The sequence below is a fragment of the Lithobates pipiens genome, unplaced genomic scaffold, assembly GCF_037356315.1.
Source record: "Lithobates pipiens isolate NorthernLeopardFrog02 unplaced genomic scaffold, aLitPip1_a1.2 Scaffold_19, whole genome shotgun sequence".
Lineage (NCBI taxonomy): Eukaryota > Metazoa > Chordata > Amphibia > Anura > Ranidae > Lithobates > Lithobates pipiens.
This window is the reverse complement of record NW_027507764.1, coordinates 598,381,863-598,526,041: the sequence shown is the minus strand read 5'-3', so window position 1 is coordinate 598,526,041 and position 144,179 is coordinate 598,381,863. Positions and strand designations below refer to the sequence as shown.

Here is a 144,179-nt window from a genome sequence, read left to right as displayed (position 1 = left end):
CAGATACCGAGCTCAGACTATCCCTCCACAGATACCGAGATCAGACCATCGGCCCACAGATACCGAGATCAGACCATCGCTCCGCAGATACAGAGATCAGACCATCCCTCTACAGATACCGAGATCAGACCATCACTCCACAGATACCGAGATCAGACCATCCCTCTACAGATACCGAGATCAGACCATCACTCCACAGATACCGAGATCAGACCATCCCTCCACAGATACCGAGATCACACCATCCCTCCACAGATACCGAGATCAGACCATAACTCCACAGATACCAAGATCAGACCATCCCTCCAGAAATACCAAGATCAGACCATCACTCCACAGATACCGAGATCAGACCATCACCCCACAGATACCGAGATCAGACCATCACCCCACAGATACCGAGATCAGACCATCCCTCCACAGATACCGAGATCAGACTATCCCTCCACAGATACTGAGATCAGACCATCCCTCCATAGATACTGAGATCAGACCATCCCTCCACAGATACTGAGATCAGACCATCCCTCCACAGATACCGAGATCAGACCATCCCTCCACAGATACCGAGATCAGACCATCGCTCCACAGATACCGAGATCAGACCATCACTCCACAGATACCGAGATCAGACCATCCCTCCACAGATACCGAGATCAGACCATCACCCACAGATACCGAGATCACACCATCCTTCCACAGATACCGAGATCAGAACATCCCTCCACAGATACCGAGAACAGACCATCCCTCCACAGATACCGAGATCAGACCATCCCTCCACAGATACCGAGATCAGACCATCCCTCCACAGATACCGAGATCAGACCATCCCTCCACAGATACCGAGATCAGACCATCCCTCCACAGATATCGAGATCAGACCATCACCCCACAGATAACGAGATCAGACCATCACTCCACAGATACCAAGATCAGACCATCACCCCACAGATACCGAGATCAGACCATCACCCCACTGATACCGAGATCAGACCATCCCTCCACAGATACCGAGATCAGACCATCCCTCCACAGATATCGAGATCAGACCATCACCCCACAGATAACGAGATCAGACCATCACTCCACAGATACCAAGATCAGACCATCACCCCACAGATACCGAGATCAGACCATCACCCCACAGATATCGAGATCAGACCATCCCTCCACAGATATCGAGATCAGACCATCCCTCCACAGATACCGAGATCATACCATCCCTCCACAGATACCGAGATCAGACCATCCCTCCACAGATACCGAGATCAGACCATCCCTCCACAGATACCGAGATCAGACCATCCCTCCACAGATACCCAGATCATACCATCCCTCCACAGATACCGAGATCAGACCATCCCTCCACAGATACCGAGATCAGACCATCCCTCCACAGATACCGAGATCAGACCATCCCTCCACAGATACCGAGATCAGACCATCCCTCCACAGATACCGAGATCAGACCATCCCTCCACAGATACCAAGATCAGACCATCCCTCCACAGATACCGAGATCAGACCATATCCCCACAGATACCGAGATCAGACCATCGTCCCGCAGATACCGAGATCAGACCATCCCCCACAGATACCGAGATCACACCATCCTTCCACAGATACCGAGATCAGAACATCCCTCCACAGATACCGAGAACAGACCATCCCTCCACAGATACCGAGATCAGACCATCGTCCCGCAGATACCGAGATCAGACCATATCCCCACAGATACCGAGATCAGACCATCAATCCACAGATACCGAGATCAGACCATCGGCCCACAGATACCGAGATCAGACCATCGCTCCGCAGATACAGAGATCAGACTATCCCTCCACAGATACCGAGATCAGACCATCCCTCTACAGATACCGAGATCAGACCATCCCTCCACAGATACCGAGATCAGACCATAACTCCACAGATACCGAGATCACACCATCCCTCCACAGATACCGAGATCAGACCATCCCTCCACAGATACTGAGATCAGACCATCCCTCCACAGATACCGAGATCAGACCATCCCTCCACAGATACCGAGATCATAACATCCCTCCACAGATACCAAGATCACACCATCGCTCCACAGATACCGAGATCAGACCATCACCCCGCAGATACCGAGATCCCACTATCCCTCCACAGATACAGAGATCAGACCATCGCTCCACAGATACCGAGATCAGACCATCGCCCCGCAGATACCGAGATCACACCATCGCTCCACAGATACCGAGATCAGACCATCGCCCCGCAGATACCGAGATCACACCATCGCTCCACAGATACCGAGATCAGACCATCGCCCCGCAGATACCGAGATCAGACCATCCCTCCACAGATACTGAGATCAGGCCATCCCTCCACAGATACCGAGATCCCACTATCTCTCCACAGATACCGAGATCCCACTATCTCTCCACAGATACCGAGATCAGACCATCACTCCACAGATACCGAGATCAGACCATCCCTCCACAGATACCGAGATCAGACCATCGCCCCACAGATACCGAGATCACACCATCCCTCCACAGATACCGAGATCAGACCATCCCTCCACAGATACCGAGATCAGACCATCGCCCCACAGATCCCGAGATCCGACCATCAGTCCACAGATACCGAGATCAGACCATCCTTCCGCAGATACCGAGATCAGACCATCCCTCCACAGATACCGAGATCAGACCATCGCCCCGCAGATACCGAGATCCCACTATCTCTCCACAGATACCGAGATCAGACCATTGCTCCACAGATACTGAGATCAGGCCATCCCTCCACAGATACCGAGATCAGACCATCGCTCCACAGATACCGAGATCAGACCATCCCTCCACAGATACTGAGATCAGGCCATCCCTCCACAGATACCGAGATCAGACCATCACTCCACAGATACCGAGATCAGGCCATCCCTCCACAGATACCGAGATCAGACCATTGCTCCACAGATACTGAGATCAGGCCATCCCTCCACAGATACCGAGATCAGACCATCGCTCCACAGATACCGAGATCAGACCATCCCTCCACAGATACCGAGATCAGACCATCGCTCCACAGATACCGAGATCAGACCATCCCTCCACAGATACCGAGATCAGACCATCCCTCCACAGATACCGAGATCAGACCATTGTCCCGCAGATACCGAGATCAGACCATATCCCCACAGATACCGAGATCAGACCATCGTCCCGCAGATACCGAGATCAGACCATCCCCCACAGATACCGAGATCAGACCATATCCCCACAGATACCGAGATCAGACCATCGTCCCGCAGATACCGAAATCAGACCATCACCCCACAGATACCGAGATCAGACCATCGTCCCGCAGATACCGAGATCAGACCATCCTTCCACAGATACCGAGATCAGACCATCCCTCCACAGATACCGAGATCAGACCATTGTCCCACAGATACCGAGATCAGACCATATCCCCACAGATACCGAGATCAGACCATCGTCCCGCAGATACCGAGATCAGACCATCCTTCCACAGATACCGAGATCAGAACATCCCTCCACAGATACCGAGAACAGACCATCCCTCCACAGATACCGAGATCAGACCATCGTCCCGCAGATACCGAGATCAGACCATATCCCCACAGATACCGAGATCAGACCATCAATCCACAGATACCGAGCTCAGACTATCCCTCCACAGATACCGAGATCAGACCATCGGCCCACAGATACCGAGATCAGACCATCGCTCCGCAGATACCGAGATCACACCATCCCTCCACAGATACCGAGATCAGACTATCCCTCTACAGATACCGAGATCAGACCATCACTCCACAGATACCGAGATCAGACCATCCCTCCACAGATACCGAGATCACACCATCCCTCCACAGATACCGAGATCAGACCATAACTCCACAGATACCAAGATCAGACCATCCCTCCACAGATACCGAGATCACACCATCGCTCCACAGATACCGAGATCAGACCATCCCTCTACAGATACTGAGATCAGACCATCCCTCCACAGATACCAAGATCAGACCATCGCTCCACAGATACCGAGATCAGACCATCGCTCCACAGATACCGAGATCAGACCATCGCCCACAGATACCGAGATTAGACCATCCCTCTACAGATACTGAGATCAGACCATCCCTCCACAGATACTAAGATCGGACCATCACCCCGCAGATACCGAGATCAGACCATCGCTCCTCAGATACCGAGATCAGACCATCGGCCCACAGATACCGAGATCAGACTATCCCTCCACAGATACCGAGATCAGACCATCACCCCGCAGATACCGAGATCAGACCATCCCTCCACAGATACCGAGATCAGACCATCACTCCACAGATACCGAGATCAGACCATCCCTCCACAGATACCGAGATCAGACCATCGCCCCACAGATACCGAGATCACACCATCCCTCCACAGATACCGAGATCAGACCATCCCTCCACAGATACCGAGATCAGACCATCGCCCCACAGATCCCGAGATCCGACCATCAGTCCACAGATACCGAGATCAGACCATCCTTCTGCAGATACCGAGATCAGACCATCCTTCCGCAGATACCGAGATCAGACTATCCCTCCACAGATACCGAGATCAGACCATCACCCCGCAGATACCGAGATCAGACCATCACCCCGCAGATACCGAGATCAGACCATCACTCCACAGATACCGAGATCAGACCATATCCCCACAGATACCGAGATCAGACCATATCCCCACAGATACCGAGATCAGACCATCCCTCCACAGATACCGAGATCAGACCATCAATCCACAGATACCGAGCTCAGACTATCCCTCCACAGATACCGAGATCAGACCATCGGCCCACAGATACCGAGATCAGACCATCGCTCCGCAGATACCGAGATCACACCATCCCTCCACAGATACCGAGATCAGACTATCCCTCTACAGATACCGAGATCAGACCATCACTCCACAGATACCGAGATCAGACCATCCCTCCACAGATACCGAGATCACACCATCCCTCCACAGATACCGAGATCAGACCATAACTCCACAGATACCAAGATCAGACCATCCCTCCAGAAATACCAAGATCAGACCATCACTCCACAGATACCGAGATCAGACCATCACCCCACAGATACCGAGATCAGACCATCACCCCACAGATACCGAGATCAGACCATCCCTCCACAGATACCGAGATCAGACTATCCCTCCACAGATACTGAGATCAGACCATCCCTCCATAGATACTGAGATCAGACCATCCCTCCACAGATACCGAGATCAGACCATCGCTCCACAGATACCGAGATCAGACCATCACTCCACAGATACCGAGATCAGACCATCCCTCCACAGATACTGAGATCAGACCATCACCCCACAGATATCGAGATCAGACCATCACTCCACAGATACCGAGATCAGACCATCCCTCCACAGATACCAAGATCAGACCATCCCTCCACAGATACCGAGATCAGACTATTGCTCCACAGATACTGAGATCAGACCATCCCTCCACAGATATCGAGATCAGACCATCCCTCCACAGATACCGAGATCATACCATCCCTCCACAGATACCGAGATCAGACCATCCCTCCACAGATACCGAGATCAGACCATCCCTCCACAGATACCGAGATCAGACCATCCCTCCACAGATACCGAGATCAGACCATCCCTCCACAGATACCGAGATCAGACCATCCCTCCACAGATACCGAGATCAGACCATCCCTCCACAGATACCGAGATCAGACCATCCCTCCACAGATACCGAGATCAGACCATCCCTCCACAGATACCGAGATCAGACCATCCCTCCACAGATACCGAGATCAGACCATCCCTCCACAGATACCAAGATCAGACCATCCCTCCACAGATACCGAGATCAGACCATATCCCCACAGATACCGAGATCAGACCAATAATCCACAGATACCGAGATCAGACCATCCCCCACAGATACCGAGATCACACCATCCTTCCACAGATACCGAGATCAGAACATCCCTCCACAGATACCGAGAACAGACCATCCCTCCACAGATACCGAGATCAGACCATCGTCCCGCAGATACCGAGATCAGACCATATCCCCACAGATACCGAGATCACACCATCCCTCCACAGATACCGAGATCAGACCATCCCTCCACAGATACCGAGATCAGACCATCGCTCCGCAGATACAGAGATCAGACCATCCTTCCACAGATACCGAGATCAGACCATCCCTCCACAGATACCGAGATCAGACCATCCCTCTACAGATACCGAGATCAGACCATCCCTCCACAGATACCGAGATCAGACCATCCCTCTACAGATACCGAGATCAGACCATCCCTCCACAGATACCGAGATCAGACCATAACTCCACAGATACCGAGATCAGACCATCCCTCCACAGATACCGAGATCAGACCATCCCTCCACAGATACTGAGATCAGACCATCCCTCCACAGATACCGAGATCAGACCATCCCTCCACAGATACCGAGATCATAACATCCCTCCACAGATACCAAGATCACACCATCCCTCCACAGATACCGAGATCACACCATCGCTCCACAGATACCGAGATCAGACCATCGCCCCGCAGATACCGAGATCACACCATCGCTCCACAGATACCGAGATCAGACCATCGCCCCGCAGATACCGAGATCCCACTATCTCTCCACAGATACCGAGATCAGACCATTGCTCCACAGATACTGAGATCAGGCCATCCCTCCACAGATACCGAGATCAGACCATTGCTCCACAGATACTGAGATCAGGCCATCCCTCCACAGATACCGAGATCAGACCATCGCTCCACAGATACCGAGATCAGACCATCCCTCCACAGATACCGAGATCAGACCATCGCTCCACAGATACCGAGATCAGACCATCACTCCACAGATACCGAGATCAGGCCATCCCTCCACAGATACCGAGATCAGACCATTGCTCCACAGATACTGAGATCAGGCCATCCCTCCACAGATACCGAGATCAGACCATCGCTCCACAGATACCGAGATCAGACCATCCCTCCACAGATACCGAGATCACACCATCGCTCCACAGATACCGAGATCAGACCATCCCTCCACAGATACCGAGATCAGACCATCCCTCCACAGATACCGAGATCAGACCATTGTCCCGCAGATACCGAGATCAGACCATATCCCCACAGATACCGAGATCAGACCATCGTCCCGCAGATACCGAGATCAGACCATCCCCCACAGATACCGAGATCAGACCATCAGTCCACAGATACCGAGATCAGACCATCAGTCCACAGATACCGAGATCAGACCATCGCTCCGCAGATACAGAGATCAGACCATCCTTCCACAGATACCGAGATCAGACCATCCCTCCACAGATACCGAGATCAGACCATCCCTCTACAGATACCGAGATCAGACCATCCCTCCACAGATACCGAGATCAGACCATCCCTCTACAGATACCGAGATCAGACCATCCCTCCACAGATACCGAGATCAGACCATAACTCCACAGATACCGAGATCAGACCATCCCTCCACAGATACCGAGATCAGACCATCCCTCCACAGATACTGAGATCAGACCATCCCTCCACAGATACCGAGATCAGACCATCCCTCCACAGATACCGAGATCATAACATCCCTCCACAGATACCAAGATCACACCATCCCTCCACAGATACCGAGATCACACCATCGCTCCACAGATACCGAGATCAGACCATCGCCCCGCAGATACCGAGATCACACCATCGCTCCACAGATACCGAGATCAGACCATCGCCCCGCAGATACCGAGATCCCACTATCTCTCCACAGATACCGAGATCAGACCATTGCTCCACAGATACTGAGATCAGGCCATCCCTCCACAGATACCGAGATCAGACCATTGCTCCACAGATACTGAGATCAGGCCATCCCTCCACAGATACCGAGATCAGACCATCGCTCCACAGATACCGAGATCAGACCATCCCTCCACAGATACCGAGATCAGACCATCGCTCCACAGATACCGAGATCAGACCATCACTCCACAGATACCGAGATCAGGCCATCCCTCCACAGATACCGAGATCAGACCATTGCTCCACAGATACTGAGATCAGGCCATCCCTCCACAGATACCGAGATCAGACCATCGCTCCACAGATACCGAGATCAGACCATCCCTCCACAGATACCGAGATCACACCATCGCTCCACAGATACCGAGATCAGACCATCCCTCCACAGATACCGAGATCAGACCATCCCTCCACAGATACCGAGATCAGACCATTGTCCCGCAGATACCGAGATCAGACCATATCCCCACAGATACCGAGATCAGACCATCGTCCCGCAGATACCGAGATCAGACCATCCCCCACAGATACCGAGATCAGACCATATCCCCACAGATACCGAGATCAGACCATCGTCCCGCAGATACCGAGATCAGACCATCACCCCACAGATACCGAGATCAGACCATCGTCCCGCAGATACCGAGATCAGACCATCCTTCCACAGATACCGAGATCAGACCATCCCTCCACAGATACCGAGATCAGACCATTGTCCCACAGATACCGAGATCAGACCATATCCCCACAGATACCGAGATCAGACCATCGTCCCGCAGATACCGAGATCAGACCATCCTTCCACAGATACCGAGATCAGAACATCCCTCCACAGATACCGAGATCAGACCATCCTTCCACAGATACCGAGATCAGACCATCCCTCCACAGATACCGAGATCAGACCATCGTCCCGCAGATACCGAGATCAGACCATATCCCCACAGATACCGAGATCAGACCATCAATCCACAGATACCGAGATCAGACCATTGTCCCACAGATACCGAGATCAGACCATATCCCCACAGATACCGAGATCAGACCATCGTCCCGCAGATACCGAGATCAGACCATCCTTCCACAGATACCGAGATCAGACCATCGCCCCACAGATCCCGAGATCCGACCATCAGTCCACAGATACCGAGATCAGACCATCCCTCCACAGATACCGAGATCAGACCATCACCCCGCAGATACCGAGATCAGACCATCGCTCCTCAGATACCGAGATCAGACCATCCTTCCACAGATACCGAGATCAGACCATCCCTCCACAGATACCGAGATCAGACCATCACCCCGCAGATACCGAGATCAGACCATCACTCCACAGATACCGAGATCAGACCATCACTCTACAGATACCGAGATCAGACCATCACTCCACAGATACCGAGATCAGACCATCCCTCCACAGATACCGAGATCAGACCATCGCCCCACAGATCCCGAGATCCGACCATCAGTCCACAGATACCGAGATCAGACCATCCCTCCACAGATACCGAGATCAGACCATCACCCCGCAGATACCGAGATCAGACCATCACTCCACAGATACCGAGATCAGACCATCACTCTACAGATACCGAGATCAGACCATTGCTCCACAGATACTGAGATCAGGCCATCCCTCCACAGATACCGAGATCAGACCATCGCTCCACAGATACCGAGATCAGACCATCCCTCCACAGATACCGAGATCAGACCATCGTCCCGCAGATACCGAGATCAGACCATCCTTCCACAGATACCGAGATCAGACCATCCCTCCACAGATACCGAGATCAGACCATTGTCCCACAGATACCGAGATCAGACCATATCCCCACAGATACCGAGATCAGACCATCGTCCCGCAGATACCGAGATCAGACCATCCTTCCACAGATACCGAGATCAGAACATCCCTCCACAGATACCGAGAACAGACCATCCCTCCACAGATACCGAGATCAGACCATCGTCCCGCAGATACCGAGATCAGACCATATCCCCACAGATACCGAGATCAGACCATCAATCCACAGATACCGAGCTCAGACTATCCCTCCACAGATACCGAGATCAGACCATCGGCCCACAGATACCGAGATCAGACCATCGCTCCGCAGATACCGAGATCACACCATCCCTCCACAGATACCGAGATCAGACTATCCCTCTACAGATACCGAGATCAGACCATCACTCCACAGATACCGAGATCAGACCATCCCTCCACAGATACCGAGATCACACCATCCCTCCACAGATACCGAGATCAGACCATAACTCCACAGATACCAAGATCAGACCATCCCTCCACAGATACCGAGATCAGACCATCCCTCCACAGATACCGAGATCACACCATCGCTCCACAGATACCGAGATCAGACCATCCCTCTACAGATACTGAGATCAGACCATCCCTCCACAGATACCAAGATCAGACCATCGCTCCACAGATACCGAGATCAGACCATCGCTCCACAGATACCGAGATCAGACCATCGCCCACAGATACCGAGATTAGACCATCCCTCTACAGATACTGAGATCAGACCATCCCTCCACAGATACTAAGATCGGACCATCACCCCGCAGATACCGAGATCAGACCATCGCTCCTCAGATACCGAGATCAGACCATCGGCCCACAGATACCGAGATCAGACTATCCCTCCACAGATACCGAGATCAGACCATCACCCCGCAGATACCGAGATCAGACCATCCCTCCACAGATACCGAGATCAGACCATCACTCCACAGATACCGAGATCAGACCATCCCTCCACAGATACCGAGATCAGACCATCGCCCCACAGATACCGAGATCACACCATCCCTCCACAGATACCGAGATCAGACCATCCCTCCACAGATACCGAGATCAGACCATCGCCCCACAGATCCCGAGATCCGACCATCAGTCCACAGATACCGAGATCAGACCATCCTTCCGCAGATACCGAGATCAGACCATCCTTCCGCAGATACCGAGATCAGACTATCCCTCCACAGATACCGAGATCAGACCATCACCCCGCAGATACCGAGATCAGACCATCACCCCGCAGATACCGAGATCAGACCATCACTCCACAGATACCGAGATCAGACCATATCCCCACAGATACCGAGATCAGACCATCAATCCACAGATACCGAGCTCAGACTATCCCTCCACAGATACCGAGATCAGACCATCGGCCCACAGATACCGAGATCAGACCATCGCTCCGCAGATACCGAGATCACACCATCCCTCCACAGATACCGAGATCAGACTATCCCTCTACAGATACCGAGATCAGACCATCACTCCACAGATACCGAGATCAGACCATCCCTCCACAGATACCGAGATCACACCATCCCTCCACAGATACCGAGATCAGACCATAACTCCACAGATACCAAGATCAGACCATCCCTCCAGAAATACCAAGATCAGACCATCACTCCACAGATACCGAGATCAGACCATCACCCCACAGATACCGAGATCAGACCATCACCCCACAGATACCGAGATCAGACCATCCCTCCACAGATACCGAGATCAGACTATCCCTCCACAGATACTGAGATCAGACCATCCCTCCATAGATACTGAGATCAGACCATCCCTCCACAGATACCGAGATCAGACCATCCCTCCACAGATACCGAGATCAGACCATCGCTCCACAGATACCGAGATCAGACCATCACTCCACAGATACCGAGATCAGACCATCCCTCCACAGATACTGAGATCAGACCATCACCCCACAGATATCGAGATCAGACCATCACTCCACAGATACCGAGATCAGACCATCCCTCCACAGATACCAAGATCAGACCATCCCTCCACAGATACCGAGATCAGACTATTGCTCCACAGATACTGAGATCAGACCATCCCTCCACAGATATCGAGATCAGACCATCCCTCCACAGATACCGAGATCATACCATCCCTCCACAGATACCGAGATCAGACCATCCCTCCACAGATACCGAGATCAGACCATCCCTCCACAGATACCGAGATCAGACCATCCCTCCACAGATACCCAGATCATACCATCCCTCCACAGATACCGAGATCAGACCATCCCTCCACAGATACCGAGATCAGACCATCCCTCCACAGATACCGAGATCAGACCATCCCTCCACAGATACCGAGATCAGACCATCCCTCCACAGATACCGAGATCAGACCATCCCTCCACAGATACCGAGATCAGACCATCCCTCCACAGATACCGAGATCAGACCATCCCTCCACAGATACCAAGATCAGACCATCCCTCCACAGATACCGAGATCAGACCATATCCCCACAGATACCGAGATCAGACCATCGTCCCGCAGATACCGAGATCAGACCATCCCCCACAGATACCGAGATCACACCATCCTTCCACAGATACCGAGATCAGAACATCCCTCCACAGATACCGAGAACAGACCATCCCTCCACAGATACCGAGATCAGACCATCGTCCCGCAGATACCGAGATCAGACCATATCCCCACAGATACCGAGATCAGACCATCAATCCACAGATACCGAGATCAGACCATCCCCCACAGATACCGAGATCACACCATCCTTCCACAGATACCGAGATCAGAACATCCCTCCACAGATACCGAGAACAGACCATCCCTCCACAGATACCGAGATCAGACCATCGTCCCGCAGATACCGAGATCAGACCATATCCCCACAGATACCGAGATCAGACCATCGGCCCACAGATACCGAGATCAGACCATCGCTCCGCAGATACAGAGATCAGACCATCCTTCCACAGATACCGAGATCAGACCATCCCTCCACAGATACCGAGATCAGACCATCCCTCTACAGATACCGAGATCAGACCATCCCTCCACAGATACCGAGATCAGACCATCCCTCTACAGATACCGAGATCAGACCATCCCTCCACAGATACCGAGATCAGACCATAACTCCACAGATACCGAGATCAGACCATCGCTCCACAGATACCGAGATCAGACCATCGCTCCACAGATACCGAGATCAGACCATCCCTCCACAGATACCGAGATCAGACCATCGCTCCACAGATACCGAGATCAGACCATCCCTCCACAGATACCGAGATCAGACCATCCCTCCACAGATACCGAGATCAGACTATTGCTCCACAGATACCAAGATCAGACCATCCCTCCACAGATACTGAGATCAGGCCATCCCTCCACAGATACCGAGATCACACCATCCCTCCACAGATACCGAGATCAGACCATAACTCCACAGATACCAAGATCAGACCATCCCTCCACAGATACCGAGATCAGACCATCCCTCCACAGATACCGAGATCACACCATCGCCCCGCAGATACCGAGATCAGACCATCCCTCTACAGATACTGAGATCAGACCATCCCTCCACAGATACCAAGATCAGACTATCACCCCGCAGATACCGAGATCAGACCATCACTCCACAGATACCGAGATCAGACCATCGCTCCACAGATACCGAGATCAGACCATCGCCCACAGATACCGAGATCAGACCATCCCTCTACAGATACTGAGATCAGACCATCCCTCCACAGATACTAAGATCGGACCATCACCCCGCAGATACGGGGATCAGACCATCGCTCCTCAGATACCGAGATCAGACCATCCTTCCACAGATACCGAGATCAGACCATCCCTCCACAGATACCGAGATCAGACCATCACCCCGCAGATACCGAGATCAGACCATCACTCCACAGATACCGAGATCAGACCATCACTCTACAGATACCGAGATCAGACCATCACTCCACAGATACCGAGATCAGACCATCCCTCCACAGATACCGAGATCAGACCATCGCCCCACAGATACCGAGATCAGACCATCGCCCCACAGATCCCGAGATCCGACCATCAGTCCACAGATACCGAGATCAGACCATCCCTCCACAGATACCGAGATCAGACCATCACCCCGCAGATACCGAGATCAGACCATCACTCCACAGATACCGAGATCAGACCATCACTCCACAGATACCGAGATCAGACCATCGCCCCACAGATACCGAGATCAGACCATCAGTCCACAGATACCGAGATCAGACCATCACCCCGCAGATACCGAGATCAGACCATCCCTCCACAGATACCGAGATCAGACCATCACTCCACAGATACCGAGATCAGACCATCCCTCCACAGATACCGAGATCAGACCATCACTCCACAGATACCGAGATCAGACCATCGCCCCACAGATACCGAGATCAGACCATCGCCCCACAGATCCCGAGATCCGACCATCAGTCCACAGATACCGAGATCAGACCATTCTTCCGCAGATACCGAGATCAGACCATCCTTCCGCAGATACCGAGATCAGACTATCCCTCCACAGATACCGAGATCAGACCATCACCCCGCAGATACCGAGATCAGACCATCACCCCGCAGATACCGAGATCAGACCATCACTCCACAGATACCGAGATCAGACCATCACTCCACAGATACCGAGATCAGACCATCACTCCACAGATCCCGAGATCCGACCATCCCTCCACAGATACCGAGATCAGACCATCACTCCACAGATACCGAGATCAGACCATCGCTCCACAGATACCGAGATCAGACCATCGCCCACAGATACCGAGATCAGACCATCCCTCCACAGATACCGAGATTAGACCATCCCTCCACAGATACTAAGATCGGACCATCACCCCGCAGATACCGAGATCAGACCATCACCCCGCAGATACCGAGATCAGACCATCGCTCCTCAGATACCGAGATCAGACCATCACCCCGCAGATACCGAGATCAGACCATCCCTCCACAGATACTGAGATCAGACCATCCCTCCACAGATACTAAGATCGGATCATCACCCCGCAGATACCGAGATCAGACTATCACCCCGCAGATACCGAGATCAGACCATCGCTCCTCAGATACCGAGATCAGACTATCACCCCGCAGATACCGAGATCAGACCATCGCTCCTCAGATACCGAGATCAGACCATCCTTCCGCAGATACCGAGATCAGACCATCACTCCACAGATACCGAGATCAGACCATCCCTCCACAGATACCGAGATCAGACCATCACTCCACAGATACCGAGATCAGACCATCGCCCCATAGATACCGAGATCAGACCATCGCCCCACAGATCCCGAGATCCGACCATCCGTCCACAGATACCGAGATCAGACCATCCCTCCACAGATACCGAGATCAGACCATCACTCCACAGATACCGAGATCAGACCATCCCTCCACAGATACCGAGATCAGACCATCACCCCACAGATACCGAGATCAGACCATCGCCCCACAGATACTGAGATCACACCATTGCTCCACAGATACCGAGATCGGACCATCTCTCCACAGATACAGAGATCACACCATCGCCCCACAGATACCGAGATCAGACCATCACCCCACAGATACCGAGATCAGACCATCGCCCCACAGATACTGAGATCACACCATTGCTCCACAGATACCGAGATCGGACCATCTCTCCACAGATACAGAGATCACACCATCGCCCCACAGATCCCGAGATCCGACCATCCCTCCACAGATACCGAGATCAGACCATCACCCCACAGATACCGAGATCAGACCATCGCCCCACAGATCCCGAGATCCGACCATCCCTCCACAGATACCGAGATCAGACCATCCCTCTACAGATACCGAGATCAGACCATCGCCCCGCAGATACCGAGATCAGACCATCGCCCCACAGATCCCGAGATCAGACCATCACCCCGCAGATACCGAGATCAGACCATCACTCCACAGATACCGAGATCAGACCATCACTCCACAGATACCGAGATCAGACCATCGCCCCACAGATACCGAGATCAGACCATCAGTCCACAGATACCGAGATCAGACCATCACCCCGCAGATACCGAGATCAGACCATCCCTCCACAGATACCGAGATCAGACCATCACTCCACAGATACCGAGATCAGACCATCCCTCCACAGATACCGAGATCAGACCATCACTCCACAGATACCGAGATCAGACCATCGCCCCACAGATACCGAGATCAGACCATCGCCCCACAGATCCCGAGATCCGACCATCAGTCCACAGATACCGAGATCAGACCATCCTTCCGCAGATACCGAGATCAGACCATCCTTCCGCAGATACCGAGAGCAGACTATCCCTCCACAGATACCGAGATCAGACCATCACCCCGCAGATACCGAGATCAGACCATCACCCCGCAGATACCGAGATCAGACCATCACTCCACAGATACCGAGATCAGACCATCGCTCCACAGATACCGAGATCAGACCATCGCCCACAGATACCGAGATCAGACCATCCCTCCACAGATACCGAGATTAGACCATCCCTCCACAGATACTAAGATCGGACCATCACCCCGCAGATACCGAGATCAGACCATCACCCCGCAGATACCGAGATCAGACCATCGCTCCTCAGATACCGAGATCAGACCATCACCCCGCAGATACCGAGATCAGACCATCCCTCCACAGATACTGAGATCAGACCATCCCTCCACAGATACTAAGATCGGATCATCACCCCGCAGATACCGAGATCAGACTATCACCCCGCAGATACCGAGATCAGACCATCGCTCCTCAGATACCGAGATCAGACTATCACCCCGCAGATACCGAGATCAGACCATCGCTCCTCAGATACCGAGATCAGACCATCCTTCCGCAGATACCGAGATCAGACCATCACTCCACAGATACCGAGATCAGACCATCCCTCCACAGATACCGAGATCAGACCATCACTCCACAGATACCGAGATCAGACCATCGCCCCATAGATACCGAGATCAGACCATCGCCCCACAGATCCCGAGATCCGACCATCCGTCCACAGATACCGAGATCAGACCATCCCTCCACAGATACCGAGATCAGACCATCACTCCACAGATACCGAGATCAGACCATCCCTCCACAGATACCGAGATCAGACCATCACCCCACAGATACCGAGATCAGACCATCGCCCCACAGATACTGAGATCACACCATTGCTCCACAGATACCGAGATCGGACCATCTCTCCACAGATACCGAGATCACACCATCGCCCCACAGATACCGAGATCAGACCATCACCCCACAGATACTGACATCCGACCATCCCTCCACAGATCCCGAGATCCGACCATCCCTCCACAGATACCGAGATCAGACCATCACCCCACAGATCCCGAGATCAGACCATCGCCCCACAGATCCCGAGATCCGACCATCCCTCCACAGATACCGAGATCAGACCATCCCTCTACAGATACCGAGATCAGACCATCACCCCACAGATACCGAGATCAGACCATCGCCCCACAGATCCCGAGATCCGACCATCCCTCCACAGATACCGAGATCAGACCATCCCTCCACAGATACCGAGATCAGACCATCGCCCCACAGATCCCGAGATCAGACCATCCCTCCACAGATACCGAGATCAGACCATCCTTCCACAGATACCGAGATCAGACCATCGCCCCACAGATACCGAGATCAGACCATCCCTCCACAGATACCGAGATCAGACCATCACCCCGCAGATACCGAGATCAGACCATCACCCCGCAGATACCGAGATCAGACCATCACTCCACAGATACCGAGATCAGACCATCACTCCACAGATACCGAGATCAGACCATCACTCCACAGATCCCGAGATCCGACCATCCCTCCACAGATACCGAGATCAGACCATCACTCCACAGATACCGAGATCAGACCATCGCTCCACAGATACCGAGATCAGACCATCGCCCACAGATACCGAGATCAGACCATCCCTCCACAGATACCGAGATTAGACCATCCCTCCACAGATACTAAGATCGGACCATCACCCCGCAGATACCGAGATCAGACCATCACCCCGCAGATACCGAGATCAGACCATCGCTCCTCAGATACCGAGATCAGACCATCACCCCGCAGATACCGAGATCAGACCATCCCTCCACAGATACTGAGATCAGACCATCCCTCCACAGATACTAAGATCGGATCATCACCCCGCAGATACCGAGATCAGACTATCACCCCGCAGATACCGAGATCAGACCATCGCTCCTCAGATACCGAGATCAGACTATCACCCCGCAGATACCGAGATCAGACCATCGCTCCTCAGATACCGAGATCAGACCATCCTTCCGCAGATACCGAGATCAGACCATCACTCCACAGATACCGAGATCAGACCATCCCTCCACAGATACCGAGATCAGACCATCACTCCACAGATACCGAGATCAGACCATCGCCCCATAGATACCGAGATCAGACCATCGCCCCACAGATCCCGAGATCCGACCATCCGTCCACAGATACCGAGATCAGACCATCCCTCCACAGATACCGAGATCAGACCATCACTCCACAGATACCGAGATCAGACCATCCCTCCACAGATACCGAGATCAGACCATCACCCCACAGATACCGAGATCAGACCATCGCCCCACAGATACTGAGATCACACCATTGCTCCACAGATACCGAGATCAGACCATCACCCCACAGATACTGACATCCGACCATCCCTCCACAGATCCCGAGATCCGACCATCCCTCCACAGATACCGAGATCAGACCATCACCCCACAGATCCCGAGATCAGACCATCACCCCACAGATACCGAGATCAGACCATCGCCCCACAGATCCCGAGATCCGACCATCCCTCCACAGATACCGAGATCAGACCATCCCTCTACAGATACCGAGATCAGACCATCGCCCCGCAGATACCGAGATCAGACCATCGCCCCACAGATACCGAGATCAGACCATCACTCCACAGATCCCGAGATCAGACCATCACCCCGCAGATACCGAGATCAGACCATCACTCCACAGATACCGAGATCAGACCATCACTCCACAGATACCGAGATCAGACCATCGCCCCACAGATACCGAGATCAGACCATCAGTCCACAGATACCGAGATCAGACCATCACCCCGCAGATACCGAGATCAGACCATCCCTCCACAGATACCGAGATCAGACCATCACTCCACAGATACCGAGATCAGACCATCCCTCCACAGATACCGAGATCAGACCATCACTCCACAGATACCGAGATCAGACCATCGCCCCACAGATACCGAGATCAGACCATCGCCCCACAGATCCCGAGATCCGACCATCAGTCCACAGATACCGAGATCAGACCATCCTTCCGCAGATACCGAGATCAGACCATCCTTCCGCAGATACCGAGATCAGACTATCCCTCCACAGATACCGAGATCAGACCATCACCCCGCAGATACCGAGATCAGACCATCACCCCGCAGATACCGAGATCAGACCATCACTCCACAGATACCGAGATCAGACCATCACTCCACAGATACCGAGATCAGACCATCACTCCACAGATCCCGAGATCCGACCATCCCTCCACAGATACCGAGATCAGACCATCACTCCACAGATACCGAGATCAGACCATCGCTCCACAGATACCGAGATCAGACCATCGCCCACAGATACCGAGATCAGACCATCCCTCCACAGATACCGAGATTAGACCATCCCTCCACAGATACTAAGATCGGACCATCACCCCGCAGATACCGAGATCAGACCATCACCCCGCAGATACCGAGATCAGACCATCGCTCCTCAGATACCGAGATCAGACCATCACCCCGCAGATACCGAGATAAGACCATCCCTCCACAGATACTGAGATCAGACCATCCCTCCACAGATACTAAGATCGGATCATCACCCCGCAGATACCGAGATCAGACTATCACCCCGCAGATACCGAGATCAGACCATCGCTCCTCAGATACCGAGATCAGACTATCACCCCGCAGATACCGAGATCAGACCATCGCTCCTCAGATACCGAGATCAGACCATCCTTCCGCAGATACCGAGATCAGACCATCACTCCACAGATACCGAGATCAGACCATCCCTCCACAGATACCGAGATCAGACCATCACTCCACAGATACCGAGATCAGACCATCGCCCCATAGATACCGAGATCAGACCATCGCCCCACAGATCCCGAGATCCGACCATCCGTCCACAGATACCGAGATCAGACCATCCCTCCACAGATACCGAGATCAGACCATCACTCCACAGATACCGAGATCAGACCATCCCTCCACAGATACCGAGATCAGACCATCACCCCACAGATACCGAGATCAGACCATCGCCCCACAGATACTGAGATCACACCATTGCTCCACAGATACCGAGATCGGACCATCTCTCCACAGATACCGAGATCACACCATCGCCCCACAGATACCGAGATCAGACCATCACCCCACAGATACTGACATCCGACCATCCCTCCACAGATCCCGAGATCCGACCATCCCTCCACAGATACCGAGATCAGACCATCACCCCACAGATCCCGAGATCAGACCATCACCCCACAGATACCGAGATCAGACCATCGCCCCACAGATCCCGAGATCCGACCATCCCTCCACAGATACCGAGATCAGACCATCCCTCTACAGATACCGAGATCAGACCATCACCCCACAGATCCCGAGATCAGACCATCACCCCACAGATACCGAGATCAGACCATCGCCCCACAGATCCCGAGATCCGACCATCCCTCCACAGATACCGAGATCAGACCATCCCTCTACAGATACCGAGATCAGACCATCACCCCACAGATACCGAGATCAGACCATCGCCCCACAGATCCCGAGATCCGACCATCCCTCCACAGATACCGAGATCAGACCATCCCTCCACAGATACCGAGATCAGACCATCGCCCCACAGATCCCGAGATCAGACCATCCCTCCACAGATACCGAGATCAGACCATCCTTCCACAGATACCGAGATCAGACCATCGCCCCACAGATACCGAGATCAGACCATCCCTCCACAGATACCGAGATCAGACCATCACCCCGCAGATACCGAGATCAGACCATCACCCCGCAGATACCGAGATCAGACCATCACTCCACAGATACCGAGATCAGACCATCACTCCACAGATACCGAGATCAGACCATCACTCCACAGATCCCGAGATCCGACCATCCCTCCACAGATACCGAGATCAGACCATCACTCCACAGATACCGAGATCAGACCATCGCTCCACAGATACCGAGATCAGACCATCGCCCACAGATACCGAGATCAGACCATCCCTCCACAGATACCGAGATTAGACCATCCCTCCACAGATACTAAGATCGGACCATCACCCCGCAGATACCGAGATCAGACCATCACCCCGCAGATACCGAGATCAGACCATCGCTCCTCAGATACCGAGATCAGACCATCACCCCGCAGATACCGAGATCAGACCATCCCTCCACAGATACTGAGATCAGACCATCCCTCCACAGATACTAAGATCGGATCATCACCCCGCAGATACCGAGATCAGACTATCACCCCGCAGATACCGAGATCAGACCATCGCTCCTCAGATACCGAGATCAGACTATCACCCCGCAGATACCGAGATCAGACCATCGCTCCTCAGATACCGAGATCAGACCATCCTTCCGCAGATACCGAGATCAGACCATCACTCCACAGATACCGAGATCAGACCATCCCTCCACAGATACCGAGATCAGACCATCACTCCACAGATACCGAGATCAGACCATCGCCCCATAGATACCGAGATCAGACCATCGCCCCACAGATCCCGAGATCCGACCATCCGTCCACAGATACCGAGATCAGACCATCCCTCCACAGATACCGAGATCAGACCATCACTCCACAGATACCGAGATCAGACCATCCCTCCACAGATACCGAGATCAGACCATCACCCCACAGATACCGAGATCAGACCATCGCCCCACAGATACTGAGATCACACCATTGCTCCACAGATACCGAGATCGGACCATCTCTCCACAGATACAGAGATCACACCATCGCCCCACAGATCCCGAGATCCGACCATCACCCCACAGATACCGAGATCAGACCATCACCCCACAGATCCCGAGATCAGACCATCACCCCACAGATACCGAGATCAGACCATCGCCCCACAGATCCCGAGATCCGACCATCCCTCCACAGATACCGAGATCAGACCATCCCTCTACAGATACCGAGATCAGACCATCGCCCCGCAGATACCGAGATCAGACCATCGCCCCACAGATACCGAGATCAGACCATCACTCCACAGATCCCGAGATCAGACCATCACCCCGCAGATACCGAGATCAGACCATCACTCCACAGATACCGAGATCAGACCATCACTCCACAGATACCGAGATCAGACCATCGCCCCACAGATACCGAGATCAGACCATCAGTCCACAGATACCGAGATCAGACCATCACCCCGCAGATACCGAGATCAGACCATCCCTCCACAGATACCGAGATCAGACCATCACTCCACAGATACCGAGATCAGACCATCCCTCCACAGATACCGAGATCAGACCATCACTCCACAGATACCGAGATCAGACCATCGCCCCACAGATACCGAGATCAGACCATCGCCCCACAGATCCCGAGATCCGACCATCAGTCCACAGATACCGAGATCAGACCATCCTTCCGCAGATACCGAGATCAGACCATCCTTCCGCAGATACCGAGATCAGACTATCCCTCCACAGATACCGAGATCAGACCATCACCCCGCAGATACCGAGATCAGACCATCACCCCGCAGATACCGAGATCAGACCATCACTCCACAGATACCGAGATCAGACCATCACTCCACAGATACCGAGATCAGACCATCACTCCACAGATCCCGAGATCCGACCATCCCTCCACAGATACCGAGATCAGACCATCACTCCACAGATACCGAGATCAGACCATCGCTCCACAGATACCGAGATCAGACCATCGCCCACAGATACCGAGATCAGACCATCCCTCCACAGATACCGAGATTAGACCATCCCTCCACAGATACTAAGATCGGACCATCACCCCGCAGATACCGAGATCAGACCATCACCCCGCAGATACCGAGATCAGACCATCGCTCCTCAGATACCGAGATCAGACCATCACCCCGCAGATACCGAGATCAGACCATCCCTCCACAGATACTGAGATCAGACCATCCCTCCACAGATACTAAGATCGGATCATCACCCCGCAGATACCGAGATCAGACTATCACCCCGCAGATACCGAGATCAGACCATCGCTCCTCAGATACCGAGATCAGACTATCACCCCGCAGATACCGAGATCAGACCATCGCTCCTCAGATACCGAGATCAGACCATCCTTCCGCAGATACCGAGATCAGACCATCACTCCACAGATACCGAGATCAGACCATCCCTCCACAGATACCGAGATCAGACCATCACTCCACAGATACCGAGATCAGACCATCGCCCCATAGATACCGAGATCAGACCATCGCCCCACAGATCCCGAGATCCGACCATCCGTCCACAGATACCGAGATCAGACCATCCCTCCACAGATACCGAGATCAGACCATCACTCCACAGATACCGAGATCAGACCATCCCTCCACAGATACCGAGATCAGACCATCACCCCACAGATACCGAGATCAGACCATCGCCCCACAGATACTGAGATCACACCATTGCTCCACAGATACCGAGATCGGACCATCTCTCCACAGATACCGAGATCAGACCATCACCCCACAAATACTGACATCCGACCATCCCTCCACAGATCCCGAGATCCGACCATCCCTCCACAGATACCGAGATCAGACCATCACCCCACAGATACCGAGATCAGACCATCACCCCACAGATACCGAGATCAGACCATCGCCCCACAGATCCCGAGATCCGACCATCCCTCCACAGATACCGAGATCAGACCATCCCTCTACAGATACCGAGATCAGACCATCACCCCACAGATACCGAGATCAGACCATCGCCCCACAGATCCCGAGATCCGACCATCCCTCCACAGATACCGAGATCAGACCATCCCTCCACAGATACCGAGATCAGACCATCGCCCCACAGATCCCGAGATCAGACCATCCCTCCACAGATACCGAGATCAGACCATCACCCCACAGATACCGAGATCAGACCATCCCTCCACAGATACCGAGATCAGACCATCGCCCCACAGATCCCGAGATCCGACCATCCCTCCACAGATACCGAGATCAGACCATCCCTCTACAGATACCGAGATCAGACCATCACCCCACAGATACCGAGATCAGACCATCGCCCCACAGATCCCGAGATCCGACCATCCCTCCACAGATACCGAGATCAGACCATCCCTCCACAGATACCGAGATCAGACCATCGCCCCACAGATCCCGAGATCAGACCATCCCTCCACAGATACCGAGATCAGACCATCACCCCACAGATACCGAGATCAGACCATCCCTCCACAGATACCGAGTGTGACAGACCTAGCCGGGACAGAGTCTGTTGGAGGGGACTGAATGTGAGCCACTTGCCTTGTGATTATGGGTCCTGGCATTTGGGGGGGGGGCGCTCTTTGTGAGCTGTATGTCTGGGGACCCCTGAGGTGTTACTCGGATTCAGATCCGTGTCCCCCCCCAAGACACACAGACTCTGGATATGTATTTTCCATATTAGCAATAGACTGAATCACACTGTTGGGACACAAACTGTTAGATGTGAATGTCATCAACTCCAGACACCTGTCTGTTGTGTAGATGGGTCTAGTCTGGCTTGTAGGAATATTCCACACATTGTTGTGCTAATTAACCCTGTGTTTATGTTTATGGTAATGTGTATTGAATAGCCAATCAGTGAGCTAGGAGACGTAAAGTCTTACCCTGAAAATTCCTATCTCTCAGACAACTAGTCTGGGTCAATGATTAGATAATTAGCTCATGCTAATTAGGTTCGGTTTTAGTCTTCTACTGTATTATAAATACTTGTCATTTTGGTTCTAATAAATCAGTCCATGTTGAGCCGCTAAGCAAGTCAAGTCTTGTTTTGTGCTTGTGAGCGGTTGGAATATCTGATATCAATATTCAGATTTAGGAAGCACTCAATCGGAGTGTGGGAGATCAGACCATCCCTCCACAGATACCGAGATCAGACCATCCCTCCACAGATACCGAGATCAGACCATCCCTCCACAGATACCGAGATCAGACCATCCCTCCACAGATACCGAGATCAGACCATCCCTCCATAGATACCGAGATCAGACCATCCCTCCATAGATACCGAGATCACACCATCCTTCCACAGATACCGAGATCACACCATCCCTCCACAGATACCGAGATCACACCATCCTTCCACAGATACCGAGATCACACCATCCTTCCACAGATACCGAGATCAGACCATCCCTCCACAGATACCGAGATCAGACCATCCCTCCACAGATACCGAGATCAGACCATCCCTCCACAGATACCGAGATCAGACCATCACTCCACAGATACCGAGATCAGACCATCGCCCCACAGATACCGAGATCAGACCATCGCCCCACAGATCCCGAGATCAGACCATCACCCCACAGATACCGAGATCAGACCATCGCCCCACAGATCCCGAGATCCGACCATCAGTCCACAGATACCGAGATCAGACCATCCCTCCACAGATACTAAGATCGGACCATCACCCCGCAGATACCGAGATCAGACCATCACCCCGCAGATACCGAGATCAGACCATCGCTCCTCAGATACCGAGATCAGACCATCCTTCCACAGATACCGAGATCAGACCATCCCTCCACAGATACCGAGATCAGACCATCACCCCGCAGATACCGAGATCAGACCATCACTCCACAGATACCGAGATCAGACCATCACTCTACAGATACCGAGATCAGACCATCACTCCACAGATACCGAGATCAGACCATCACCCCACAGATACCGAGATCAGACCATCCCTCCACAGATACCGAGATCAGACCATCCCTCTACAGATACCGAGATCAGACCATCCCTCCACAGATACCGAGATCAGACCATCACTCCACAGATCCCGAGTTCCGACCATCCCTCCACAGATACCAAGATCAGACCATCCTTCCGCAGATACAGAGATCAGACCATCCCTCCACAGATACCGAGATCAGACCATCCCTCCACAGATACCGAGATCAGACCATCCCTCCACAGATACCGAGATCAGACCATCGTCCCGCAGATACCGAGATCAGACCATATCCCCACAGATACCGAGATCACACCATCGCCTCACAGATACCGAGATCAGACCATCCCTCCACAGATACCGAGATCAGACCATCCCTCCACAGATACCGAGATCAGACCATCCCTCCACAGATACCGAGATCAGACCATCACTCCACAGATCCCGAGATCCGACCATCCCTCCACAGATACCAAGATCAGACCATCCTTCCGCAGATACAGAGATCAGACCATCCCTCCACAGATACCGAGATCAGACCATCCCTCCACAGATACCGAGATCAGACCATCCCTCCACAGATACCGAGATCAGACCATCACTCCACAGATACCGAGATCAGACCATCGCCCCACAGATACCGAGATCAGACCATCGCCCCACAGATCCCGAGATCAGACCATCACCCCACAGATACCGAGATCAGACCATCGCCCCACAGATCCCGAGATCCGACCATCAGTCCACAGATACCGAGATCAGACCATCCCTCCACAGATACTAAGATCGGACCATCACCCCGCAGATACCGAGATCAGACCATCACCCCGCAGATACCGAGATCAGACCATCGCTCCTCAGATACCGAGATCAGACCATCCTTCCACAGATACCGAGATCAGACCATCCCTCCACAGATACCGAGATCAGACCATCACCCCGCAGATACCGAGATCAGACCATCACTCCACAGATACCGAGATCAGACCATCACTCTACAGATACCGAGATCAGACCATCACTCCACAGATACCGAGATCAGACCATCACCCCACAGATACCGAGATCAGACCATCACCCCACAGATACCGAGATCAGACCATCCCTCCACAGATACCGAGATCAGACCATCCCTCTACAGATACCGAGATCAGACCATCCCTCCACAGATACCGAGATCAGACCATCACTCCACAGATCCCGAGATCCGACCATCCCTCCACAGATACCAAGATCAGACCATCCTTCCGCAGATACAGAGATCAGACCATCCCTCCACAGATACCGAGATCAGACCATCCCTCCACAGATACCGAGATCAGACCATCCCTCCACAGATACCGAGATCAGACCATCACCCCACAGATACCGAGATCAGACCATCGCCCCACAGATACCGAGATCAGACCATCACCCCACAGATACCGAGATCAGACCATCGCCCCACAGATACCGAGATCAGACCATCACTCCACAGATACCGAGATCAGACCATCACCCCACAGATACCGAGATCAGACCATCACCCCACAGATACCGAGATCAGACCATCCCTCCACAGATACCGAGATCAGACCATCCCTCTACAGATACCGAGATCAGACCATCCCTCCACAGATACCGAGATCAGACCATCACTCCACAGATCCCGAGATCCGACCATCCCTCCACAGATACCAAGATCAGACCATCCTTCCGCAGATACAGAGATCAGACCATCCCTCCACAGATACCGAGATCAGACCATCCCTCCACAGATACCGAGATCAGACCATCCCTCCACAGATACCGAGATCAGACCATCACCCCACAGATACCGAGATCAGACCATCACCCCACAGATACCGAGATCAGACCATCGCTCCACAGATACCGAGATCAGACCATCACCCCACAGATACCGAGATCAGACCATCCCTCCACAGATACCGAGTGTGACAGACCTAGCCGGGACAGAGTCTGTTGGAGGGGACAGAATGTGAGCCACTTGCCTTGTGATTATGGGCCCTGGCATTTGGGGGGGGGGGCGCTCTTTGTGAGCTGTATGTCTGGGGACCCCTGAGGTGGTACTTGGAGTCAGATCCATGTCCCCCCCCAAGACACACAGACTCTGGATATGTATTTTCCATATTAGCAATAGACTGAATCACACTGTTGGGACACAAACTGTTAGATGTGAATGTCATCAACTCCAGACACCCGTCTGTTGTGTAGATGAGTCTAGTCTGGCTTGTAGGAATATTCCACACATTGTTGTGCTAATTACCCTGTGTTTATGTTTATGGTAATGTGTATTGAATAGCCAATCAGTGAGCTAGGAGACGTAAAGTCTTACCCTGAAAAGTCCTATCTCTCAGACAACTAGTCTGGGTCAATGATTAGATAATTAGCTCATGCTAATTAGGTTCAGTTTTAGTCTTCTACTGTATTATAAATACTTGTCATTTTGGTTCTAATAAATCAGTCCATGTTGAGCCGCTAAGCAAGTCAAGTCTTGTTTTGTGCTTGTGAGCGGTTGGAATATCTGATATCAATATTCAGATTTAGGAAGCACTCAATCGGAGTGTGGGAGATCAGACCATCCCTCCACAGATACCGAGATCAGACCATCCCTCCACAGATACCGAGATCAGACCATATCCCCACAGATACCGAGATCAGACCATCCCTCCACAGATACCGAGATCAGACCATCCCTCCATAGATACCGAGATCAGACCATCCCTCCACAGATACCGAGATCAGACCATCCCTCCACAGATACCGAGATCAGACCATCCCTCCACAGATACCGAGATCAGACCATCCCTCCACAGATACCGAGATCAGACCATCCCTCCATAGATACCGAGATCAGACCATCCCTCCACAGATACCGAGATCACACCATCCTTCCACAGATACCGAGATCACACCATCCCTCCACAGATACCGAGATCACACCATCCTTCCACAGATACCGAGATCACACCATCCTTCCACAGATACCGAGATCAGACCATCCCTCCACAGATACCGAGATCAGACCATCCCTCCATAGATACCGAGATCAGACCATCCCTCCACAGATACCGAGATCAGACCATCCCTCCACAGATACCGAGATCAGACCATCCTTCCACAGATACCGAGATCACACCATCCCTCCACAGATACCGAGATCACACCATCCCTCCACAGATACCAAGATCAGACCATCTCTCCACAGATACCGAGATCAGACCATAACTCCACAGATACTGAGATCAGACCATCCCTCCACAGATACCGAGATCAGACCATCGCCCCGCAGATACCGAGATCAGACCATAACTCCACAGATACCGAGATCAGACCATCTCTCCACAGATACCGAGATCAGACCATCGTCCCGCAGATACCAAGATCAGACCATATCTCCACAGATACTGAGATCAGACCATTACCCCACAGATACCGAGATCAGACCATCCCTCCACAGATACCAAGATCCGACCATCCCTCCACAGATACCGAGATCAGACCACCCCTCCACAGATACCAAGATCAGACCATAACTCCACAGATACCGAGAACAGACCATCCCTCCACAGATACCGAGATCAGACCATCACTCCACAGATACCGAGATCAGACCATCGTTCCACCAATTCCATCCATACAGAATAAGAAGAGATACCGAGAATTACACCTGACATACAGGTAAGGAGAAGTAGTCGGGTCTTTGTATGTGGGGGTTGGGAAGACCGATTCGGTTTTCTCTCCATATGAGTTATCTCAGGTTCTTGGTCAGATCTCGGTATTAGTCAGATCTTGGTATCGGTCAGATCTCGGTATTAGTCAGATCTTGGTATCGGTCAGATCTCGGTATTAGTCAGATCTTGGTATCGGTCAGATCTCGGTATTAGTCAGATATTGGTATCGGTCAGCTCTCTGTATTAGTCAGAAATTGGTATCGGTCAGATCTTGGTATTAGTCAGATATTGGTATCGGTCAGATCTCGGTATTAGTCAGATATTGGTATCGGTCAGATCTCGGTATTAGTCAGATATTGGTATCGGTCAGATCTTGGTATTAGTCAGATATTGGTATGCATGGGATTTCGGTATGGGTAGGATCTTGGTATCGGTCAGATCTCGGTATTAGATCTTGGTATCAGTCAGATCTCGGTATCTGTGGGATCTCGGTATTAGATCTTGGTATCGGTCAGATCTCGGTATCTGTGGTGGGGGTTGGTCATTATCCTCACATTATGAGTTCTCGGTTCTCTCGGCTCCCCTCCCCCTCCCCCGGGCTCTGTGGATGCAAAGTATTTGGTTTCTGACATCCATTATTGGTGCCTCTGTGGTCCTCCATCCACTCTAATAGCATCGCCCCTCCTCCTCCTCACTCTCAGACCGCATGTTCAGAGACATCAAACTTCAGCAGAATCCCATCAGACACTCGGCGTCCGCTCCCCGCCGGTCCACTGCAGTCCCCGGGACCCCTTCACCATCCTACAGACTACGGCAAAGTCCCAGCCTCTCCCCGGATAGAAGAGTCCCAGCCTCTCCCCGGATAGAAGAGTCCCAGCCTCTCCCCGGATAGAGGAGTCCCAGCCTGTCCCCGGACAGAAGAGTCCCAGCCTCTCCCCGGACAGAAGAGTCCCAGCCTCTCCCCGGACAGAAGAGTCCCAGCCTCTCCCCGGACAGAAGAGTCCCAGCCTGTCCCCGGACAGAAGAGTCCCAGCCTCTCCCCGGACAGAAGAGTCCCAGCCTGTCCCCGGACAGAAGAGTCCCAGCCTCTCCCCGGATAGAAGAGTCCCAGCCTGTCCCCGGACAGAAGAGTCCCAGCCTCTCCCCGGACAGAAGAGTCCCAGCCTGTCCCCGGACAGAAGAGTCCCAGCCTCTCCCCGGATAGAGGAGTCCCAGCCTGTCCCCGGACAGAAGAGTCCCAGCCTCTCCCCGGATAGAAGAGTCCCAGCCTCTCCCCGGACAGAAGAGTCCCAGCCTCTCCCCGGACAGAAGAGTCCCAGCCTGTCCCCGGACAGAAGAGTCCCAGCCTCTCCCCGGATAGAGGAGTCCCAGCCTGTCCCCGGACAGAAGAGTCCCAGCCTCTCCCCGGACAGAAGAGTCCCAGCCTGTCCCCGGACAGAAGAGTCCCAGCCTGTCCCCGGACAGAAGAGTCCCAGCCTGTCCCCGGACAGAAGAGTCCCAGCCTCTCCCCGGACAGAAGAGTCCCAGCCTGTCCCCGGACAGAAGAGTCCCAGCCTCTCCCCGGACAGAAGAGTCCCAGCCTCTCCCCGGACAGAGGAGTCCCAGCCTGTCCACCGACAGAGGAGTCCCAGCCTGTCCCCGGACAGAAGAGTCCCAGCCTCTCCGCGGATAGAAGAGTCCCAGCCTCTCCCCGGACAGAGGAGTCCCAGCCTCTCCCCGGATAGAGGAGTCCCAGCCTCTCCCCGGACAGAAGAGTCCCAGCCTCTCCCCGGACAGAAGAGTCCCAGCCTCTCCCCGGACAGAAGAGTCCCAGCCTCTCCGCGGATAGAAGAGTCCCAGCCTCTCCCCGGACAGAGGAGTCCCAGCCTCTCCCCGGATAGAGGAGTCCCAGCCTGTCCCTGGACAGAGGAGTCCCAGCCTGTCCCCGGACAGAAGAGTCCCAGCCTCTCCCCGGACAGAAGAGTCCCAGCCTCTCCCCGGACAGAAGAGTCCCAGCCTCTCCCCGGACAGAAGAGTCCCAGCCTCTCCCCGGACAGAAGAGTCCCAGCCTCTCCCCGGACAGAAGAGTCCCAGCCTCTCCCCGGATAGAAGAGTCCCAGCCTCTCCCCGGATAGAGGAGTCCCAGCCTGTCCCCAATGGATATCCTGAAACCCCCACAGGGATCTGAGGAAGAGGAGGGCGATTTGAAGGCTTCTGACCTCGCCACCTTCGCAGGTAACTCAACGCTTCATGGAATCAGCCACGTCTTCCTGCCCGGAGGGGTGACCCCGCGCCGGGTGTTTTGGGCTTGCGCCTTCCTGGCGTCCCTCAGCTGCTTCCTCTTCCAAGTGGCTGACCGAATCATCTACTATTCGGAGTACCACCATGTCACCACGTTGGATGAGGAGGAGAGCCAATTCATGACCTTCCCGGCCATCACCATCTGCAATTATAACAGTTTCCGGAAGAGCCGGCTGACCCGCAACGACCTGGAGTGGCTGGACAAGTTCCTGGGCTGGGAGGACAAGGACAAGGTCATCGCCGGCCTCAATCTCACCAACGACAACTTCAAACCCGTGCAGATCAACATGCAGGAGTTCTACGACCGGACGGGCCACTCTCTGAATGATATGATCTTGGAGTGCAGCTATCGGAACCAGGACTGTGGTCCATTGAACTTCTCGGTGGTGAGTACCCCGGAATGGATGGTGGTTGTATGTCTTCTAGATGGGGCCATGGGGGAGGGTTCGCCATGTGTGGTGGGCACCAAGCATGGGGCAAACATGACATTGCCACCTAGTGTGCCAAAGGGGTCATTATGGTGGATCTCTCTGATCCCTATGATGGATTCACCATGGGGCTCTTACTACTTGCCGTAATAATGCCCCCTCCCCGTCCAATGGATTAGTGCCCCACGAGGGGACCACAGTCCCTGACACGTCACCCGGAGAGCCGGCATTATCCAAGTGATTGACCAATGGAAGTGCATCCCGGGGCATCAGACGGGACAAATGAGCTTCAGGAAATGAAGCGACAACCAATCAGACAAGATCACTTTGGTGTCAGGAAAGGTCACTGTTGGGTCAAGGGTCACCAGACAGGGTCAATGCAAGGTCACATCCAGACACTATCATTGCAGGCCAGAGATCACCAAACAAGGTCACTGCTGGGTCAATAACCCCTAGTCAGGGTCACTGCCGGGTCAATAACCCCTAGTCAGGGTCACTGCCGGGTCAAGAATCACCAGTTAGAGTCACTGCCAGATCAAGAGTCACCAGTCAGTCACTGCTGGGTCAAGAATCACCAGTCAGGGTCACTGCCAGATCAAGAGTCACCAGTCAGTCACTACCGGGTCACAAATCACCAGTCAGGGTCACTGCCGGGTCAAGAATCACCAGTCAGGGTCATTACTGGGTCAAGAATCACCAGTCAGGGTCACTGCCGGGTCAAGAATCACCAGTCAGGGTCATTACTGGGTCAAGAATCACCAGTCAGGGTCACTGCCGGGTCAAGAATCACCAGTCAGGGTCACTGCCGGGTCAAGAATCACCAGTCAGGGTCACTGCCGGGTCAAAAATCACCAGTCAGGGTCACTGTCGGGTCAAAAATCACCAGTCAGGGTCACTGCCGGGTCAAGAATCACCAGTCAGGGTCACTGCTGGGTCAAGAATCACCAGTCAGGGTCACTGCCGGGTCAAGAATCACCAGTCAGGGTCACTGCTGGGTCAAGAATCACCAGTCAGGGTCACTGCCGGGTCAATAACCCCTAGTCAGGGTCACTGCCGGGTCAAGAATCACCAGTTAGAGTCACTGCCAGATCAAGAGTCACCAGTCAGGGTCACTGCCGGGTCAAGAATCACCAGTTAGAGTCACTGCCAGATCAAGAGTCACCAGTCAGTCACTGCTGGGTCAAGAATCACCAGTCAGGGTCACTGCCAGATCAAGAGTCACCAGTCAGTCACTACCGGGTCACAAATCACCAGTCAGGGTCACTGCCGGGTCAAGAATCACCAGTCAGGGTCATTACTGGGTCAAGAATCACCAGTCAGGGTCACTGCCGGGTCAAGAATCACCAGTCAGGGTCATTACTGGGTCAAGAATCACCAGTCAGGGTCACTGCCGGGTCAAGAATCACCAGTCAGGGTCACTGCCGGGTCAAGAATCACCAGTCAGGGTCACTGCCGGGTCAAAAATCACCAGTCAGGGTCACTGTCGGGTCAAAAATCACCAGTCAGGGTCACTGCCGGGTCAAGAATCACCAGTCAGGGTCACTGCCGGGTCAAGAATCACCAGTCAGGGTCACTGCCGGGTCAAGAATCACCAGTCAGGGTCACTGCTGGGTCAAGAATCACCAGTCAGGGTCACTGCCGGGTCAAGAATCACCAGTCAGGGTCACTGCAGGGTCAAGAATCACCAGTTAGAGTCACTGCCAGATCAAGAGTCACCAGTCAGGGTCACTGCCGGGTCAAGAATCACCAGTCAGGGTCACTGCCGGGTCAAGAATCACCAGTCAGGGTCACTGCAGGGTCAAGAATCACCAGTTAGAGTCACTGCCAGATCAAGAGTCACCAGTCAGGGTCACTGCCGGGTCAAGATTCACCAGTCAGGGTCACTGCCGGGTCAAGAATCACCAGTCAGGGTCACTACCGGGTCAAGAATCACCAGTCAGGGTCACTGCCGGGTCAAGAATCACCAGTCAGGGTCACTGCTGGGTCAAGAATCACCAGTCAGGGTCACTGCCGGGTCAAGAATCACCAGTCAGGGTCACTGCCGGGTCAAGAATCACCAGTCAGGGTCACTGCAGGGTCAAGAATCACCAGTTAGAGTCACTGCCAGATCAAGAGTCACCAGTCAGGGTCATTACTGGGTCAAAAATCACCAGTCAGGGTCACTGCCGGGTCAAGAATCACCAGTCAGGGTCACTGCCGGGTCAAGAATCACCAGTCAGGGTCACTGCCGGGTCAAGAATCACCAGTCAGGGTCACTGCCGGGTCAAGAATCACCAGTCAGGGTCACTGCCGGGTCAAGAATCACCAGTCAGGGTCACTGCCGGGTCAAGAATCACCAGTCAGGGTCACTGCCGGGTCAAGAATCACCAGTCAGGGTCACTACCGGGTCAAGAATCACCAGTCAGGGTCACTGCTGGGTCAAGAATCACCAGTCAGGGTCACTGCCGGGTCAAGAATCACCAGTCAGGGTCATTACTGGGTCAAAAATCACCAGTCAGGGTCACTGCCGGGTCAAGAATCACCAGTCAGGGTCACTGCCGGGTCAAGAATCACCAGTCAGGGTCACTGCTGGGTCAAGAATCACCAGTCAGGGTCACTGCCGGGTCAAGAATCACCAGTCAGGGTCATTACTGGGTCAAGAATCACCAGTCAGGGTCACTGCAGGGTCAAGAATCACCAGTCAGGGTCACTGCAGGGTCAAGAATCACCAGTCAGGGTCACTGCCGGGTCAAGAATCACCAGTCAGGGTCACTGCAGGGTCAAGAATCACCAGTCAGGGTCACTTCCGGGTCAAGAATCACCAGTCAGGGTCACTGCAGGGTCAAGAATCACCAGTTAGAGTCACTGCCAGATCAAGAGTCACCAGTCAGGGTCATTACTGGGTCAAGAATCACCAGTCAGGGTCACTGCCGGGTCAAGAATCACCAGTCAGGGTCACTGACTCTGTACATCACTCCTGACCCCCTGCACTATTCTACATTACTTACTCCATACCCCTGCAATCTGTACAACACTCCTGACCCCTGCACATTTTACATAACTTACTCCTGACCCTTGTGCTCTGTACCTAAACCCTGACCCCTGCACTCTGTACATCACTCCTGACCCCTGCACTCTATACATAGCCCCTGATGCCTGCATATTTTATGTTACTTACTCCTGACCCCTGCACTCCGCACATCACTCCTGACCCTGCACATTCTACATTACTCCCGACCCCTGCACTCTGTACATCACTCCTGACCCCTGCACTCTGTATGGCACTCCTGACCCCTGCACTCTGTACATCACTCCAGACCCCTTCACTATTCTACATTCTACATTTCAGACCCATTCACTCCAGACCCCTTCACTATTCTACATTCTACATTCTACCCCTGCACATTATACATAACTTACTCCTGACCCCTGCATTTTAATTATCACTCCTGATCCCTGCATTATTCTACATTACCTACTCATGACCCCTGCACTCTATACATAAATCCTGATCCCTGCACATTCTATGTTACTTACTCCTGACCCATGCACTCTGCACATCACTCCTGACCACTGCCCACTCTACATTACTCCTGACCTTTGCACTGTGTACATCACTCCTGACCCCTGCACTCTGTACGCCACTTTTGACCCCTGCACGCTATAGATCACTCTTGACCCCTGCACTATTCTACATTACTTACTCCTGACCCCTGCACTCTGTACATCACTCCTCACACTTGCACATTCTACATTGCTTACTTCTGACCTTTGCACACTGTACATAACTCCTGACCCCTGCATTCTGTAAGTCACTCTTGAAGCCTCTTGAAGCCTGCAAATTGTACATCACTCCTGACCTCTGCACATTCATATACATTCATATACATTTCTTACTCCTGACCCCTGCACATTCTACATGATGTACTCCTGACCCCTGCAATCTGTACAACACTCCTGACCCCTGCATATTCTACATTACTTACGCCTGACCCCTGCAGATTCTACATTACTTACTCCTGACCCCTGCACTCTGTACAATACTCCTGACCCCTGCACATTCTGCATTACTTACTCCTTACCCCTGCACATTCTACATTACTTACTCCTGACCCCAGCAGATTCTACTTTACTTACTCCTCACCTCTGCACTCTGTACAACACTCCTGACCCCTGCACACTTTACATTACTTATGCCTGACCCCTGCAGATTCTACATTACTTACTCTTGACCCCTGCACTCTGTACAACACTCCTGACCCCTGCACATTATACATTACTTACTCCTGACCCCTGCACTCTGTACAACACTCCTGACCCCTGCAAATTATACATTACTTACTCCTGACCCCTACACATTCTACATTACTTACTCCTGACCCCAGCAGATTCTATATTACTTACTCCTCACCTCTGCACTCTGTACAACACTCCTGACCCCTGCACATTCTACATTACTTACGCCTGACCCCTGCAGATTCTACATTACTTACTCCTCACCTCTGCACTCTGTACAACACTCCTGACCCCTGCACATTCTACATTACTTACGCCTGACCCCTGCAGATTCTACATTACTTACTCTTGACCCCTGCACTCTGTACAACACTCCTGACCCCTGCACATTATACATTACTTACTCCTGACCCCTGCACTCTGTACAACACTCCTGACCCCTGCAAATTATACATTACATACACCTGACCCCAGCAGATTCTACATTACTTACTCCTCACCCCTGCACTCTATACATCACTCCTGATGCCTGCACATTCTTTGTTACTTACTCCTGACGTTTGCTCTCTGCACACCACACCTGACCCCTGCGCTCTGTACATCACACCTGTCTCCTGTACCCTGTGTATCACCTACCCCTGGATATGCACTCCCTACATCCCCCTCCCCCCTGTATACTGCAGTGGTGTCACACAGAGAGTCCTCTGACCTGAGAGAGGTGTGATCACCGCGGGGGGTCAGTCCACCGCAGAGGCGATCGAATGACAGAACATGAAAATCATTTATACAAATCCAGTCTGAGATGCAAAACATCCAATAAGGAGAAGAGCAGAGAGAGCGACGCCTGGGGCGGCACTGCACCCCCAACACCCACATGTATACCAGCCTGGCACCTCCATTCCACCTCCTTATACCAGCCTGGCACCCCTATTCCCCCTCCTTATACCAGCCTGGCACCCCTATTCCACCCGCTTATACCAGCCTGGCACCCCTATTCCACCCGCTTATACCAGCCTGGCACCCCTATTCCCCCTCCTTATACCAGCCTGGCACCCCTATTCCACCCGCTTATACCAGCCTGGCACCCCTATTCCACCCGCTTATACCAGCCTGGCACCCCTATTCTACCCGCTTATACCAGGCTGGCACCCCTATTCCACCTCCTTATACCAGCCTGGCACCCCTATTCCACCTCCTTATACCAGCCTGGCACCCCTATTCCACCTCCTTATACCAGCCTGGCACCCCTATTCCACCTCCTTATACCAGGCTGGCACCCCTATTCCACCTCCTTATACCAGCCTGGCACCCCTATTCCACCTCCTTATACCAGCCTGGCACCCCTATTCCACCTCCTTATACCAGGCTGGCACCCCTATTCCACCTCCTTATACCAGGCTGGCACCCCTATTCCACCTCCTTATACCAGCCTGGCACCCCTATTCTACCCGCTTATACCAGGCTGGCACCCCTATTCCACCTCCTTATACCAGCCTGGCACCCCTATTCCACCTCCTTATACCAGCCTGGCACCCCTATTCCACCTCCTTATACCAGCCTGGCACCCCTATTCCACCTCCTTATACCAGGCTGGCACCCCTATTCCACCTCCTTATACCAGCCTGGCACCCCTATTCCACCCGCTTATACCAGCCTGGCACCCCTATTCCACCTCCTTATACCAGGCTGGCACCCCTATTCCACCTCCTTATACCAGGCTGGCACCCCTATTCCACCTCCTTATACCAGCCTGGCACCCCTATTCCACCTCCTTATACCAGCCTGGCACCCCTATTCCACCTCCTTATACCAGCCTGGCACCCCTATTCCACCTCCTTATACCAGCCTGGCACCCCTATTCCACCTCCTTATACCAGGCTGGCACCTGGCATCCTCAGCCCCCCTTCACATCAGTCCCTCCCCTTTATATTAGTGGCCTCAGTCCCCCCTCACCTTACTTTCTCCTTTATATCAGTGTCCTCAGCCCCCCTTCCCATCACCACCCCCCCTTTATATCAGTGTCCTCAGCCCCCCTTCACATCACCCCCCCTTTATATCAGTGTCCTCAGCCCCCCTTCACATCACCCCCCTTTATATCAGTGTCCTCAGCCCCCCCTTCACATCACCCCCCTTTATATCAGTGTCCTCAGCCCCCCTTCACATCACCCCCCTTTATATCAGTGTCCTCAGCCCCCCCTTCACATCACCCCCCTTTTTATCAGTGTCCTCAGCCCCCCCTTCACATCACCCCCCTTTATATCAGTGTCCTCAGCCCCCCTTCACATCACCCCCCTTTATATCAGTGTCCTCAGCCCCCCTTCACATCACCCCCCTTTATATCAGTGTCCTCAGCCCCCCTTCACATCACCCCCCTTTATATCAGTGTCCTCAGCCCCCCCTTCACATCACCCCCCTTTATATCAGTGTCCTCAGCCCCCCTTCCCATCACCACTCCCCCTTTATATCAGTGTCCTCAGCCCCCCCTTCACATCACCCCCCTTTATATCGGTGTCCTCAGCCCCCCTTCACATCACCCCCCCTTTATATCAGTGTTCTCAGCCCCCCTTCACGTCACCCCCCTTTATATCAGTGTCCTCAGCCCCCCCTTCACATCACCCCCCTTTATATCAGTGTCCTCAGCCCCCCTTCACATCACCCCCCTTTATATCAGTGTCCTCAGCCCCCCCTTCACATCACCCCCCTTTTTATCAGTGTCCTCAGCCCCCCCTTCACATCACCCCCCTTTATATCAGTGTCCTCAGCCCCCCCTTCACATCACCCCCCTTTATATCAGTGTCCTCAGCCCCCCTTCCCATCACCACTCCCCCTTTATATCAGTGTCCTCAGCCCCCCCTTCACATCACCCCCCTTTATATCAGTGTCCTCAGCCCCCCTTCCCATCACCACTCCCCCTTTATATCAGTGTCCTCAGCCCCCCTTCACATCACCCCCCTTTATATCAGTGTCCTCAGCCCCCCTTCCCATCACCACTCCCCCTTTATATCAGTGTCCTCAGCCCCCCTTCACATCACCCCCCTTTATATCAGTGTCCTCAGCCCCCCTTCACATCACCCCCCCTTTATATCAGTGTTCTCAGCCCCCCTTCACGTCACCCCCCTTTATATCAGTGTCCTCAGCCCCCCTTCCCATCACCACTCCCCCTTTATATCAGTGTCCTCAGCCCCCCTTCACATCACCCCCCTTTATATCAGTGTCTTCCGCCCCCCTTCCCATCACCACTCCCCCTTTATATCAGTGTCCTCAGCCCCCCTTCACATCAGTCCCTCCCCTTTATATTAGTGGCCTCAGTCCCCCCTCACCTTACTTTCTCCTTTATATCAGTGTCCTCAGCCCCCCTTCACATCACCCCCCTTTATATCAGTGTCCTCAGCCCCCCTTCCCATCACCACTCCCCCTTTATATCAGTGTCCTCAGCCCCCCTTCACATCACCCCCCCCTTTATATCAGTGTTCTCAGCCCCCCTTCACGTCACCCCCCTTTATATCAGTGTCCTCAGCCCCCCCTTCACATCACCCCCCTTTATATCAGTGTCCTCAGCCCCCCCTTCACATCACCCCCCTTTTTATCAGTGTCCTCAGCCCCCCTTCACATCACCCCCCCCTTTATATCAGTGTTCTCAGCCCCCCTTCACGTCACCCCCCTTTATATCAGTGTCCTCAGCCCCCCTTCACATCACCCCCCTTTATATCAGTGTCCTCAGCCCCCCCTTCACATCACCCCCCTTTTTATCAGTGTCCTCAGCCCCCCCTTCACATCACCCCCCTTTATATCAGTGTCCTCAGCCCCCCCTTCACATCACCCCCCTTTATATCAGTGTCCTCAGCCCCCCTTCCCATCACCACTCCCCTTTATATCAGTGTCCTCAGCCCCCCTTCACATCACCCCCCTTTATATCAGTGTCCTCAGCCCCCCTTCCCATCACCACTCCCCCTTTATATCAGTGTCCTCAGCCCCCCTTCACATCACCCCCCTTTATATCAGTGTCCTCAGCCCCCCTTCACATCACCCCCCCTTTATATCAGTGTTCTCAGCCCCCCTTCACGTCACCCCCCTTTATATCAGTGTCCTCAGCCCCCCTTCCCATCACCACTCCCCCTTTATATCAGTGTCCTCAGCCCCCCTTCACATCACCCCCCTTTATATCAGTGTCTTCCGCCCCCCTTCCCATCACCACTCCCCCTTTATATCAGTGTCCTCAGCCCCCCTTCACATCACCCCCCTTTATATCATTGTCCTCAGCCCCCTTTCACATCACCCCCCCTTTATATCAGTGTCCTCAGCCCCCCTTCACATCACCCTTCTTTATATCAGTGTCCTCAGCCCCCCTTCACATCACCCCCCCTTTATATCAGTGTTCTCAGCCCCCCTTCACGTCACCCCCCTTTATATCAGTGTCCTCAGCCCCCCTTCCCATCACCACTCCCCCTTTATATCAGTGTCCTCAGCCCCCCTTCACATCACCCCCCTTTATATCAGTGTCTTCCGCCCCCCTTCCCATCACCACTCCCCCTTTATATCAGTTTCCTCAGCCCCGCTTCACATCACCCCCCTTTATATCAGTGTCCTCAGCCCCCCCTTTCACATCACCCCCCCTTTATATCAGTGTCCTCAGCCCCCCTTCACATCACCCCCCTTTATATCAGTGTCCTCAGCCCCCCTTCACATCACCCCCCCTTTATATCAGTGTTCTCAGCCCCCCCTTCACATCACCCCCCTTTATATCAGTGTTCTCAGCCCCCCTTCACATCACCCCCCCTTTATATCAGTGTTCTCAGCCCCCCCTTCACATCAACCCCCTTTATATCAGTGTTCTCAGCCCCCCTTCACATCACCCCCCCTTTATATCAGTGTTCTCAGCCCTCCTTCACATCAACCCCCTTTATATCAGTGTTCTCAGCCCCCCTTCACATCACCCCCCCCTTTATATCAGTGTTCTCAGCCCCCCCTTCACATCACCCCATTTATATCAGTGTCCTCAGCCCCCCTTCACATCACCCCCCCTTTATATCAGTGTTCTCAGCCCCCCTTCACATCACCCCCCCCCCCTTTATATCAGTGTTCTCAGCCCCCCTTCACATCACCCCCCTTTATATCAGTGTCCTCAGCCCCCCTTCACATCACCCCCCTTTATATCAGTGTCCTCAGCCCCCCTTCACATCACCCCCCTTTATATCAGTGTCCTCAGCCCCCCTTCACATCACCCCCCTTTATATCAGTGTCCCCAGTCCCCCTTCACATCACCCCCCCTTTTTTCAGTGTCCTCAGCCCCCCCTTCACATCACCCCCCCTTTATATCAGTGTCCTCAGCCCCCCCTTCACATCACCCCCCTTTATATCAGTGTCCTCAGCCCCCCTTCACCTCACCCCCCCTTTATATCAGTGTCCTCAGCCCCCCCTTCACATCACCCCATTTATATCAGTGTCCTCAGCCCCCCTTCACATCACCCCATTTATATCAGTGTTCTCAGCCCCCCTTCACATCACCCCCCTTTATATCAGTGTCCTCAGCCCCCCTTCACATCACCCCCCCTTTTTTCAGTGTCCTCAGCCCCCCTTCACATCACCCCCCCTTTATATCAGTGTCCTCAGCCCCCCCTTCACATCACCCCCCTTTATATCAGTGTCCTCAGCCCCCCTTCACCTCACCCCCCCCTTTATATCAGTGTCCTCAGCCCCCCCTTCACATCACCCCCTTTATATCAGTGTTCTCAGCCCCCCCTTCACATCACCCCATTTATATCAGTGTCCTCAGCCCCCCTTCACATCACCCCCCCTTTATATCAGTGTTCTCAGCCCCCCTTCACATCACCCCCCCTTTATATCAGTGTTCTCAGCCCCCCTTCACATCACCCCCCTTTATATCAGTGTCCTCAGCCCCCCTTCACATCACCCCCCTTTATATCAGTGTCCTCAGCCCCCCTTCACATCACCCCCCTTTATATCAGTGTCCTCAGCCCCCCTTCACATCACCCCCCTTTATATCAGTGTCCCCAGTCCCCCTTCACATCACCCCCCCTTTTTTCAGTGTCCTCAGCCCCCCCTTCACATCACCCCCCCTTTATATCAGTGTCCTCAGCCCCCCCTTCACATCACCCCCCCTTTATATCAGTGTCCTCAGCCCCCCTTCACATCACCCCCCTTTATATCAGTGTCCTCAGCCCCCCCTTCACATCACCCCCCTTTATATCAGTGTCCTCAGCCCCCCTTCACATCACCCCCCCTTTATATCAGTGTCCTCAGCCCCCCCTTCACATCACCCCCCTTTATATCAGTGTCCTCAGCCCCCCTTCACATCACCCCCCCTTTATATCAGTGTCCTCAGCCCCCCCTTCACATCACCCCCCTTTATATCAGTGTCCTCAGCCCCCCCCTTCACATCACACCCCCTTTATATCAGTGTCCTCAGCCCCTCCCTTCACATCACCACCCCCCTTTATATCAGTGTCCTCAGCCCCCCCCTTCACATCACCATCTCCCCTTTATATCAGTGTCCCCAGTCCCCCCTTCACATCACCCCCCCCCTTTATATCAGTGTCCTCAGCCCCCCCTTCACATCACCCCCCCTTTATATCAGTGTCCTCAGCCCCCCCTTCACATCACCCCCCTTTATATCAGTGTCCCCAGTCCCCCTTCACATCACCCCCCTTTTTTCAGTGTCCTCAGCCCCCCTTCACATCACCACCCCCCTTTATATCAGTGTCCTCAGCCCCCCCCCCTTCACATCACCATCTCCCCTTTATATCAGTGTCCCCAGTCCCCCCTTCACATCACCCCCCCTTTATATCAGTGTCCCCAGCCCCCCCTTCACATCACCCCCCTTTATATCAGTGTCCTCAGCCCCCCCTTCACATCACCCCCCTTTATATCAGTGTCCTCAGCCCCCCTGCACATCACCTCCCTTTATATCAGTGTCCTCAGTCCCCCCATTCTCATCACCCCCCTTTATATCAGTGTCCTCAGACCCCCTTCACATCACCCCCCCTTTATATCAGTGTCCTCAGCCCCCCCCCCTTCACATCACACCCCCCTTTATATCAGTGTCCTCAGCCCCCCCCCTTCACATCACACCCCCTTTATATCAGTGTCCTCAGCCCCTCCCTTCACATCACCACCCCCCTTTATATCAGTGTCCTCAGCCCCCCCCCCCTTCACATCACCATCTCCCCTTTATATCAGTGTCCCCAGTCCCCCCTTCACATCACCCCCCCCTTTATATCAGTGTCCTCAGCCCCCCTTCACATCACCCCCCTTTATATCAGTGTCCTCAGCCCCCCTTCACATCACCCCCTTTATATCAGTGTCCTCAGCCCCCCTTCACATCACCCCCCTTTATATCAGTGTCCTCAGCCCCCCTGCACATCACCCCCTTTATATCAGTTTCCTCAGCCCCCCTTCACATCACCCCCCCCTTTATATCAGTGTCCTCAGCCCCCCCCTTCACATCACCCCCCCTCCCTTTATATCAGTGTCCTCAGTCCCCCCATTCTCATCACCCCCCTTTATATCAGTGTCCTCAGACCCCCTTCAAATCACCCCCCCCCCTTTATATCAGTGTCCTCAGCCCCCCCCTTCACATCACACCCCCTTTATATCAGTGTCCTCAGCCCCCCCTTCACATCACCCCCCTTTTTTCAGTGTCCTCAGCCCCCTTCACATCACCACCCCCCTTTATATTAGTGTCCTCAGCCCCCCTTCACATCACCCCCCCTTTTTTCAGTGTCCTCAGCCCCCTTCACATCACCACCCCCCTTTATATCAGTGTCCTCAGCCCCCCCTTCACATCACACCCCCTTTATATCAGTGTCCTCAGCCCCCCCCTTCACATCACCATCTCCCCTTTATATCAGTGTCCTCAGCCCCCCCTTCACATCACCATCTCCCCTTTATATCAGTGTCCTCAGTCCCCTCCTTTATATCAAAGCCCCCCTTCACATCACCCCCCTTTATATCAGTGTCCCCAGTCCCCCCTTCACATCACCCCCCCTCCCTTTATATCAGTGTCCTCAGTCCTCCCTTCACATCACCCCCCCCCCCTTTATATCAGTGTCCTCAGCCCCCTTCACATCACCCCCTTTATATCAGTGTCCTCAGCCCCCCCTTCACATCACCCCCTTTATATCAGTGTCCTCCGCCCCCCTTCACATCACACCCCCTTTATATCAGTGTCCTCAGCCCCCCCTTCACACCACCCCCCTTTGTATCAGTGTCTTCAGCCCCCCTTCACATCACCCCCTCTTATATCAGTGTCCTCAGCCCCCCTTCACATTACAGCCCCTCTTTATATCAGTGTCCTCAGCCCCCTTCATATCACAGCCCCTTTTATATCAGTGTCCTCAGCCCCCCTTCACAGCCTCCCCCTTAATATCAGAGTCCTCAGTCCCCCCTTCACATCATCACTCCTCCCTTTATATCACCCCCCTTTATATCAGTGTCCTCAGCCCACCTTCACATCACCCCCTTTATATCAGTGTCCTCAGCCCCCCTTTACATTACCATCCTTTATATCAGTGTCCTCAGCCCCCCTTCACATCACCCCCTTTATATCAGTGTCCTCAGCCCCCCTTCACATCACCCCCTTTATATTAGTGTCCTCAGCCCCCCTTCACATCACCCCCTTTATATCAGTGTCCTCAGCCCCCCTTCACACCACCCCCCTTTATATCAGTGTCCTCAGCCCCCCTTCACATCACACCCCCTTTAATCAGTGTCCTCAGCCCCCTTCACATCACCCCCCCTTTATATCAGTGTCTTCCGCCCCCCTTGCCATCACCACTCCCCCTTTATATCAGTTTCCTCAGCCCCCCTTCACATCACCCCCTTTATATCAGTGTCCTCCTCCCCCCCTTCGCATCACCACTCCCCCTTTATATCAGTTTCCGCAGCCCCCCTTCACATCACAGCCCCCTTTATATCAGTGTCCTCAGCCCCCCTTCACAGCCTCCCCCTTAATATCAGAGTCCTCAGTCCCCCCTTCACATCATCACTCCTCCCTTTATATCACCCCCCTTTATATCAGTGTCCTCAGCCCCCCTTCACATCACCCCCTTTATATCAGTGTCCTCAGCCCCCCTTTACATTACCATCCTTTATATCAGTGTCCTCAGCCCCCCTTCACATCACCCCCTTTATATTAGTGTCCTCAGCCCCCCTTCACATCACCCCCTTTATATCAGTGTCCTCAGCCCCCCTTCACACCACCCCCCTTTATATCAGTGTCCTCAGCCCCCCTTCACATCACACCCCCTTTAATCAGTGTCCTCAGCCCCCTTCACATCACCCCCCCTTTATATCAGTGTCTTCCGCCCCCCTTGCCATCACCACTCCCCCTTTATATCAGTTTCCTCAGCCCCCCTTCACATCACCCCCTTTATATCAGTGTCCTCCTCCCCCCCTTCGCATCACCACTCCCCCTTTATATCAGTTTCCGCAGCCCCCCTTCACATCACAGCCCCCTTTATATCAGTGTCCTCAGCCCCCCTTCACAGCCTCCACCTTAATATCAGAGTCCTCAGTCCCCCCTTCACATCACCCCCCTATTATATCAGTGTCCTCAGTCCCCCCTTCACATCATCACTCCCCCATTTATATTGGTGTCCTCGGCCCCCCCTTCATATCACCCCCTTTATATCAGTGTCCTCAGCCCCCCCTTCACATCACCCCCCTTTATATCTGTGTCCTCAGCCCCCTTCACATCACCCCCCTTTATATCAGTGTCCTCAGCCCCCCTTCACATCACCCCCCCTTTATATCAGTGTCCTCAGCCCCCCTTTCACATCACCCCCCTTTATATCAGTGTCCTCAGCCGCCCCTTCACATCACCCGCCCTTTGTATCAGTGTCCTCAGTCCCCCTTCACATCACCCCCCCTTTATATCAGTGTCCTCAGCCCCCCCTTTACATCACCCCCTTTATATCAGTGTCCTCAGTTCCCTTCACATCACCCCCCTTTATATCAGTGTCCTCAGCCCCCCTTCACATCACCCCCCTTTATATCAGTGTCCTCAGCCCCCCTTCACATCACCCCCCCTTTATATCAGTGTCCTCAGCCCCCCCTTTACATCACCCGCCCTTTGTATCAGTGTCCTCAGTCCCCCTTCACATCACCCCCCCTTTATATCAGTGTCCTCAGCCCCCCCTTTACATCACCCCCTTTATATCAGTGTCCTCAGCCCCCTTCACATCACCCCCCTTTATATCAGTGTCCTCAGCCCCCCTTCACATCACCCCCCTTTATATCAGTGTCCTCAGCCCCCCTTCACATCACCCCCCCTTTATATCAGTGTCCTCAGTCCCCCTTCACATCACCCCCCTTTATATCAGTGTCCTCAGCCCCCCTTCACATCACCCCCCTTTATATCAGTGTCCTCAGCCCCCCTTCACATCACCCCCCTTTATATCAGTGTCCTCAGCCCCCCTTCACATCACCCCCCTTTATATCAGTGTCCCCAGTCCCCCTTCACATCACCCCCCCTTTTTTCAGTGTCCTCAGCCCCCCCTTCACATCACCCCCCCTTTATATCAGTGTCCTCAGCCCCCCCTTCACATCACCCCCCTTTATATCAGTGTCCTCAGCCCCCCCTTCACATCACCCCCCTTTATATCAGTGTCCTCAGCCCCCCCTTCACATCACCCCCCTTTATATCAGTGTCCTCAGCCCCCCTGCACATCACCTCCCTTTATATCAGTGTCCTCAGTCCCCCCATTCTCATCACCCCCCTTTATATCAGTGTCCTCAGACCCCCTTCACATCACCCCCCCTTTATATCAGTGTCCTCAGCCCCCGCCCTTCACATCACACCCCCCTTTATATCAGTGTCCTCAGCCCCCCCTTCACATCACACCCCCTTTATATCAGTGTCCTCAGCCCCTCCCTTCACATCACCACCCCCCTTTATATCAGTGTCCTCAGCCCCCCCCCCTTCACATCACCATCTCCCCTTTATATCAGTGTCCCCAGTCCCCCCTTCACATCACCCCCCCTTTATATCAGTGTCCCCAGCCCCCCCTTCACATCACCCCCCTTTATATCAGTGTCCTCAGCCCCCCCTTCACATCACCCCCCTTTATATCAGTGTCCTCAGCCCCCCTGCACATCACCTCCCTTTATATCAGTGTCCTCAGTCCCCCCATTCTCATCACCCCCCTTTATATCAGTGTCCTCAGACCCCCTTCACATCACCCCCCCTTTATATCAGTGTCCTCAGCCCCCGCCCTTCACATCACACCCCCCTTTATATCAGTGTCCTCAGCCCCCCCTTCACATCACACCCCCTTTATATCAGTGTCCTCAGCCCCTCCCTTCACATCACCACCCCCCTTTATATCAGTGTCCTCAGCCCCCCCCCTTCACATCACCATCTCCCCTTTATATCAGTGTCCCCAGTCCCCCCTTCACATCACCCCCCCCCTTTATATCAGTGTCCTCAGCCCCCCTTCACATCACCCCCCTTTATATCAGTGTCCTCAGCCCCCCTTCACATCACCCCCTTTATATCAGTGTCCTCAGCCCCCCTTCACATCAACCCCCTTTATATCAGTGTCCTCAGCCCCCCTGCACATCACCCCCCTTTATATCAGTTTCCTCAGCCCCCCTTCACATCACCCCCCCCTTTATATCAGTGTCCTCAGCCCCCCCTTCACATCACCCCCCCTCCCTTTATATCAGTGTCCTCAGTCCCCCCATTCTCATCACCCCCCTTTATATCAGTGTCCTCAGACCCCCTTCAAATCACCCCCCCTTTATATCAGTGTCCTCAGCCCCCCCCTTCACATCACACCCCCTTTATATCAGTGTCCTCAGCCCCCCCTTCACATCACCCCCCTTTTTTCAGTGTCCTCAGCCCCCTTCACATCACCACCCCCCTTTATATTAGTGTCCTCAGCCCCCCTTCACATCACCCCCCCTTTTTTCAGTGTCCTCAGCCCCCTTCACATCACCACCCCCCTTTATATCAGTGTCCTCAGCCCCCCCCTTCACATCACACCCCCTTTATATCAGTGTCCTCAGCCCCCCCCCTTCACATCACCATCTCCCCTTTATATCAGTGTCCTCAGTCCCCTCCTTTATATCAAAGCCCCCCTTCACATCACCCCCCTTTATATCAGTGTCCCCAGTCCCCCCTTCACATCACCCCCCCTCCCTTTATATCAGTGTCCTCAGTCCTCCCTTCACATCACCCCCCCCTTTATATCAGTGTCCTCAGCCCCCTTCACATCACCCCCTTTATATCAGTGTCCTCAGCCCCCCTTCACATCACCCCCTTTATATCAGTGTCCTCCGCCCCCCTTCACATCACACCCCCTTTATATCAGTGTCCTCAGCCCCCCCTTCACACCACCCCCCTTTGTATCAGTGTCTTCAGCCCCCCTTCACATCACCCCCTCTTATATCAGTGTCCTCAGCCCCCCTTCACATCACAGCCCCTCTTTATATCAGTGTCCTCAGCCCCCTTCATATCACAGCCCCTTTTATATCAGTGTCCTCAGCCCCCCTTCACAGCCTCCCCCTTAATATCAGAGTCCTCAGTCCCCCCTTCACATCATCACTCCTCCCTTTATATCACCCCCCTTTATATCAGTGTCCTCAGCCCCCCTTCACATCACCCCCTTTATATTAGTGTCCTCAGCCCCCTTCACATCACCCCCTTTATATCAGTGTCCTCAGCCCCCCTTTACATTACCATCCTTTATATCAGTGTCCTCAGCCCCCCTTCACATCACCCCCTTTATATCAGTGTCCTCAGCCCCCCTTCACATCACCCCCTTTATATTAGTGTCCTCAGCCCCCCTTCACATCACCCCCTTTATATCAGTGTCCTCAGCCCCCCTTCACACCACCCCCCTTTATATCAGTGTCCTCAGCCCCCCTTCACATCACACCCCCTTTAATCAGTGTCCTCAGCCCCCTTCACATCACCCCCCCTTTATATCAGTGTCTTCCGCCCCCCTTGCCATCACCACTCCCCCTTTATATCAGTTTCCTCAGCCCCCCTTCACATCACCCCCTTTATATCAGTGTCCTCCTCCCCCCCTTCGCATCACCACTCCCCCTTTATATCAGTTTCCGCAGCCCCCCTTCACATCACAGCCCCCTTTATATCAGTGTCCTCAGCCCCCCTTCACAGCCTCCACCTTAATATCAGAGTCCTCAGTCCCCCCTTCACATCACCCCCCTATTATATCAGTGTCCTCAGTCCCCCCTTCACATCATCACTCCCCCATTTATATTGGTGTCCTCGGCCCCCCCTTCATATCACCCCCTTTATATCAGTGTCCTCAGCCCCCCCCTTCACATCACCCCCCTTTATATCTGTGTCCTCAGCCCCCTTCACATCACCCCCCTTTATATCAGTGTCCTCAGCCCCCCTTCACATCACCCCCCCTTTATATCAGTGTCCTCAGCCCCCCTTTCACATCACCCCCCTTTATATCAGTGTCCTCAGCCGCCCCTTCACATCACCCGCCCTTTGTATCAGTGTCCTCAGTCCCCCTTCACATCACCCCCCCTTTATATCAGTGTCCTCAGCCCCCCCTTTAAATCACCCCCTTTATATCTGTGTCCTCAGCCCCCTTCACATCACCCCCCTTTATATCAGTGTCCTCAGCCCCCCTTCACATCACCCCCCTTTATATCAGTGTCCTCAGCCCCCCTTCACATCACCCCCCCTTTATATCAGTGTCCTCAGTCCCCCCTTCACATCACCCCCCTTTATATCTGTGTCCTCAGCCCCCTTCACATCACCCCCCTTTATATCAGTGTCCTCAGCCCCCCTTCACATCACCCCCCTTTATATCTGTGTCCTCAGCCCCCTTCACATCACCCCCCTTTATATCAGTGTCCTCAGCCCCCCTTCACATCACCCCCCTTTATATCAGTGTCCTCAGCCCCCCTTCACATCACCCCCCTTTATATCAGTGTCCTCAGCCCCCCTTCACATCACCCCCCTTTATATCAGTGTCCTCAGCCCCCCTTCACATCACCCCCCTTTATATCAGTGTCCTCAGCCCCCCTTCACATCACCCCCCTTTATATCAGTGTCCCCAGTCCCCCTTCACATCACCCCCCCTTTTTTCAGTGTCCTCAGCCCCCCTTCACATCACCCCCCCTTTATATCAGTGTCCTCAGCCCCCCCTTCACATCACCCCCCTTTATATCAGTGTCCTCAGCCCCCCCTTCACATCACCCCCCTTTATATCAGTGTCCTCAGCCCCCCCTTCACATCACCCCCCTTTATATCAGTGTCCTCAGCCCCCCTGCACATCACCTCCCTTTATATCAGTGTCCTCAGTCCCCCCATTCTCATCACCCCCCTTTATATCAGTGTCCTCAGACCCCCTTCACATCACCCCCCCTTTATATCAGTGTCCTCAGCCCCCGCCCTTCACATCACACCCCCCTTTATATCAGTGTCCTCAGCCCCCCCTTCACATCACACCCCCTTTATATCAGTGTCCTCAGCCCCTCCCTTCACATCACCACCCCCCTTTATATCAGTGTCCTCAGCCCCCCCCCCCCTTCACATCACCATCTCCCCTTTATATCAGTGTCCCCAGTCCCCCCTTCACATCACCCCCCCTTTATATCAGTGTCCCCAGCCCCCCCTTCACATCACCCCCCTTTATATCAGTGTCCTCAGCCCCCCCTTCACATCACCCCCCTTTATATCAGTGTCCTCAGCCCCCCTGCACATCACCTCCCTTTATATCAGTGTCCTCAGTCCCCCCATTCTCATCACCCCCCTTTATATCAGTGTCCTCAGACCCCCTTCACATCACCCCCCCTTTATATCAGTGTCCTCAGCCCCCGCCCTTCACATCACACCCCCCTTTATATCAGTGTCCTCAGCCCCCCCTTCACATCACACCCCCTTTATATCAGTGTCCTCAGCCCCTCCCTTCACATCACCACCCCCCTTTATATCAGTGTCCTCAGCCCCCCCCCTTCACATCACCATCTCCCCTTTATATCAGTGTCCCCAGTCCCCCCTTCACATCACCCCCCCCCCTTTATATCAGTGTCCTCAGCCCCCCTTCACATCACCCCCCTTTATATCAGTGTCCTCAGCCCCCCTTCACATCACCCCCTTTATATCAGTGTCCTCAGCCCCCTTCACATCAACCCCCTTTATATCAGTGTCCTCAGCCCCCCTGCACATCACCCCCCTTTATATCAGTTTCCTCAGCCCCCCTTCACATCACCCCCCCCTTTATATCAGTGTCCTCAGCCCCCCCTTCACATCACCCCCCCTCCCTTTATATCAGTGTCCTCAGTCCCCCCATTCTCATCACCCCCCTTTATATCAGTGTCCTCAGACCCCCTTCAAATCACCCCCCCCTTTATATCAGTGTCCTCAGCCCCCCCCTTCACATCACACCCCCTTTATATCAGTGTCCTCAGCCCCCCCTTCACATCACCCCCCTTTTTTCAGTGTCCTCAGCCCCCTTCACATCACCACCCCCCTTTATATTAGTGTCCTCAGCCCCCCTTCACATCACCCCCCCTTTTTTCAGTGTCCTCAGCCCCCTTCACATCACCACCCCCCTTTATATCAGTGTCCTCAGCCCCCCCCCTTCACATCACACCCCCTTTATATCAGTGTCCTCAGCCCCCCCCCTTCACATCACCATCTCCCCTTTATATCAGTGTCCTCAGCCCCCCCTTCACATCACCATCTCCCCTTTATATCAGTGTCCTCAGTCCCCTCCTTTATATCAAAGCCCCCCTTCACATCACCCCCCTTTATATCAGTGTCCCCAGTCCCCCCTTCACATCACCCCCCCTCCCTTTATATCAGTGTCCTCAGTCCTCCCTTCACATCACCCCCCCTTTATATCAGTGTCCTCAGCCCCCTTCACATCACCCCCTTTATATCAGTGTCCTCAGCCCCCCTTCACATCACCCCCTTTATATCAGTGTCCTCCGCCCCCCTTCACATCACACCCCCTTTATATCAGTGTCCTCAGCCCCCCCTTCACACCACCCCCCTTTGTATCAGTGTCTTCAGCCCCCCTTCACATCACCCCCTCTTATATCAGTGTCCTCAGCCCCCCTTCACATCACAGCCCCTCTTTATATCAGTGTCCTCAGCCCCCTTCATATCACAGCCCCTTTTATATCAGTGTCCTCAGCCCCCCTTCACAGCCTCCCCCTTAATATCAGAGTCCTCAGTCCCCCCTTCACATCATCACTCCTCCCTTTAAATCACCCCCCTTTATATCAGTGTCCTCAGCCCCCCTTCACATCACCCCCTTTATATTAGTGTCCTCAGCCCCCCTTCACATCACCCCCTTTATATCAGTGTCCTCAGCCCCCCTTTACATTACCATCCTTTATATCAGTGTCCTCAGCCCCCCTTCACATCACCCCCTTTATATCAGTGTCCTCAGCCCCCCTTCACATCACCCCCTTTATATTAGTGTCCTCAGCCCCCCTTCACATCACCCCCTTTATATCAGTGTCCTCAGCCCCCCTTCACACCACCCCCCTTTATATCAGTGTCCTCAGCCCCCCTTCACATCACACCCCCTTTAATCAGTGTCCTCAGCCCCCTTCACATCACCCCCCCTTTATATCAGTGTCTTCCGCCCCCCTTGCCATCACCACTCCCCCTTTATATCAGTTTCCTCAGCCCCCCTTCACATCACCCCCTTTATATCAGTGTCCTCCTCCCCCCCTTCGCATCACCACTCCCCCTTTATATCAGTTTCCGCAGCCCCCCTTCACATCACAGCCCCCTTTATATCAGTGTCCTCAGCCCCCCTTCACAGCCTCCACCTTAATATCAGAGTCCTCAGTCCCCCCTTCACATCACCCCCCTATTATATCAGTGTCCTCAGTCCCCCCTTCACATCATCACTCCCCCATTTATATTGGTGTCCTCTGCCCCCCCTTCATATCACCCCCTTTATATCAGTGTCCTCAGCCCCCCCTTCACATCACCCCCCTTTATATCTGTGTCCTCAGCCCCCTTCACATCACCCCCCTTTATATCAGTGTCCTCAGCCCCCCTTCACATCACCCCCCCTTTATATCAGTGTCCTCAGCCCCCCCTTCACATCACCCCCCTTTATATCAGTGTCTTCAGCCCCCCCTTCACATCACCCCCCTTTATATCAGTGTCCTCAGCCCCCCTTCACATCACCCCCCTTTATATCTGTGTCCTCAGCCCCCTTCACATCACCCCCCTTTATATCAGTGTCCTCAGTCCCCCTTCACATCACCCCCCCTTTATATCAGTGTCCTCAGCCCCCCCTTTACATCACCCCCTTTATATCTGTGTCCTCAGCCCCCTTCACATCACCCCCCTTTATATCAGTGTCCTCAGCCCCCCTTCACATCACCCCCCTTTATATCAGTGTCCTCAGCCCCTCTTCACATCACCCCCCTTTATATCAGTGTCCTCAGCCCCCCTTCACATCACCCCCCTTTATATCAGTGTCCTCAGTCCCCCCTTCACATCACCCCCTCCCTTTATATCAGTGTCCTCAGTTCCCTTCACATCACCCCCTCTTTATATCAGTGTCCTCAGCCCCCTCCTGCACATCACCCCCCTTTATATCAGTGTCCTCAGCCCCCTCCTGCACATCACCCCCCTTTATATCAGTGTCCTCAGCCCCCTCCTGCACATCACCCCCCTTTATATCAGTGTCCTCAGTCCCCCCTTCACATCACCCCCCTCCCTTTATATCAGTGTTCTCAGTCCTCCCTTCACATCACCCCCCCTTTATATCAGTGTCCTCAGCCCCACTTCACAGTCTCCCCCTTAATATCAGAGTCCTCAGTCCCCCCTTCACATCACCCCCCTATTATATCAGTGTCCTCAGTCCCCCGGTCACATCATCACTCCCCCCTTTATATCAGTGTCCTCAGCCCCCCTTAATATCACTCCCCCCTTTATATCAGTGTCCTCAGCCCCACTTCACAGTCTCCCCCTTAATATCAGAGTCCTCAGTCCCCCCTTGACATCACCCCCCTATTATATCAGTGTCCTCAGTCCCCCGGTCACATCATCACTCCCCCCTTTATATCAGTGTCCTCAGCCCCCCTTCATATCACCCCCCTTATATCAGTGTCCTCAGCCCCCCTTCACATCACCCCCCCTTTATATCAGTGTCCTCAGCCCCCCTGCACATTCACCCCTTTATATCAGTGTCCTCAGCCCCCCTTCACATCACCCCCTCTTTATATCAGTGTCCTCAGCCCCCCTTCACATCACCCCCCTTTATATCAGTGTCCTTAGCCCCCCTTCACATCACCCCCCCTTTATATCAGTGTCCTCAGCCCCCCTGCACATTCACCCCTTTATATCAGTGTCCTCAGCCCCCCTTCACATCACCCCCCTTTATATCAGTGTCCTCAGCCCCCCTTCACATCACCCCCCTTTGTATCAGTGTCCTCAGTCCCCCCTTCACATCACATCCCCTTTGTATCAGTGTCCTCAGTCCCCCCTTCACATCACCCCCCTTTATATCAGTGTCCTCAGCCCCCCCTGCACATCACCCCCCTTTATATCAGTGTCCTCAGCCCCCCTTCACATCACCCCCTTTATATCAGAATCCTCAGCCCCCCCTTCACATCACCCCCCTTTATATCAGTGTCCTCAGCCCCCCTTCACATCACCACCCCCCTTTGTATCAGTGTCCTCAGTCCCCCCTTCACATCACCCCCCTTTTATATCAGTGTCCTCAGTCCCCCCTTCACATCACCCCCCTTTATATCAGTGTCCTCAGCCCCGCTTCACATCACCCCCCTCCCTTTATATCAGTGTCCTCAGTCCTCCCTTCACATCACTCCCCCTTTATATCAGTGTCCTCAGCCCCACTTCACAGCCTCCCCCTAAATATCAGAGTCCTCAGTCCCCCCTTCACATCATCACTCCCCCCTTTATATCGGTGTCCTCAGCCCCCCTTCATATAACCCCCCCTTTATTTCAGTGTCCTCAGCCCCACTTCACAGCCTCCCCCTAAATATCAGAGTCCTCAGTCTTCCCTTCACATCACCCCCCCCTATTATATCAGTGTCCTCAGTCCCCCCTTCACATCATCACTCCCCCCTTTATATCGGTGTCCTCAGCCCCCCTTCATATAATCCCCCCTTTATTTCAGTGTCCTCAGCCCCCCTTCACATCACCCCCCTTTATATCAGTGTCCTCAGCCTCCCTTCACATCACCCCCCTTTATATCAGTGTTCTCAGCCCCCCTTCACATCACCCCCCTTTATATCAGTGTCCTCAGCCACCCCTTCATATCACCCCCCCTTTATATCAGTGTCCTCAGCCCCCCTTCATATCACCCCCCTTTATATCAGTGTCTTCAGCCCCCCCTTCACATCACCCCCTTTATATCAGTGTCCTCGGCCCCCCTTCACATCACCCCCTTTTATATCAGTGTCCTCAGCCCCCCCTTCACATCACCCCCCTCCCTTTATATCAGTGTCCTCAGTCCCCCTTCAGATCACTCCCCCTTTATATCAGTGTCCTCAGCCACCCCTTCATATCACCCCCCCTTTATATCAGTGTCCTCAGCCCCCCTTTATATCAGTGTCTTCAGCCCCCCCTTCACATCACCCCCTTTATATCAGTGTCCTCGGCCCCCCTTCACATCACCCCCTTTTATATCAGTGTCCTCAGCCCCCCCTTCACATCACCCCCCTCCCTTTATATCAGTGTCCTCAGTCCCCCTTCACATCACTCCCCCTTTATATCAGTGTCCTCAGTCCCCCTTCACATCACTCCCCCTTTATATCAGTGTCCTCGGCCCCCCTTCACATCACCCCCTTTTATATCAGTGTCCTCAGCCCCCCCTTCACATCACCCCCCTCCCTTTATATCAGTGTCCTCAGTCCCCCTTCACATCACTCCCCCTTTATATCAGTGTCTTCAGCCCCCCCTTCACATCACCCCCTTTATATCAGTGTCCTCGGCCCCCCTTCACATCACCCCCTTTTATATCAGTGTCCTCAGCCCCCCCTTCACATCACCCCCCTCCCTTTATATCAGTGTCCTCAGTTCCCCTTCACATCACCCCCCTTTATATCAGTGTCCTCAGCCACCCCTTCATTTCACCCCCCCTTTATATCAGTGTCCTCAGCCCCCCTTCATATCACCCCCCTTTATATCAGTGTCTTCAGCCCCCCCTTCACATCACCCCCTTTATATCAGTGTCCTCAGCCCCCCTTCACATCACCCCCCTTTATATCAGTGTCCCCAGCCCCCCTTCACATCACCCCCCTTTATATCAGTGTCCTCAGCCCCCCTTCATATCACCCCCCTTTATATCAGTGTCTTCAGCCCCCCCCCTTCACATCACCCCTTTATATCAGTGTCCTCAGCCCCCTTCACATCACCCCCCTTTATATCAGTGTCCTCAGCCCCCCTTCACATCACCCCCCCCCCCCTTTATATCAGTGTCCTCAGCCCCCCCTTCACATCATCCCCCTTTATATCAGTGTCCTCAGCCGCCCCTTCACATCACCCGCCCTTTGTATCAGTGTCCTCAGTCCCCCTTCACATCACCCCCCCTTTATATCAGTGTCCTCAGCCCCCCTTCACATCACCCCCCCTTTATATCAGTGTCCTCAGCCCCCCTTCACATCACCCCCCCTTTATATCAGTGTCCTCAGCCCCCCTTCACATCACCCCCCCTTTATATCAGTGTCCTCAGTCCCCCTTCACATCACCCCCCCTTTATATCAGTGTCCTCAGCCCCCCCTTCCCATCACCCCCCTCCCTTTATATCAGTGTTCTCAGTCCTCCCTTCACATCACCCCCCCCCCTTTATATCGGTGTCCTCGGTCCCCCTTCACCTCACCCCCCTTTATATCAGTGTCCTCAGCCCCCCTTCACATCACCCCCTTTATATCAGTGTCCTCAGCCCCCCTTCACATCACCCCCTTTATATCAGTGTCCTCAGCCCCCCTTCACATCACAGCCCCCTTTATATCAGTGTCCTTAGCCCCACTTCACAGCCTCCCCCTTAATATCAGAGTCCTCAGTCCCCCCTTCACATCACCCCCCCTATTATATCAGTGTCCTCAGTCCCCCGGTCACATCATCACTCCCCCTTTATATCAGTGTCCTCAGCCCCCCCTTCATATCACCCCCCCTTTATATCAGTGTCCTCAGCCCCCCTTCACATCACCCCCCTTTATATCAGTGTCCTCAGCCCCCCTTCACATTACCCCCCCTTTATATCAGTGTCCTCAGCCCCCTCCTGCACATCACCCCCCTTTATATCAGTGTCCTCAGTCCCTCCTTCACATCACCCCCCTTTATATCAGTGTCCTCAGCCCCCCTTCACATCACCCCCTTTATATCAGTGTCCTCAGCCGCCCTTCACATCACCCCCCTTTATATCAGTGTCCTCAGCCCCTCTTCACATCACCCCCCTTTATATCAGTGTCCTCAGCCCCCCTTCACATCACCCCCCTTTATATCAGTGTCCTCAGTCCCCCCTTCACATCACCCCCTCCCTTTATATCAGTGTCCTCAGTTCCCTTCACATCACCCCCTCTTTATATCAGTGTCCTCAGCCCCCTCCTGCACATCACCCCCCTTTATATCAGTGTCCTCAGTCCCCCCTTCACATCACCCCCCTCCCTTTATATCAGTGTTCTCAGTCCTCCCTTCACATCACCCCCCCTTTATATCAGTGTCCTCAGCCCCCCTTCACCTCACAGCCCCCTTTATATCAGTGTCCTCAGCCCCACTTCACAGTCTCCCCCTTAATATCAGAGTCCTCAGTCCCCCCTTCACATCACCCCCCTATTATATCAGTGTCCTCAGTCCCCCGGTCACATCATCACTCCCCCCTTTATATCAGTGTCCTCAGCCCCCCTTCATATCACCCCCCCCTTTATATCAGTGTCCTCAGCCCCCCTTCATATCACCCCCCTTTATATCAGTGTCCTCAGCCCCCCTTCACATCACCTCCCCTTTATATCAGTGTCCTCAGCCCCCCTGCACATTCACCCCTTTATATCAGTGTCCTCAGCCCCCCTTCACATCACCCCCTCTTTATATCAGTGTCCTCAGCCCCCCTTCACATCACCCCCCTTTATATCAGTGTCCTTAGCCCCCCTTCACATCAGCCCCCCTTTATATCAGTGTCCTCAGCCCCCCTTCACATCACCCCCCTTTATATCAGTGTCCTTAGCCCCCCTTCACATCACCCCCCTTTATATCAGTGTCCTCAGCCCCCCTGCACATTCACCCCTTTATATCAGTGTCCTCAGCCCCCCTTCACATCACCCCCCTTTATATCAGTGTCCTCAGCCCCCCTTCACATCACCCCCCCTTTGTATCAGTGTCCTCAGTCCCCCCTTCACATCACATCCCCTTTGTATCAGTGTCCTCAGTCCCCCCTTCACATCACCCCCCTTTATATCAGTGTCCTCAGCCCCCCCTGCACATCACCCCCCTTTATATCAGTGTCCTCAGCCCCCCTTCACATCACCCCCTTTATATCAGTGTCCTCAGCCCCCCCTTCACATCACCCCCCTTTATATCAGTGTCCTCAGCCCCCCTTCACATCACCACCCCCCTTTGTATCAGTGTCCTCAGTCCCCCCTTCACATCACACCCCTTTTATATCAGTGTCCTCAGTCCCCCCTTCACATCACCCCCCCTTTATATCATTGTCCTCAGTCCTCCCTTCACATCACCCCCCTTTATATCAGTGTCTTCAGCCCCCCCTTCACATCACCCCCTTTATATCAGTGTCCTCGGCCCCCCTTCACATCACCCCCCTTTATATCAGTGTCCTCAGCCCCCCCTTCACATCACCCCCCTTTATATCAGTGTCCTCAGTTCCCCTTCACATCACCCCCCCCCCCTTTATATCAGTGTCCTCAGCCCCCCTTCACATCACCCCCCTTTATATCAGTGTCCTCAGCCCCCCTTCATATCACCCCCCTTTATATCAGTGTCTTCAGCCCCCCCCTTCACATCACCCCCTTTATATCAGTGTCCTCAGCCCCCCTTCACATCACCCCCCTTTATATCAGTGTCCTCAGCCCCCCTTCACGTCACCCCCCTTTATATCAGTGTCCTCAGTTCCCCTTCACATCACCCCCCTTTATATCAGTGTCCTCAGCCCCCCTGCACATTCACCCCTTTATATCAGTGTCCTCAGCCCCCCTTCACATCACCCCCCTTTATATCAGTGTCCTCAGCCCCCCTTCACATCACCCCCCCTTTGTATCAGTGTCCTCAGTCCCCCCTTCACATCACATCCCCTTTGTATCAGTGTCCTCAGTCCCCCCTTCACATCACCCCCCTTTATATCAGTGTCCTCAGCCCCCCCTGCACATCACCCCCCTTTATATCAGTGTCCTCAGCCCCCCTTCACATCACCCCCTTTATATCAGTGTCCTCAGCCCCCCCTTCACATCACCCCCCTTTATATCAGTGTCCTCAGCCCCCCTTCACATCACCACCCCCCTTTGTATCAGTGTCCTCAGTCCCCCCTTCACATCACACCCCTTTTATATCAGTGTCCTCAGTCCCCCCTTCACATCACCCCCCCTTTATATCATTGTCCTCAGTCCTCCCTTCACATCACCCCCCTTTATATCAGTGTCTTCAGCCCCCCCTTCACATCACCCCCTTTATATCAGTGTCCTCGGCCCCCCTTCACATCACCCCCCTTTATATCAGTGTCCTCAGCCCCCCCTTCACATCACCCCCCTTTATATCAGTGTCCTCAGTTCCCCTTCACATCACCCCCCCCCTTTATATCAGTGTCCTCAGCCCCCCTTCACATCACCCCCCTTTATATCAGTGTCCTCAGCCCCCCTTCATATCACCCCCCTTTATATCAGTGTCTTCAGCCCCCCCCTTCACATCACCCCCTTTATATCAGTGTCCTCAGCCCCCCTTCACATCACCCCCCTTTATATCAGTGTCCTCAGCCCCCCTTCACGTCACCCCCCTTTATATCAGTGTCCTCAGTTCCCCTTCACATCACCCCCCCTTTATATCAGTGTCCTCAGTCCCCCCTTCACATAACCTCCCTTTATACCATACAGCCCTCCTTACATTGCAGTCCGTTTCACATGACAGTCCCCAACCTATACATCACAGCCCCCCCATACATCACAGCCCCCCCCATACATCACAGCCCCCCTATACATCACAGTCCCCCCCCCATACATACAGGAGTCCCCAGCCAAATCTTCTGGGATGTACAGGAGATCCCAGCGATGTCTTCTGGGATGTACAGGAGATCCCAGCGATGTCTTCTGGGATGTACAGGAGATCCCAGCGATGTCTTCTGGGATGTACAGGAGATCCCAGCGATGTCTTCTGGGATGTACAGGAGATCCCAGCGATGTCTTCCGGGATGTACAGGAGATCCCAGCGATGTCTTCTGGGATGTACAGGAGATCCCAGCGATGTCTTCTGGGATGTACAGGAGATCCCAGCGATGTCTTCCGGGATGTACAGGAGATCCCAACGATGTCTTCTGGGATGTACAGGAGATCCCAGCGATGTCTTCTGGGATGTACAGGAGATCCCAACAATGTCTTCTGGGATGTACAGGAGATCCCAGCGATGTCTTCCGGGATGTACAGGAGATCCCAGCGATGTCTTCCGGGATGTACAGGAGATCCCAGCGATGTTTTCCGGGATGTACAGGAGATCCCAGCGATGTCTTCTGGGATGTACAGGAGATCCCAGCGATGTCTTCCGGGATGTACAGGAAATCCCAGCGATGTCTTCCGGGATGTACAGGAGATCCCAGCGATGTCTTCCGGGATGTACAGGAGATCCCAGCGATGTCTTCCGGGATGTACAGGAGATCCCAGCGATGTCTTCCGGGATGTACAGGAGATCCCAGCGATGTCTTCTGGGATGTACAGGAGATCCCAGCGATGTCTTCTGGGATGTACAGGAGATCCCAGTGATGTCTTCTGGGATGTACAGGAGATCCCAGCGATGTCTTCTGGGATGTACAGGAGATCCCAGCGATGTCTTCTGGGATGTACAGGAGATCCCAGCGATGTCTTCTGGGATGTACAGGAGATCCCAGCGATGTCTTCCGGGATGTACAGGAGATCCCAGCGATGTTTTCCGGGATGTACAGGAGATCCCAGCGATGTCTTCTGGGATGTACAGGAGATCCCAGCGATGTCTTCTGGGATGTACAGGAGATCCCAGCGATGTCTTCTGGGATGTACAGGAGATCCCAGCGATGTCTTCTGGGATGTACAGGAGATCCCAGCGATGTCTTCCGGGATGTACAGGAGATCCCAGCGATGTTTTCCGGGATGTACAGGAGATCCCAGCGATGTCTTCCGGGATGTACAGGAGATCCCAGCGATGTCTTCTGGGATGTACAGGAGATCCCAGCGATGTTTTCCGGGATGTACAGGAGATCCCAGCGATGTCTTCTGGGATGTAAGGGAGCTCCCAGCGATGTCTTCTGGGATGTACAGGAGATCCCAGCGATGTCTTCTGGGATGTACAGGAGATCCCAGCGATGTCTTCCGGGATGTACAGGAGATCCCAGCGATGTTTTCCGGGATGTACAGGAGATCCCAGCGATGTCTTCTGGGATGTACAGGAGATCCCAGCGATGTCTTCTGGGATGTACAGGAGATCCCAGCGATGTCTTCTGGGATGTACAAGAGATCCCAGCGATGTCTTCTGGGATGTACAAGAGATCCCAGCGATGTCTTCTGGGATGTACAGGAGATCCCAGCGATGTCTTCTGGGATGTACAAGAGATCCCAGCGATGTCTTCTGGGATGTACAGGAGATCCCAGCGATGTCTTCTGGGATGTAAGGGAGCTCCCAGCGATGTCTTCCGGGATGTACAGGAGATCCCAGCGATGTCTTCTGGGATGTACAGGAGATCCCAGTTATGTCTTCCGGGATGTACAGGAGATCCCAGCGATTTCTTCTGGGATGTACAGGAGATCCCAGCGATGTCTTCTGGGATGTACAGGAGATCCCAGCGATGTCTTCCGGGATGTACAAGAGATCCCAGTTATGTCTTCCGGGATGTACAGGAGATCCCAGTTATGTCTTCTGGGATGTAAGGGAGATCCCAGCGATGTCTTCCGGGATGTACAGGAGATCCCAGCGATGTCTTCTGGGATGTACAGGAGATCCCAGCGATGTCTTCTGGGATGTACAGGAGATCCCAGCGATGTCTTCTGGGATGTACAGGAGATCCCAGCGATGTCTTCCGGGATGTACAGGAGATCCCAGCGATGTTTTCCGGGATGTACAGGAGATCCCAGCGATGTCTTCTGGGATGTACAGGAGATCCCAGCGATGTCTTCTGGGATGTACAGGAGATCCCAGCGATGTCTTCCGGGAAGTACAGGAGATCCCAGCGATGTTTTCCGGGATGTACAGGAGATCCCAGCGATGTCTTCTGGGATGTACAGGAGATCCCAGCGATGTCTTCTGGGATGTACAGGAGATCCCAGCGATGTCTTCCGGGATGTACAGGAGATCCCAGCGATGTCTTCTGGGATGTACAGGAGATCCCAGCGATGTCTTCCGGGATGTACAGGAGATCCCAGCGATGTCTTCTGGGATGTACAGGAGATCCCAGCGATGTCTTCCGGGATGTACAGGAGATCCCAGCGATGTCTTCTGGGATGTACAGGAGATCCCAGCAATGTCTTCCGGGATGTACAGGAGATCCCAGCGATGTCTTCTGGGATGTACAGGAGATCCCAGCGATGTCTTCTGGGATGTACAGGAGATCCCAGCGATGTCTTCTGGGATGTACAGGAGATCCCAGCGATGTCTTCTGGGATGTACAAGAGATCCCAGCGATGTCTTCTGGGATGTACAAGAGATCCCAGCGATGTCTTCTGGGATGTACAGGAGATCCCAGCGATGTCTTCTGGGATGTACAAGAGATCCCAGCGATGTCTTCTGGGATGTACAGGAGCTCCCAGCGATGTCTTCCGGGATGTACAGGAGATCCCAGTTATGTCTTCCGGGATGTACAGGAGATCCCAGCGATGTCTTCTGGGATGTACAGGAGCTCCCAGCGATGTCTTCCGGGATGTACAAGAGATCCCAGTTATGTCTTCCGGGATGTACAGGAGATCCCAGTTATGTCTTCTGGGATGTACAGGAGATCCCAGCGATGTCTTCTGGGATGTACAGGAGATCCCAGCGATGTCTTCTGGGATGTACAGGAGATCCCAGCGATGTCTTCTGGGATGTACAGGAGATCCCAGCGATGTCTTCCGGGATGTACAGGAGATCCCAGCGATGTTTTCCGGGATGTACAGGAGATCCCAGCGATGTCTTCTGGGATGTACAGGAGATCCCAGCGATGTCTTCCGGGATGTACAGGAGCTCCCAGCGATGTCTTCCGGGATGTACAAGAGATCCCAGTTATGTCTTCCGGGATGTACAGGAGATCCCAGTTATGTCTTCTGGGATGTAAGGGAGATCCCAGCGATGTCTTCCGGGATGTACAGGAGATCCCAGCGATGTCTTCTGGGATGTACAGGAGATCCCAGCGATGTCTTCTGGGATGTACAGGAGATCCCAGCGATGTCTTCTGAGATGTACAGGAGATCCCAGCGATGTCTTCCGGGATGTACAGGAGATCCCAGCGATGTCTTCTGGGATGTACAGGAGATCCCAGCGATGTCTTCTGGGATGTACAGGAGATCCCAGCGATGTCTTCTGGGATGTACAGGAGATCCCAGCGATGTTTTCCGGGATGTACAGGAGATCCCAGCGATGTCTTCTGGGATGTACAGGAGATCCCAGCGATGTCTTCCGGGATGTACAGGAGATCCCAGCGATGTCTTCTGGGATGTACAGGAGATCCCAGCGATGTCTTCTGGGATGTACAGGAGATCCCAGCGATGTTTTCCGGGATGTACAGGAGATCCCAGCGATGTCTTCTGGGATGTACAGGAGATCCCAGCGATGTCTTCCGGGATGTACAGGAGATCCCAGCGATGTTTTCCGGGATGTACAGGAGATCCCAGCGATGTCTTCCGGGATGTACAGGAGATCCCAGCGATGTCTTCCGGGATGTACAGGAGATCCCAGAGATGTCTTCTGGGATGTACAGGAGATCCCAGCGATGTCTTCCGGGATGTACAGGAGATCCCAGAGATGTCTTCTGGGATGTACAGGAGATCCCAGCGATGTCTTCCGGGATGTACAGGAGATCCCAGCGATGTCTTCCGGGATGTACAGGAGATCCCAGCGATGTCTTCTGGGATGTACAGGAGATCCCAGCGATGTCTTCTGGGATGTACAGGAGATCCCAGCGATGTCTTCCGGGATGTACAGGAGATCCCAGCGATGTCTTCTGGGATGTACAGGAGATCCCAGCGATGTCTTCTGGGATGTACAGGAGATCCCAGCGATGTCTTCCGGGATGTACAGGAGATCCCAGCGATGTCTTCTGGGATGTACAGGAGATCCCAGCGATGTCTTCTGGGATGTACAGGAGATCCCAGCGATGTCTTCTGGGATGTACAGGAGATCCCAGCGATGTCTTCTGGGATGTACAGGAGATCCCAGCGATGTTTTCTGGGATGTACAGGAGATCCCAGCGATGTCTTCTGGGATGTACAGGAGATCCCAGCGATGTCTTCCGGGATGTACAGGAGATCCCAGCGATGTCTTCTGGGATGTACAGGAGATCCCAGCGATGTCTTCCGGGATGTACAGGAGATCCCAGCGATGTCTTCTGGGATGTACAGGAGATCCCAGCGATGTCTTCTGGGATGTACAGGAGATCCCAGCGATGTCTTCTGGGATGTACAGGAGATCCCAGCGATGTCTTCTGGGATGTACAGGAGATCCCAGCGATGTCTTCTGGGATGTACAGGAGATCCCAGCGATGTTTTCTGGGATGTACAGGAGATCCCAGCGATGTCTTCCGGGATGTACAGGAGATCCCAGCGATGTCTTCCGGGATGTACAGGAGATCCCAGCGATGTCTTCCGGGATGTACAGGAGATCCCAGCGATGTCTTCTGGGATGTAAGGGAGCTCCCAGCGATGTCTTCTGGGATGTACAGGAGACCCCAGCGATGTCTTCTGGGATGTAAGGGAGCTCCCAGCCACGTTGTAAGGAAACGTCCCACGCTCCGCTTGAGTGCTCATATACCACTTCTTCCCAGTCTGAATATAGATATCAGATATTCCAACTGCTAACAACCACAATAAAGACAATACTCGTTTTAACATGGACTGTTTATTGACAACACAGGTACACAGATAATACTCTGGACAACCCCCCTCCCCTTTGCATTCTGGGCGGGGTAGACTGTCCAATCAACAGTGAGAGCGGTTTGAGGAACCCGACCCCCCCAACAATTTCACAGCAAATCTACATACACATCCCATAATATCCAAGGCAGACAGATACAATAGAACATTGGAATACAGCCCCACCCCAAACGACCAAGCAAGGAGTACACAACAAAACGAGACAATAAACTATTGGGTGAAAGGTTAATCAGCATTCCTTTCACATACATCTCTGCACTGAGTCCCAAGCTGGCCGAGACCATCATGGCCTTAATAATATCCTTTTGCATCACATAACAGAATTTCTTCCTAAATGTTTGGAGCTCCCTGAAATGCCCGGGCCCATGGTCAGTAAGCTACAGGCCGGCATTCAGTCCCCTCCAAACCCTCTGTCCCAGGTGAGTCTGTCACATTTCTCCCCATCAAAAGTCAACTAACAAGGTCCCGGACCTCCACCTGGTCTGGACATGCGTTAGTCGGGCAGAGGGAACTCACATAGTCTGTCCACATGATCTCCAATCTTGTCTGCAAGGAATAGTTGTCATCAGTAGGTGTGGGGCAGAGGCCATGGACTCTCTGTCCGGCTGCCAGTGCTTCAGCTGGGTGGTTTATAACATTCCTGGGCCCAGTCTGCTGCTGGGCAGAGGGGCCAATTGCCCCAGCTTCCTGAGTCTGTAGAGACACTGTAGGTGCGAGGCGGAGGCCAGCGGCCAGTGATTCAGCTGGGAGTAGAAGCTTTACTACCTCAGCTTGTCACTGGAGAGAGGGGCCAACTGCCCCGGCTCCCTGGATCTCCACAGTTGTTGTCGGTGCTGGGTAGGGATGAGCCGAACACCCCCCCGGTTCGGTTCGCACCAGAACTTTCAAACGGACCGCAAATTTGTGTGAACTTTAGAACCCCATTGAAGTCTATGGGACTCGAACGTTCAAAATAAAAAGCGCTAATTTTAATGGCTAATATGCAAGATGTTGTCCTAAAAAGGGCTTGGGGACCTGGCTCCTGCCCCAGGGGACATGGGTCAATGCCTAAAATGTTTTTAAAAACTGCAGTTTTTTCGGGAGCACTGATTTTAATGACGATTAAAACGTGTTTAGAACAGTCCCTGCACAAAATGACATTTAACGGAAAAAAAGTCATTTAAAACTGCTTGCGGTTTTAATGTTATATCTGGTTCCGGCAATATGGATGAAAATCATTGAGAAAAATGACATGGGTAGCCCTCCCTGCCCATTACCAGCCCCTTTGGGTCTTGTACGCATATTAAGGGGAACCCCGTACCCATATTACAAAAAGGAAAGGCGTGGGGCCCCCAGGCCCTATATACTCAGAACAGCAGTATACAGGCGGTGCAAACAAGACAGGGACTGTGTAGGTTTGTTGTGTTAAGTAGAATCTGTTTGTAATTTTCAACTGGTACATTTTTAAAGTGTAGCTCCAGTCAAAAAAACTATTTTTAAGCTTTTTGGAAAACATAGGGAAGGGTTATCACCCCTGTATAATTTGTTTTGTCGTCCATCTTTTTTCATCTCACTTGCTGTTGTCTCCTTCCGTTTGCAAGTAGGAGATGTTTGTAAATTGGATGTTTGAAAGTAGGGGCCTGCCCTATATGCTCTGCAGAAATGGCGGAACAAGGTGTTGGTTTTGCCACAACATTGTAAGCCCTCAAAGTGACTCTTGGTGGGCGCTGGAGCGCCCTGCTGTGAAATATTATATCAAGAATTGTAATTACATGACCCTGTTAAACAGAGGCTGAAAAATTGGGCCTTAGGCACTGGTGCTGGTGCCACGACACAGCAACCTCGCCCATATACTCTAGTCGTGGTGCAGGAATGAGCCCTGCTGCAAAGCATTGCATCAAAAATTGTAATTAAACGCCCCTGTTAAACAGGGGCAGAAAAATTGGGCTGGTGGCATCACCCAGAACCAAAAATGTTCTTCCAAGATATCAGTGGAGGAGGAAGAGGATAGACAGTCAACATAACAGGACAGTCACTCAGCATCAGCATAGGCAGTCTTGAAGGGATGTGATATTTCAAAAAAAATTATTCGGTTACATCAGCTTCAGGTGCTTGGTAGCTGTGGGTGATCCAAGACTGATTCATCTTGATGAAGGTCAGTCGATCAACCGAGTCGGTGGACATCCTGTGATCGGTAACAAAGCCACCAGCAGCACTGAAGGTGCGTTCCGAAAGAACGCTGGATGCAGGACAGGCCAGTAGCTCAAGTACATACTGTGCAAGCTCTGGCCAGTGATCCACCCTCAAGACCCAGTAAGCCAGAGGATTTTCGGTGGGAAAGGTGTCCAAGTCTGACCTTGCCCCTAGGTATTCCTGCACCATGTATATCAGACGCTGGCGATGGTTGCTGGAACGGATCATACCTTGGGGCTGCGGACTAAAAAATAGTCTGAACGCTTCGGTCAGACGGCCACCTTTCTCCACCGCTCCTTCTGACCGATGCCTCAGCAACACGTTGTCCAGGACCAGGAGTTTGTAACCTGCCAATCTCTGAGAACGCGTTGCACAGACCTTTCTGCAAGGCCTCCCGGAGATGTCTCATCCTCTGCTCCCTCTGCGACGGCAAGATAAGGTCGGCAACCTTACCCTTGTACCATGGATCAAGGAGAGTGGCCAGCCAGTAATGGTCCCTCTCCTTGATCCGAAGAATACGAGGATCCTTCTGCAGGCTTTGCAAGGTTCAGGGAGGCCATGCAGCGTAGGTTAGCTGAGGCATTCGGTCCGGAGTACTCTGGGTCACTAAGGACAACATGATCCGCAGCTACCTCCTCCCAGCCACGTACAAGTCCACGGGTTTCTTGGGACTGTAAATCATCCCTACAAGACTGCTGCTGCTGCTGCTGCTGCTGCTGATGCTGAGTGCCAGCCTCCACCTCCATGCTGACACAATCATCCTCCTCCTCCTCCTCCTCCTCGTCCTGTGTGATGGGTGGGACAGCAGGAACACTGTCTGGATAAAGGGGGCCTTGAGAGGCAAAGAAGTCCTCCTCTTCCTGCCTCTGTTGTGCCTCAAGTGCCCTGTCCATTATTCCACGCAGCGTATGCTACAAGAGGTGTACAAGAGGTACAGTGTCACTGATGCATGCACTGTCACTGCTCACCATCCTTGTGGCCTCCTCAAACGGTGACAGGACAGTGCATGCATCCCTGATCATGCCCCACTGGCGTGGTGAGAAAAAACCGAGCTCCCCTGACTCTGTCCTGGTGCCGTAGTCGCACAGGTACTCATTGATGGCCCTCTGCTGCTTGTGCAGCCGCTGCAGCATGGCCAACGTTGAGTTCCACCTGCTGGGCATGTCACATATAAGGCGGTTCTTGGGCAGGTGTTCAACTCTTTTTGGAGCTCAGCCAGCCGAGCACAGGCATTAAATGATCGGCGGAAATGCACACAGACTTTCCTGGCCTGCTTCAGGACATCCTGTAAGCCCGGGTACCTGCCCAAGAACTGCTGCACCACCAGGTTAAGGACGTGAGCTACACAGGGCACATGGGTCAGTTGTCCCTGTCGGAGGGCGGAGAGGAGGTTGGTGCCATTGTCGCAAACCACTATTCCTGGCTTAAGCTGGCGTGGCGTCAACCACCTCTCAGCCTGCCCCTGCAGAGCTGACAAAATATCTGCCCCAGTGTGGCTCCTGTCCCCCAAACAAACCAGCGCAAACACGGGGGTGGAGGAGAGAGGTGTGTCACAACCAGTAGTAGCATTTTGGAGGCGTGGCGGCGGAACAACCTACAACACTACTGCACCTTGTCCTGCATCCTTCCCAGCTGCCAGAAGAGTGACCCAATGGGCCGTGAAAGACAGGTAACGTCCCTGTCCATGCCTGCTGGACCATGAGTCAGCGGTAATATGCACCTTACCGCTGACCGCCCTGTCCAGCGAGGCAAGGACATTGCCTTCCACATGCCGGTAGAGAGCGGGAATCGCCTTCCGTGAGAAAAAGTGGCGTTTGGGGACCTGCCACTGAGGAACCGCACATTGTACAAACTCACGGAAGGGGGCCGAGTCTACCAACTGAAAAGGCAGCAGTTGAAGTGCTAGCAATTTAGCCAAGCTAGCATTCAACCGCTGGGCATGTGGATGGCTGGGAGTGAACTTCTTTTGACGGTCCAGCAGCTGGGGCAGGGACATTTGCCTGCTATAATCGGACGTGGGTGTACTGCTAGCAGAGTGCCCGGAAGCACTTGGCTGTGACACACCTAATTCTACACCTTCATTCCTCTCAGAGCAGGTTTCGGAGAGGACTGAAGGTCTAGTGGGGTTGGAGATCCCAGTTGATGAGGAGCAAGGAGAGGTCCGCTTTGTTCTTTGGTGTGGGTCTTTGAGGTACGCTTGCCAACGAGCTGCATGGCAGGTCAACATATGTCTGGTCAAGCATGTGGTGCCCAAGCGGCTGATGTTTTGGCCACGCGAGATACGCTTGAGACATATGTTGCAAATAGCAGCGGTGCGATCTGATGCACTCGTCTCAAAAAAGGCCCACACCAAAGAACTTTTGGAAAAACACGCAGAGGCAGCGCCCTGCACAGGCGGAGCTCTGCGATGTGATTCAGTCGGTGTGCTGCCCCTAAGCTGGCCCCCGGAGGGCATCCTGCCTCGTTGGAGATGTGTCTCCTCCTCCTCCTCTCTCCTACCAGGCACCCACGTGGAGTCAGTCCCCTCATCATCCCCTCCCTCTTCATCGCTGGAGCAAACCTGGCAGTATGCTGCAGCTTGTGGAACATGACTGCCAGATTGCTGTCCTTCTTGAGCATCCCCTCTCTCTGCGCTCACGCTACTGCCTTCCTCTAGCTGAGTATCATCATCAGAGCCTACAAAACACTGGGCATCCTCCTGGAGCATGTACCCAACACTGTGCTCAAAGAGTTCAGGAGACTCCTCAGGAGGACGTGGTGGGTCTAGGGAAGGAGTCACTGATGATGACATTGAGAGGAGGGAAGACGATGCGTTGGCAGCTGCTTTGCTAGTACCCTGAGCCTGGGTGAGAGAGGATGAGGAGGATGAAGAGAGCTTGGTCATCCCCTCTACCAAGTCTTCGGCATAATGCGGCTCAACACGTCCAGCTGCCGAAAATAAGGACAAGCGTGTCCCATGGCCACGTGCTGATGACAATGCACCGCATCCACGACCAGCACTGTTGTCTCTAGACACAGAGCCTGCTTGCCCTCTTTTATCGGCTCGCGCCTGTCTGCCTCTCCTTGTTGGCCTTCCAGACATGGTAATGGCCTGAAGGGAGATGGGAAAACCAGCAATTGGGTAGTGTATATTGTGCTGGAGGCACACAACACCCACTAACTCCTGCAGATGGCTCAATTAGAGAAGAGCAAAATGGGTAGATACAGGTGTATACTGCGCTCAGGGCACACAGACAACACCCAGAAACTCCTGCAGATGGCTGAAAGCTCAATTACAGAAGAGCAATATAGCTATATCGGTGGATAATGGTGTATACTGCAGTCAGGGCACACAGACAACACCCACAAACTTCTACAGCTGGCTGAAAGCTCAATTACAGAAGAGCAAGAACGCTAAATCAGCCGATAACAATCGGTGTATACTACGTTGAAGGTACACAGCGAACACCCACTAACTCCTACAGACGCCAACACACTACACAAGGCCGCCGCACTGGCGGCCTTATATAGTGTGGGACGTGTACTACACAGCCTGAGCTATGATTGGTCACAGGCATCCTGCCTGTGGCCAATCATGGCTCTCCTCGCTGCCAGTGCTGTGATTGGCAAAGCCTGCGGGGTCACAAAGCATGCTTGGCCAATCATGAGCCAGCAATGCACTGCGATGGCGCAGTGCATTGTGGGCCGTAAGCGCCACACGAATTTGGCGCGAACGGCCCACAGAGTTCTGGCTTCGTCGAACGGGCGAACAGCCGGTTTTTTCGAGTCGAACATGCGTTCAACTCGAACACCAAGCTCATCTCTAGTGCTGGGCAGAGGTTGGTAGCACTCTGCCCTGTTGCCAGCACTTCTGCTGGGGACTCCACACCATTTGCTCCAGCTAACCGTTGGGGCAGAAGGCTGGATTCCTCCACTCCCAAACTGTGTAGCTGCCATTGGGGAGGTGAGCCGGCTGCTTCCTCTTCCATTCCCTCACCTGGCTGCTGGGACATGTCTCTGGTATTGTCTCCCAGGTGCATAGATCTCTGCTGGGGAGGAAAGAGCGCTTCCTCCACTCTGACCGACTGTTGGGGAGGGACGACAAACACCTCCTCTCCCTTCTCCCCCTGTATCCTGATCTGCTGCTGGGAAGTGACCGCCACCTTCTCATCCTGAGCCTCCAGAACTGCCACAGGTTGGGGTAGAGGTCTTGGACCCTCTGTCCGATGGCTAGCGCTTCCACTGGGGAAGTTCCTTGTAACTCCAAAGGTGCTGCTGTTGGTGCTGGGCAGAGCTCTGTGATGTTCTGCTCTGAAACCAGCTCTTCTGCTGGGGGCTCACTCAGTTGTTTTTCCTCAGCAGAAAAGTCAATTAAATCGCAAGTCTTTGAAATTGCTGAAAATCCAGGGCACGGGTTGGCTACACTTGGGCAGGTGACTCATAATCTATAACATCCTCTGATAAACGGTCAATTATATCCATACATTCTGTGGTCTGTGGCTGGAGAGATGAGCCGACTGCTCCATCTCCCGTACCCTCATCCAGAATAGATGCATTCCTCCATCCAAGATCATCCCATGCAGAAGCAGGATCATCCGGGTCAGTCAGCCATTGCTGCATCCGCCATAAGACCTCCGCGTCCATAGCTGCGGGGGCAGGTTGGCAAAGTACACTGTTACTCTGCCACATTGCCAACTCTTCAGCCAGGATTTCAGAGTTGTTAGCTGGTATTTCCGGATAGTCCCAGACAAAGGGAGACCAGCCCCGGCACTGAGCAGAGTCTAGCAGCCGTCTGTAGGCGATCTCTAGTTCCCATTCCTGATTGGCTAGAAACTCCAAATCTTCCAGTACCCAGGGAACTTCTGAAACAAGATTTCTTCCAAATGCCACTCCAAATCACTCCCAAAGTCAGGGTCCTGTGACAGCCTCTCTAATAACAGCCCCAGGCCGCCGTAGCCAAAGCCTTCTGTTGGGGTGTCGTCCGCTGTCCATGGGCACACTTGGGCTACATACCAGCGGAGGGCCCTGTAGCTCTCGTCCAACCACATCTCCTCCTGGTTAACTCAGCTTTCCATTCCTTATGCGGTTGTTCCCTCAAAAACACCATTCGCACTTCGTACTGCGACCAGGACCTTTCCTGGAAGGTGGGGAGAATTTTTCCCTGGTGTCGCTGCTCATGGGCTAGAGTTTCCTTCCAGAGTTCCCACCAGATAGAATCAAACCATCCCAGCAGGACCTGCTCTGATACCGGTCCTCTGTGCTGTAGCTGCATCTCTCACAACCTCCTTCCTCTTCCATGGCAGATGGTATCTGTACCTCTCCTCCTCTCCTGCTATCTGGACCTTGGATCCAAGTGGAGGGTTGGATGTCCCAGACTGCAGAAAGCGTCCCACCACTGCCACAAATGTAACGAAACATCCCACGCTCCTCTTAAGTGCTTTCGTCATATACCCCTTCCTCCCAGTCTGAATACAGATATCAGATATTCCAACCACTAAACCACAATCAAGACAATATTTGTTTGGCTGCTGAACATGGACTGTTTATGGAAAACACAGGTACACAGGTAATACTCTGGACAACCCCCCTCCCCCTTTGCATTCCGGGCAGTGTAGACTGTCCAATCAGCAACGAGACCTGTTGGTGGAATTCGCCCCCCCCCCCCATCTCAGGGCTAATCTACATACACATCCCATAATATCCAAGGCAAATACAATAGAACATTGGAATGCAGCCACACCCCAAACGACCCAGCAAGGACTCCACAACAAAACGAGACTATAAACTATTGGGTGAAAGACCCGGGTTTTCCAGATCTCATTAATCAGCATTCCTTTCACATACATCTCTCCACTGAGTCCCAAGCTGGCCGAGACCATCATGGCCTCCTTAATACATTAGTTGCATTACACAACAGAATATCTTCCTATATGCTTGTAGCTCCCTCAAATGCCAGGGCCCATAGTCTGAAGGCAAGAGACCAGCATTCAGTCCCCCCAAAAGCCTCTGTTCTGGGTGAGTTTATCACACACATCTTCAGGTATGTACAGGAGCTCCCCTCCACTTCTTCTAGGAGGTACAGGAGCTCCCCTCCACTTCTTCTAGGAGGTACATGAGCTCCCCTCCACTTCTTCTAGGAGGTACATGAGCTCCCCTCCACTTCTTCTAGGAGGTACATGAGCTCCCCTCCACTTCTTCTAGGAGGTACAGGAGCTCCCCTCCACTTCTTCTAGGAGGTACAGGAGCTCCCCTCCACTTCTTCTAGGAGGTACAGGAGCTCCCCTCCACTTCTTCTAGGAGGTACAGGAGCTCCCCGCCACATCTTCCGGGATATACATGAGCACCCAGCCACATCTTCCGGGATATACATGAGCTCCCAGCCACGTCTTCTAGGAGGTACAGGAGCTCCCCACCACATCTTTCAGGATGTACATGAGCACCCAGCCACGTCTTCAGGGATATACATGAGCCCCCAGCCACGTCTTCAGGGATGTACATGAGCCCCCAGCCACTTCTTCTAGGAGGTACAGGAGCTCCCCTCCACTTCTTCTCGGAGGTACAGGAGCTCCCCTCCACTTCTTCTAGGAGGTACATGAGCTCCCCTCCACTTCTTCTAGGAGGTACAGGAGCTCCCCTCCACTTCTTCTAGGAGGTACAGGAGCTCCCCTCCACTTCTTCTAGGAGGTACAGGAGCTCCCCTCCACTTCTTCTAGGAGGTACAGGAGCTCCCCTCCACTTCTTCTAGGAGGTACAGGAGCTCCCCTCCACTTCTTCTAGGAGGTACATGAGCTCCCCTCCACTTCTTCTAGGAGGTACAGGAGCTCCCCTCCACTTCTTCTAGGAGGTACAGGAGCTCCCCTCCACTTCTTCTTGGAGGTACAGGAGCTCCCCTCCACTTCTTCTAGGAGGTACAGGAGCTCCCCTCCACTTCTTCTAGGAGGTACAGGAGCTCCCCTCCACTTCTTCTAGGAGGTACAGGAGCTCCCCTCCACTTCTTCTAGGAGGTACAGGAGCTCCCCTCCACTTCTTCTAGGAGGTACAGGAGCTCCCCTCCACTTCTTCTAGGAGGTACAGGAGCTCCCCTCCACTTCTTCTAGGAGGTACAGGAGCTCCCCTCCACTTCTTCTAGGAGGTACAGGAGCTCCCCTCCACTTCTTCTAGGAGGTACAGGAGCTCCCCGCCACATCTTCCAGGATGTACATGAGCACCCAGCCACTTCTTCAGGGATGTACATGAGCCCCCCGCCACGTCTTCAGGGATGTACATGAGCTCCCCGCCACGTCTTCAGGGATGTACATGAGCTCCCTGTCATGTCTTCAGTGATGTACATGAGCTCCCTGTCATGTCTTCAGGGATGTACATGAGCTCCCCGCCACGTCTTCAGGGATGTACATGAGCTCCCAGCCACTTCTTCTAGGAGGTACAGGAGCTCCCCGCCACATCTTCCAGGATGTACATGAGCTCCCTGTCACGTCTTCAGTGATGTACATGAGCTCCCCGCCACGTCTTCAGGGATGTACATGAGCTCCCCGCCACGTCTTCAGGGATGTACATGAGCTCCCAGCCACTTCTTCTAGGAGGTACAGGAGCTCCCCACCACATCTTTCAGGATGTACAGGAGCTCCCAGCCACGTCTTCAGGGATGTACATGAGCTCCCAGCCACATCTTCCAGGGGGTACAGGAGCTCCCAGCCACGTCTTCCAGGGGGTACAGGAGCTCCCCGCCACATCTTAGGGGATGTACAGGAGCTCCCCGTCACATCTTAGGGGATGTACATGAGCTCCCAGCCACGTCTTCCAGGGGGTACAGGAGCTTGAAATCCCTCTCCTGGGAGTATATAAGAATCCAGTGCATGGCATACTTCTGCCCATCCTGATCCAAGACCATCTATTACTTCACCCAGGATGGGTAAAAATCACCAACGAATAGTCCGTCATCAACCACCTATAATTAAGCCTCACGGTGAAGGGAGAGGTGTCCACCAACCCCACTAGAGCAATAAATGGACACCGTCCATGGGTTGCTCTCAGCTGTGGGTCTCAGTTCTGCAACCCCCGATGAGCAGTTAGCTCACCATCATGGAAACACATCAATAGCCAATCCAAATCAGTGTTAACAGTCCATTCCATAATAGAGATGGACCCATGTCGTTTGACCTAGCCATTGAGTAGATTCCTTCCCAGGCCAGGCCAGTATGCACCAAATCAGTAGAAAAGGCTGGACAATCTAGTTATGGCTCTTCCAGGAAGTCTCTGTCTTTGGGGGTGGTGGGGAGACCTGCCTAAGCTTGACACTGAAAACCTCCAGGAGGCAAAGGAAAAAACCGAACCAGGGTCCATCAAGGTGGACAACTGCACAGATATTGGCTCTGATGTTGTCATTTGTTCCCGGTGGATCATCAGTAGTAGTAGTAGTATCTAATCACTTGTATTAGATAGACAGATATACTTTATTGTCATTGTATACATACAACAAAATGTATCCGGGTATTCCTTACGGAATAAGGCAAACATTTCACAAGAAATCCACTGAAAGGAACCGGGAGGAGGACTCATGAATACCAACAGCGTGTAGTGGGGCAGGTATCAGCCGAACTGCGATTTGTCTGGAGGGGCAGAATGGGGGCCGGCCGTCTCATACCCAAACGGGAAGATGTCCAAGACAAATGTGAGCTCTAAGCTTTCCCTTCTAATAGCGTACCTGACAGATGGGGAACCTGTCCCTACACTACCCACGTGCATATGGGAGCCAAAGCCTGGGGAGAAGGGACTTTAAAAAACTCTGCTGACTCAAGATGGCTGCCAAGTGCAAAGCAGCCAACCGGAACTTTTCCTCCAGGTAACTACAGAGAAAACGAGTTTCCCCTGACTTCCTCTCCAGGTATGATGCCACTCTGGTTGGGTGCCACCCACAGTGGAGGAAGCAGGCTGCACCTCCCTACAAGTGCCAATGTGGCCTTACTGTATGGAAGCCTATCCTGCCAACTACACCAAAGTGCAGCACCCCGGAGCCTAATACAACAAGGTAGTGGCTGTCCTGTATTGTGTACTATAAATCATATCCCATTGTCACCCCCAAAATAATTACCCCCTCCCCAGCCCCCGTACTATGGATCATATTCCATCCCCCCATATAATGCCCCCCCCAGCCCCCATACTATGGATCATACTCCATCATCACCCCCATATAATGCCCCCCCATCCCCTGTACTATGGATCATATTCCATCATCACCCCCATATAATGCCCCCCTGCCCCATACTATGGATCATATTCCATTATCATCCCCATCCCCCCATACTATGGATCATATTCCACCCCCCCCTCAGATAATACCCCCCATTTCCCGTACTATGGATCATATTTCATCATCACCCCCATATAATGCCCCCCACCCCCCATATTCTGGATCATATTCCACCCCACCATATAATGCCCCCCATCCCTTATACCAGGGATATGCAATTAGCGGACCTCCAGCTGTTGCAAAACTACAAGTCCCATCATTCCTCTGCCTCTGGGCGTCATGCTTGTGGTTGTCAGAGTCTTGCTATGCATCATGGGACTTGTAGTTCTGCAACAGATGGAGGTCCGCTAATTGCATATCCCTGCCCTATACTATGGATCATATTCCACCCCCACCATATAATGCCCCCATCCCCTATACTATGGATCATATTCCAAACCCCCATATAATGCCCCCCATCCCCTATACTATGGATCATATCCCATCCCCCCATATAATGACCCCCATCCCCTATACTATGGATCATATCCCATCCCCTCATATAATGCCCCCCATCCCCTATACTATGGATCATATCCCATCCCCCCATATAATGCCCCCCATCCCCTATACTATGGATCATATCCCATCCCCTCATATAATGCCCCCCATCCCCTATACTATGGATCATATCCCATCCCCCCATATAATGCCCCCCATCCCCTATACTATGGATCATATCCCATCCCCTCATATAATGCCCCCCATCCCCTATACTATGGTTCATATCCCATCCCCCCATATAATGCCCCCCATCCCCTATACTATGGATCATATCCCATCCCCCCATATAATGCCCCCCATCCCCTATACTATGGATCATATCCCATCCCCCCATATAATGCCCCCCATCCCCTATACTATGGATCGTATCCCATCCCCCCATATAATGCCCCCCATCCCCTATACTATGGATCATATCCCATCCCCTCATATAATGCCCCCCATCCCCTATACTATGGATCCTATCCCATCCCCTCATATAATGCCCCCCATCCCCTATACTATGGATCGTATCCCATCCCCCCATATAATGCCCCCCATCCCCTATACTATGGATCATATCCCATCCCCTCATATAATGCCCCCCATCCCCTATACTATGGATCATATCCCATCCCCCCATATAATGACCCCCATCCCCTATACTATGGATCATATCCCATCCCCTCATATAATGACCCCCATCCCCTATACTATGGATCATATCCCATCCCCCCATATAATGCCCCCATCCCCTATACTATGGATCATATCCCATCCCCCCATATAATGCCCCCATCCCCTATACTATGGATCCTATCCCATCCCCTCATATAATGCCCCCATCCCCTATACTATGGATCATATCCCATCCCCCCATATAATGCCCCCCATCCCCTATACTATGGATCATATCCCATCCCCCATATAATGCCCCCCATCCCCTATACTATGGATCATATCCCATCCCCCCATATAATGCCCCCCATCCCCTATACTATGGATCATATCCCATCCCCTCATATAATGCCCCCCCATCCCCTATACTATGGATCCTATCCCATCCCCTCATATAATGTCCCCCATCCCCTATACTATGGATCCTATCCCATCCCCCCATATAATGCCCCCCATCCCCTATACTATGGATCATATCCCATCCCCTCATATAATGCCCCCCCATCCCCTATACTATGGATCCTATCCCATCCCCTCATATAATGCCCCCCATCCCCTATACTATGGATCATATCCCATCCCCCCATATAATGCCCCCATCCCCTATACTATGGATCATATCCCATCCCCCCATATAATGCCCCCCATCCCCTATACTATGGATCATATCCCATCCCCCCATATAATGCCCCCCATCCCCTATACTATGGATCATATCCCATCCCCCCATATAATGCCCCCCATCCCCTATACTATGGATCATATCCCATCCCCCGTAGTATGGATGATGCTCCTGGCTGTGTGATTTGTATATTTGTGGAGTTTCTGTATCTCGGGAATTCTGCTCTCTCAGCTCCGAGTCTCTGAATTGATTTCCCTTCTTAGATTTCCATATTGTCCTCTATGTGACACCTCCGGTCCCTTCCACCTGATCCCCCCCGGGGACCCCAATCCATTCCCACAATCCTCCGCTCCCAGCTGTCACTGCAGAGCCTGGAGCCCAGTGATGGTAAATTGCTGATCTGAGGAGGATGGGAGGACAGATGACTCTACCGGAGAATGAACGATTGACACATATACAGTATATACCTTCATTAGCATGTGGGGTATACAGTTGGTAAACATATTGTGGCAGAGCGTTGCCCTGCCGGGGTCTAGAAGGAGGATGTGACCCAGAATTCTCAACCAGACGGTGGGGGGCTCCAGGGAGCATGCAACGTGAAGAGGCCTTTCAGGTTCCTCAGTGTTTGGGACTTGGAGCTCAGGGATTTCTGAGATCCGGGTGGGATGGAATCCCAAGTCCTGGGTCCTGATTTTGAGAACAGCCAGCATACTGATTGGTCAGGTGTGTGCTGGGCTTTTAGTAGTGACCTGACCATGGTTCTGGGCTCTACCCCGGCAGATAGGAGGTCTGAGTACCAGGAGTCAGGAGAGTTCCACAGGGAGCCAGTGCAGCAAGAGGCCGCTAGCTGTGCGCACCAAGGTGGCCGGTGAAACAGTCTGTAGGAGACAGACAAGGGCCTGGAGTGTAAGGCCAGAGCTGCAGTGCTGCAAGTGAGAGACAACTAGGCTGAATGTAGGTTTGTTGATGAAAAGGAATGCAGAATCCCCTGCGAGGGAAACCTATCTTTGTTTGTTTGCGAGTGGTGGTGTTCTTCAAGCTCTACATTTGATGCTAATCCTTTACAATATATATTGTGGCGGTTCCCTGTCACGGGGTTTGTCACCCAGGATTCTCAGGTGGGCAGGTTGAGGGGCTCCAGGAAGATTGCTTAATATGGAAGAAACTTTTTTTATCAATTTCCTCTGTGGTTGGTAAAATCCAGTTTTGGACCTGGAGCCTGGAGATCTCATAGTGATCTGGTGGGATGAACTCTCCAATCCTCTGGAGCCTGGAGATCTCATAGTGATCTGGTGGGATGAACTCTCCAATCCTCTGGATCCTGGAGATCTCATAGCGATCTGGTGGGATGAACTCTCCAATCCTCTGGAGCCTGGAGATCTCATAGTGATCTGGTGGGATGAACTCTCCAATCCTCTGGATCCTGAAGATCTCATAGTGATCTGGTGGGATGAACTCTCCAATCCTCTGGATCCTGGAGATCTCATAGCGATCTGGTGGGATGAACTCTCCAATCCTCTGGAGCCTGGAGATCTCATAGCGATCTGGTGGGATGAACTCTCCAATCCTCTGGAGCCTGGAGATCTCATAGCGATCTGGTGGGATGAACTCTCCAATCCTCTGGATCCTGGAGATCTCATAGCGATCTGGTGGGATGAACTCTCCAATCCTCTGGATCCTGGAGATCTCATAGCGATCTGGTGGGATGAACTCTCCAATCCTCTGGATCCTGGAGATCTCATAGCGATCTGGTGGGATGAACTCTCCAATCCTCTGGAGCCTGGAGATCTCATAGCGATCTGGTGGGATGAACTCTCCAATCCTCTGGATCCTGGAGATCTCATAGCGATCTGGTGGGATGAACTCTCCAATCCTCTGGATCCTGAAGATCTCATAGTGATCTGGTGGGATGAACTCTCCAATCCTCTGGATCCTGGAGATCTCATAGCGATCTGGTGGGATGAACTCTCCAATCCTCTGGAGCCTGGAGATCTCATAGCGATCTGGTGGGATGAACTCTCCAATCCTCTGGAGCCTGGAGATCTCATAGCGATCTGGTGGGATGAACTCTCCAATCCTCTGGATCCTGGAGATCTCATAGCGATCTGGTGGGATGAACTCTCCAATCCTCTGGATCCTGGAGATCTCATAGCGATCTGGTGGGATGAACTCTCCAATCCTCTGGAGCCTGGAGATCTCATAGCGATCTGGTGGGATGAACTCTCCAATCCTCTGGAGCCTGGAGATCTCATGGCGATCTGGTGCGATGAACTCTCCAATCCTCTGGAGCCTGGAGATCTCATAGCGATCTGGTGGGATGAACTCTCCAATCCTCTGGATCCTGGAGATCTCATAGCGATCTGGTGGGATGAACTCTCCAATCCTCTGGAGCCTGGAGATCTCATAGCGATCTGGTGGGATGAACTCTCCAATCCTCTGGATCCTGGAGATCTCATAGCGATCTGGTGGGATGAACTCTCCAATCCTCTGGATCCTGGAGATCTCATAGCGATCTGGTGGGATGAACTCTCCAATCCTCTGGATCCTGGAGATCTCATAGCGATCTGGTGGGATGAACTCTCCAATCCTCTGGATCCTGGAGATCTCATAGCGATCTGGTGGGATGAACTCTCCAATCCTCTGGATCCTGGAGATCTCATAGCGATCTGGTGGGATGAACTCTCCAATCCTCTGGATCCTGGAGATCTCATAGCGATCTGGTGGGATGAACTCTCCAATCCTCTGGAGCCTGGAGATCTCATAGCGATCTGGTGGGATGAACTCTCCAATCCTCTGGATCCTGGAGATCTCATAGCGATCTGGTGGGATGAACTCTCCAATCCTCTGGAGCCTGGAGATCTCATAGCGATCTGGTGGGATGAACTCTCCAATCCTCTGGATCCTGGAGATCTCATAGCGATCTGGTGGGATGAACTCTCCAATCCTCTGGATCCTGGAGATCTCATAGCGATCTGGTGGGATGAACTCTCCAATCCTCTGGATCCTGGAGATCTCATAGCGATCTGGTGGGATGAACTCTCCAATCCTCTGGAGCCTGGAGATCTCATAGCGATCTGGTGGGATGAACTCTCCAATCCTCTGGAGCCTGGAGATCTCATAGCGATCTGGTGGGATGAACTCTCCAATCCTCTGGAGCCTGGAGATCTCATAGTGATCTGGTGGGATGAACTCTCCAATCCTCCGGAGCCTGGAGATCTCATGGCGATCTGGTGGGATGAACTCTCCAATCCTTCGGAGCCTGGAGATCTCATAGCGATCTGGTGAGATGAACTCTCCAATCCTCTGGAGCCTGGAGATCTCATAGCGATCTGGTGGGATGAACTCTCCAATCCTCTGGAGCCTGGAGATCTCATAGCGATCTGGTGGGATGAACTCTCCAATCCTCTGGAGCCTGGAGATCTCATGGTGATCTGGTGGGATGAACTCTCCAATCCTCTGGAGCCTGGAGATCTCATGGTGATCTGGGTGGGATGAACTCTCCAAACCTGGTACCAGAATTTAGGATTAGTCAGGACACTGTGCAGGTGGGTTCTTGGCTTTTTGGAAGAGTCCAGTACCAGGGTTCTGGGCTCCAGCCTCCCTAGGACAAGCCAGAGGACTGCGGGGTCCCGGTCTGTGGGCTGGAGCATCAAGAAGGCTGCAAAATAGAGTGCCAGCAGAGGTACAGAGTGGGTACGGAAATGGGACACTGTTACAGGGTCAAGAGGACCAAAATCAAAGCCTGAGCAGCAGTGCTGACTGGAGAGCCAGGTGCCTTGGTATTTTTCATTTTATTGCTGTGTGAAGTTGAAACCCCTGCGTGGGAATCCTGGTTGGACTGTTTTTCTTTTCCTTTATTAAAATTTGGCCAACAAGCCCTTACACGGCACAACTGGCGTTGGCTCAGGTCACTGGTAGGCTCTACACTAAGCGGATTAACCCCCAAACATCACAAGATATACAGTATATATAGTAGCAATTAGAGTAATACAGATGATAAGCCAATGGTCCAGAGAATGACCCCCCTAATCTGTATGTGAGAGAACCACCGCTCCAGGTAAGTCCACAAATCCAAGAAAACAGCCCCTCTAGGAATGGAGAAGCCCAGGTGAAGGCACGGCATATACTTGTTGCAAATGATTGAAGAACTCTGGACGGCCGCACTCCAAGATAAATTCAAATGCCTTTTATTCGTGAAACAGAATCACACAAAAGTGGGTCACAGCAAAGTAACAATAGCTAACGCGTTTCACACTACCAAGAGTGCTTACTCATAGCAACAACATGAAAAAAAAGGCATTTGAATTTATTTTGGAGTGCAGCCGTCCAGAGTTCTTCAATTATTTTCCCCCTAATCTGTATACTGGGGATGGTCCTGACTAAGGGGTGATGTTACAATAACAGTCTGTCAGTCTGTATTAAACCCATTCCCTGCTGGCCAGCACATTGGGGCCCAGATCTGGAATTGGAGCGCTCAAGATAAGTTCCTCCTATCCCAGGTGTAGGCACCTGCACTGTCCCAACACTGTTCCTCCTTAGTAGGGTGCAGGAGGCTTTGGCCAGCGGCCTCTCACCATCTCCTGGAGTGACAGCTGGTCTCCCTCTGTTCTCCTTCACCAGTTCAGGGTGGCCTTCCTTTTCCCCTCCACAGAACCCCACTCATGCTGGGATGTGTAGTTCAACTGCCAGTCTGATACACAGGCTCGGTCCATCTGGGGACTACATCTCCCACAGGTCAATCCACAGCGCTCAGTTTCCATTATTCTGCCTGTGACCATGGGTGGTGGGTGGGGCTTGTCTCTCTGAGATCCCAGATGGTAGGTGGGGCTTTCCTCGCTGTGATCCTAGGTGCTGGGTGGGGCTTTCCTCCCTGAGATCCCAGGCAGTTGGTGGGCTTTCCTCTCTATGATCCTGGATGGTGGGGGGGGGGGGGGGCTTTCTCTCTCAGATTCCAGATTGTGGATGGCGTTTTCCTATCTGAGATCCTGGGTGATGGACAGGGTATTCTTATCTGAGATCCTGGGTGGTGGAGGGTGTAGAGAGGAGGGGGTGGTGAAGGGTGTAGAGAGGAGAGGGTGGTGAAGGGTGTAGGGAGGAGGGGGTGGTGGAGGGTGTAGAGAGGAGGGGGTGGTGGAGGGTGTAGAGAGGAGGGGGTGGTGAAGGGTGTAGAGAGGAGGGGGTGGTGAAGGGTGTAGAGAGGAGGGGGTGGTGTAGAGAGGAGGGGGTGGTGTAGAGAGGAGGGGGTGGTGGAGGGTGTAGAGAGGAGGGGGTGGTGTAGAGAGGAGGGGGTGGTGGAGGGTGTAGAGAGGAGGGGGTGGTGTAGAGAGGAGGGGGTGGTGGAGGGTGTAGAGAGGAGGGGGTGGTGTAGAGAGGAGGGGGTGGTGTAGAGAGGAGGGGGTGGTGGAGGGTGTAGAGAGGAGGGGGTGGTGTAGAGAGGAGGGGGTGGTGTAGAGAGGAGGGGGTGGTGGAGGGTGTAGAGAGGAGGGGATGGTGTAGAGAGGAGGGGGTGGTGTAGAGAGGAGGGGGTGGTGGAGGGTGTAGAGAGGAGGGGATGGTGTAGAGAGGAGGGGGTGGTGTAGAGAGGAGGGGGTGGTGGAGGGTGTAGAGAGGAGGGGGTGGTGTAGAGAGGAGGGGGTGGTGTAGAGAGGAGGGGGTGGTGGAGGGTGTAGAGAGGAGGGGGTGGTGTAGAGAGGAGGGGGTGGTGGAGGGTGTAGAGAGGAGGGGGTGGTGTAGAGAGGAGGGGGTGGTGGAGGGTGTAGAGAGGAGGGGGTGGTGTAGAGAGGAGGGGGTGGTGTAGAGAGGAGGGGGTGGTGGAGGGTGTAGAGAGGAGGGGGTGGTGTAGAGAGGAGGGGGTGGTGTAGAGAGGAGGGGGTGGTGGAGGGTGTAGAGAGGAGGGGATGGTGTAGAGAGGAGGGGGTGGTGTAGAGAGGAGGGGGTGGTGGATTGGAGGATCATCATATTCTCTCTCTGTAGGTGTTCACCAGATATGGAAAGTGCTACACGTTTAATTCGGGGAAGCCGGGCTACGACCTTCTCTACACACTGAAGGGTGGAACCGGGAATGGACTGGAGCTGATGATTGACATACAGCAAGACGAGTACCTACCTGTGTTTGGTGAGACAGGTAAGTGACCCATCACCCTACAGCTAACAGTCCTGAACCAGTGTGGTCATGTGTGTCCTTCCATGGAAGTCATTGTCCAGTGTGGTCATGTGTGCCCTTCCATGGAAGTCATTGTCCAGTGTGGTCATGTGTGTCCTTCCATGGAAGTCATTGTCCAGTGTGGTCATGTGTGTCCTTCCATGGAAGTCATTGTCCAGTGTGGTCATGTGTGTCCTTCCATGGAAGTCATTGTCCAGTGTGGTCATGTGTGCCCTTCCATGGAAGTCATTGTCCAGTGTGGTCATGTGTGTCCTTCCATGGAAGTCATTGTCCAGTGTGGTCATGTGTGTCCTTCCATGGAAGTCATTGTCCAGTGTGGTCATGTGTGTCCTTCCATGGAAGTCATTGTCCAGTGTGGTCATGTGTGTCCTTCCATGGAAGTCATTGTCCAGTGTGGTCATGTGTGTCCTTCCATGGAAGTCATTGTCCAGTGTGGTCATATGTGTCCTTCCATGGAAGTCATTGTCCAGTGTGGTCATGTGTGTCCTTCCATGGAAGTCATTGTCCAGTGTGGTCATGTGTGTCCTTCCATGGAAGTCATTGTCCAGTGTGGTCATGTGTGCCCTTCCATGGAAGTCATTGTCCAGTGTGGTCATGTGTGTCCTTCCATGGAAGTCATTGTCCAGTGTGGTCATGTGTGTCCTTCCATGGAAGTCATTGTCCAGTGTGGTCATGTGTGCCCTTCCATGGAAGTCATTGTCCAGTGTGGTCATGTGTGTCCTTCCATGGAAGTCATTGTCCAGTGTGGTCATGTGTGTCCTTCCATGGAAGTCATTGTCCAGTGTGGTCATGTGTGTCCTTCCATGGAAGTCATTGTCCAGTGTGGTCATGTGTGCCCTTCCATGGAAGTCATTGTCCAGTGTGGTCATGTGTGTCCTTCCATGGAAGTCATTGTCCAGTGTGGTCATGTGTGTCCTTCCATGGAAGTCATTGTCCAGTGTGGTCATGTGTGTCCTTCCATGGAAGTCATTGTCCAGTGTGGTCATGTGTGTCCTTCCATGGAAGTCATTGTCCAGTGTGGTCATGTGTGTCCTTCCATGGAAGTCATTGTCCAGTGTGGTCATATGTGTCCTTCCATGGAAGTCATTGTCCAGTGTGGTCATGTGTGTCCTTCCATGGAAGTCATTGTCCAGTGTGGTCATGTGTGTCCTTCCATGGAAGTCATTGTCCAGTGTGGTCATGTGTGCCCTTCCATGGAAGTCATTGTCCAGTGTGGTCATGTGTGTCCTTCCATGGAAGTCATTGTCCAGTGTGGTCATGTGTGTCCTTCCATGGAAGTCATTGTCCAGTGTGGTCATGTGTGCCCTTCCATGGAAGTCATTGTCCAGTGTGGTCATGTGTGTCCTTCCATGGAAGTCATTGTCCAGTGTGGTCATGTGTGTCCTTCCATGGAAGTCATTGTCCAGTGTGGTCATGTGTGTCCTTCCATGGAAGTCATTGTCCAGTGTGGTCATGTGTGCCCTTCCATGGAAGTCATTGTCCAGTGTGGTCATGTGTGTCCTTCCATGGAAGTCATTGTCCAGTGTGGTCATGTGTGTCCTTCCATGGAAGTCATTGTCCAGTGTGGTCATGTGTGCCCTTCCATGGAAGTCATTGTCCAGTGTGGTCATGTGTGTCCTTCCATGGAAGTCATTGTCCAGTGTGGTCATGTGTGTCCTTCCATGGAAGTCATTGTCCAGTGTGGTCATGTGTGCCCTTCCATGGAAGTCATTGTCCAGTGTGGTCATGTGTGTCCTTCCATGGAAGTCATTGTCCAGTGTGGTCATGTGTGTCCTTCCATGGAAGTCATTGTCCAGTGTGGTCATGTGTGTCCTTCCATGGAAGTCATTATCCAGTGTGGTCATGTGTGTCCTTCCATGGAAGTCATGTGTCTGGGGAGGATGCCCTTTCTCATGGACTTCCATACAGATCTAATGGATTCAGTATGTTTCTAATTAAAGCCCCACACGGGGCAAATAAAAAATGATCCTGTGGGGGTGCTGCAGGGAGGAGCCAATCATAGGGTGCTGTACATAGTCTGTGGGAGGGGCCAGCAGGACATTTCCCAGCTGACTTCCCTGGGATTGTAGTTTTGGGGGGCTCTTTGCTGTGTTGGGGGTCGGCTGATTTGTGTTTCCTCTCTGATTCCTCCTGACCAGCCGAGACGTCTCTGGAGGCCGGAGTGAAGGTCCAGATCCACAGCCAGGAGGAGCCGCCATTTATAGACCAGCTGGGCTTCGGTGTGGCCCCCGGATTCCAGACATTTGTGTCATGTCAGCAGCAGCAGGTATAGGAAACCCCCCAGATGGTGACCTCCATCCTCATCACCCAACACATCATCACCGATCCTCATCACCCAACACAACATCACCGATCCTCATCACCCAACACATCATCACCGATCCTCATCACCCAACACATCATCACCAAGCTGCACCAAAACTCAACACATCATCCATCATCACCGATCCTCATCACCCAACACATCATCACCGATCCTCATCACTCAACACATCATCCATCATCACCGATCCTCATCACCCAACACAACATCACCGATCCTCATCACCCAACACATCATCACCGATCCTCATCACCCAACACATCATCACCAAGCTGCACCAAAACTCAACACATCATCCATCATCACCGATCCTCATCACCCAACACATCATCCATCATCACCGATCCTCATCACTCAACACATCATACATCATCACCGATCCTCATCACCCAACACATCATCACCGATCCTCATCACCCAACACATCATCACCGATCCTCATCACCCAACACATCATCACCGATCCTCATCACCCAACACATCATCACCGATCCTCATCACCCAACACATCATCACCGATGCATCACCAAGCTGCACCAAAACTCGCATAAAAGTCACACTAATGTAAATTAAGCCTAAAAGTCCTTCAAAGCGTATGTGATGATGTGTATGTGATGATGTGTATGTGATGATGTGTATGTGGTGATGTGTATGTGGTGATGTGTATGTGATGATGTGTATGTGGTGATGTGTATGTGGTGATGTGTATGTGGTGATGTGTATGTGATGATGTGTATGTGGTGATGTGTATGTGATGATGTGTATGTGGTGATGTGTATGTGATGATGTGTATGTGATGATGTGTATGTGGTGATGTGTATGTGATGATGTGTATGTGATGATGTGTATGTGATGATGTGTATGTGGTGATGTGTATGTGATGATGTGTATGTGATGATGTGTATGTGATGATGTGTATGTGATGATGTGTATGTGATGATGTGTATGTGATGATGTGTATGTGGTGATGTGTATGTGGTGATGTGTATGTGGTGATGTGTATGTGATGATGTGTATGTGGTGATGTGTATGTGATGATGTGTATGTGATGATGTGTATGTGGTGATGTGTATGTGATGATGTGTATGTGATGATGTGTATGTGATGATGTGTATGTGGTGATGTGTATGTGATGATGTGTATGTGATGATGTGTATGTGATGATGTGTATGTGATGATGTGTATGTGATGATGTGTATGTGATGATGTGTATGTGGTGATGTGTATGTGGTGATGTGTATGTGGTGATGTGTATGTGATGATGTGTATGTGGTGATGTGTATGTGATGATGTGTATGTGATGATGTGTATGTGGTGATGTGTATGTGATGATGTGTATGTGATGATGTGTATGTGGTGATGTGTATGTGGTGACGTGTATGTGATGATGTGTATGTGGTGATGTGTATGTGATGATGTGTATGTGGTGATGTGTATGTGATGATGTGTATGTGATGATGTGTATGTGGTGATGTGTATGTGATGATGTGTATGTGATGATGTGTATGTGGTGATGTGTATGTGATGATGTGTATGTGGTGATGTGTATGTGGTGACGTGTATGTGATGATGTGTATGTGGTGATGTGTATGTGATGATGTGTATGTGATGATGTGTATGTGGTGATGTGTATGTGATGATGTGTATGTGATGATGTGTATGTGGTGATGTGTATGTGATGATGTGTATGTGATGATGTGTATGTGATGATGTGTATGTGATGATGTGTATGTGATGATGTGTATGTGGTGATGTGTATGTGATGATGTGTATGTGATGATGTGTATGTGGTGATGTGTATGTGGTGATGTGTATGTGATGACGTGTATGTGATGACGTGTATGTGATGACGTGTATGTGATGACGTGTATGTGATGACGTGTATGTGATGACGTGTATGTGGTGATGTGTATGTGGTGATGTGTATGTGATGATGTGTATGTGATGATGTGTATGTGGTGATGTGTATGTGGTGACGTGTATGTGGTGACGTGTATGTGATGACGTGTATGTGATGACGTGTATGTGATGACGTGTATGTGATGACGTGTATGTGATGACGTGTATGTGGTGATGTGTATGTGGTGATGTGTATGTGATGATGTGTATGTGATGATGTGTATGTGGTGATGTGTATGTGATGATGTGTATGTGGTGATGTGTATGTGATGATGTGTATGTGATGATGTGTATGTGGTGATGTGTATGTGGTGATGTGTATGTGGTGATGTGTATGTGGTGATGTGTATGTGGTGATGTGTATGTGGTGATGTGTATGTGGTGATGTGTATGTGATGATGTGTATGTGGTGATGTGTATGTGGTGATGTGTATGTGGTGATGTGTATGTGATGATGTGTATGTGGTGATGTGTATGTGATGATGTGTATGTGATGATGTGTATGTGATGACGTGTATGTGGTGACGTGTATGTGGTGACGTGTATGTGGTGACGTGTATGTGATGACGTGTATGTGATGACGTGTATGTGGTGACGTGTATGTGGTGACGTGTATGTGGTGACGTGTATGTGGTGACGTGTATGTGATGACGTGTATGTGATGACGTGTATGTGATGACGTGTATGTGATGACGTGTATGTGATGATGTGTATGTGGTGATGTGTATGTGGTGATGTGTATGTGGTGATGTGTATGTGGTGATGTGTATGTGGTGATGTGTATGTGGTGATGTGTATGTGGTGATGTGTATGTGATGATGTGTATGTGGTGATGTGTATGTGGTGATGTGTATGTGATGATGTGTATCTGATGAAAGGTAGCGGCCTTGGACCTAAACCAGGTTTATAGACTCCCTACTGACACCACAGATGTATGTCCTGCCAGGAGAAGACTCACCTTGGATTGCGTCTTCTCTATGAAAGTAATGACTTTTTCTTTCCCTTAATCCTCCCTCAGCTGAAGTATCTGCCTCCTCCGTGGGGTGATTGTAAGGACACGCCGTTTAAGTCGTCCTACTTCCCCAACTACAGTATAACGGCCTGCCGCATCGACTGCGAGACCCGCTACATCCTGGAGAATTGCAAATGCCGCATGGTCCACATGCCAGGTGAGAGGCCTCTTCTGGGGTGTATTGGGGGGGACAAGGGAAGCTTCTCCTTCTGATCCCCCTAATCTTTCCTCCTATGCAGGAAACGAGACGGTCTGCAACCCCGAGCAGTACGTGTTTTGTGCTGACGTTCATCTAAAGAAAATAGGTGGGTGCCATCATCACCCCGAGGAAGAAAGAGGAAGGTCATTGTCTAATGCCCTGGAAATGAAGGAAGATCATTATCTCCCCAATTGTTATAATTGTTCTTCTGGATGGCAGGGGTACTGACCTGGCTATCTTCACAAGAGACCAGTATCCTCCCAACGGGGGAGATGGGTTTGTGTCGATGGGCAGGATTTAGTAGTTAGATACATTTCAATAGTTTAAACTTTTTTTTGGACTGTTTTTGGTAGATTAGTTATAATAGATGGACGGGTTTTGGTACACAGAGAGATTTTGGTGGTTGGGTGGGTTTTGGTGAAAGGATGAGTTTTGGTGGTTGGGTGGGTTTTGGTGGAAGGATGAGTTTTGGCGGTTGGGTGGGTTTTGGTGGTTGGGTGGGTTTTGGTGGAAGGATGCGTTTTGGTGGTTGGGTGGGTTTTGGTGGAAGGATGAGTTTTGGTGGTTGGGTGGGTTTTGGTGGAAGGATGAGTTTTGGTGGTTGGGTGGGTTTTGGTGGAAGGATGCGTTTTGGTGGTTGGGTGGGTTTTGGTGGAAGGATGAGTTTTGGCGGTTGGGTGGGTTTTGGTGGTTGGGTGGGTTTTGGTGGAAGGATGCGTTTTGGTGGTTGGGTGGGTTTTGGTGGAAGGATGAGTTTTGGTGGTTGGGTGGGTTTTGGTGGAAGGATGAGTTTTGGTGGTTGGGTGGGTTTTGGTGGAAGGATGCGTTTTGGTGGTTGGGTGGGTTTTGGTGGAAGGATGAGTTTTGGTGGTTGGGTGGGTTTTGGTGGAAGGATGAGTTTTGGTGGTTGGGTGGGTTTTGGTGGAAGGATGAGTTTTGGTGGTTGGGTGGGTTTTGGTGGAAGGATGAGTTTTGGTGGTTGGGTGGGTTTTGGTGGAAGGATGAGTTTTGGTGGTTGGGTGGGTTTTGGTGGAAGGATGAGTTTTGGTGGTTGGGTGGGTTTTGGTGGAAGGATGAGTTTTGGTGGTTGGGTGGGTTTTGGTGGAAGGATGAGTTTTGGTGGAAGGATGAGTTTTGGTGGAAGGATGAGTTTTGGTGGTTGGGTGGGTTTTGGTGGAAGGATGAGTTTTGGTGGTTGGGTGGGTTTTGGTGGAAGGATGAGTTTTGGTGGTTGGGTGGGTTTTGGTGGAAGGATGAGTTTTGGTGGAAGGATGAGTTTTGGTGGAAGGATGAGTTTTGGTGGTTGGGTGGGTTTTGGTGGAAGGATGAGTTTTGGTGGTTGGGTGTGTTTTGGTGGAAGGATGAGTTTTGGTGGTTGGATCGGTTTTGGTGGAAGGATGAGTTTTGGTGGTTGGGTGGGTTTTTGTAGGTGGACAGATCTGGTGGTCAGATGAGTTATTTAGATGGAAGATTGTTGGTAGTCGAACGAGTTTTGTTGATGGACAGATTTTGGAGGAAGGATGAGTAAAGTTGGATACGCATTATACAACTTTTGTTGTTGGATTTTCTTTAGCTTTACCTTCAACTATGTAGTAAAAGGGCCGGCCTGACTGCATACAAATGAAAAGTGTTTAGGTTTGACCTCATATTATATGGTTTTGGTCAATTTAAAGAAAAAGAAAATCTGCAGAAAATTGTTTAGTGTGTATCCAGCTTTAAGGTAGTCGGGTGGGTTATTGTAGGTGGACAGATTTGGGTAGCCAGATGGGTTTTTGTAAATGGACTGATTTTTGCGGATCTACTCGTTTTGGAAGATGGACAGGATTTGGTAGATGGACTAATTCCGGTTGTGAGATGAGCTGCAGCAGTTGGATGGTTTTGGGGATCAGATGGGATTTGTAGATAGATGTGTTTTGATAGATGGACGGGTTGTGGTAGATGGGCAGCTTTTGCTAGATGGGCCAACTTTGGTGGTCATAAGGATTCTTGTGGTTGGTGGGTTTTGGTAGATGGACAGATTTTCGTAGATGGACAGATTTTCGTAGACGGACGAGTTTTGATGGATGGATTTCAGGCAACTAAAGCCTTGTACACACGATCAGATTTTGCGGACGGCCGTTGGACCGTTTTTTGTTGCATGCTAGTCTCATGTCGAAAGTGAAGAGGTTACTCAACATACGAAAATTTTCGTACAACAGAATACAACTTCAGAAATGACGTAATTTGTTGACTAGTTTTGTACGTATTCTTTTGTTTCTGAGCATGCTTGCTCTTACGTCTTGCTCTTACGATTTTTTTTTTTTTTTTACTAAACCGTACTAATTAAAGGAAATTCGGATGTCGATTTCACGTATGACAAAAATTGTATAGTCTACACATCCAGCTTTTGTCGGAAAACAAAAAAAACATAATCGGCTGTCGAAAGCACCATACTAACGATCAGAAAATCCAGAGATCGTTTGTCGGCCAAAATTTTAATTCTGATTTTCGGATTTCGGTGTGTTTCGGGCCTTTGCTGATTTTGGTAGATGGACTAACTTTGGTAGTTGGATGGGTTTTGGTAGGCAGAAGGGTTTTGGTATATGGACTGTTTTTTTTTTAAAATAGATAGGTTTGTTAGACGGATGGGTTTTGGTTGTCGGTTTGGTTTTGGTAGATGGCTGGATCTTTGTAAATGGATTCATTTTGGTTCATGGACAGGTTTTTCTAGATGAGTGGATTTTGGTAGTTAGATGGGTTTAACCACTACAATACAGGGCACTTTCGCCCCCTTCCTTCCCAGCCCAATTTTCAGCTTTCATCGCTCTAGCGCTTTCAGTGACAATTGCGCGGTCATGCTACACTGTACCCAAATGAAATTGTTATCATTTTGTTCGCACAAATAGAGCTTTATTTTGGTGGTATTTATTCACGACTCCGTTTTTTTTTTTTTTTGCGATATAAGCGCAAAAAAAGCGGAAATTTGGAAAAAAAACAATATTTTCTTTTTTCTATTTGAAAAGAAATCCAATAAAATCAAATTTTGTCATAAATTTAAGCCAAAATGTATTCTGCTACATGTTTTTGGTAAAAAAAATTCCGTTAAGTGTATAATAATTGGTTTGTGTGATCACGGACATATGTACGCAAATGATCATGTACATACGTGTGCAGGTGATCATTGGGACATGTGATTTTAGTGGGACATATGTGGGGGACATGTTTTTATTATTAGGGACATGTGTTTTTATTATTTGGGGACATGTATGTTTTGGGGACATGTGTGTTTTGGGGACATATGTGGGGACTGTGTTTGTACTGTGTGGTGTGTTGTGTGTTGACACTACACTGATGATCAGTGAGTAAAAAGCTGTAAAAAGCAGCTCATACTCACTGATCATCAGCCGGCTGCAGCGTTCTGCTCTCCTCTCCTCAGCGGTGACTTCCGTGTGAGGAGAGGAGAGCCGATTGCCTAGCAACCGGCTGTTTGTTTACATCACATGACGGCCGTGATTGGACACGGCCGTCATGTGATCAGGAGGGCCAATCACAGAGCCCTCCTGCCGATCTGAGATGTGCCGTGTGCGGGTGACACGAGCACATCGGGATCGCGCCGCTGCGCGGGCACGCGCGCGCGCGATCCCGCTACTCCTGAATGACGTTCCTGAACGTCCTATCAGGAGTAGACGGCTCCCACCCGGCCGTATATATGCATCGGCCGGGTGGGAAGTGGTTAAGTAGTTGGGTTGATTTTAGTGGTCGTATGGACTCTTAAATTTGAGTGGGTTTTGGTTTTGGTAAATGGACATATTTTTGTGGATTTAGCTATTTATAATGTTATTATAGGGCTTATGGCGCTACCTATACCCGAATAAATATTTTATCTATATAATGCCCAAGTTATGTTTACCAGTGCTTGTGGCAGTGTATAAATAATGGAGTTAGCTTATACACAAACCACATTGTGGTTTGGTAGAGAGACTGATTTTGGTAGATGGGTAGGGTTTGGTAGAGAGACTGATTTTGGTAGATGGGTAAGGTTTGGTAGAGAGACTGATTTTGGTAGATGGGTAGGGTTTGGTAGAGAGACTGATTTTGGTAGATGGGTAAGGTTTGGTAGAGAGACTGATTTTGGTAGATGGGTAGGGTTTGGTAGAGAGACTGATTTTGGTAGATGGGTAGGGTTTGGTAGAGAGACTGATTTTGGTAGATGGGTAAGGTTTGGTAGAGAGACTGATTTTGGTAGATGGGTAGGGTTTGGTAGAGAGACTGATTTTGGTAGATGGGTAGGGTTTGGTAGAGAGACTGATTTTGGTAGATGGGTAAGGTTTGGTAGAGAGACTGATTTTGGTAGATGGGTAGGGTTTGGTAGAGAGACTGATTTTGGTAGATGGACTGATCTAGGGTTTAGCTAGATGGACTAATATTTGTAGATAGACAGGTAATGGTAGATAGATTGATTTTGGTTGTCATATGGTTTTGGTAGATGTTGGATCTTGCTAAATTAACTAAATTTAGTAGATGGACAGATTTTGGAAGACTAACGGATTTTGGTAGATACACTGATTTTCTAATAGGTTTTAGTAATTTGATGGGGTTTTGGTAGTCAGATTGGTTTTAGTACATGAATGGGTTTTGGTAGTTGGATGTGTTTTCTAGATTTCTGATCAGTTATATTTCCCTTTCCCTCCAGACCAGGCTGGGGAAAATGGCGCGTCTGTGTGTTCCTGCGAGACGCCATGTAAGATGGTCCGCTATGGGAAGGAGTTGTCCATGGTGAAGATTCCCAGTAAAGCCTCCTCCATATATCTGGCAAACAAATACAACAAGACTGAACAGTACATTGCGTGAGTTTGTTTTCCACTTCATTCAGACTATGACCGGGTCAGACGGATCCTTAATGTTCTGAAATACAAGAGATTTACACTGAAAAGTGGCCGCAGACATTGGGATGGGGTTGGATTGTCAGCTGTAGATCTTCTGCCTCCCACAATCCCATATGAATGTGGTGAGATATTTCTCCAGTCACTGAGATGGGAGAACAATGGTCAATTGTCCAAAACATCCCAGCTCAGTATACAGACATTTGTCCTGTCACTTTAGGAGTCCCTTGTTCTGGGACTTCTCTTCCTCATAACAACCATACAGTCCTGTCTGAGGATTTCCCAAATAACGGAAATTCACAGACAGAATTAGGACTCGGAGATCCTTAAAAAGACAACTTAAAGAACCAATAAGAATGATGACTCCATCCCTCCATGTGCCAATCCTAGAGTGTCTCATATACTGGACTGTCTGCCGGTCACACCGGACCACTAGGGAGGAGATTCAGGTTTGATTCGGATGTGGGTTTGTGGTGAACCCAACCTGTTCACCATTCATGGTCCCACTAAACTAATGTGAGCTTTTACCGACCCAAAATCCCAGCTGCTGCTTGAGGAAATTGTGTTTGGAAATGTATGCCTCTGTTTTCCACCTAAAATGATGAAAAAGTTTAATTACTTTTAATGGGAATTGTCTAACAATCCAACAATCTCTGCCAAAAATCTCAGGTCTGTGAGACAGCCACATGGCGCTCATTGGGGAATGGCTTGTGGATGGATATGAGCATCTTGACCAATCACTTTTGTTTCCAGTGAGATCATATCTGACTGGTCACCTCTGGAGGTTGTTGGTATTTAGGGATGAACAAACAAATGGCTGAGGTTGGTGGGATCTTGTCTGACCATCCAGTGCCTACAAACCAATGACTGAAGTTGGTTGCATCTTATCTAAACATCTAACTGCTTACAAACCTATGACTGAGGTTGGTTTGATGTTATCTGAGCATCTAACTGTCTACAGATGACTGAGGTTGATTGGCTCTTGTGTGAGAGTCCAACTGCCAACAAACCAATGACTGAGGTTGGCTGGATCTTATCTGAGCTTCCAACTGCCTACAAACCAATGACCGAGTTTGGCTGGATCTTATCTGAGCTTCCAACTGCCTACAAACTAATGACCGAGGTTGGCTGGGTCTTATCTGAGCTTCCAACTGCCTACAAACCAATGACTGAGGTTGGCTGGATCTTATCTGAGCTTCCAACTGCCAACAAACCAATGACTGAGGTTGGCTGGATCTTATCGGAGCTTCCAACTGCCTACAAACCAATGACCGAGGTTGGCTGGATCTTATCTGAGCTTCCAACTGCCTACAAACCAATGACCGAGTTTGGCTGGATCTTATCTGAGCTTCCAACTGCCTACAAACCAATGACTGAGGTTGGCTGGATCTTATCTGAGCTTCCAACTGCCTACAAACCAATGGCCGAGGTTGGCTGGATCTTATCTGAGCTTCCAACTGCCTACAAACCAATGGCCGAGGTTGGCTGGATCTTATCTGAGCTTCCAACTGCCTACAAACCAATGGCCGAGGTTGGCTGGATCTTATCTGAGCTTCCAACTGCCTACAAACCAATGGCCGAGGTTGGCTGGATCTTATCTGAGCTTCCAACTGCCTACAAACCAATGACTGAGGTTGGCTGGATCTTATCTGAGCTTCCAACTGCCTACAAACCAATGACTGAGGTTGGCTGGATCTTATCTGAGCTTCCAACTGCCTACAAACCAATGACCGAGTTTGGCTGGATCTTATCTGAGCTTCCAACTGCCTACAAACCAATGACCGAGTTTGGCTGGATCTTATCTGAGCTTCCAACTGCCTACAAACCAATGACCGAGGTTGGCTGGATCTTATCTGAGCTTCCAACTGCCTACAAACCAATGACCGAGTTTGGCTGGATCTTATCTGAGCTTCCAACTGCCTACAAACCAATGACTGAGGTTGGCTGGATCTTATCTGAGCTTCCAACTGCCTACAAACCAATGGCCGAGGTTGGCTGGATCTTATCTGAGCTTCCAACTGCCTACAAACCAATGGCCGAGGTTGGCTGGATCTTATCTGAGCTTCCAACTGCCTACAAACCAATGACTGAGGTTGGCTGGATCTTATCTGAGCTTCCAACTGCCTACAAACCAATGACTGAGGTTGGCTGGATCTTATCTGAGCTTCCAACTGCCTACAAACCAATGACCGAGTTTGGCTGGATCTTATCTGAGCTTCCAACTGCCTACAAACCAATGACTGAGGTTGGCTGGATCTTATCTGAGCTTTCAACTGCCTACAAACCAATGACTGAGGTTGGCTGGATCTTATCTGAGCTTCCAACTGCCTACAAACCAATGACTGAGGTTGGTTGGATCTTATCTGAGAGTCTAACTACCTACAAACCAATGACTGAGTTTGGCTGGATCTTATCTGAGCTTCCAACTGCCTACAAACCAATGACTGAGGTTGGCTGGATCTTATCTGAGCTTCCAACTGCCTACAAACCAATGACTGAGGTTGGTTGGATCTTATCTGAGAGTCTAACTACCTACAAACCAATGACTGAGTTTGGCTGGATCTTATCTGAGCTTCCAACTGCCTACAAACCAATGACCGAGTTTGGCTGGATCTTATCTGAGCTTCCAACTGCCTACAAACAAATGACTGAGGTTGGTTGGATCTTATCTGAGAGTCTAACTACCTACAAACCAATGACTGAGTTTGGCTGGATCTTATCTGAGCTTCCAACTGCCTACAAACCAATGACTGAGGTTGGCTGGATCTTATCTGAGCTTTCAACTGCCTACAAACCAATGACTGAGGTTGGCTGGATCTTATCTGAGCTTCCAACTGCCTACAAACCAATGACTGAGGTTGGTTGGATCTTATCTGAGAGTCTAACTACCTACAAACCAATGACTGAGTTTGGCTGGATCTTATCTGAGCTTCCAACTGCCTACAAACCAATGACTGAGGTTGGTTGGATCTTATCTGAGAGTCTAACTACCTACAAACCAATGACTGAGTTTGGCTGGATCTTATCTGAGCTTCCAACTGCCTACAAACCAATGACTGAGGTTGGTTGGATCTTATCTGAGCTTCCAACTGCCTACAAACCAATGACCGAGGTTGGTTGGATCTTATCTGAGAGTCTAACTACCTACAAACCAATGACCGAGGTTGGTTGGATCTTATCTGAGAGTCTAACTACCTACAAACCAATGACTGAGTTTGGCTGGATCTTATCTGAGCTTCCAACTGCCTACAAACCAATGACTGAGGTTGGTTGGATCTTATCTGAGCTTCCAACTGCCTACAAACCAATGACCGAGGTTGGTTGGATCTTATCTGAGAGTCTAACTACCTACAAACCAATGACCGAGGTTGGTTGGATCTTATCTGAGAGTCTAACTACCTACAAACCAATGACCGAGGTTGGTTGGATCTTATCTGAGAATCTAACTGCCTACAAACCGATGAGTGAGGTTGGTTGCATCTTATCTAAACATCTAACTGCTTACCAACCTATGACTGAGGTTGGTTTGATAATACCTCATACCGAAGTATCTATCTGTCTACAAACAGATGACTGAGGTTGATTGGCTCTTGTCTGAGAGTCCAACTGCCTACAAACTGATGACTGAGGTAGGTTGGATCTTGTCTGAGCATCCAATGCCTACAAGCAGATGGCTGAGGTTGGTTGGATCTTATCTGAGAGTCCAACTGCCTACAAACAAATGATTGAGGTTGGTTGGATGTTCATCATCTGCCCACAGATCCCCATTGGCCTCTTCCTCAGACATGAAGGTCTCTCTGGCTGCCCATAAGCATGAGATAGAGCTGCACGATTAATCATCAAGAATCGTTATCGCGATTTTTTTCTAAACCTTTTTCTGACAGTTGTTGTTTTCAAGTTAAAATAATTACTTTTTTTGCTAGAAATTGCTAGACATTACTTAGAACCCCCAAACATTATATGTATATTTTTTTAGTAGAGACCCTAGAGAATAAAATGGTGGTTGTTGCAATATTTTATGTCATACTGTATGTGCGCAGTGGTCTTTCAAATGCAATTTTTTTGGAAAAAAATTACTTTAATGAATTCTGAAAAAAAAAATGAACTAATCAGTAAAGTTAGCCTAAAATTTTTTTTGTATAGTGTGAAAGATTTTACGCCGTGAGAATCGTGATCTTGATTCTAAGCAAAAGAATTGTGATTCTCATTTTGGCCAGAATGGTGCAGCTCTAGCATGAGATGATTTTCACAAGTTGTACTGTCGGCATATTGAAACCTCTGCAGACACCCAGCCACCGATTCCTCTGTGTCTTGGGGATGTCGGGGAACAAGCCAACTGCTTAAAATGGATCATCCACACTGGTCATGTTGTAGACGAATCTTTCAGCCACCATCTCATATCTATGGCCGGCCTAATACACTGGTCACACGGGGCACTGACCACCGTTTGTAGGTTCAGCAGATTGTCTCTCTTGTCCTCAGGGAGAACGTTCTGGTTCTTGATATATTCTTTGAAGCTCTGAACTTCGAAACGATTGAACAGAAGAAGGCGTATGAGGTGGCTGGACTGCTGGGTAAGAGTTCTCCTCTTGGAAGATGTCAAACCTTGTATGAATCTGCTCTATTGGTCATGTATGGGGTGCTACTCTCCCCAGTACATAGATAGATGTCACCTCCTCCCACAATCTGTTCTGTATGCCAGTGGTCTCCAAACTGTGGCCCGGGGGCTGGATCTAGCCCTTTGCTTGATTTTATCCAGCCCTTGGGGCAATATTTCATTCTCTGACACCAAGGAAGGGGCACAATTCCTCCCAATGACACCAATGATGGGGTACAGTTCCCGCCAGTGACACCAATGGTGGGGCACAATTCTTGCCAGTTACACTAACAATGAAGTATGATTCTTCCCAAACAATGACACCAAATGATGGGGCACAGTTCCTGGCACTGACAACGATGATGGGGCATGAATCTTCCCACTCAATGACACCAGCTATGGGGCACAATTCCTCTCACTGACATTAAAGATGGGGGCAATGTTTACTTCCACTAATGCTGGGACATTTTTTACTTCCGGTGGCCACTGACCACAGTCCCCCCCCCCCCACCCACCCGCTTAAGTCTGAAGGACAGTAAACTGGCCTTTAGAAAGTTTGGAGACCCCCCCGCTGTATACCGTATACAATGTGGGCAATCAATTTGTATTGGAAAATGGGACAGAAGTATACAGATGGAGAGATTGTTGGTGACACAGCTTGAGGGGGACACATTGGGCTCCTCATGGACACATCAGGCTTCTAGAACCACTTACATAGTTACATAGTTAGTCAGGTTGAAAAAAGACACAAGTCCATCAAGTTCAACCACAAAAAAAAAAAAATAATAATAATATAATAATAATAATAATAATATCATACAATCCCATATACCCAATTCTATACCCACAGTTGATCCAGAGGAAGGCGAAAAACCCAGCAGATTATGATCCAATTTGCTAAAGCAGGGGAAAAAATTCCTTCCTGATCCCCCGAGAGGCAATCGGATTTTCCCCGGATCACCTTTACCTATAAATGTCACCCAGTTATATTCTGTACACTTAGGAAATAATCCCGACCTTTCTTATAGCAATCCACTGATTGGGCCAGATCCACCTCTGCAGGGAGTCTATTCCACATTTTCACAGCTCTTACTGTGAAGAAACCTTTCCGTATTTGGAGATGAAATCTCTTTTCCTCTAGATGTAAAGAGTCCCCCTTGTCCTCTGTGATGACTGTAAAGTGAATAACTCAACACCAAGTTCCCTATATGGACCCCTTATATATTATACATGGAGATCATATCCCCCCTTATATATTATACATGGAGATCATATCCCCCCTTATCTCCTCTTATCAAGAGAGAATAAATGCAGTTCCTCTAATCTCTCCTCATAGCTGAGCTCCTCCATGCCTCTTATCAGTTTGGTTGCTCTTCTCTGCACTTTCTCCAGTTCCCCGATATCCTTTCTGAGAACTGGAGCCCAAAACTGAACGGCATATTCCAGATGAGGTCTTACTAATGATTTGTACAGATGATATCTCTCTCTGGAGTCCATACCTCTCTTATACAGGAAAGAAACCGCAGCTTGGCATTGTATGTTATTATTGAGCTTATGATCTACCAAAACCCCCAGATCCTTCTTCACTATGGATCCCCCCAGATCCTTCTCCACTATGGATCCCCCCAGATCCTTCTCCACTATGGATCCCCCAGATCCTTCTCCACTATGGATCCCCCCAGATCCTTCTCCACTATGGATCCCCCCAGATCCTTCTCCACTATGGATCCCCCCAGATCCTTCTCCGCTATGGATCCCCCAGATCCTTCTCCGCTATGGATCCCCCCAGATCCTTCTCCACCATGGATCCCCCCAGATCCTTCTCCACTATGGATCCCCCAGATCCTTCTCCACCATGGATCCCCCCAGATCCTTCTCTACCATGGATCCCCCAGATCCTTCTCCACCATGGATCCCCCCAGATCCTTCTCCACCATGGATCCCCCCAGATCCTTCTCCACCATGGATCCCCCCAGATCCTTCTCCACCATGGACCCCCAGATCCTTCTCCACTATGGACCCCCCAGATCCTTCTCCACTATGGACTCCCCCCAGATCCTTCTCCACTATGGATCCCCCAGATCCTTCTCCACTATGGATCCCCCCAGATCCTTTTCCGCCATGGATCCCCCCAGATCCTTCTCCACTATAGATCCCCCCAGATCCTTCTCCACTATGGATCCCCCCAGATCCTTCTCCACTATGGATCCCCCCAGATCCTTCTCCACCATGGATCCCCCCAGATCCTTCTCCACTATGGACTCCCCCCAGATCCTTCTCCACCATGGATCCCTCCAGATCCTTCTCCACCATGGAACCCCCCAGATCCTTCTCCACTATGGACCCCCCAGATCCTTCTCCACTATGGATCCCCCAGATCCTTCTCCACTATGGACTCCCCCCAGATCCTTCTCCACTATGGATCCCCCCAGATCCTTCTCCGCCATGGATCCCCCAGATCCTTCTCCACTATGGATCCCCCAGATCCTTTTCCACTATGGATCCCCCCAGATCCTTCTCCACTATGGATCCCCCCAGATCCTTCTCCACCATGGATCCCCCCAGATCCTTCTCTACCATGGATCCCCCAGATCCTTCTTCACTATGGATCCCCCAGATCCTTCTCCACCATGGATCCCCCCAGATCCTTCTCCACCATGGAACCCCCCAGATCCTTCTCCACTATGGACCCCCCAGATCCTTCTCCACTATGGATCCCCCCAGATCCTTCTCCACTATGGATCCCCCAGATCCTTCTCCGCTATGGATCCCCCAGATCCTTCTCCGCTATGGATCCCCCCAGATCCTTCTCCACCATGGAACCCCCCAGATCCTTCTCCACTATGGACCCCCCAGATCCTTCTCCACTATGGACTCCCCCCAGATCCTTCTCCACTATGGATCCCCCCAGATCCTTCTCCACTATGGATCCCCCCAGATCCTTCTCCGCCATGGATCCCCCCAGATCCTTCTCCACTATAGATCCCCCCAGATCCTTCTCCACTATGGATCCCCCCAGATCCTTCTCCACTATGGATCCCCCCAGATCCTTCTCCACCATGGATCCCCCCAGATCCTTCTCCACCATGGACTCCCCCCAGATCCTTCTCCACTATGGATCCCCCCAGATCCTTCTCCACCATGGATCCCCCCAGATCCTTCTCCACCATGGATCCCCCCAGATCCTTCTCCACCATGGATCCCCCCAGATCCTTCTCCACCATGGATCCCCCCAGATCCTTCTCCACCATGGATCCCCCCAGATCCTTCTCCACTATGGATCCCCCAGATCCTTCTCCACTATGGATCCCCCAGATCCTTCTCCACCATGGAACCCCCCAGATCCTTCTCCACTATGGACCCCCCAGATCCTTCTCCACTATGGACTCCCCCCAGATCCTTCTCCACTATGGACTCCCCCCAGATCCTTCTCCACTATGGATCCCCCCAGATCCTTCTCCACTATGGATCCCCCCAGATCCTTCTCCGCCATGGATCCCCCCAGATCCTTCTCCACTATAGATCCCCCCAGATCCTTCTCCACTATGGATCCCCCCAGATCCTTCTCCACTATGGATCCCCCCAGATCCTTCTCCACCATGGATCCCCCCAGATCCTTCTCCACCATGGACTCCCCCCAGATCCTTCTCCACTATGGATCCCCCCAGATCCTTCTCCACCATGGATCCCCCCAGATCCTTCTCCACCATGGATCCCCCCAGATCCTTCTCCACCATGGATCCCCCCAGATCCTTCTCCACCATGGATCCCCCCAGATCCTTCTCCACTATGGACTCCCCCCAGATCCTTCTCCACTACGGATCCCCCCAGTTGTACTCCCCCCAGTATGTATGATGTATATTCTTAGCCCCCAAGTGCAGAACTTTACATTTCTCAACATTAAATCTCATCTGCCACATAGTCGCCCAATTAGACAGAGCATTGAGGTCGGCTTGTAAATTGGAGACATCCTTCAAACTCCTACGGACACAGCTTGGGGGAGGGGGACACATCAGGCTCCTAGGGCCACATCTGACTCCTAGGGACACAGCTTGAGGGGGTGCGCATAAGGCTTTTATGAACACATCAAACTCCTAGGTACACATCAGCCTCTCAGGGAGACATTGGGCCCCGAAGGACACATTGGGCTCCTAGGATGACGCAATCTCTTCTGCTGAATTGTGTAGGAAATGTTGGGCCACATTATGATAATGGTGTGGTTTTCGTTCACCAGGTGACATTGGAGGACAGATGGGGTTATTCATCGGGGCCAGTATCCTCACCATCCTGGAGATCTTCGATTATCTGTATGAGGTGAGAAATATGAAACAGCAAAGAGACCCGACATTCCAAACACACAAACCCATACATGGTACATATAGCGTCATATATATCTGTATATTCCCCCAGTTGTTCCGGGATAAAGTCCTCGGCTATCTCCAGAAGAGGAAGAAGTCACAAAACAAGGAACTCGACAATCTGGTAATCACACGAGACGTCTGTAGCGAGATGGGCAGAGACAGTGATAGGTTATTAGAGTACCAGCTGTGTGCCAATCTCATGTACGGTATATATACTGGTCATAGCATCCAGTCCCCTACAGTTCTGTTCAGCCATCTTGCGATCTAAAGATCTTTTCCAGACAGGACAAGCCAATGACTGACTTCACTTTCCTCCATTGGAGTTATTATAGATCGGTCAGCAGCTGGTTCCGGGTGAGATGGCAGAGGGTGGGGAACCACGTGTGGTCTGCTGGAGAGCTGGGAGGTGTGAGGAGCAAGGTTGGTGGCAGTTTATCAGCCCTGGGAGTGAAGGCAATGTGAATGAGGATCGAGGGGTGCTGGAAATATTGAACTCCTTATTGGAAGAAAATAAAGAAGCTGAGATGGAAAGTGGAACACATAGGAGGAAGGCCAACTTGAGATTTAAATCTAAAATGCCCCCTTATAGGGAAAAACATGTGGCTTAGCCTCTTTCTAGAGACGGTACAGACAGACCTAAAAATAGTAGATTGGACCAAAGGACCAGACCCCTTTTTGCGATTCGGCGCTGCGTCGCTTTAACTGACAATTGCGCGGTCGTTGCGGCGTGGCTCCCAAACGAAGTTGGCATCCTTTTTTTTTTTCCCACAAATAGAGCTTTCTTTTGGTGGTATTTGATCACCCCTGCGGTTTTTATTTTTTGCGTTATAAACAAAAATAGAGCAGCAATTTTGAAAAAAATTCAATATTTTTTACTTTTTGCTATAATAAATATCCCCCAAAAAAATATATAAAAACATATTTTTCCTCAGTTTAGGCCGATACGTATTCTTCTAGATATTGTTGGTAAAAAAAAATCACAATTAGCGATTATTGATTGGTTTGCGCAAAAGTTATAGCATTTACAAAATAGGGGATAGTTTTATAGCATTTTTATACATTTTTTTTTTTCTAGTAATGGCGGCAATCAGCAATTTTTATTGTGACTGCGACATTACGGCGGACACAACCGACGCTTTTGACACATTTTTGGGACCATTGTCATTTATACAGCAATCAGTGCTATTTAAATGCAGTGATTCCTGGCTAAATGACACTGGCAGTGAAGGAGTTAACCACTAGGGGGCAGTGTAGGTGTTATATATAACGTTATGTGTTTTTTTTATTGTAGGGGGCGTGGCCTGGCATGTGACATCACTGATTGTCTTTCCCTATATCAGGGAACAGACGATCGGTGACAGCCACACAGGGAAGCACGGGGAGGGGTTTGTTTACACAGACCTCTCCTCGTTCTTCAGCTCTGTGATCCGATCACGGGGCACCAGCGGCGATCGGGTCCGCTGCTCCCGCGGCCACGGTCACAGAGCTCAGGACCGGGTCGGGAGCGCGCCGCCAGTGGCGCGCTCCCAACCCAAGGCTGGGCACTTAAAGAGCCAAGTACAGGTATGTGCTTGTGCCCAGCTGTGCCATTCTGCCAACATACATTGGCGTGAGGCGGTTCTTAAGTGGTTAATGAAAAACTGACTCCTGTCCTTCCCGGGCCCCTCCTGTCCTCCTCCCCGCCCCCCTCCTGTCCTCCTCCCCCGACCCTCCTTTCCTCCTCCCCCGGCCCCTCCTGTGCTCCTCCCCCAGCCCCTCCTATCCTCCCCCAGCCCCTCCCATCCTCACCGGCCCCTCCTGTCCTTCCCCTGACCCATCCCGCCCTCCTACCCGCCCCCTCCTGTCCTCCTCCCCGCCCCCTCCTGACCTCCTCCCCGTCCCCCTCCTATCCTCCCCCCCCCCTCCTGTCCTCCTCCCCCGACCCTCCTTTCCTCCTCCCCCGGCCCCACCTGTGCTCCTCCTCCCCGCCCCCTCCTGACCTCCTCCCCATCCCCTGTGGTCTGTGGACACTGTCAGGTTATCAGAGAAGCACTGACCGAGGCCGAGATGCCGAGAGCGGTTCACCCTTGCGACTAAGCGCAGTTCGCCCCCTGGAGGTGATACAGGGAGCAAATGCCAGAAAGAGGCACAGGCAACCCAGGTGGCAGGGGAAGCCTTGCGTGAAGGTCTGGTAGAGATGGACACCTTGTGCAGCAGCTGGTTGGTAGCTGCAGAGGGCGGAACGCCCAGCTGGGGGTCAAACACTGATAGTCCCAGATAAAGGCACAGGCTCAGGTAAGGTGTCTTAGGGAGACACAACAAAGTCCGGGGTCACAGGCTGTGGGTCAGGGCAGGAGACAAGAGGCAAGTCCAAGTCACAGGCAGAGGGTCAAACACTGTAGAGAAGCGGAGTCCGTATAACAAAGCCAAGGGTCAAATCCAGGAGAGAAGCAGCAGTGTCAAAGAACAATCCGGGTCACAACAGGTAGTCAGATGCACAAACAGGTTCTCAGGTAACAGGAGCTGAAGACAAACCAGCAATTGGTGTGTGCGCCAGAGCAGCTTTTATAGGCCGCCAGGGGGGGGGGGGCGCTCAACGTGCGCAAGTGTGCAAAGGCGTGCGCCAGTGCGCATGTGCGTGCGCCTGAGCGCCGGACCCCGAATTCGCATGCGCCCGAGTGCCGTTCCGCCACGCCTGCGCGCAGAGACACGACTGAGGCGCCTGGATGGCCTGAACCCCTTTTGTTGATAGGAATGATACCTTCAGGAATGCCCTGGGTGAATGCAGCTACCAGATACGTGACCTGATAAACTGCTCGGCTTCGAAAGTCATTTATATGACAAAATCTACATTGGGAAGATGAAATGTCAACAAAAAAATTGCATAGGCAAACATATGCATGAAATAAAAGACATAGAACACTGTCCAGACATTTTGCCCAATTTCCTAATGGGAAACTGGACGGAATGCGGGTTAAGGGAATCTACAAGCTAAAACTTCCCCCTAGAAGAGGGGACTTGAACCTGATAGTACTACAGAAGGAGAAGTGGTGGATGTACAGGCTGAAGACCCTTCTGCCCTGTGGATTGAACACTGAACTTAATTTACAGGTCTTCATGCAGGAATAGACCACATATAATGTACTGAACGGCCCATGACCCTACAAACCTATCCCCAGGTATTTTCAACTATTCTATTCCCCTGTCCGATATACACAATCTGAGTTGGCTGCTCTGGGTACATGTGTACGTAAGCTGCCATTTGGTTTGTCTTGTCGGTTTCTGTTTTGATTTTTTTCTTGCCTATAATGGACTCTCCTCTCCTCCTGACTGGTTATCCTGCTATGGGTGGGACCAGAGCAGAACCAGGCATGGATGGAGGACAGACCTAGAAGAAGAAAACGAGAGATAAACCCTCTTCTCACGTATCGTCCTATCGAGGGGTTAATGCCCCTGTAGAACTATGCCTCAAATTCAAGATAATAAAAATATCTCCAGTAACAACTAGAAATGTAAAACCCTTTTCCCACGGGCGGAGCGTCTATCCGTTTTTCTTCCATCCATCATTGGACGACAATGCATTCCTATGGGAAAACGGGTGATCATCCGTTACCCTCCGTTACCATCAGTTACCCTCCGTTACCCTCCATTACCTTCCGTTACCCTCCGTTACCCTCCGTTACCCTCCATTACCTTCCGTTAGCCTCCGTTAGCCTCCGTTACCCTCCGTTAGCCTCCGTTACCCTCCGCTTCGGTTTTCATCTGTTTTTTTTTTTTAACGTACAAGGCTACGTCCAGATCCGTCAATACGGATATTAACTGACGTTAACGGATAATGTCGGTCAACGTCCGATCAGTTAAGATCCGTTTGGAGGAAATCATTTTTTTTTTTATCTGTATGGGAGGAGCAATGCTTTCTGGGTAATTTTCTTAAAGGCACAGAAACTGCTGTAAGCTGATCAAAACAGATAAAAAAACGGATGTAAACGGATATTAACGGAACGGAAGACGGATAAGAACTGATACGTTTTTAACGTGTGGCTAAACGGATGGTCCCCGTGTGAAAGGGGCCTAACTTTCCGCTCTACTTTTACATCTACATATATAGAAGCCCGCCAACACGGACAGCACCGTCCTAACAAACATGAAATGCTCCTTTAGGAAGAAAAGAATAGGGAGCTCTATCCGGTGTGGAAACTCAGTTATTTTTGGTTTTTACAATTTTTTATAGATTTCTGAGCGGTCCATACTTGTTATTTCCCTAGCCTCTCTGTTCCCCGCTCTGGGGAATCGTTTTTTGTTGTATTCTTATCAGGTTTTAATGACATAACCTATACGGTATGAATTAGATTGGACCATTGCTTATCACTACATGCCTTACTGTCCATCTTTTTGTGTATACTGCCCCCCAGCCTCCCACAGTGCCCCCTACACTCCACCAGTGCCCCCCTAGCATCCCACAGTGCCCCCCCCCAGTCTCCCACAGTGCCCCCAGCTTTTCACAGTGCCCCCTACACTCCACCAGTGCCCCCCTAGCATCCCACAGTGCCCCCCCAGTCTCCCACAGTGCCCCCAGCTTTTCACAGTGCCCCCTACACTCCACCAGTGCCCCCCTAGCATCCCACAGTGCCCCCTAGCTTCCCATAGTGTCACTTATGCCCCGTACACACGAGCGGACTTTTCAACATCCAAAGTCCGAAGGACCGAGTCCGTCATGCCCCGTACACACGAGCGGACTTTTCGACATCCAAACTCCGACGGACTGAGTCCGGCGGACTATCCGATCGTGTGTGGGCTGCAACGGACTTTAGCGAAGCTAAAGTCTGACGGACTTTAGAAATGAAGCATGCTTTAAATTTTCCCGACGGAACTCCGCCGGACCCGGTCCCCTTTGAAAAATCCGCTCGTGTGTGTGCTACTCCGACGGACTAAAACCGACGCTAGGGCAGCTATTGGCTACTGTCTAGGAACTTCCTACGTCGAATCCAGTCGTACTTCATCACGTTCGACTCCGTCGGAGTTTGGTGTGATGGTGTGTGGTCAAGTCCGTTCGGTCGAAAAGTCCGCCAGAACTCCGTCGGAACTCCGGCGGAACTCCGGCGGAACTCCTTTGGAGGTCTGTCAGACTTAATCCCTCTCGTGTGTACGGGGCATTAGACTATCCGATCGTGTGTGGGCTGCAACGGACTTTTGATTCGCCAAAGTCTGACGGACTTTAGAAATGAAGCATGCTTCAAATTTTCCCGACGGAACTCCGCCGGACCCGGTCCCCTTCGAAAACTCCGCTCGTGTGTATGCTACTCCGACGGACTAAAACCGACGCTAGGGCAGCTATTGGCTACTGGCTATGAACTTCCTTATTCGAGTCCAGTCGTACGTCATCACGTTCGAATCCGTCGGAGTTTAGTGTGATTGTGTGTGGCCAAGTCCGTTCGGCCGAAAAGTCTGTCAGAACTCCGTCGGAATTCCAGCAGAACTCCGACGGAACTCCTTTGGAAGTCTGTCGGACTTAAGTCCGCTCGTGTGTACGGGGCATCAGCCTCCCACAGTGCCCCCTAGCCTCCCACAGTGCCCCCAGTCTCTCACAGTGCCCCCTAGCTTCCCATAGTGCCACTCAGCCTCCCACAGTGCCTCCTAGCCTCCCACGTTGGCCCCCAGCCTCTCACAGTGCCCCCTAGCTTCCCATAGTGCCACTCGGCCTCCCACAGTGCCCCATAGCTTCCCATAGTGCCTCCTAGCCTCCCACAGTGCCCCCTAGCTTCCCACAGTGCCCCCAGTCTCTCACAGTGCCCCCTAGCTTCCCATAGTGCCACTCAGCCTCCCACAGTGCCTCCTAGCCTCCCACAGTGCCTCCTAGCCTCCCACAGTGCCCCATAGCTTCCCACAGTGCCTCATAGCCTCCCACAGTGCCTCATAGCCTCCCACAGTGCCCCCAGTCTATCACAGTGCCCCTTAACTTACCATAGTGCCACTACGCCTCCCACAGTGCCTCCTAGCCTCCCACAGTGCCCCCTAGCTTCCCACAGTGCCCCCAGTCTCTCACAGTGCCCTCTAGCTTCCCATAGTGTCACTCAGCCTCCCACAGTGCCTCCTAGCCTCCCACAGTGCCCCCAGCCTCTCACAGTGCGCCATAGCTTCCCATAGAGCTTCCTAGCCTCCCACAGTGCCCCCTAGCTTCCCACAGTGCCCCCAGTCTATCACAGTGCCCCTTAGCTTCCCGTAGTGCCACTATGCCTCCCACAGTGCCTCCTAGCCTCCAACAGTGCCCCCAGCCTCTCACAGTGCCCCATAGCTTCCCATAGTGCCTCCTATCCTCCCACAGTGCCGCCTAGCTTCCCACAGTGCCCCCAGCCTCTTATAGTGCACCCTAGCTTTCCATTGTGCCCCCCAGCCTCCCACAGTGCCCTCTAGCTTCTCAAAGTGCCCCCCAGCATCCCACAGTGCCCCTAACCTCCCACAATGAATCCCCCCCAGCCTCCAAGTGTGCCTCCTAGCATCCCGCAGTGCCCCCCTCAGCCTTCCACAGTGCCCCTCAGGCTCCCGCAGTGATCCCAGGTGCCCTCCTAGCCTCCTACAGTGCCCCCAGCCTCTCAAGGTGCCCCCTAGCTTCCCATAGTGCCCCCAGCCTCCTACAATGCCCCCTAGCCTACTTCAGCGCCTCCAGCTCCCCGTAGTACCCTCAAACTTAAAAAATGTCCCCAACTGCTTTCCAAAGTCCCACAGATTGCCCCAGGCCCCTGCAGCACCCTCCAATTTCCCACAGTGTCTCTATAAAATTCTCCAGCCTCCAAAAAAAGCCCCATCCAGAAACCTCATTACCTACAGGGCCACAAAGTCTTCCACAGAGTCCCCTAACCCCCTCCAGGACCCCCATCCCCCACAGTAACACACATCCAGAGTCTTCCAGCCTTTCAGTACATATTTTGCAGGCCTCAAGGGTTGTCACCTCATCCCCTAAAAACCATCCACATATTAATTACAGTAAACTCACTTGGGGCCTCATCTGCATTACATCAGCCTCAGAACCCGTGTAATTCATGTGTTCGGATTTAAAGGGTGAGGTGGCAACCCTAGACCTCATACTTTCCTTGTGTGAGCATAGACTTTATTTTTTTCTATTGGGGTGTTTGAGGAATTTTTGGGGCGCTGGCCTCAGTAAGGTTGGGGGGCCACTTCTTTAGAGCACTCAAAACCCAGCAGTACATAGAAGCAGTTACAAAGAGTGAGTGCTCTATACAGCAAACAGTATAACACAAACGATTAGCTTACCGAAAAATGGGTTCTACTGCTTCCAGGGTTGGATAAAACCCATGGCCCATCCCCCACATTGATGGGACCGGCCCCAGATACCCCTATAATATCTTCTCAAGTCTCCATTGTTGTAACCCACAGATTGCTCCCCCACCCAGCCCTGGCCTTATCGGCTCAGGTAGGATTTTGCTAGAAATCTTCAAAACCTGAGAGTGAAGGTCTGGGCTAGCCCCCTGTTACACATAGAACTCATTTCTAATGCATCCCCCCACCAGAACCAATGCACGAACACAGACCCCCCACCAGAACCAACCCACAAACAAAGACCCCCCACCAGAACCAACGCACCAACACAGACCCCCCACCAGAACCAACCCACAAACAAAGACCCCCCACCAGAACCAACGCACCAACACAGACCCCCCACCAGAACCAATGGACCAACACAGATCCCCACCAGAACCAACCCACCAACACATATCCCCCACCAGAACCAACACACCAACACAGACCCCCCACCAGAACCAATGGACCAACACAGATCCCCCACCAGAACCAACCAACACAGATCCCCACCAGAACCAACGTACCAACACAGACCTCCCACCAGAACCAACGCACCAACACAGACCTCCCACCAGAACCAACCCACCAACACAGACCTCCCACAAGAACCAACCCACTAACACAGACCTCCCACCAGAACCAACGCACCAACACAGATCCCCCACCAGAACCAACGCACCAACACAGATCCCCCACCAGAACCAACCCACCAACACAGACCCCCCACCAGAACCAATGGACCAACACAGACCCCCCACCAGAACCAACGCACCAACACAGACCCCCCACCAGAACCAACGCACAAACACAGATCCCCCACCAGAACCAACCCACCAACACAGACATCCCACCAGAACCAACACAGACCCCCCCCCCACCAGAACCAACCCACCAACACAGATCCCCACCAGAACCAACGCACCAACACAGATCCCCCACCAGAACCACCCCACCAACACAGATCCCCCACCAGAACCAACACAGATCCCCCACCAGAACCAACGCACCAACACATATCCCCCACCAGAACCAACGCACAAACACAGATCCCCCACCAGAACCAACGCACCAACACAGACCCCCCCACCAGAACCAACGCACCAACACAGACCCCCCACCAGAACCAACACAGATCCCGCACCAGAACCAACCCACCAACACAGACCTCCCACCAGAACCAACGCACCAACACAGATCCTGCACCAGGACCAACCCACCAACACAGACCTCCCACCAGAACCAACGCACCAACACAGATCCCCCACCAGAACCAACCCACCAACACAGACATCCCACCAGAACCAACACAGACCCCCCCCACCAGAACCAACCCACCAACACAGATCCCCCACCAGAACCAACGCACCAACACAGATCCCCCACCAGAACCAACCCACCAACACATATCCCCCACCAGAACCAACGCACCAACACAGATCCCCCACCAGAACCAACCCACCAACACAGATCCCCCACCAGAACCAACCCACCAACACATATCCCCCACCAGAACCAACACACCAACACAGATCCCCCACCAGAACCAACCCACCAACACAGATCCCCCACCAGAACCAACCCACCAACACAGACCGCCCACCAGAACCAACCAACCAACACATATCCCCCACCAGAACCAACGCACCAACACAGATCCCCCACCACAACCAACGTACCAACACAGATCCCCCCACCTGAACCAACCCACCAACACAGATCCCCCACCAGAACCAACACATATGCCCCACCAGAACCAACGCACCAACACAGATCCCCCCACCAGAACCAACGCACCAACACAGATCCCCCACCAGAACCAACCCACCAACACAGACCGCCCACCAGAACCAACCCACCAACACATATCCCCCACCAGAACCAATGCACCAACACAGATCCCCCACCAGAACCAACGCACCAACACAGATCCCCCACCAGAACCAACCCACCAACACAGATCCCGCACCAGGACCAACCCACCAACGCACCAACACAGATCCCCCACCAGAACCAACCCACCAACACAGACATCCCACCATAACCAACACAGACCCCCCCCACCAGAACCAACGCACCAACACAGACCCTCCCACCAGAACCAACGCACCAACACAGATCCCCCACCAGAACCAACCCACCAACACATATCCCCCACCAGAACCAATGCACCAACACATATCCCTCACCAGAACCAACCCACCAACACAGATCCCCCACCAGAACCAACCCACCAACACATATCCCCCACCAGAACCAACGCACCAACACAGATCCCCCATCAGAACCAACGTACCAACACAGATTCCCCCCACCTGAACCAACCCACCAACACAGATCCCCCACCAGAACCAACCCACCAACACATATGCCCCACCAGAACCAACGCACCAACACAGATCCCCCCACCAGAACCAACCCACCAACACAGATCCCCCACCAGAACCAACCCACCAACACAGACCGCCCACCAGAACCAACCCACCAACACATATCCCCCACCAGAACCAACGCACCAACACAGATCCCCCACCAGAACCAACGCACCAACACAGATCCCCCACCAGAACCAACCCACCAACACAGATCCCGCACCAGAACCAACCCACCAACACATATCCCCCACCAGAACCAACGCACCAACACAGATCCCCCACCAGAACCAACGCACCAACACAGATCCCCCACCAGAACCAACCCACCAACACAGATCCCCCCACCAGAACCAACCCACCAACACAGATCCCCCACCAGAACCAACCCACCAACACAGACCGCCCACCAGAACCAACCCACCAACACATATCCCCCACCAGAACCAACGCACCAACACAGATCCCCCACCAGAACCAACGCACCAACACAGATCCCCCACCAGAACCAACGCACCAACACAGATCCCCCACCAGAACCAACCCACCAACACAGATCCCCCACCAGAACCAACCCACCAACACAGATCCCGCACCAGGACCAACCCACCAACACAGACCTCCCACCAGAACCAACGCACCAACACAGATCCCCCACCAGAACCAACCCACCAACACATACATCCCACCAGAACCAACACAGACCCCCCCCCCACCAGAACCAACCCACCAACACAGATCCCCCACCAGAACCAACGCACCAACACAGATCCCCCACCAGAACCAACGCACCAACACAAATCCCCCACCAGAACCAACCCACCAACACATATCCCCCACCAGAACCAACGCACCAACACAGATCCCCCACCAGAACCAACCCACCAACACAGATCCCCCACCAGAACCAACCCACCAACACATATCCCCCACCAGAACCAACACACCAACACAGATCCCCCACCAGAACCAACCCACCAACACAGATCCCCCACCAGAACCAACCCACCAACACAGACCGCCCACCAGAACCAACCCACCAACACATATCCCCCACCAGAACCAACGCACCAACACAGATCCCCCCACCTGAACCAACCCACCAACACAGATCCCCCACCAGAACCAACCCACCAACACATATGCCCCACCAGAACCAACGCACCAACACAGATCCCCCCACCAGAACCAATGCACCAACACAGATCCCCCACCAGAACCAACGCACCAACACAGACCGCCCACCAGAACCAACCCACCAACACATATCCCCCACCAGAACCAACGCACCAACACAGATCCCCCACCAGAACCAACGCACCAACACAGATCCCCCACCAGAACCAACCCACCAACACATATCCCCCACCAGAACCAACGCACCAACACAGACCCCCCCCACCAGAACCAACGCACCAACACAGACCCCCCCACCAGAACCAACCCACCAACACAGATCCCCCACCAGAACCAACCCATCAACACATATCCCCCACCAGAACCAACACACCAACACAGATCCCCCACCAGAACCAACCCACCAACACAGACCCCCCACCAGAACCAACCCACCAACACAGACCCCCCAAAAGAACCAACGCACCAACACAGACCCCCCCACCAGAACCAACGCACCAACACAGACCCCCCCACCAGAACCAACGCACCAACACAGACCCCCCACCAGAACCAACGCACCAACACAGACCCCCCCACCAGAACCAACGCACCAACACAGACCCCCCCACCAGAACCAACGCACCAACACAGACCCCCCACCAGAACCAACGCACCAACACAGACCCCCCACCAGAACCAACGCACCAACAAAAACCTCCCACCAGAACCAACACACCAACACAGACCTCCCACAGACTCCTCAATCCTGCACACTGTGCATAGCACACTCCTAAACAATTGCACTCTGTACACAGTGCACTTCCGAACCCAGCACTCTGTACTCTGAGCACCATGCACTCCAGAACTAGGGGTGGAGTCCAGGTGTTGCGTGTTAGGGGTGTAGTCTGTGTTGTGTGTTAGGGGTAGAGTCTGTTGTGTGTTAGTGGTGGAGTCTCTGCAGGCATGTACTGGCCATAGGGACTATAGGGAGTTTCCCGGTGGGCCGATGGCTCAGTGGGCCGGTTTCAGTGACAGCCAGTGGCATCGCTGGGGGGGGGGACTTTTGGGGCTATAGCCCAGAATCTGGGGCCCATAGCCCCGAGTCAGTGCAGGAGTCCCCAACCACAAGGTCCCGGCCCACTATCTGCCCTCTTTCTGGTGACCCTGATATTAGGAGGGGCTCTCTGTGGACCCAGATGTAAGGGGGGGCTCTGTGGGGACCCAGATGTAAGGCAGATGATCTCTGGGGACTCTAAAGTAAGAGGGGCTCTCTGGGGACCCTGATGTAAGGGGAAGGCTATCTGAGGACCCTGGTGTAAGTGGGGGCTCTCTGGGGACCCAGATGTAAGGAGGGGCTCTCTGGCGACCCTGATATAAGGGGGGCTCTCTGGGGACCCTGATGTAAGGAGGGGCTCTCTGGGGACCCAGATGTAAGGAGGGGCTCTCTGGGGACCCAGATGTAAGGAGGGGCTCTCTGGGAACCCTGATGTAAGGAGGGGCTCTCTGGGGACCCTGATGTAAGGAGGGGCTCTCTGGGGACCCAGATGTAAGGAGGGGCTCTCTGGGGACCCAGATGTAAGGAGGGACTCTCTGGGGACCCAGATGTAAGGAGGGGCTCTCTGGGAACCCAGATGTAAGGAGGGGCTCTCTGGGGACCCAGATGTAAGGAGGGGCTCTCTGGGGACCCTGATGTAAGGAGGGGCTCTCTGGGGACCCTGATGTAAGGGGAAGGCTATCTGAGGACCCTGGTGTAAGTGGGGGCTCTCTGGGAACCCAGATGTAAGGAGGGGCTCTCTGGCGACCCAGATGTAAGGAGGGGCTCTCTGGCGACCCAGATGTAAGGAGGGGCTCTCTGGCGACCCAGATGTAAGGAGGGGCTCTCTGGGGACCCAGATGTAAGGAGGGGCTCTCTGGGAACCCTGATGTAAGGAGGGGCTCTCTGGGGACCCTGATGTAAGGAGGGGCTCTCTGGGGACCCAGATGTAAGGAGGGGCTCTCTGGGGACCCAGATGTAAGGAGGGACTCTCTGGGGACCCAGATGTAAGGAGGGGCTCTCTGGGAACCCAGATGTAAGGAGGGGCTCTCTGGGGACCCAGATGTAAGGAGGGGCTCTCTGGGACCCTGATGTAAGGAGGGGCTCTCTGGGGACCCTGATGTAAGGGGAAGGCTATCTGAGGACCCTGGTGTAAGTGGGGGCTCTCTGGGAACCCAGATGTAAGGAGGGGCTCTCTGGCGACCCAGATGTAAGGAGGGGCTCTCTGGCGACCCAGATGTAAGGAGGGGCTCTCTGGCGACCCAGATGTAAGGAGGGGCTCTCTGGGGACCCAGATGTAAGGAGGGGCTCTCTGGGAACCCTGATGTAAGGAGGGGCTCTCTGGGGACCCTGATGTAAGGAGGGGCTCTCTGGGGACCCAGATGTAAGGAGGGGCTCTCTGGGGACCCAGATGTAAGGAGGGACTCTCTGGGGACCCAGATGTAAGGAGGGGCTCTCTGGGAACCCAGATGTAAGGAGGGGCTCTCTGGGGACCCAGATGTAAGGAGGGGCTCTCTGGGGACCCTGATATAAGGGGGCTCTCTGGGGACTCTGATGTAAGAGAGGCTCTCTGGGGACCCTGATGTAAGGGGAAGGCTATCTGAGGACCCTGGTGTAAGTGGGGGCTCTCTGGGAACCCAGATGTAAGGAGGGGCTCTCTGGGGACCCAGATGTAAGGGGGGGCTCTCTGGGGACCCTGATATAAGGGGGCTCTCTGGGGACTCTGATGTAAGAGAGGCTCTCTGGGGACCCTGATGTAAGGGGAAGGCTATCTGAGGACCCTGGTGTAAGTGGGGGCTCTCTGGGAACCCAGATGTAAGGAGGGGCTCTCTGTGGACCCGGATTTAAGGGGGGGCTCTGTGGGGACCCAGATGTAAGGCAGATGATCTCTGGGGACTCTAAAGTAAGAGGGGCTCTCTGGGGACCCTGATGTAAGGGGAAGGCTATCTGAGGACCCTGGTGTAAGTGGGGGCTCTCTGGGGACCCAGATATAAGGAGGGGCTCTCTGGCGACCCTGATATAAGGGGGGCTCTCTGGGGACCCTGATGTAAGGAGGGGCTCTCTGGGGACCCAGATGTAAGGAGGGGCTCTCTGGGGACCCAGATGTAAGGAGGGGCTCTCTGGGGACCCTGATGTAAGGAGGGGCTCTCTGGGGACCCTGATGTAAGGAGGGGCTCTCTGGGGACCCAGATGTAAGGAGGGGCTCTCTGGGGACCCAGATGTAAGGAGGGGCTCTCTGGGGACCCAGATGTAAGGAGGGGCTCTCTGGGGACCCTGATATAAGGGGGCTCTCTGGGGACTCTGATGTAAGAGAGGCTCTCTGGGGACCCTGATGTAAGGGGAAGGCTATCTGAGGACCCTGGTGTAAGTGGGGGCTCTCTGGGAACCCAGATGTAAGGAGGGGCTCTCTGGGGACCCTGATGTAAGGAGGGGCTCTCTGGCGACCCAGATGTAAGGAGGGGCTCTCTGGGGACCCAGATGTAAGGAGGGGCTCTCTGGGGACCCTGATGTAAGGAGGGGCTCTCTGGGGACCCTGATGTAAGGAGGGGCTCTCTGGGGACCCTGATGTAAGGAGGGGCTCTCTGGGGACCCTGATGTAAGGGGGGCTCTCTAGGGGCTTTTTTGCGCAATTGCGTACAGTTTATATACTGTTTTTTGCGTGTTTGCAAAATTAAAGTGGGCCGGTCTGGATGAAGTCCAGGGCCAAATTTTTCTCCCAGTCCAGCCCTGAGTCTCTGTGTTGTGTGTTAGGGGTGGAGTCTCTGTGTTGTGTGTTAGGGGTGGGGTCCCTGGGTTGTGTGTTAGGGGTGGGGTCTCTGTGTTGTGTGTTAGGGGTGGGGTCTCTGTGTTGTGTGTTAGGGGTGGGGTCTCTGTGTTGTGTGTTAGGGGTGGGGTCTCTGTGTTGTGTGTTAGTGGTGGAGTCTCTGTGTTGTGTGTTAGGGGTGGGGTCTCTGTGTTGTGTGTTAGTGGTGGAGTCTCTGTGTTGTGTGTTAGGGGTGGGGTCTCTGTGTTGTGTGTTAGGGGTGGGGTCTCTGTGTTGAGTGTTAGGGGTGGGGTCTCTGTGTTGTATGTTAGGGGTAGAGTCTGTTGTGTGTTAGGGGTGGAGTTTCTGTGTTGTGTGTTAGGGGTGGGGTCTCTGTGTTGTGTGTTAGGGGTGGAGTCTCTGTGTTGTGTGTTAAGGGTGGAGTCTCTGTGTTGTGTGTTAGGGGTGGGGTCTCTGTGTTGAGTGTTAGGGGTGGGGTCTCTGTGTTGTATGTTAGGGGTAGAGTCTGTTGTGTGTTAGGGGTGGAGTTTCTGTGTTGTGTGTTAGGGGTGGGGTCTCTGTGTTGTGTGTTAGGGGTGGAGTCTCTGTGTTGTGTGTTAAGGGTGGAGTCTCTGTGTTGTGTGTTAGTGGTGGAGTCTCTGTGTTGTGTGTTAGGGGTGGGGTCTATGTGTTGTGTGTTAGTGGTGGAGTCAATGTGTTGTGTGTTAGGGGTGTAGTCTCTGTGCTGTGTGTTAGGGGTGGGGTCTCTGTGCTGTGTGTTAGGGGTGGAGTCCCTGTGTTGTGTGTTAGGGGTGGAGTCTCGGTGTTGCATGTTAGGGGTGTAGTCTGTTCCGTGTTAGGGGTGGTCTCTGTGTTGTGTGTTAGGGGTGGAGTTTCTGTGTTGTGTGTTGGGGTGAAGTCAATGTGTTGTATGTTAGGGGTGGAGTCTATGTGTTGTGTGTTAGGGGTGGAGTCTTTGTGTTGTGTGTTAGGGGTGGAGTCTTTGTGTTGTGTGTTAGGGGTGGGGTCTCTGTGTTGTGTGTTAGGGGTGGGGTCTCTGTGTTGTGTGTTAGGGGTGGGGTCTCTGTGTTGTATGTTAGGGGTGGGGTCTCTGTGTTGTATGTTAGGGGTAGAGTCTGTTGTGTGTTAGGGGTGGAGTTTCTGTGTTGTGTGTTAGGGGTGGGGTCTCTGTGTTGTGTGTTAGGGGTGGAGTCTCTGTGTTGTGTGTTAGTGGTGGAGTCTCTGTGTTGTGTGTTAGGGGTGGGGTCTATGTGTTGTGTGTTAGTGGTGGAGTCAATGTGTTGTGTGTTAGGGGTGTAGTCTCTGTGCTGTGTGTTAGGGGTGGAGTCCCTGTGTTGTGTGTTAGGGGTGGAGTCTCGGTGTTGTGTGTTAGGGGTGGAGTCCCTGTGTTGTGTGTTAGGGGTGGAGTCTCGGTGTTGCATGTTAGGGGTGTAGTCTGTTCCGTGTTAGGGGTGGTCTCTGTGTTGTGTGTTAGGGGTGGAGTCCCTGTGTTGTGTGTTAGGGGTGGGGTCTCTGTGTCCTGTATTAGGGGTGGGGTCTCTGTTTTGTGTGTTAGGGGTGGAGTCTCTGTGTTGTGTGTTGGGGTGGAGTCAATGTGTTGTATGTTAGGGGTGGGGTCTATGTGTTGTGTTAGGGGTGGAGTCTTTGTGTTGTGTGTTAGGGGTGGGGTCTTTGTGTTGTGTGTTAGGGGTGGGGTCTCTGTGTTGTGTGTTAGGGGTGGGGTCTCTGTGTTGTGTGTTAGGGGTGGGGTCTCTGTGTTGTGTGTTAGGGGTGGGGTTTCTGTGTTGTGTGTTAGGGGTGTAGTCTCTGTGCTGTGTGTTAGGGGTGGAGTCCCTGTGTTGTGTGTTAGGGGTGGAGTCTCGGTGTTGTGTGTTAGGGGTGTAGTCTGTTCCGTGTTAGGGGTGGTCTCTGTGTTGTGTGCTAGGGGTGGAGTCCCTGTGTTGTGTGTTAGGGGTGGGGTCTCTGTGTCCTGTATTAGGGGTGGGGTCTCTGTTTTGTGTGTTAGGGGTGGAGTCTCTGTGTTGTGTGTTGGGGTGGAGTCAATGTGTTGTATGTTAGGGGTGGGGTCTGTGTTGTGTGTTAGGGGTGGAGTCTTTGTGTTGTGTGTTAGGGGTAGAGTCTGTTGTGTGTTAGGGGTGGAGTTTCTGTGTTGTGTGTTAGGGGTGTAGCCTCTGTGCTGTGTGTTAGGGGTGGAGTCCCTGTGTTGTGTGTTAGGGGTGGAGTCTCGGTGTTGTGTGTTAGGGGTGGAGTCCCTGTGTTGTGTGTTAGGGGTGGAGTCTCGGTGTTGCATGTTAGGGGTGTAGTCTGTTCCGTGTTAGGGGTGGTCTCTGTGTTGTGTGTTAGGGGTGGAGTCCCTGTGTTGTGTGTTAGGGGTGGGGTCTCTGTGTCCTGTATTAGGGGTGGGGTCTCTGTTTTGTGTGTTAGGGGTGGAGTCTCTGTGTTGTGTGTTGGGGTGGAGTCAATGTGTTGTATGTTAGGGGTGGGGTCTGTGTTGTGTGTTAGGGGTGGAGTCTTTGTGTTGTGTGTTAGGGGTGGAGTCTTTGTGTTGTGTGTTAGGGGTGGGGTCTTTGTGTTGTGTGTTAGGGGTGGGGTCTCTGTGTTGTGTGTTAGGGGTGGGGTCTCTGTGTTGTGTGTTAGGGGTGGGGTCTCTGTGTTGTGTGTTAGGGGTGGGGTCTCTGTGTTGTGTGTTAGGGGTAGGGTCTCTGTGTTGAGTGTTAGGGGTGGGGTCTCTGTGTTGTATGTTAGGGGTAGAGTCTGTTGTGTGTTAGGGGTGGAGTTTCTGTGTTGTGTGTTAGGGGTGGGGTCTCTGTGTTGTGTGTTAGGGGTGGAGTCTCTGTGTTGTGTGTTAAGGGTGGAGTCTCTGTGTTGTGTGTTAGTGGTGGAGTCTCTGTGTTGTGTGTTAGGGGTGGGGTCTCTGTGTTGTGTGTTAGGGGTGGAGTCTCTGTGTTGTGTGTTAGGGGTGGAGTCTCTGTGTTGTGTGTTAGGGGTGGGGTCTCTGTGTTGAGTGTTAGGGGTAGAGTCTGTTGTGTGTTAGGGGTGGAGTTTCTTTTTTTTGTGTTAGGGGTGGGGTCTCTGTGTTGTGTGTTAGGGGTGGAGTCTCTGTGTTGTGTGTTAGGGGTGGAGTCTCTGTGTTGAGTGTTAGGGGTGGGGTCTCTGTGTTGTATGTTAGGGGTAGAGTCTGTTGTGTGTTAGGGGTGGAGTTTCTTTTTTTTGTGTTAGGGGTGGGGTCTCTGTGTTGTGTGTTAGGGGTGGAGTCTCTGTGTTGTGTGTTAAGGGTGGAGTCTCTGTGTTGTGTGTTAGTGGTGGAGTCTCTGTGTTGTGTGTTAGGGGTGGGGTCTCTGTGTTGTGTGTTAGGGGTGGAGTCTCTGTGTTGTGTGTTAAGGGTGGAGTCTCTGTGTTGTGTGTTAGTGGTGGAGTCTCTGTGTTGTGTGTTAGGGGTGGGGTCTATGTGTTGTGTGTTAGTGGTGGAGTCAATGTGTTGTGTGTTAGGGGTGTAGTCTCTGTGCTGTGTGTTAGGGGTGGAGTCCCTGTGTTGTGTGTTAGGGGTGGAGTCTCGGTGTTGCATGTTAGGGGTGTAGTCTGTTCCGTGTTAGGGGTGGTCTCTGTGTTGTGTGTTAGGGGTGGAGTCCCTGTGTTGTGTGTTAGGGGTGGGGTCTCTGTGTCCTGTATTAGGGGTGGGGTCTCTGTTTTGTGTGTTAGGGGTGGAGTCTCTGTGTTGTGTGTTGGGGTGGAGTCAATGTGTTGTATGTTAGGGGTGGGGTCTATGTGTTGTGTGTTAGGGGTGGAGTCTTTGTGTTGTGTGTTAGGGGTGGAGTCTTTGTGTTGTGTGTTAGGGGTGGGGTCTTTGTGTTGTGTGTTAGGGGTGGGGTCTCTGTGTTGTGTGTTAGGGGTGTGGTCTCTGTGTTGTGTGTTAGTGGTGGAGTCTCTGTGTTGTGTGTTAAGGGTGGAGTCTCTGTGTTGTGTGTTAGTGGTGGAGTCTCTGTGTTGTGTGTTAGGGGTGGGGTCTCTGTGTTGTGTGTTAGGGGTGGAGTCTCTGTGTTGTGTGTTAGGGGTGGGGTCTCTGTGTTGAGTGTTAGGGGTGGGGTCTCTGTGTTGTATGTTAGGGGTAGAGTCTGTTGTGTGTTAGGGGTGGAGTTTCTGTGTTGTGTGTTAGGGGTGGGGTCTCTGTGTTGTGTGTTAGGGGTGGAGTCTCTGTGTTGTGTGTTAAGGGTGGAGTCTCTGTGTTGTGTGTTAGTGGTGGAGTCTATGTGTTGTGTGTTAGGGGTGGAGTCTCTGTGTTGTGTGTTAAGGGTGGAGTCTCTGTGTTGTGTGTTAGTGGTGGAGTCTCTGTGTTGTGTGTTAGGGGTGGGGTCTATGTGTTGTGTGTTAGTGGTGGAGTCAATGTGTTGTGTGTTAGGGGTGTAGTCTCTGTGCTGTGTGTTAGGGGTGGAGTCCCTGTGTTGTGTGTTAGGGGTGGAGTCTCTGTGTTGCATGTTAGGGGTGTAGTCTGTTCCGTGTTAGGGGTGGTCTCTGTGTTGTGTGTTAGGGGTGGAGTCCCTGTGTTGTGTGTTAGGGGTGGGGTCTCTGTTTTGTGTGTTAGGGGTGGAGTCTCTGTGTTGTGTGTTGGGGTGGAGTCAATGTGTTGTATGTTAGGGGTGGGGTCTATGTGTTGTGTGTTAGGGGTGGAGTCTTTGTGTTGTGTGTTAGGGGTGGAGTCTTTGTGTTGTGTGTTAGGGGTGGGGTCTTTGTGTTGTGTGTTAGGGGTGGGGTCTCTGTGTTGTGTGTTAGGGGTGTGGTCTCTGTGTTGTGTGTTAGTGGTGGAGTCTCTGTGTTGTGTGTTAAGGGTGGAGTCTCTGTGTTGTGTGTTAGTGGTGGAGTCTCTGTGTTGTGTGTTAGGGGTGGGGTCTCTGTGTTGTGTGTTAGGGGTGGAGTCTCTGTGTTGTGTGTTAGGGGTGGGGTCTCTGTGTTGAGTGTTAGGGGTGGGGTCTCTGTGTTGTATGTTAGGGGTAGAGTCTGTTGTGTGTTAGGGGTGGAGTTTCTGTGTTGTGTGTTAGGGGTGGGGTCTCTGTGTTGTGTGTTAGGGGTGGAGTCTCTGTGTTGTGTGTTAAGGGTGGAGTCTCTGTGTTGTGTGTTAGTGGTGGAGTCTATGTGTTGTGTGTTAGGGGTGGAGTCTCTGTGTTGTGTGTTAAGGGTGGAGTCTCTGTGTTGTGTGTTAGTGGTGGAGTCTCTGTGTTGTGTGTTAGGGGTGGGGTCTATGTGTTGTGTGTTAGTGGTGGAGTCAATGTGTTGTGTGTTAGGGGTGTAGTCTCTGTGCTGTGTGTTAGGGGTGGAGTCCCTGTGTTGTGTGTTAGGGGTGGAGTCTCTGTGTTGCATGTTAGGGGTGTAGTCTGTTCCGTGTTAGGGGTGGTCTCTGTGTTGTGTGTTAGGGGTGGAGTCCCTGTGTTGTGTGTTAGGGGTGGGGTCTCTGTGTCCTGTATTAGGGGTGGGGTCTCTGTTTTGTGTGTTAGGGGTGGAGTCTCTGTGTTGTGTGTTGGGGTGGAGTCAATGTGTTGTATGTTAGGGGTGGGGTCTGTGTTGTGTGTTAGGGGTGGAGTCTTTGTGTTGTGTGTTAGGGGTGGAGTCTTTGTGTTGTGTGTTAGGGGTGGGGTCTTTGTGTTGTGTGTTAGGGGTGGGGTCTCTGTGTTGTGTGTTAGGGGTGGGGTCTCTGTGTTGTGTGTTAGGGGTGGGGTCTCTGTGTTGTGTGTTAGGGGTGGGGTCTCTGTGTTGTGTGTTAGGGGTGGGGTCTCTGTGTTGAGTGTTAGGGGTGGGGTCTCTGTGTTGTATGTTAGGGGTAGAGTCTGTTGTGTGTTAGGGGTGGAGTTTCTGTGTTGTGTGTTAGGGGTGGGGTCTCTGTGTTGTGTGTTAGGGGTGGGGTCTCTGTGTTGTGTGTTAGTGGTGGGGTCTCTGTGTTGTGTGTTAGGGGTGGGGTCTCTGTGTTGTATGTTAGGGGTAGAGTCTGTTGTGTGTTAGGGGTGGAGTTTCTGTGTTGTGTGTTAGGGGTGGGGTCTCTGTGTTGTGTGTTAGGGGTGGAGTCTCTGTGTTGTGTGTTAAGGGTGGAGTCTCTGTGTTGTGTGTTAGTGGTGGAGTCTCTGTGTTGTGTGTTAGGGGTGGGGTCTCTGTGTTGTGTGTTAGGGGTGGAGTCTCTGTGTTGTGTGTTAGGGGTGGAGTCTCTGTGTTGTGTGTTAGGGGTGGGGTCTCTGTGTTGAGTGTTAGGGGTAGAGTCTGTTGTGTGTTAGGGGTGGAGTTTCTTTTTTTTGTGTTAGGGGTGGGGTCTCTGTGTTGTGTGTTAGGGGTGGAGTCTCTGTGTTGTGTGTTAGGGGTGGAGTCTCTGTGTTGAGTGTTAGGGGTGGGGTCTCTGTGTTGTATGTTAGGGGTAGAGTCTGTTGTGTGTTAGGGGTGGAGTTTCTTTTTTTTGTGTTAGGGGTGGGGTCTCTGTGTTGTGTGTTAGGGGTGGAGTCTCTGTGTTGTGTGTTAAGGGTGGAGTCTCTGTGTTGTGTGTTAGTGGTGGAGTCTCTGTGTTGTGTGTTAGGGGTGGGGTCTCTGTGTTGTGTGTTAGGGGTGGAGTCTCTGTGTTGTGTGTTAAGGGTGGAGTCTCTGTGTTGTGTGTTAGTGGTGGAGTCTCTGTGTTGTGTGTTAGGGGTGGGGTCTATGTGTTGTGTGTTAGTGGTGGAGTCAATGTGTTGTGTGTTAGGGGTGTAGTCTCTGTGCTGTGTGTTAGGGGTGGAGTCCCTGTGTTGTGTGTTAGGGGTGGAGTCTCGGTGTTGCATGTTAGGGGTGTAGTCTGTTCCGTGTTAGGGGTGGTCTCTGTGTTGTGTGTTAGGGGTGGAGTCCCTGTGTTGTGTGTTAGGGGTGGGGTCTCTGTGTCCTGTATTAGGGGTGGGGTCTCTGTTTTGTGTGTTAGGGGTGGAGTCTCTGTGTTGTGTGTTGGGGTGGAGTCAATGTGTTGTATGTTAGGGGTGGGGTCTATGTGTTGTGTGTTAGGGGTGGAGTCTTTGTGTTGTGTGTTAGGGGTGGAGTCTTTGTGTTGTGTGTTAGGGGTGGGGTCTTTGTGTTGTGTGTTAGGGGTGGGGTCTCTGTGTTGTGTGTTAGTGGTGGAGTCTCTGTGTTGTGTGTTAAGGGTGGAGTCTCTGTGTTGTGTGTTAGTGGTGGAGTCTCTGTGTTGAGTGTTAGGGGTGGGGTCTCTGTGTTGTATGTTAGGGGTAGAGTCTGTTGTGTGTTAGGGGTGGAGTTTCTGTGTTGTGTGTTAGGGGTGGGGTCTCTGTGTTGTGTGTTAGGGGTGGAGTCTCTGTGTTGTGTGTTAAGGGTGGAGTCTCTGTGTTGTGTGTTAGTGGTGGAGTCTATGTGTTGTGTGTTAGGGGTGGAGTCTCTGTGTTGTGTGTTAAGGGTGGAGTCTCTGTGTTGTGTGTTAGTGGTGGAGTCTCTGTGTTGTGTGTTAGGGGTGGGGTCTATGTGTTGTGTGTTAGTGGTGGAGTCTCTGTGTTGTGTGTTAGGGGTGTAGTCTCTGTGCTGTGTGTTAGGGGTGGAGTCCCTGTGTTGTGTGTTAGGGGTGGAGTCTCTGTGTTGCATGTTAGGGGTGTAGTCTGTTCCGTGTTAGGGGTGGTCTCTGTGTTGTGTGTTAGGGGTGGAGTCCCTGTGTTGTGTGTTAGGGGTGGGGTCTCTGTGTCCTGTATTAGGGGTGGGGTCTCTGTTTTGTGTGTTAGGGGTGGAGTCTCTGTGTTGTGTGTTGGGGTGGAGTCAATGTGTTGTATGTTAGGGGTGGAGTCTATGTGTTGTGTGTTAGGGGTGGAGTCTATGTGTTGTGTGTTAGGGGTGGAGTCTTTGTGTTGTGTGTTAGGGGTGGAGTCTATGTGTTGTGTGTTAGGGGTAGAGTCTATGTGTTGTGTGTTAGGGGTGGAGTCTATGTGTTGTGTGTTAGGGGTGGAGTCTATGTGTTGTGTGTTAGGGGTGGAGTCTTTGTGTTGTGTGTTAGGGGTGGAATCTTTGTGTTGTGTGTTAGGGGTGGAGTCTCTGTGTTGTGTGTTAGGGGTGGAGTCTTTGTGTTGTGTGTTAGGGGTGGAGTCTCTGTGTTGTGTGTTAGGGGTGGAGTCTATGTGTTGTGTGTTAGGGGTGGGGTCTCTGTGTTGTTTGTTAGGGGTGGGGTCTCTGTGTTGTGTGTTAGGGGTGTGGTCTCTGTGTTGTTTGTTAGGGGTGGGGTCTCTGTGTTGTGTGTTTAGGGGCGGAGTCAATGTGTTGTATGTTGGGGTGGAGTTGCTGTTATAAAGACCATGGCTTACACATGGAGTCTTGGCTCAGTCTCGGTCTCACCATCCTTCCCCTCCCCCTCTCCCCTCCCAGTACTTGGTGCCTTACTCTCATCTCACCTCTCTTTGTCTTTCAGGGGAGCCCCGATGTCTTGTCCAGCCCCACCCTGGGGCACATTCATAACCCCAGGTAGTTACTGCGGGGGTGTAGAAGAGATGTGATGGATATGGGTGGAGGGTCCCCATTATGTATTATCCCTTTTGAATTGTCTGGGGTCCCAGCCTCGGCCCCCAATGAAAATCTCTTTTCAGGGTTAGGGGCCCAGACTGGCAGTATCAGTGTTGGCTCTGGGTCTTCTGCTGAGTGGTGGATTCTATTGTAACTGATTTATGACTATTGAAGACTCCATCACTACACTCAGCGTGTACTTACCTCTGGGATACCTACTGTACAGTGCTGACCACTAAAGAGTAGACATGGAATCCCACCACTCACCTTGGTCCTTATGGTTAGGGCCTGGCAAGGCTTAGGTGACTGTAGCAGCCAGGCTCCTCACCGGCTCTTCATCAGGTTGTGTAGAGTGCTATATGACTGAGCCAGAAGATCTGTCCAAAAGCTTTCCCTCAGATCCCCCCCGAGGTACTGACCCTACAATCAGATCTACCCCCGAGGTACTGACCCTACAATCAGATCCACCCCCGAGGTACCGACCCTACAATCAGATCCACCCCGAGGTACTGACCCTACAATCAGATCCACCCCCGAGGTACTGACCCTACAATCAGATCCACCCCCGAGGTACTGACCCTACAATCAGATCCACCCCCGAGGTACTGACCCTACAATCAGATCCACCCCCGAGGTACTGACCCTACAATCAGATTCACCCCGAGGTACTGACCCTACAATCAGATCCACCCCCGAGGTACCGACCCTACAATTAGATTCACCCTGGAAGTACTTACCTGCCAGTCAGATCAACTCCAGGGGTACTGATCCTACAATTAGATCCACCCTGGAAGTACTTACCTGCCAGTCAGATCAACTCCAGGGGTACTGATCCTACAATTAGATTCACCCTGGAGGTACTGACCTTCTAGTCAGATCAGCCCCAGAAATACGGATTTTCTAGTCAGAGCCTCCTAGAAGGTACCGATCTTCCAGTCTTATCCACCCCGAAGGCAATGATCCTCCAATCTGATTCACCCCAAAAGTACCGACTCATCAGGAGCCTGTACCAGCCAGGTTCCTCACCTACTTTCTATCACATGTACAGTACAGTGAGGTCAAGCCAGAAAATCCACCCCAGAGGTCCTGCCACCCCCCAACCAGACCCACCCCAGAGGTCCTACCCCCCCAGTCAGACCCACCCCAGAGGTCCTGCCCCCCCAACCAGACCCACCCCAGAGGTCCTACCCCCCCAGTCAGACCCACCCCAGAGGTCCTACCCCCCCAGTCAGACCCACCCCAGAGGCCCTGCCCCCCCCCCCCCCCCAGTCAGACCCATCTTAGAGGTCCTGACCCCCCCAGTCAGATCTTTATCACAGATACTGCCCCTCCAGTCAGACACACACCAGAGGTCTTAACCCTCCAGTCAGACCCACCCCAGAGGTCCTACCCCCCCAGTCAGACCCACCCCAGAGGTCCTGCCCCCCCCCCCCCAGTCAGACCCATCTTAGAGGTCCTGACCCCCCCAGTCAGATCTTTATCACAGATACTGCCCCTCCAGTCAGACACACACCAGAGGTCTTAACCCTCCAGTCAGACCCACCCCAGAGGTCCTGACCCCCTAGTCAGACCCACCCCAGAGGTCCTGACTCCCCAGTCAGATCCACTTCAGGGATACTGCCTCTCCAGTCAGACCCGCCCCAGAGGTCCTGATCCTCCAGTCAGACCTGCCCCAGAGGTCCTGCCCCTCCAGTCAGACCCGCCCCAGGAGTTCTGACCCTCCAGAGGTCCTGACCCTCCAGTCAGACCCACATGAGAGGTCCTGACTCCACAGTTCTGGTCAGATCCACCCCAGAGATACTGACCTTCTAGTCAGATCCACCTTGAAGGTACTGATCTTCCAGACATATCCAACCCAGAGGTAATGATCCTCCAATCTGATCCACCCCAGAAGTCCTGACCCTCCAGTCTGACCCACCCAAGAGATCCTGACCCCATTCAGACTTACCCAGAGGTCCTGACCCTCAAGTCAGACCCACTCCAGAGATCCTGACCCTCCAGTCAGGCCCATCCCAGTGGGTCCTGACCCCCCCCCCCCCCAGTTCTAGTCAGATCCACCTTGAAGGTACTGATCTTCCAGTCATATCCAACGCAGAGGTAATGATCCTCCAATCTGATCCACCCCAGAAGTCCTGACCCTCCAGTCAGATCCATCCCCGAGTTCCTGACCCTTCTCAGTCAGACCCAAACCAGAAGTTCTGACCCCCCAATTAGACCCGCCCCAGGGGTCCTGATCCCCTGGTAAGAACCACCTCAGAGGTTCTGACCCTTCAGTAAGATCCACCCCAGAGGTCCTGATCCCTTCAGTCAGCTTTGGGTTTCCAATGTACTGATCATCACAGATGAGTTGGTTTTATCCTCCAGACCCCGTATCTGAGATGAGGGCAGATCCCAGGTTTGAGGCAGACATGTCTACAGTTGTGTCCCATTGGATGGTGATGGGGGGCATTAGGGCCCAGATTAGGGTCTTGGGTTGACCTTCTGTACTCACCTTTACCCCATCCCCTTCCTTCCCCCGCCCTTCCCCCACACCTCCACCACCTCTCCAATCTCACATTCTCTTGTTTCTCTCTGTAGGATCCACGCTATGCACTGCGGGGCGGCCCATACTGCACTCGGTGCTCACCGCACCTCTTACCTCGTCACTCGGCTGTAGGGTCCATCAAGGAGTTTGCCTGCTGACACCCCCGACCCGCCTCCATATATATCTGATCTCTCCTGATTGGGTGCTGAGGAAACCTCCAGAACATCTCTAGGACCGGGGGATGGGCCTACCTCATTCTGTTCTGCATTGTACTACATTCTAATAAATCATTATCCATCCATTCCGTACAAATCTCTCATTTCATAACAAAAAATAATTCATTTGTACATTTCTTTTAGCCAAATAATGTTCAAAAAACTCCATTCCTCCCTGCAACACCCTTGTAATCATGGAGGTTCACTATCACACGCGGGCATTTCCTAGGGAGGTCTGCGTGCAAACACAGTCCACCTAGGAACGCCCACTCCTCCAAATTCACACCCACCCATCAAGACATTTTTGTATTTGCATAACTCCTCCCACTACTTGCTTTAGGACTGAGGGCTCTTGAGAGGAGTACTGAGGCGGGGATGTTACCAGGAAGCTATGTACAGCCCCTCCCCCCCAGCCATGATCTGTCTGCACTGCATAGAGAAGCACAGAGACCCAGTGATGACATCACTTAATCTACAAAAAAGGTATGTAATGAAAATGGAAAGGCTTTATTTCATAATTGTGTCATTGGAATGATGATGAGAGGGGGGAGGGGAGAACCAGGGAAGGCAAAATATAAGCAGAATAAACTTAAACACATAGAGATGGGCGTGGACATTTTCCAAAACTCAGCCAATTGCTGTATAGAACTGATGAGATCACTGAGGTGCTTTCTGCCACACCCCTTTGAGTTCTTCCTGACCCTGACTACAAGCCTGGAATAGAAGAACATTCTCCCATCTCTGCTAACCTTCTTAGGTTCCCTCCGACGTCCCCTTCAATATTCCCTCTGATATCTCCTCCAATTTCCTCTCCAATGCCCCCCTCTAATGTACCCTCCATAATTTCCTCTGATATTCTTTCCAACGTCCCCTCCGATGTCCCCTCTGATGTTCTCTCTTATGTTCCACCAAATGTGCCCCCTCGGATGCCCACTCCAATGTCCTCTCTGAAGTCCCCTCTGATGTCTTCGCTGATGTCCCCTCCAATGTTCCCTGTGATGTCCTATCTTTCTGGAGTCACCCCTCCAATGTCCCTCCTGATGCCCCCCTCTAATGTTCTTCTTAATGTTCCCCCCATTGCCCCTCTTCTGATGCCCGCCCCAATGTCCTCTCTGATGTCTCCTCTACTGTTGCATTCCTCTGAAGACCCCTCTGATGTTCCCTTCAATGTCCCCCTCTGATATCTCCTCCAATTTCCTCTCCAATGCCCCCCTCTAATGTACCCTCCATAATTTCCTCTGATATTCTTTCCAACGTCCCCTCCGATGTCCCCTCTGATGTTCTCTCTTATGTTCCACCAAATGTGCCCCCTCGGATGCCCACTCCAATGTCCTCTCTGAAGTCCCCTCTGATGTCTTCGCTGATGTCCCCTCCAATGTTCCCTGTGATGTCCTATCTTTCTGGAGTCACCCCTCCAATGTCCCTCCTGATGCCCCCCTCTAATGTTCTTCTTAATGTTCCCCCCATTGCCCCTCTTCTGATGCCCGCCCCAATGTCCTCTCTGATGTCTCCTCTACTGTTGCATTCCTCTGAAGACCCCTCTGATGTTCCCTTCAATGTCCCCCTCTGATATCTCCTCCAATTTCCTCTCCAATGCCCCCCTCTAATGTACCCTCCATAATTTCCTCTGATATTCTTTCCAACGTCCCCTCCGATGTCCCCTCTGATGTTCTCTCTTATGTTCCACCAAATGTGCCCCCTCGGATGCCCACTCCAATGTCCTCTCTGAAGTCCCCTCTGATGTCTTCGCTGATGTCCCCTCCAATGTTCCCTGTGATGTCCTATCTTTCTGGAGTCACCCCTCCAATGTCCCTCCTGATGCCCCCCTCTAATAGTCTTATTAATGTTCCCCCCATTGCCCCTCTTCTGATGCCCGCCCCAATGTCCTCTCTGATGTCTCCTCTACTGTTGCATTCCTCTGAAGACCCCTCTGATGTTCCCTCCAATGTCCCCCTCTGATGTCTCCTCCAATTTCCTCTTCGATGTCCCCTATCTGATGTACTTTCCAATATTCTGTCTGATGTTCTTTCCAACGTCCCCTCCGATGTCCCCTCTGATGTTCTCTCTTATGTTCCCCCAAATGTGCCCCCTCGGATGCCCGCTCCAATGTCCTCTCTGAAGTCCCCTCTGATGTCTTCGCTGATGTCCCCTCCAATGTTCCCTGTGATGTCCTATCTTTCTGGCCTCACCCCTCTGATGTTTCCTCCAATGTCCCTCCTGATGCCCCCCTCTAATGTTCCCCCCAATGCCCCTCTTCCGATGCCCGTCCCAATGTCCTCTCTGAAGTCCCCTCCGATGTCTTCGCTGATGTCCCCTCCAATGTTCTCCCTGATGTTCCCACTGATGTTCTCTTTGATGTCCTGTTCAATGTACTCTCCAATGTTCCTTGTGATGTCCTATCTTTCTGGAGTCACCCCTCTGATGTTCCCTCCAATGTCCCTCCTGATGCCCCCCTCTAATGTTCTTCTTAATGTTCCCCCCATTGCCCCTCTTCTGATGCCCGCCCCAATGTCCTCTCTGATGTCTCCTCTACTGTTCTATTCCTCTGACGTCCCCTCTGATGTTCCCTCCAATGTCCCCCTCTGATGTTCCCTCCAATTTCCTCTTCGATGTCCCCTATCTGATGTACTTTCCAATATTCTGTCTGATGTTCTTCCCAATGCCCCCCTCCGAGGTCTCCTCAAATCTCCTCTTCGATGTATACAAGCTCCGGTGCATACAGAAAGTGACTCACACATAAAATGTGCACAGGGTGTACGCATGGCCATCCTCCAAGGGGAAAGGACCCTAGCCCTGATCCCCCAGGGTGCAAGGCTCGCGACAGAGACTGGGGTACTCATGGTCTGCCCTGCTAAAACCAGGCAGACCCCTTTTGGATAAGAGCTTCAAAAAGTGACAATGTGCTAGACAATGGCGGGCCTTTCTGGCAAAATAAAAAATTCCTCTGGTCCCAGCCAAAAGCCCCCTCCCGGAAGGAAGGTGAGAAAAGAGCACACAACGAGGCAGTGACCTTGGTGGCGAAAACCTCATAGTGAGTCCCCCCACCCAGGGCTGTCTCTAATATTGATTGGTCCCTGGGCAAACATTCTCTTGGGCCCTCCCGAATCCACTTATCAACAATTTGCAGGCTCAAGGGGAAGCTGCATCAGGCCCCACAACAATGACTGGGCCCGGGGCAGCTGCCCCTTTTGCTTTGTGTTGAAGATGGCCCTTCCCCCACCCAACTGTGAGAATTTACTGCACCCCTCGACTCCTTCTCCAGAGCCAAGTTCACTGAAGTCTTCTCTCATCCCGGCCCCTGACCAGACCAGCGCACCATCATCCCTACCAGGAGGACATTAGACCTTCGGAAGCCTAATCAGAGAATTGCCTTTAACCAGGGAGAAACTTGGTGCACCAGGCCAGAATCCACCCCGGGAGGCAAAAGACCCACCCAATACACTCCCACCGTTCCTAATTTATTACATCAGGAGAAATACCGTCTCCCCCGGTCCAAGGGAACCGGCCTTCTTACTCCCGCAAACCCATAAGAACAGGTACTACTCTTGATCTTATAAAATCCCAACAGACGGTTACAAGACTCTGGAGATGGGTAGAAGACCTCAGCCTTACCCTGATGTGAGGAGGAAGGACACCCATACAAGGGTTGGCAGGGGTGAGGGTTTATCGTAACCACAGATGGTTCACGTGAATACCGGAACCCACCAATCCAATCACCTGGAGGTGTCAATGGGGCCAGACCGAGAACAACCCTGCAAACCTACCTAACCTTCATCCAAAAACCTGGTTATGAGAATCTGCTTTAGACCAGTGAATCGTCCTCACCCTACGCCTAATCCCCAGAGCTGGGGGCCCGAGTCTTATGCCGCGTACACACGATCAGACTATCCGCCGGACTGTCCGAACGAGCGGACCTGCCCACACACGTGACTTTTCCGGTGGACTAGGTCCGCCGGATTATCCGTCGTATGAAATGAACGGACTCGCCCACACACACGGAGGAAAGTCCGTTCATTTTGAGCGCGTCTCCAGGTAGCCGGGACTAGCGAAGGAAGCGTCGCTGGCCCCGTCACCTGGTATGTGGTTAAAGGGGAAGCCCTACGCTGAAAAAACGGTGTGGGGGTCCCCCCCTAGGTCCATATCAGACCCCCTATCCGAGTGCGCAACCCGGCCGGTCAAGAAAGGGGGCGGGGACGAGCGGATGCTGGGACTGTGACGTCATAATGGGCGGGGACATCATCCGGCGATGTCCCTATATAAGTCGCCGCACGCCGCGTGCCTCTCATTGTGGCCAGAGACAGCGACGAGGCAACAGCTCAAGAAGAGAAGAACAGAAGACGGCGGCGGCGACAGAAGACCGGGCCACCGCCAGTAAAAGAGCAAGAAGAAGGAGCGGAGGCCCGGCAAAAAGAACCGAAGAGGGGGACAAGACCCCCGAAGTCGGAAAGAAGAGGGCGGCGACGACGAAGAAGAAAGCTGGGGTCCTCCGCTAGCAAAAGAGCAGAAGATAGCGGAAGAGTCCGGTGAGAAGACCCCTGAAGTCGGACAGAAGACCCCCGGAGCTGTGCAAAAAACTATTTTAACCCTCGTGTGTTGTGTTTTTTTTTTACATTTTTTTCACAGGTGAATGGGTAGGGGTACATTGTACCCCATACTCATTCACATAGGGTGGGGGGCCGGGATCCGGGGGCCCCCTTATTAAAGGGGGCTCACGGATTCCGATAAGCCCCCGACCCGCAGACCCCGACAACCAACGGCCAGGGTTGTCGGGAAGAGGCCCTTGTCCTCATCAACACGGGGACAAGGTGCTTTGGGGTTGGGTTTCCCGCGTGGCCCCCCCTTCCCCACAGCAACCCCCCCATGTTGAGGGGCCTGGTACAGCTCAGGAGAGGGGGGGGGGGCGCTCGCTCATCCCCACCCCCTTTCCTGACCGGCCGGGTTGCGTGCTCAGATAAGGGTCTGATATGGACCTAGAGGGGGGACCCGCACACCGTTCTTTTGGCGTAGGGATTCCCCTTTAAGTCCATACCAGGTGACGGGGCCAGCGACGCCTCCTTCTCTGGTCCCGGCTCCCTGGAGCCGCGCTCAAAACGAGCGGACTTTTCTTCCGTGCGGAAAAAGTCTGCTCATTCCAAAAGTACGGCGGACTGGCACACACACGGCCAGATTGTCCGCCTAAATGCGAGTCCGGCAGACATATTTCGGTGCAAAACTACTTTCTTAGTCCGCCGGACTTTTGGGTAAAAAAAAAGTCTGCCGGAGCCCACGCACGGGCGGATTGTTTGATCGTGTGTGCGCAGCATTAGTCACAGGGACTGTGGACAAGAACAAGGAAGGAATCTGAAGAAACTTCCTCCACAGGCTGCAAATCAGCCCTGTAATGGGGACTTACTTCCTGGTGATCGGGTCCCATGAAGACCACTGGAGGGACTGGCAGCGGGGGGTCCTCGTGTGTTCTGCCGGCAGACAGTCCAGGGGAGCTCAGCCTCATCCATCAATGGATACTTCATGTCATGCAGGAGATGAGGAGCACCCGGGTACTGTGCCCTCACAGAGAACATCAGTTGGGTAGAGCCTGATGCCAATGCCTTGTCTCTGGGAAAGGAAACATCGTCCAATGGAGGGACCCGTCACAGGAAGAGCTCCGACACTTCGGTGATATCTGATGGAGACCAGGCCAGGATACCAACTCAGGACCCCCAAAGATGGAGGAACTGTCTGTTCTGGGGAAAAGCCATAAACATAGAGACAAACCAGTAAGAGGAGCGCCCCCTGATGGGCTGTGCCAGGAATTTCCTAGTCCAAAGAGATCATCTGGATGTCTGACCCCAAACCCAGGATCTCCCAATCAGAGGGGGGGGATACAAAAGACTGATAGTCATTGGTGAAGCTGGGACAACGCTGGGAAGGTTCTCCCCCAACACCCTAAAAAGGCCTGAAAGGGGATCACTGACAGACAAGGAAGGGTTAACGGTCCACATGACGAAACATTATTAGGGAGGATATCAGCTGAACAGCCTTATCTGTATTCAGGTGACAACCCCCAGAAGAGTCCAGAAAGATGAACCACCTCCGGGATCACCGCTCCCCCAGAGGAGATCAATCACCGATCCCCCAGAGGAGATCAATCACCGATCCCCCAGAGGAGATCAATCACCGCTCCCCCAGAGGAGATCAATCACCGCTCCCCCAGAGGAGATCACCACTCCCCCAGAGGAGATCAATCACCGCTCCCCCAGAGGAGATCACCGCTCCCCCAGAGGAGATCAATCACCGCTCCCCCAGAGGAGATCAATCACCGCTCCCCCACAGGAGATCAATCACCGCTCCCCCACAGGAGATCAATCACCGCTCCCCCAGAGGAGATCAATCACCGCTCCCCCACAGGAGATCAATCACCGCTCCCTCACAGGAGATCAATCACCACTCCCCCACAGGAGATCAATCACCACTCCCCCAGAGGAGATCAATCACCGCTCCCCCAGAGGAGATCAATCACCGCTCCCCCAGAGGAGATCACCACTCCCCCAGAGGAGATCAATCACCGCTCCCCCACAGGAGATCAATCACCGCTCCCTCACAGGAGATCAATCACCACTCCCCCACAGGAGATCAATCACCGCTCCCCCAGAGGAGATCAATCACCGCTCCCCCAGAGGAGATCAATCACCGCTCCCCCAGAGGAGATCACCACTCCCCCAGAGGAGATCACCGCTCCCCCAGAGGAGATCAATCACCGCTCCCCCACAGGAGATCAATCACCGCTCCCCCAGAGGAGATCAATCACCGCTCCCCCAGAGGAGATCAATCACCGCTCCCCCAGAGGAGATCAATCACCGCTCCCCCACAGGAGATCAATCACCACTCCCCCAGAGGAGATCAATCACCGCTCCCCCAGAGGAGATCAATCACCGCTCCCCCAGAGGAGATCAATCACCGCTCCCCCACAGGAGATCAATCACCACTCCCCCACAGGAGATCAATCACCGCTCCCCCAGAGGAGATCACCACTCCCCCAGAGGAGATCAATCACCGCTCCCCCAGAGGAGATCAATCACCGCTCCCCCAGAGGAGATCAATCACCGCTCCCCCATAGGAGATCAATCACCGCTCCCCCAGAGGAGATCAATCACCGCTCCCCCAGAGGAGATCAATCACCGCTCCCCCATAGGAGATCAATCACCGCTCCCCCAGAGATCAATCACCGCTCCCTCAGAGGAGATCAATCACCGCTCCCGCACAGGAGATCAATCACCGCTCCCCCAGAGGAGATCACCACTCCCCCAGAGGAGATCAATCACCGCTCCCCCACAGGAGATCAATCACCGCTCCCCCAGAGGAGATCAATCACCGCTCCCCCAGAGGAGATCAATCACCGCTCCCCCAGAGGAGATCAATCACCGCTCCCCCATAGGAGATCAATCACCGCTCCCCCAGAGGAGATCAATCACCGCTCCCCCAGAGGAGATCAATCACCGCTCCCCCAGAGGAGATCAATCACCGCTCCCCCAGAGGAGATCAATCATCGCTCCCCCAGAGGAGATCAATCACCGCTCCCCCACAGGAGATCAATCACCGCTCCCCCAGAGGAGATCACCACTCCCCCAGAGGAGATCAATCACCGCTCCCCCAGAGGAGATCAATCACCGCTCCCCCAGAGGAGATCAATCACCGCTCCCCCAGAGGAGATCAATCACCGCTCCCCCAGAGGAGATCAATCACCGCTCCCCCAGAGGAGATCAATCACCGCTCCCCCAGAGGAGATCACCACTCCCCCAGAGGAGATCAATCACCGCTCCCCCAGAGGAGATCACCGCTCCCCCAGAGGAGATCAATCACCGCTCCCCCACAGGAGATCAATCACCGCTCCCTCAGAGGAGATCAATCCCCGCTCCCCCATAGGAGATCAATCACCGCTCCCCCAGAGGAGATCAATCACCGCTCCCCCAGAGGAGATCAATCACCGCTCCCCCAGAGGAGATCAATCACCGCTCCCCCAGAGGAGATCAATCACCGCTCCCCCAGAGGAGATCAATCACCGCTCCCCCAGAGGAGATCAATCATCGCTCCCCCAGAGGAGATCAATCATCGCTCCCCCAGAGGAGATCAATCACCGCTCCCCCACAGGAGATCAATCACCGCTCCCCCAGAGGAGATCACCACTCCCCCAGAGGAGATCAATCACCGCTCCCCCACAGGAGATCAATCACCGCTCCCCCAGAGGAGATCAATCACCGCTCCCCCAGAGGAGATCAATCACCGCTCCCCCATAGGAGATCAATCACTGCTCCCCCAGAGGAGATCAATCACCGCTCCCCCAGAGGAGATCAATCACCGCTCCCCCAGAGGAGATCACCGCTCCCCCAGAGGAGATCACCACTCCCCCAGAGGAGATCAATCACCGCTCCCCCAGAGGAGATCAATCACCGCTCCCCCAGAGGAGATCAATCACCGCTCCCCCAGAGGAGATCAATCACCGCTCCCCCAGAGGAGATCAATCACCGCTCCCCCAGAGGAGATCACCGCTCCCCCAGAGGAGATCAATCACCGCTCCCTCAGAGGAGATCAATCCCCGCTCCCCCATAGGAGATCAATCACCGCTCCCCCAGAGGAGATCAATCACCGCTCCCCCAGAGGAGATCACCGCTCCCCCAGAGGAGATCAATCACCGCTCCCTCAGAGGAGATCAATCACCGCTCCCCCAGAGGAGATCAATCACCGCTCCCCCATAGGAGATCAATCACCGCTCCCCCAGAGGAGATCAATCACCGCTCCCCCAGAGGAGATCAATCACCGCTCCCCCAGAGGAGATCAATCACCGCTCCCCCACAGGAGATCACCGCTCCCCCAGAGGAGATCAATCAACGCTCCCTCAGAGGAGATCAATCCCCGCTCCCCCATAGGAGATCAATCACCGCTCCCCCAGAGGAGATCAATCACCGCTCCCCCAGAGGAGATCACCGCTCCCCCAGAGGAGATCAATCACCGCTCCCTCAGAGGAGATCAATCACCGCTCCCCCAGAGGAGATCAATCACCGCTCCCCCATAGGAGATCAATCACCGCTCCCCCAGAGGAGATCAATCACCGCTCCCCCAGAGGAGATCAATCACCGCTCCCCCAGAGGAGATCAATCACCGCTCCCCCACAGGAGATCAATCACCGCTCCCCCAGAAGAGATCAATCACCGCTCCCCCAGAGGAGATCAATCACCGCTCCCCCAGAGGAGATCAATCACCGCTCCCCCATAGGAGATCAATCACCACTCCCTCACAGGAGATCAATCACCGCTCCCTCAGAGGAGATCAATCACCGCTCCCCCAGAGGAGATCAATCACCGATCCCCCAGAGGAGATCAATCACCGCTCCCCCAGAGGAGATCAATCACCGCTCCCCCAGAGGAGATCAATCACCGCTCCCCCAGAGGAGATCAATCACCGCTTCCCCAGAGGAGATCAATCACCGCTCCCCCAGAGGAGATCAATCACCGCTCCCCCAGAGGAGATCACCGCTCCCCCAGAGGAGATCAATCACCGCTCCCTCAGAGGAGATCAATCCCCGCTCCCCCATAGGAGATCAATCACCACTCCCTCACAGGAGATCAATCACCGCTCCCCCAGAGGAGATCAATCACCGCTCCCCCACAGGAGATCAATCACCGCTCCCCCAGAGGAGATCACCACTCCCCCAGAGGAGATCAATCACCGCTCCCCCAGAGGAGATCAATCACCGCTCCCCCAGAGGAGATCAATCACCGCTCCCCCAGAGGAGATCAATCACCGCTCCCCCACAGGAGATCAATCACCGCTCCCCCAGAGGAGATCACCACTCCCCCAGAGGAGATCAATCACCGCTCCCCCAGAGGAGATCAATCACCACTCCCCCAGAGGAGATCAATCACCGCTCCCCCAGAGGAGATCAATCACCGCTCCCCCACAGGAGATCAATCACCGCTCCCCCAGAGGAGATCACCACTCCCCCAGAGGAGATCAATCACCGCTCCCCCACAGGAGATCAATCACCGCTCCCCCAGAGGAGATCAATCACCGCTCCCCCAGAGGAGATCAATCACCGCTCCCCCAGAGGAGATCAATCACCGCTCCCCCAGAGGAGATCAATCACCGCTCCCCCAGAGGAGATCAATCACCACTCCCCCAGAGGAGATCAATCACCGCTCCCCCAGAGGAGATCAATCACCGCTCCCCCACAGGAGATCAATCACCGCTCCCCCAGAGGAGATCAATCACCGCTCCCCCAGAGGAGATCAATCATCGCTCCCCCAGAGGAGATCAATCATCGCTCCCCCAGAGGAGATCAATCACCGCTCCCCCACAGGAGATCAATCACCGCTCCCCCAGAGGAGATCACCACTCCCCCAGAGGAGATCAATCACCGCTCCCCCACAGGAGATCAATCACCGCTCCCCCAGAGGAGATCAATCACCGCTCCCCCAGAGGAGATCAATCACCGCTCCCCCAGAGGAGATCAATCACCGCTCCCCCAGAGGAGATCAATCACCGCTCCCCCAGAGGAGATCAATCACCGCTCCCCCAGAGGAGATCAATCATCGCTCCCCCAGAGGAGATCAATCACCGCTCCCCCACAGGAGATCAATCACCGCTCCCCCAGAGGAGATCACCACTCCCCCAGAGGAGATCAATCACCGCTCCCCCAGAGGAGATCAATCACCGCTCCCCCAGAGGAGATCAATCACCGCTCCCCCAGAGGAGATCAATCACCGCTCCCCCAGAGGAGATCAATCACCGCTCCCCCAGAGGAGATCAATCACCACTCCCCCAGAGGAGATCAATCACCGCTCCCCCAGAGGAGATCAATCACCACTCCCCCAGAGGAGATCAATCACCGCTCCCCCAGAGGAGATCAATCACCGCTCCCCCACAGGAGATCAATCACCGCTCCCCCAGAGGAGATCAATCACCGCTCCCCCAGAGGAGATCAATCATCGCTCCCCCAGAGGAGATCAATCACCGCTCCCCCAGAGGAGATCAATCACCGCTCCCCCAGAGGAGATCAATCACCGCTCCCCCAGAGGAGATCAATCACCGCTCCCCCAGAGGAGATCAATCACCGCTCCCCCACAGGAGATCAATCACCGCTCCCCCAGAGGAGATCAATCACCGCTCCCCCAGAGGAGATCAATCATCGCTCCCCCAGAGGAGATCAATCATCGCTCCCCCAGAGGAGATCAATCACCGCTCCCCCAGAGGAGATCAATCACCGCTCCCCCAGAGGAGATCAATCACCGCTCCCCCAGAGGAGATCAATCACCACTCCCCCAGAGGAGATCAATCACCGCTCCCCCAGAGGAGATCAATCACCGCTCCCCCACAGGAGATCAATCACCGCTCCCCCAGAGGAGATCAATCACCGCTCCCCCAGAGGAGATCAATCATCGCTCCCCCAGAGGAGATCAATCACCGCTCCCCCAGAGGAGATCAATCACCGCTCCCCCACAGGAGATCAATCACCGCTCCCCCAGAGGAGATCACCACTCCCCCAGAGGAGATCAATCACCGCTCCCCCACAGGAGATCAATCACCGCTCCCCCAGAGGAGATCAATCACCGCTCCCCCAGAGGAGATCAATCACCGCTCCCCCAGAGGAGATCAATCACCGCTCCCCCAGAGGAGATCAATCACCGCTCCCCCAGAGGAGATCAATCACCACTCCCCCAGAGGAGATCAATCACCGCTCCCCCAGAGGAGATCAATCATCGCTCCCCCAGAGGAGATCAATCACCGCTCCCCCACAGGAGATCAATCACCGCTCCCCCAGAGGAGATCACCACTCCCCCAGAGGAGATCAATCACCGCTCCCCCACAGGAGATCAATCACCGCTCCCCCAGAGGAGATCAATCACCGCTCCCCCAGAGGAGATCAATCACCGCTCCCCCAGAGGAGATCAATCACCGCTCCCCCAGAGGAGATCAATCACCGCTCCCCCAGAGGAGATCAATCACCGCTCCCCCAGAGGAGATCAATCATCGCTCCCCCAGAGGAGATCAATCACCGCTCCCCCACAGGAGATCAATCACCGCTCCCCCAGAGGAGATCACCACTCCCCCAGAGGAGATCAATCACCGCTCCCCCAGAGGAGATCAATCACCGCTCCCCCAGAGGAGATCAATCACCGCTCCCCCAGAGGAGATCAATCACCGCTCCCCCAGAGGAGATCAATCACCGCTCCCCCAGAGGAGATCACCGCTCCCCCAGAGGAGATCAATCACCGCTCCCTCAGAGGAGATCAATCCCCGCTCCCCCATAGGAGATCAATCACCGCTCCCCCAGAGGAGATCAATCACCGCTCCCCCAGAGGAGATCAATCACCGCTCCCCCAGAGGAGATCACCGCTCCCCCAGAGGAGATCAATCACCGCTCCCTCAGAGGAGATCAATCCCCGCTCCCCCATAGGAGATCAATCACCGCTCCCCCAGAGGAGATCAATCACCGCTCCCCCAGAGGAGATCAATCACCGCTCCCCCAGAGGAGATCAATCATCGCTCCCCCAGAGGAGATCAATCATCGCTCCCCCAGAGGAGATCAATCACCGCTCCCCCAGAGGAGATCAATCACCACTCCCCCAGAGGAGATCAATCACCGCTCCCCCAGAGGAGATCAATCACCGCTCCCCCACAGGAGATCAATCACCGCTCCCCCAGAGGAGATCAATCACCGCTCCCCCAGAGGAGATCAATCACCGCTCCCCCAGAGGAGATCAATCACCGCTCCCCCAGAGGAGATCAATCACCGCTCCCCCAGAGGAGATCAATCACCGCTCCCCCAGAGGAGATCAATCACCGCTCCCCCAGAGGAGATCAATCACCGCTCCCCCACAGGAGATCAATCACCGCTCCCCCAGAGGAGATCAATCACCGCTCCCCCAGAGGAGATCAATCATCGCTCCCCCAGAGGAGATCAATCATCGCTCCCCCAGAGGAGATCAATCACCGCTCCCCCAGAGGAGATCAATCACCGCTCCCCCAGAGGAGATCAATCACCGCTCCCCCAGAGGAGATCAATCACCACTCCCCCAGAGGAGATCAATCACCGCTCCCCCAGAGGAGATCAATCACCGCTCCCCCACAGGAGATCAATCACCGCTCCCCCAGAGGAGATCAATCACCGCTCCCCCAGAGGAGATCAATCATCGCTCCCCCAGAGGAGATCAATCACCGCTCCCCCAGAGGAGATCAATCACCGCTCCCCCACAGGAGATCAATCACCGCTCCCCCAGAGGAGATCACCACTCCCCCAGAGGAGATCAATCACCGCTCCCCCACAGGAGATCAATCACCGCTCCCCCAGAGGAGATCAATCACCGCTCCCCCAGAGGAGATCAATCACCGCTCCCCCAGAGGAGATCAATCACCGCTCCCCCAGAGGAGATCAATCACCGCTCCCCCAGAGGAGATCAATCACCGCTCCCCCAGAGGAGATCAATCACCCCTCCCCCAGAGGAGATCAATCACCGCTCCCCCAGAGGAGATCAATCATCGCTCCCCCAGAGGAGATCAATCACCGCTCCCCCACAGGAGATCAATCACCGCTCCCCCAGAGGAGATCACCACTCCCCCAGAGGAGATCAATCACCGCTCCCCCACAGGAGATCAATCACCGCTCCCCCAGAGGAGATCAATCACCGCTCCCCCAGAGGAGATCAATCACCGCTCCCCCAGAGGAGATCAATCACCGCTCCCCCAGAGGAGATCAATCACCGCTCCCCCAGAGGAGATCAATCACCGCTCCCCCAGAGGAGATCAATCATCGCTCCCCCAGAGGAGATCAATCACCGCTCCCCCACAGGAGATCAATCACCGCTCCCCCAGAGGAGATCACCACTCCCCCAGAGGAGATCAATCACCGCTCCCCCAGAGGAGATCAATCACCGCTCCCCCAGAGGAGATCAATCACCGCTCCCCCAGAGGAGATCAATCACCGCTCCCCCAGAGGAGATCAATCACCGCTCCCCCAGAGGAGATCACCGCTCCCCCAGAGGAGATCAATCACCGC

At 52.7% G+C, this 144,179-nt stretch overlaps 1 protein-coding gene across 2 annotated transcripts; it reads left to right on the top strand.

Annotated features, from left to right (window-relative positions):
- The first annotated feature begins 31,405 nt into the window (after nucleotides 1-31,405).
- Nucleotides 31,406-130,239, top strand: LOC143997864 (acid-sensing ion channel 1C-like). 2 transcript variants are annotated; one of them, XM_077493699.1, is made up of 11 exons: nucleotides 31,406-32,200; nucleotides 84,901-85,051; nucleotides 87,229-87,356; nucleotides 90,331-90,481; nucleotides 90,564-90,629; nucleotides 95,196-95,349; nucleotides 99,868-99,959; nucleotides 104,217-104,296; nucleotides 104,393-104,464; nucleotides 127,320-127,372; nucleotides 129,989-130,239. In XM_077493699.1, the coding sequence occupies exons 1-11, from the start codon at nucleotides 31,670-31,672 to the stop codon at nucleotides 130,065-130,067; spliced, it is 1,557 nt and encodes a 518-aa protein (XP_077349825.1). In that variant the 5' UTR covers nucleotides 31,406-31,669; the 3' UTR covers nucleotides 130,068-130,239. The 2 variants fall into 2 exon arrangements, with proteins under 2 accessions (XP_077349825.1, XP_077349826.1); XM_077493700.1 differs by lacking the exon at nucleotides 127,320-127,372 and having other exon boundaries at nucleotides 31,414-32,200.
- Nucleotides 130,240-144,179: the final 13,940 nt, after the last annotated feature.

What these genes read in the sequence shown, in the direction of transcription:
- LOC143997864 (XM_077493699.1), top strand. Translation starts at nt 31,670, where the DNA reads ATGGATATCCTGAAACCCCCACAGGGATCTGAGGAAGAGGAGGGCGAT. An exon ending in GTCCATTGAACTTCTCGGTG is followed by an intron (nt 32,201 to 84,900) that starts GTGAGTACCCCG and finishes CTCTCTCTGTAG; the next exon opens with GTGTTCACCAGATATGGAAA. An exon ending in ACCTGTGTTTGGTGAGACAG is followed by an intron (nt 85,052 to 87,228) that starts GTAAGTGACCCA and finishes CCTCCTGACCAG; the next exon opens with CCGAGACGTCTCTGGAGGCC.